Source organism: Alnus glutinosa, chromosome 1 (assembly GCF_958979055.1).
Source record: "Alnus glutinosa chromosome 1, dhAlnGlut1.1, whole genome shotgun sequence".
Lineage (NCBI taxonomy): Eukaryota > Viridiplantae > Streptophyta > Magnoliopsida > Fagales > Betulaceae > Alnus > Alnus glutinosa.
Window position 1 is genome coordinate 187,840 of NC_084886.1, and position 117,795 is coordinate 305,634.

Here is a 117,795-nt window from a genome sequence, read left to right on the forward strand (position 1 = left end):
CTTTTGCCTTTACCCATTGACTCATTCTGCTCCCATTTACGGGTCTGACCTTCCCCTTTTGTCTTTTTTTTGCATGTGCTGTATTTCAGGCCTTCAGCGCAGCTCATGGTCTGAGAGGCAGAAACAGTTTCCTCGGCCAATGGATGAGTTTTCAGTTTTCACAGTGCGGCCACAATTTGCTTAAAAATTTAAATGAAGCCAATGTTAAAGTTTTATCCATTATCACTGGATATAAGCAAATGCTCCAAATCAAACATATAGATGGCTTTAATTATCAGGATTTGGCTTAAACGGTGTAAAAAAAATTAAAGCACTCGAATTTTAATTTTTCCGACTATTCAGATTTAATTTATAAAAATTTATATTATCAGGCACAAATCATTTAGAGGTTCTAGAAACCTTTTCTCTTTTCCACGTCACTCTTGTAATTGATTGCTTATATACAGTTGGTTCTTATGTTAGTATTTGACTGCATAGAATTGGGCATTTGGGTGCATCAGTCACGGTAATTGCCTTATTCTTTCGGTTAAGGAAAATCCTTTACTTTCTCTCTTCTTCTTCTTTTTTTTTTTCTTTTTTTTTTAAAAAAATAATTTCAAATAACATGTCATCATCTTACGAAACTATGACACATTGTTCAAAATAGTATATTTCATTCATGATTGACATATTATTTGTAAATAAACTTAAAAAGAAAAAAATTAACAAAAATAAAAAAGTAAGTGTAGCACTTTTTCTTCCGTTAATTGCAAAGCTTATTCCATGTATTACGTTAAATTTAATGATAAATTTAAAAATAAGATGGATAGAAAATAAATAATAAAAAAAAAAAAAAAATTATATCATAGAAATTTCTATGTATTTATAATATACCATTTCCCTTTTTTTAATTTAGCTTGAACTTTTTTAATGCTCCATTAGTTCATTTGGTTGTCATGAAAGTCAAGCGACAACGAGAAAGAGGGAAAAGAAGATTAAGATTAATGGTCTGATTGAAAATCTTTTTCAAAACTCTTTTCACTCAAATGCTGGCTTGTTTCGATTCCCTATTATTTTTTACTATTTTTATTTATTTCTATAATTCATGTTTGGCAACTTTTTACACCCAATTCAAATTTTTTCATCCCAACTCAATTTTTTTTAACCCAAACTTAAAAAAAAAAAAAAATAATTAAAAAAAAAAAAAAGAAAGGCAATAAAAAAACATATCCAGACACGTGGAGTAACTCGAAAACCACCCCGTCAATTTTTTTTTTTCAGTCTTAGGTTTTTGAATTTTTTTATTATTTTCAGTTTTACTTTTCCTTTTACTTTTTTCCAATTATATTAAATTTAATTCACATTCCCAAATATATATTCTAAATTTTGTTTTCTATTTTCTAAACCATCCAAAATTTTTTCAAATCTCTTTTTTATTTGAGATATTCACAATTTTAAAAACAATACAATAAAAAGCGCATACCCAAACATGCCCAAAAATAATTATTCAAACCAATTTTTAAATGTGGTCGCTACCACACTTTTTAAAGCAAACAACAAAATTCTTTTCAAAAAAAAAAAAAACATTTCTCAAAAAATAAATACAAAAACACTTCTAAAAAAATAATTACCATAAATTTCTATTTGTCTTTGCGGTAACTGTTATGAAATTTTGATAGCCATGCAATGGCATGAATGTTTGGTGGCTGCCACAAGCTTTCAACAATCCCGTCATGACTACTATGAACTTTTTGTGGAGCCCGACAATGACCGTCATAAACGTCCGGCACAATGACCAGCCAATCCGTTTCGCAGTCTCACGGTGGCTGCAATGAAAAGCTATGGTTCCACCATTGTTACCATATGCTTTATAGGTAATTAACAAATTCTTTTAATGTTTTGAGACTTGCTATTAGAGCTATTTAATTATTGGTTGCATTATATGGGCGGTGCTCATAAGTCATAACTTGCTTTAACTATTGCTCTGGTAATACGATATTGGTAGGTGAGTTGTGAGACAAGAGGGACTGAGGGACCCTTGGCTTTTGTTTTCGATGACCTAAAAATAACCTCTTTTCAGTTAAATCAAAAAATACAAATTAGTATGAACTTACAGACATGAAAAAAAAAATAATAATAAATAAATAAATTGGATGCGGGATAATAAGATGTAATTAGAAGACAATATGTACCGTAAAGGGAGAAAGCAGTTGTAACTAGTGCTAAGGTAACTCACCAATTGGGCAACTAATTGGTAAGATTAGGTAAGATTTTTAAATATTTTTATTTTTAGAAAAAAAAAAAACAGAAAACAAAAATGAAGAAGAGAAACCAAAAGAAATATATATATATATATAGACAGGCAAAGGTTCTTAAGATACACAACACACTTTTTGAAGTGCTCGATTCCAAAAAAAAAATCCCACTCCTTAGTAAGGTTGACAAAATAGGTTGATATGTCAAGTTCGGATCAATCCGTTTGTTAAATTGTAGTTGATTATTTTGTATTTTTAATTTAAAAATGTATTTTGATGTAATATAAAAAGAAGAATTTGTTTTTTTAAAATGTATTATAGGGTTCACATTTTAGAAAGTATTTTTTATAGTGTATTTGTTTATTTTGAGAAAAAAAAAATGTTAAACATTATAATTTTATCTCACTTTATTGATGTGATACTGTTAATGATCGGATCATCCTCTGCTAAGAAAAAAAAAATCAATAGTAAATTAGCAAGTGCCACATCAATAAGTGGAATAAATTTAGGATAAAATTGTGCATATTGTATAAAATTTACTCTTTCGATAAAGCAGATATAGAATTGTACTTCGAAAAAAAAAAAAAAAAAAAAAAAAAGGAGAGTGATTATGTGGTTACACTTAATAGAGGAGATGGGTGGTCATACAAAAAATTTGACCAAATCGTGGTGGCCGTGTGGCCACCCTGGCTACGAGTAGGGGGCAGACTTAGCACAAGGCTTGAGGGCTTGTGTCCCTTAAAAAATTTAAAACATCTCCAAAAAAATATATTTTTTTTATGAGGTAAATAATAAAAAATTAATTTCCTCTTCCCTAAATTTTTTTTTTTTTTTTTTTTCCAAAGTTTCGTCCCACACACTAAAATTCATGGTTCTGCCCTCTACCATGAGAGGGGTGGCCACTCCTCCTCCTTCGCTTAGGTTGACCACACAACTACCTTAATTTTTTTTTTTTAAAAAAAAAAAAAAAAAAAAAAAAAAAAAGAAAAAGAAACAAGTTAGCTATTATTTATGCAAAAGTTAAATATATGATTTGTCGAACATATTTTTACAATAAGAAAAAAATAAATATAAGTAATATTTTGTATTTTGAGTTATTTAATAATCTATTTATTGTTAAAAATAAACAAAAATAATATTGGTACCATAACCCACCCACCCCGGGGAGAAAATGGAATCATCAATAGTTTGTGAAGGTAGTTGTTTGGTAATTAATGTGGTCCGTCCATCAGTCACGGGGAGTGATAAATAGATTGCTAATGTAGTCACAGGTAGAAGCCCAAAAAAAAGGAGTCATGCCCAAATCTCACTAGAAAATAGCGCTCATCGCCAGGGGATCCCCCTACACAAGTAAATGAGTAATACAACGTAATCCAAAAATGTGAAGAGCAAAAGATCTCAGGCCGGCAGGCCCTCGATCTCCGCCGGTCCGTGGGAGTGCGAGTGGGGACAAATGAAAAAGAGAGGATATGCATGGATAGATGTGCCCTGTTTTCTTTTGTTTAATAGATTCCAAAAAGCGATAAATAGAGAGCGTGGGAGGGTGCGGAAAAAAGGTAGGAGAAGGGTGGGGGTCCATATGACATAAAACATGTGGCTGGTCTGCCAACTGCAGCTTACACTATCAACCTGACCACATGCCTCAAATCATATCCATCCCTCTTGATCTCCACACATATATATATATATATATATATATATATATATATATATATATATATATATATATATATATATATGGTCCAATCTGGGTTCTGGATGATTAAAAAGGATTGCTAACACCTTCTGAACAGGCCTCGTGTCTTTGTATTCCATCCAGCTCTATCCAACCTGCCTGCTTCCTTATTCCACTCCTACATTCTCACCCTCACTTAATATTAGCTTACCAACCAGAAATTGAGTAATCAGAAATTTCCTTTCCAAATAATTGGGGGATATATATTTGCTATTCATGCATCCAGCTGATACCAGGATATAGTGCAGCATTACCCCCCATTCATTTCTCCTCTCTTTTTTTCCTCTTCAATTTTTAAAATGTTATTTCTCTTTTCCCTTTTCTTTCCTTTTAATTTTTTATTTCAATTAATGATTTGGGCTAACGGACCCTTCTTGACGATAATAATAGTAATGATAAATGTTTGTGATGACAACAATATATATAATAGAAATAGTTTGGAGTAACGTTTTTGTCATATGTCACAACATTACCACAATTTCTAAATTAAAAGCCTTCTTTTCAGAGACATAAATCACAAGGACGTACATATACAAGACTGCCCATCAAAGATGTCTTAACTTTTTCCCTTTCTGCCTGGAAGATATTTAGCCGTTAAAGCCCATTATTTAGTGGCAAGATAATTAAGGTATCTAGTCTTCTTCCTCTTACTTGCTTTTGGCAGCACAGTGAAACGAAAAGAGGGACACAATTTTCAACTAAGACATGTGGCATTAAATGTTTCCACAGCTTTTAACTTGCAATTTGGGTTGAGATTATGCTCAAATCATCCTACGTGTCCCAAAATCTTTCACATGTCTTTTCAGATTTTTGTTAATATTTTTGGTCTAATAAAGCATGCTATATATTGGCTGTCCAGTTGTAAGCCTGCTGGTTGTTAATGTGGCACATCACTATTGGAGTTGCCCTAAAACTAACCAAACTTACATGCATGATGCACTCTAGCTGTCTCAGTCTCAGTCTCAGATAACGCCTTACGGCCATTTTATGCCAGTAGGGGTTTATGTATTTTTTTTTTTTTCTACGCAATAAAGGGGAAGGGCAATTACGGACAAGATCAGTTCAAAATAGCAGCTAAATGAGCCCTTGTATAGTTGTATTTGCTTTTCGAGAAGAAGGGAATTTGTCCCAAAAGATGTACGTACGGAGCTGGCTTAGCCTTAGCTTCTCCTTTTTTGATCGAGATCATTGTCTTCGATCTCTAGAATCAATATAATATTCTCTGTAGTAGAAGCAGCCCCAACCTTCCCTGAATCATCACTGAGCACAGTAGCCACAACAGAGAAGGTAGCTCTCATAGCAACATCAATGTTTACTTTGAGACAGCCTGGCGGTGGGGGATTAATTCCAACAATCATCCAAAGGAGTTCAATTTTTCCACGCAGCCATATGAGAGACAACAGTTAATTAATTATATGCTACATGAATTTTCCAATATCAAGCTTTGAAGATTCATGAACTACTTGGTTTTTAGCCATCGAGATCAGATCATTGGCTATTTAACGTTCATTTTAAATGAATGATTAACAAATTAACAAAAAATAAAAAAGGTATGTTATCCCATTTGCATGCAATACTCGTAGGATTCAAATTTCTCTAAAATTTGTTTGAGTTAATGGGATCAAAATTCTCTCAAATTATTTGTTCAAATGTAAAAAAATTTGAACAAGTGATTATAAGAGACTGCTTATAAGATTCATTTGACCGGATAAATAGTTTAATAGTTTAATTTTTATTTGATCAAATAAATTTTTTGAATAATTTTTTACAATATTTATTTAAATTTAAACAAATAATTTGAGATTATATGATCGGAATTAATTAATGAGTGTATGCATCGAGCGTTCCCAAAATAAATGTTTGGTTTTTATTGAATTGGCCATCGTGAGGTCATACTCTCGTTATTCCACATGCAAGCGCCGCGCAGTACATGGCAGTTAATATGTATATATATTAGCGTGTAGTCCGAGGCGATATCTGAAAAACTAAATATACAATTTTATTTTTCCTACTCCACTGTCCACACTAGTTTATTCATATGTATTTGATATAGAGACACAATCTTTTTGAAACCTTCTATAATCAAAAGCTAATATCGTATGAAGTCCATGGCTCCCAAAGCTAATTTTCAAACCCTCAAACAACTATTTTTGAGTTTTAACTTTTATAACCAAAGTTAATTTGTAAGGTAAAGTATACATATTATCTCAAATTATCACTCAATTGACAATTTTTTTTTTCTAAACTTTTAATTATAATAATGTCCCATCAAACTACTAAAAATTGTTAATATTTCTCTCAATGTCTAATAATGAAAACATCCTTAATAATAATAATAATAACAATAAATCTAAAACTAAAACTAAATAAATAAATAAAAATACATAAAAATCAAGGTGGACAAATTTAAAAATTAAAAAGTTAAAGGCACTGTTTAGTAATCACCTTCCCCTCCCCCTCCCCCTCCCCCTCCCCCTTCCCTGACGTGCAAGCTTTTGGCAGAGGCTTGAAAACATTCAGCCAACTTTTTCATGATAAGATAAGCTTTTTTTTCGTTTTACCCCTGTACACAATCACAATTTTTTTTCCTGTTAGGGGTAGAATGGATAAAACAAAACAGGCTTTATTTTTACCCATTTTACCCATGTATATGACTGTTTAAGCTGCTGAATTTTTTTCATGTCAGGGGTAAAATGGGAAAAAAAAAAGGTTGTCCCATCTTAGAAAATGACTGACTTTTTTCAACTTTTATACCAAAAGCCTACTCTATCCGTACGCGTTAAGAAATTGGGAGAGGAAGGGAAAAGGTGATTACTAAGCAGGGCCTTTGTGTTTGTAAAGCTACATACCAGGAAGTTCTTTTTTCTGGCGCTAGATTTACAAACTTTCTTAAAACTATCCTGGCAAACGTCAAAAAAATATTGTTTCCTATTTAAAAAATTCAATGTGCAAGGAGGTGAATCTTTCTCGCTACAAATGGGAAAAGGGGGAGAATGATGAATATCAACGGAAATGCAGTATGAGTGAACTCTAGCTCCAGCTTAATATGCATCATGGTGATAAAAAATTTATACTTCTATGAACTTTTTGAGTCTTCCAAAAAAAGAAAAAGAACAGGAGAATAATAGCGATGGAGTCTGAGATGATATCAGCAATCTTCCAATCTTGAACGAAGGAGGGGTGCTGAAGAGCCGTTATAATCACTGACCGAGAATTACCTTCAATTCCAAAGTGAAAACCTTTAACTTTAGAGAAATAGCTAGAAAAACAGCAAGGGCTGATTTGGGAGAATGCTTTGATAATTCTACCAATGTGTATGGGTTAGTCTAAGGTACTGTTCGATTATTGGTAAATCAGAATACCTTGATAAAAAAATAACTAATAAAAAAAATCTACCACTGTGGTCACATTCGCTAAAGCCTATAAAGGTGGAGTGAATGATGATTATGGTTTTTGTTTTTAACTTTGAGAGTGAATAATGATTATTATTTTTTCTTTTTAATATAGATAGAATAATGATTATTATTGATTCCATATGTTGTGACTCTTAAGTTTCACGTGTCTGACAAGCGGAATTCTTTGCACAAGTATTTGAAATGATTATTTCCTTCAAACGCTACATATAATCGGTCATTAGCGAAAAAGTTTGGGGGGAGGGGTTTGAATAATTTCAGTTGCTGTGGCATGTTTAATATACTTTTATATTAATTTTAATTAAAAAAAAATTAAGGATTGATCGAGCATGTCACATTAGTTAAATATGTTAGGAGAATGCAAAATGACATTTATTTTATAAAAAAAAAATTACATTTATATATCGTGAAAACATTTTTTCAAATGAAAAACAAAAAGCACTCCCCAAATGCATCGACAAACTAGCCATGGTACCGCAAATATTTTCTGAGACGTAATTTTTAATGAACTATTTTTAAGGATTAAGAACGATCGAATATGTTAGAACAACTAGTTATTCAAATAATTGTAATCCCACCAGAAAGATAATGTAATTTTCTATTGCTCCAACAACAATGTATTGAATTATGACCTAACCTCCAAAACCCAGGTCATTTGGGAAGCTCCATTTGTAATAGTTTCTTATTTCAGCCTGTCTATCGATATATGCCTAGCCTTTTTTTTTTTTTTTTTATACGAAGTAACTTATTCAATGGTCATATTCATCATGTAACATGAGAAATGTTTAGTTTCTATCTTTTGTTTAGAAATAAGCAAATCTACTCATAAATATGTGGAAGTAGAACCCAACACGTGGTCTCACAAATTTAATGAAAGATTTATGAAAATTAAAAAATAAAAATGAACCAGAGATAATGTATACCAACTGTCTTGATAATAATATAATATTGGTAAGGGTTTCTGGCGATTTCAATTGTGTGAGTTCAGCCGGCCTTTTAGCAGTTAGCACGCAGTTCTTTTTTTTCTCCGTGTGATGCCGGCCCATGAAGTGAAAAGGTGGGTCTATGTTTGGAATTATGAAAAAACAGTTTATGGGCTTTTTCTTTTAAGGTTCGGGGCAACGTTGTATGGGCCACAATTTCAGGACCTTAAAAGCCCAAGTTAAATTGCTAACACTAACTCTGAACTGCTAGCGTGGTTTATGCATTTTCTTGGACGACGATTGTTTTAGGAATGTTTTGTGATGACCGACGCGGAAACAAATGGGCCTAAAGGAAAGGAAAGCAAAGGAAAGGAAAAGAAAGGAAATGTAATGGCCTTGTTTGGCAAAGGCATGCCATAGATAGAGTAGTGCTTAAGTACTATTTATTTATTTTTTCTTATTTTTTCATATTTTTCAATAACAATTAACTTTAAAACAATAATTTTTTATTACTATTCAAATAAAAAAATTCACTACAATACAAAACTTTTTCACTTTTCTATATAATTTTTTTTTTTACTTTATATCACATCATCACTTTTTACTAATTTTAAAATTAACAATCCACTATTCTGTTCTATACAAACATTTGCCAAATAAAGCCCTGTTTTGGAACATATCCGGAAAGGGACGGAAAATTGCTTTCTGATTTAATAATTACCAATTATAATGAAAGGAGTGCGCATTAATTGTATTGATGAGCTTCAATAATTTCACCAAATTAGGTAAGAATTCGTGCACCGCAGCAAATCACCCAATCCTCCAAAAAGCTCGCACGTACCCTTCTCCCTCCCGAAAATGGTGAGGATTAACAGGGTTGGAATTGTAAAATCTCTCTGGTCTCTACCAAGTATTAAAGCAGGAAGAGCAGTTTGTTGTCAAGAATGCTCTAAAAAAGTCTTGTTCAGAATGAAAATGGGGTAGTCGGAATGCAAAGTTTCCAAAGGGGGTTCATGAGCTTCCCGGAAGTTTCTTCAGTGTTTCAGTGGCGAGACTTTTTTGAATGGGATTTGGTCAAAGTAAAAAAAAAAATATATTATTTTCTAGATTTGTTTGAGTCGGTCTTTGGTGAAAGTGGTTCATGTTTAGTCAACCAATTCCCCCATTCTCACCAGTTTCATGCCCATCTTTAATTAATGCTCTCTACAGAACCTCCATTACTCTTTGTCCATCATCATACACATACTACAAATAATGACAAACTGAAAAATAAAACAGAAACCCAGTTGTATAGCCACCTACTTTTACTTTTCTACCGCATCAAATTGTCAATCAATATATATTAAAAATTAATTTTACTTTCCGTCATTAGCGATGCAGATGATATGATAGAGATTAGAGAAATAGTAAAGTATTATTAGACGGAGAGTGCAATAGAAAAAAATATACAAGAAGTTACATTTATGTCCCGTTTGTTTGTTTGTTTGTTGCGACGTAAAATAATTTTTTTTAAAATATTTTTTGACGTTTGGCTCGCACGAAAAAGTTACAAGATGAGAAAATAAGAGTTTGGCAAATGCTGCCAGAATCCAGCAACGTCCAATCACCATTGCCAGATTCAAGCAACGTCCGGTCATCGTTGCCAGATTTTAGCAAGCAAGTTTGGCCGGATCAGTGGCTGAATCTGTCAAGATCAGGCCACATCCCGACCTTTTTAGCAAGATCAATGGCTGGATTCTAGCCATTTTGGTCAGATCCAACCAACTTCTGACCATGGCCAGAATCTAGCAATATTTCGGCCAGTTTCGATCAAAATCTGGTCTGTCGGCATCCGGCAACGGTGGCCGAATGTTGCCCGATTCTGATGCTGGCAGGATTCTGACAACCGACAATTGCTGAATTCTAACAATTGAATATCAAACGTCCGTGCAAGGACGAAGAGTTTAATTTCGGAAAACGATTTACGATTTCTCTAAATTGTAAATCATTTTCCAAAAATTAAAAAAAGCTTTTAAGGTCAAATTGAAAATGATTTCTGTTGAACATTATTTTCGCCTTTACTAAATACCATAAAATGTCAAAATTATTTTTTAAAAATCATTTTACATTAAAAAAAAAAAAAAACGGAGTATAAATATATATAAACATGTTGGAGATTATGGGATCATGTGACACGTCAATTTACTCACGCGCCTTCCGTAGACCACATTAATTCAGAAATGTCTTTGAGTCACTGAAACTGACTTTCCCAACACCTTTAAATTTTGTTTTGTCAAGAGTCAAACATTGTGGCGTCAACGATGGTAGCCAGAGGAATTAAATGGTCATATCATATTTTTAAGCATTTTTATTTCTTTTTTCAACTAACAACCAACTGTAGAAGAGTCTCATGAATTTTTTCAACTATATTAAAGTAATTTATCAATTATCAAGGTGTACCAAAAATATAATTTTTTTAATAATATTTTTATTCTCTTAAAAATTAAAATTAAAATTATTAATTATTTTTTTTAAAGAAAGAACAAATTACAAGTTAGAAAAATTAAAACTTTAAAAATTAAATCTACTAAGGGTGGGGCGGGGTCGGCGGCGGCAACTTACCCCAACCACTTTTTTTAATTGACAAATTTTATTTTCTTAAGTTTTAACAGTTTTATATATAACAATGACACTTGTCATTATTTTATTGGTATTAAAGTGGTACATTAACGAAATCAATCAAGTGTTTTAACAAAATTTAACTGGAATGAGTAATTTGTGTTTTTGGAATACCACAAGGACCTCTGAGTTCATTTTAATACCACATATAGTTAATTATAAATCAGAGAAATCACATGAACTAATTTTGTATTTTCTTGTTTTTTTTTTACTAAGAGTGACACATGTCATCATTTTATTGGTACTAATATGAGCACTAACGAAATCAGACAAGTGTTTTGACTACAGTGTGTAAATTGTTATTTTGACCTATCCTGATAACCTCTGAAATTGTTATTTTGACCTATCTTGATAACCTCTGAATTATTTTTATTCTGCAACAAATGATATATAATTTAGGCCAATTATAAGAATTGATTTTACATTTATCCTGATATATATATATATATATATATTATTTATTTTAGTTTTTAAGAGCAAACTTTGATAATTTGATGGGCTACTTCAACACGCTTAGAAAATAATAAGACTACTTCAAAATCGACTTTTATTTGAATGAGCTTTTTAATATTATTTTCCAATATTTAAATTTTGTGGTTGCAAATTGATTAAAACTCATGTAGGTGACCCATTAGATTGTTGTAAACAAACATCGGCGTCTCGACAACAGATTTAAAGAGCTAATTGATTGATGTGTTAGGGGGAGGCTGGTAAAGCTCTGTTCTATTAGTTGGCCAGATGTTCAGAGCCTAATTTTAATTTGATGGGGCACGATTTTTCTTTCCATATATATCCCCATATTGTTTCATTTCTTTCTTTTTATTCTTAATTAATTTTTTTGATACTTTGGAATTTTTTATTTATTATTTTTTTTTTTTTGAAAATCTGGTACTTTGTGAGTGAAGCAGCTTGGTTAGTTCTCCACTTCTCCTAACCACACAACTTCGATCGACAGCAGTCACCTCAAAGAATTTTATCACAAGGAAACGGAAACATTACACAAAAATAACATTCTGACGGCTAATTAATCTAAGAATTAGACTTGGAAATTTGGATTGACGATTGGGTTCGAGTCAATTCGACTGATCCGATTATGCAATCGGGTCCAACACGAACCCGACCCGATTATTAATCTAGTTGAAACCTGTAACCTGAACACAACTCGATTGTAAATAGGATAACTCGAACACAGCCCGATGAACCCGATTAGTTAATAGGTCGTGTCTTCCTCCCTCGTGCCACTGCTTTCACCCATAAACAATGCAGCTATGATGAAGTCGAAAAAAAAAAAAAAAAAAAAAAAAAACTCATTTACACCACCAAATCTCCCACTTTACTTGGTGAAAGCACAAAGCAAACCCCTCATTTAAAAAATCATTAACATGCTGTTAATAATTCAGCCTTCTCAGATCTACTTAGAATTTCTCTGGGAAAATCAAAGCTATATTGGAAATCGATTCCAGGAAAGAAACATCAGAGAGCCCTCTAGATGCCAAAAGAAGAAGGGTATCAAAAAAATAATAATAATTGTAAAATTAAAATTAAAATATATATATATATATATATAAAAGAAAGAAAGAAAGAAAGAATGTTTTCTTTAATCAATGAAAAATTGAAAGAAAGCGACCTGCAAGATTGAGAAATAGAACACTCACTCTCTCCTTGTATTTCCTGGAACCTAAAGCCCAATCTAAAGGATGGCTTTTTGGATTGCTTTTTCTTCTTCTCCTCTATTAGGAGAAAAAGACACAGAAAGAAAGAGAGAGATGTTATATTGAGTTGTATATAACCGAACAAAGATTAACGCACCTGCGTCGGTTGGTCAAACTATGTGAGCCTGTGAGGTGTCGTGACTCGTGGCTGCATGACGCCGTGAATGGTGAAGTGGTGAACGAGTTAAGACTGAAAGTGAAAAGGCTAGGGTTCATTTCTTTCTTGCAGTGGTAAACGAGTGCGACAAGGGTTCGTTTCTTTCTTGAAGTTTCTTTTTTTTTTTTTTTATTAATTTGTTTATATAACCGTGTTGTAATCGTGTTAGGGTTGACCCGCCATACACGATCGTGTTAGGGTTGACCCGTCATACTGTTATGGGTCTATTAGGCTTAACCAGATACAGTCAGGGAGTAACCGGAAGTACTATAAGACGTGGGCTATGAGTCAGCTAGTGACTCATCGGAAGGATGATTCCAGGATGTTCTAGAAGTTGTTGGTTAGTTACCTTTTTATCCTAGATTCTATTTTCTTGTTATTTCTAGTCATTAGAGGAGAGAGAATGGACGTCATTTCTGTTGGATTGATCCCAACAGAATCGCTTATATATAGAAGGCTCGATTAAGAGACAAGGCAGAATTGAGATATTTGATTGTAAGCTTATCTTGAGAGTTTAGGGCCTCTCAAAGCGCTCTATCATCTTTTTAGTGAATTTCTACTGCATTTCCTTCATTCTTCTTATCATTCTTGTCTACAAATCGCCCCCTTTCTTGGAAACCCACCACACATACATGATTATAAACGGGTCATTTTGGGGGTCCGTGCTGATCCTTCCAAATTGGAGGCCATGGCTACTTGGCCTCTTCCCCAAAATGTCAAGTCCTTACAGGGCTTTCTCGGCCTTACCGGGTATTACCGGAAATTCATCCGGAATTATGGCAGTTTGGCAGCACCATTAATGACCCTTTTGAAGAATAATGCTTTTCACTGGACGCCATCAGCCACAGCGGCCTTTCATTCCCCCAAGTAGGCTATGCTTCATCCTCCAATGCTCCGTCTCCCTGATTTCAATCAGTCGTTTGTCATTGAATGCGACGCCAGCAGCTCAGGCCTTGGCGCTGTTTTGATGCAAACCCGGCAACCCATTGCTTTTCTTAGCAAGGCCTTAAAAGATCGTGCCCTGCTCCTGTCGACTTATGAGAAAGAGCTTCTCTCTTTAGTCACTGCAGTGCAACATTGGCGTCCCTATTTGTTGGGTCAAACGTTCACGGTTAGGACGGATCATCAAGCTTTAAAGTTTTTACTTGAGCAGAAAATGGGGACTCCCTCTCAGCAACGTTGGTTGTCAAAATTGCTTGGTTACGATTTTATAATCGAATATAAGCCGGGATGTGAAAACCGGGTGGTAGATGCTTTATCTAGGTTGAATGATTCGGCTGTCCTGCATGAGGAGGCTTCCATTTCCCTCATCTCCTTTCCAACTCCGGATTGGATCACCGATTTAAAGTCTTCCTACCTGGCTGATCCCCATACAATGACATTACTTCACTCTCTTCAGCATGGCGATTCTTGTCCTAAGGGTTTTACCCTACAGCAAGGGTTAATTATCCGCAAGGGTCACTTATGTCTGGTTAAAAATTCGCCATTCTAGCATTAAGTTTTGGAGTTCATTCATTCCAACCCCACTGCCAGCCACTCAGGGTATAACACCCCAAAAATTTTATCAATATTTTTGAACCTAAAAGAATAATATATATATATATTTATAAAAGAAGAAGAAGAAGAAAATTTTATCTCTTTCAATTTATTATACAAAATTATTCTATGGGTTCTCTTTTACTCTTGTTAGTGTAGCCTATGATTTATAATGGTCCTTATTTTTGTTTGCTGACCCAATTTGGCTAAGGCCATAAAAAGCCCATGAGATAAAACACTTATTATCCTTTGGCACCCATGTGGCAATAAAATAAGAAGCCTGTTAAAAAAAAGGGGGGGGGGGGGGGGCCTGAAAACCATTGACACGTGGTTTTAAATTTTTTGAGGATTCAAAACCTCATATCTCTCTCGCAGACTCCCTTACACGTTGCAGAGAAAGCCTTCCCACTTTTCCATTACAAGGCTAAAAACCATTGACACTTTGCTAAAGCCATCTGACCCCTCTCGCCACATTTCAGTCCAAACAATTACACGTTGAGCTCATGCATCACCCTTTAAGCCACGATAGCTTCCTTCTTCCCCTATTTAATCACCCTTCTTGCCATGCTTCAAGGCATCGGCAGAAATTCAAATCCTCAGCTCACTTTCAAAATCTCAACCCAGCAGGTATCCCTTCTTCTCTGTTTTCTTTTGTAAAAGCTTTTGTGATTGTTTTCTGGTGATTCAGAGTATTATGGTTTTGAGAATTTTCTGAATAAAATCAAATGAGTTGTTGTTGAGTTTGAAGCTTAAATTTTGATGATGGGTTTCGGTTATTTTGGCTTTTGGGTACTAAGTTTCTTGTAATTATTATCTTTTATTTTTTTTCCCCTTGTTTTGGTTGGACGCCCCCCCCCCCCCTCTTTGTGTCTCTTTTCGTTCCCCTGCTTTCTTTCTTCCCTCTTTTTGTTCTTTTCCTTTTTCTTAGAGAGAGTTGAGATGAGGGAGGGATTGAGAAGCAAAGAAGGGAGGGGGAAGACCGGCCGAGATAGGGAAGTGGGGAAGGGAGAAGACCCAGTCGGTGGGCTAGCCACCGAACTGGGCGGACGGTAACGCCGGGCCAACAGACTGCGGCCCCGCACCGGCGACGCCACCGAAGGGCGTTTTCCGGCGACTTCTGGGTCCTTATAGATTAAGAAATCTGTTCTCTGTAAGTATTAATTTCTGGATTTTTTATTTTTAGGTTTAGGGTGGAAAATTTAGGAGGAGAATTTTCTGATTTTCGGTGAAGAAGAGGGAGACTACCGGGTATTGAAATTTCTGAAAAATTTCCAGATTGTGTTCATGGTAGAGGAACCAATTGAGATGGAAAATTTCTGAGTTTTGTAGTCTTAATTTGGATTGTTAGGTGATTCAGATTCTAGTAAAATTTTGGGTTTTTATTTGTTCATATTGGTGTTTGATTGTGTGAAATCTTTTGGCTTGTTTTGTGGTATTTTAGAAAACTTGGTAAATTGCTAAAACTAACGTGTAAATACTATTTTGGTTCCAAAATATTCATTTCTTTTGATTTAGGATGCTTTCTAGTTTATCCTTAAAACTATTATATAGAATATGAGTGAGTGTCTTTTAATTGATGGGTACTAAAATTTCTGAGGTGTTTGTGTAGAAACTTTTTTTTAAAAACCGTAAGGGTGTGGGATTTTTGGCTTATTATTTGATTTGATTATGATAGTTTAATTGAAATTCTCCTCTGACTGTTTCATTTTCTTGAGAATAGGATTTGTTAAATATTCAATTTCAAATACATGCTTCTGTGAATAGTTTCAATATTGACTATGGAAGTCTGAGTTGGGTTATAGTATTGAGACATTGTTGTGATAACTTGTATTATTCACTATCCACGTACAGTGTTACTCAACCTAAACAAAATGTTTTTAAACAAAATATTACTCCTTAATAGCACCAAATAGAAGATACCCCACAAATAGTGATATGTTTTCATGGTCTACTCATTATGTAAAGTTGCTATGAATGACCAATAAAGATTTAGTTTCCTCTTCCCTTAAAAATTTATTCAGTTGCTAATGACCAAATGGTTAATAATTCTGTTTCTATAATTCATGTCCGATTTGGTATTTTGGAAAAAGAAGAGTCAACTAAACAAAGGTGACCAAAAACTCTAGTAAAAAGGATTATATAATTTACTGAAATTTAATTATATGTTGCTAAAAACATTTCTGCATAGACAAGCGATGCGATGACCCCATGTGTGATAGATTAGAAATTTTAAATTGTATTTTGGATACATGTCTCTATCTTAATGTTATATGCACCCAATTTGATCATTTCTCAAAGATATCTGCTAAAAACCAATTCTATTTTTGTGATCTAATCTAGGAAGGAGGTGCTAGTACAATCAAATAGCACCAGGTAAGGGAACACAACTTTAAAATCCCGACGAAATTTTAAATAAAACATTTTTAAAAGGAAAACGTCGAGAATTTTCAAAAGACTCTTTTACTTGAATATTATTTGTTCTATGAAATAATGAATATGTTACCTATGAACCACACGAATGAATGAGAAGACCATGGTATGAATGAAGATGATAATGAGATTATGATTCTCAAAAAAAATATATATATATATATATATTACATGTACACTATATGAACAAGATGATGAAACTATGATTCACTTACATGAATGTATGTTTTATATGCATCACATAAAGTTTAATCCCACGGCACCATAATGATGTGATCCGGATCTTATAATGATGATGATGGGTAGCAGGGCAACCACACCAAAAGTGTGGGGCTATCGGCCGGGGGGTTCTCACCTAGGGAGCTTCTTAACTCGGCAGCTCTTCCTTGTGACGACAGGATGAGCCTATGGGTCCTTCGAGATCGATCCTATGGACAAGCCTAACATGCACCGCTCATGGTAAAAATGAGGAAGTGGGCCAATGGTAAATAAAACTTACACACTATAAATGATGATTATATATGCACATTTCTTATTGATACTGATATTTCTATATGTGAACTCTAAAAATTTCAAATTTATAAACTAAAATTTTATCTTGTATCTTATGTTTTGTTGTGTTACTTACTGAGTTGTTGAACCCACCCCTTACTCCTACAATTCTTTTCAGATGGCGCTTCATATCATTGTCCTCATAGCGGGTGTACCCATAGGGGTCACCACCTATGATGATCCACAGTTCTGGCCCATTGATGCAGATCAATGGGTTTATGTTTGTTTCGATAGCCCATGATCTAGTGTTTAGTCAGGGATTATTTATTTTTTTTGTTTATGTAAAGTTAATGATACTGCAAGTTCGGACTATTTTGGAGATAGTAGAAGTTTCCCCCCAAGTAATAGTTCGAAGACCGGATTGACTTTTTGTATATGAACAGTGTTTTGTTTTGTGATCCCTGACTTATTTGTATTAACTGAAATGTTACTAAGACTTATATTATGAAATGAAATTATGAGTATTAATATACATCTTGTGATTATTGCCCTTTTTCTTTAATGAATTTATGGATGATTTTTTTTTTTTTTTCTCAAGTTCACGTATCCCCTTATATCCCAAAACGGGGGCGTGACACAGGGTACCACAATACAGTCCAGAGGGCCAAGGCCAATTTCTATTGGCCAGGTATGCGCAAGGATATTAAGTTGTTTGTTCGTGAGTACCTTGTTTGTCAAGCTAACAAGAGTGAATATGTGGCTTCTCCTGGCCTCTTGCAGCCCCTGCCAATCCCTAACGAGTTTGGTATGCTATCTCAATGGATTTCATTGAGGGCCTTCTGGTTTCCCAAGGATTCTCTATTATCTTTGTAGTCGTGGATCGCCTTACGAAGTATGGTCACTTCGTGCCTTTGGCTCACCCGTATTCTGCATCGATGGTTGCTCAAGTGTTCATGGCTAATATTCTGAAATTACACGATTTGCCATCCACAATTGTCTCTGATCGGGATCCTGTCTTCACCAGCACCTTTTGGAAAGAGCTCTTCCATCTCCAGGGCATTTCCCTTGCCTTTAGCTCGACTTATCACCCGCAATCGGATGGGCAGACTGAAACCCTCAACAAATGCCTTGAGACCTACTTGTGTTGCTATGCTAGCGCTAAACCTAAGTCTTGGAATGTCTGGCTGCCTTTGGCAAAGTGGCGGTACAACACCAACCACCACTCTGCTACAGGTTTTAGCCCGTTTGAAGCCCTCTATGGCTATCCTCCACCGACCCTCTTATCTTATGTCCCAGGCACTGCGGCTAATTTGGCTGTCGATTCCCAGTTGAGGGACCGCACCACCACCATTTCCTTTCTCAAGGAGCATTTACAGTTGGCTCAAAACCGTATGAAGACACAGGCAGATAGACATCGCACTGAGCGTGTTTTTGCAGAGGGGGATTGGGTTTACCTCTGGTTGCAACCCTTCCGCCAAAAATCCTTGGCTTTACGCAAGAATTTGAAGCTCCCCGCGTTTTTACGGTCCTTTTCAGATTCTGTCCCGCATAGGCTCTGTAGCCTATAAGCTTGCCCTTCCAGCCGAGGCTCGGATCCACCCCGTCTTCCATGTTTCTTGTTTAAAGAAGAAATTAGGGCAATCATCGTCTCCTATTTCCACATTGCCACCAGTGGATGCTGCGGGTGAAATATGCCCTGAACCAGATCATATTGTCGACCGTCGCTTAATTAAAAAACATGGTCGAGCTGTGACAGAGGTGTTGATAAGATGGAAGGGGGCTACTTTGGAAAATGACTCGTGGGAATTACTGTGGACCTTGCAATCTCAGTTTCCACACCTTGTGGGCAAGGTGCTTTGATGGGGGGGGCCTTGTTATGAGTCTATTAGGCATAACCGGATACGGCCAAGGAGTAACCGGAAGTACTATAAGATATGGGCTATGAGTCAGCTGGTGACTCATTGGAAGGATGATTCCAAGATGTTCTAGAAGTTGTTGGTTATTTACCTTTTTATCTTAGATTCTATTTTCTTGTTATTTCTAGTCGTTAGAGGAGAGAGAATGGACGTCATTCTGTTGGATTGATTCCAACAGAATCGCTTATATATAGAAGGCTCGATTAAGAGGCAAGGCAGAATTGAGATATTTGATTGTAAGCTTATCTTGAGAGTTTAGGGCCTCTCCAAGCGCTCTATCATCTTTTTAGTGAATTTCTACTGCATTTCCTTCATTCTTCTTATCATTCTTGTCTGCAAATCGCCCCCTTTCTTGGAAACCCACTACACATACACGATTATAAACGGGTCATAATTGGATTGACCCGATTATGACCCGAATCCGATAATGCCAAACCCAAACCCTATATTTTTGTGTCGTGTTCGTGCCGGATTTGCGGGTTATGTCAAAAATTTTCAAGCCTACTAATAACCATAGTAACTCTAGACAATACAATTGCATAGAAGATCCATGTAATTGCTAATTTAACTTTTATAGGTAAGATTTTGGTAGAAAATCAAGTATTATAATATAATATAATATATATTTAGTTTATGATATTTTATGGTTTTGCTACGAGGTGAATCTTTTAAGTTCTTTGCACCTTAAGGTTTGCCAAAAGAAAACAACAAGAAAGATTGAACAAAACTTCTTCAGCAACAAAGCCTCAATTCAAAATAGATTGTCTTTTTCTTTTTCTTTTTTTTTTTTAAAAAAAAAAAAGAAAAAGAAAAAAGAAAAGAAGGAACTTCACTTAACTTTACAAACTTTCATCATTTTTGTAATATTTCTCCAAAGTTTAAAGACTCAATTTAATGTATCGAACTTTCAATTTTTTGCAATCTCACAAATTTCATTAGGATTTGAGGTTAAATCCAAAGTTTAAAGGGTAAAATGAGCCTTATACCCCTGTAAACTTTATAAAATTACAAACTTACCATTAAATTACAATTATTATTTTTTTTTTTTTTTAAAAAAAAGAGTATTTTGGGAGTTTCTTGATACACTAAATTGAGAGTTTTTGAACTTTTGAATAAGATATTTCAAAAGTGATGAAAGTTTATGAAAGTTAAATGAAGTTTTCCCTTAAAAAAATTATGAGGGTTTTTTTTTTAAAATATTTTTTATTTTTATTTTTGTACACATATATGAGAATATGAGATGAAAAAATGGAGAGCACAGATCAACTCATAGAGATAGAAAAATATATTTTTTGGTTTAAATCTATTTTTTTTTTTTTTATAAGTTGATAATATAATTGTTTTTAGAAAAGTTTTGTTTTTTCCAATTTATAATGTGTTTTTGTGTGTATGTTTGATTTATAAAAGACGCAGCTTTGGCAACTTAAAATTTCTTACAAAGAATTCAAAACAAAAACTTGTCTACTTTATAAAAAAAAATAATAATAATAAAAAAAAAAAAAAAAAAAAAAAAAAAAAAAACTTGTGGATGCTGATGTGTATAAATTTTGAATTTCACAACCTTCACAGTATGTTCGTATCTAATTCTCACGTAAAAGTTATGACTCATAAAAAAATCACATAAATATTTATAGATAGGTCAAGACGGCAAGACCGTTTTCAGCAATTCTAACATTGCTTTCCTCCATCAAGGGAGATAATAAGTTTTATCTATATTTTTAATTATTCAAATTTTTTGTTTAATTAAAATAATATATATATATATATATATATATATATATATATATATATATATGTGACATATGGGTCGCCTGAAGTCTTTGTTCCCACATTATATCTGTCGTCAAAATTCATGCAAACATCCATAATATTCGTACATTTCACACTACTCAAAATGATAAAAATACTATGCATAATTTTTTTAAAAAGAAAAAAATTATAAGACAAAAAGAGAGAGAGAGAGAGAGAGAGAGAGTAGAAAAATTCAGAAAAAGGCAACAAAATTAGAGAAAAAAAATTAATAAAAAAGAAAAAAATCAGGAAAAACTAAGCAAAGGCAAACAAAAAATGGAAAAAAAAAAAAAAAAAAAAAAAAAAAAAAAGAAAAGGCAAAAGTATAATAAAAAAAAAATCGAAAAAATTTCATAACAAACTGAAGAAAGGCAAAAAAATAAAAACCAGACAAAACGATAAAGGGCAATTTTTTTTTAGAAAGAAACGAAAAAATAGCAAAAAATTCAGAAAAATACGGAAAAGGAATATATATATATATATAAACCAAAGTCGTGAGTCATGAGTCAAAGAGTTTTTGTTTCTAATAAAAAATTAAAGGTATAGTTGTAGTTTTATAAATTTCATGTGGTATATTGGTCGGTTAAAGTTTTTTTTTAAAAAAAAAATGAGAAAAAAAAGAAAAAAGAAAAAGCACCCGTGTCGCACACATAACGGCACTTCCGTTAGAATTTAATAGAAAAAAAATCTTAACAGAAGTAAACATTACAACCCTAGTGATATATTGACGTCAAAATTACAAAAATTAGAACATTGAGATCGGAGGGGTTTGAGGGCACATTGCCAATAGAGTGGTAGTTAGAGATTTGTAAATGTAAAATTTCTAAAAAACATATTGCCAATAATATTATTAGAGATGGATTCATGTGTCATGTAAAAAATTGTCAGTCCTAATCACGAGTCACCTCTACTTGAAATAGGTAACATTGTGGCTTCACATTTCCACGCTCTTCTGTTTTTTTTTTTTTTTTTTTTTTTTAAAAAAAAACATTCTTTTATTTTTGTATGTACGTGATGCATTGACAGGACTCTTAATATATGTGTCACAATTTTATTCCTCTTAAGCGAAAAAGTGACAAATTATAACTTCTTTGGTTGCAAAGCTAGATGAATAATATGACCAAAACTCATATAATTATAGTTGTCAAAATTATAAACTTAAAAGACCTTATCTTTAGTATGATCAAAACTTCAGGGACATGAGAAGAAATTGAAAAAAAGTTACTGTTTTGCAGTTGAGGAAGTTGATAGAATATATGAGCAAATATTAAGAAATTAGATAAATAGTTTAGCCTTACTATTATGAATTATTAATTTCAAAATATACGGTCGAGGTTTGGATCTCTCGATGGATCTAACATTTGGGTATGAGACAGTTGAAGCGATTAGAATATACATGTGCATTAATTAGCGCACTAAAATCTTATAATTAATTGTGCATGCCGAATTTCCTGTCGTTTAAAAAAAGAAAAAGAAAATCTCTATAAAAGGAAAAATATAGCATAGACTAGTAGGTCATGAAATATCTTCTGAATTGCCTCTACTGTCTTCTAATGAAATATCTTCTGATTTGATAGATGGTGAGAGAGATTAGGAGGAGAGAGATAAAGAACTTTGATATTAAAAAACTTTAAATATCTTACTTCTATTCTTTAATATTTAATTTAAAGAATATTTAAATGATATAAAAAATAAATAAATGATACTATTGAATAGTACATTTAGATAGAGAAGCAAAAAGTAGTTTAGTTTAGTTTTCTAAATTAAAGAAAAGTTTGAGAAAAACCATTGTATGCTAGTGCTTTAAGAGCACTATGAACAGCTTCTCTTAAACTTTTTCTCAATTTATGAAATTAAACAAATTTTGACTTCCTATTTAAATGCACTTCGCAATAATTTTTTTTTTATCATTTTTCTATATCATTAGAAAAGAAAAATTATTTAAAAATTATTTTAAATAAATAATAAAGGAATAAGAGAGGAAATAGAAAGTTTTTATATTAAAAAAATGCTAAAAGAATCATTTTTACTTCTTTAGCTATAAGGTATAACTTTTAATTAGTTTCCTTGAATAAAACCTCATTCAAGTGATTTGATTTTTTAGAAAAATTTTCGAATGAAATTTAAGGAAACGGCACGCTGCTAGTGCACTAATAAAAGATGCAAACGGGCAGTGTGATGTATCAGCCATATTTCTATTAAAAATTGAATTTAAACGCTTAATAAATGCAAGGAAATTTATGGGCTGTATAAATTTTAGAAATTTTGCACGTAATCATGTAAATGTCGTGTTGCCAATGCAAATATATAAATGAACGGATCAGGATCTCCTCAAATTTTTTGCCCGAATTTAATACAATTCGGGCAGGTTGTTGTGAGTAAGCATTTATGAGATTCATCTGACCGGATAAGTAGTTGGGCAGCCCAATTTTTATTTGGTCAGGTGGGTCTCATAAATGCTCACTCACAACTACTTATCCGAATTCTATCAAATTCGAACAAAAAATTTAAAGAGATCTTAATTCATAAATGAACTCTGTCGACGACGAATTTTAAACGACGCAGGGTGCTGGTCTCAATTGTCTGGTGTGAAGGTTTCGTCGATCTGCTCGCCGCCCAAAATGAATTGAGATTTGAGAGAGGACCGTTTGACCGTTATCCTTTTCCAGCAATTCTTTTTTTTTTTTTTTTGGGTGGGGGTGGGCGTTCTCAAATCTCCAGTGTGAACAACTCACTTCCCAGTCACGTTCCGCGAGTGTGTGCATATAAAGGGTAGGGCTGTATGTTTGGGGAAAAATCATTAAAGAAACTTTAGAAACGTGGAGAGTTGCCTAAAAAGGCAGATTACTTCTTCAGCTTTCTCGATATACTTTTCCAAGCTTCTCACATCCATTCAAATCTTTGACTTTTCTTGAACCCCCGCTAGTTTTATATAAATTAATTCGTTTCGTCTTTGGATCAGAGACATTAATTTAGGCGTTTGACAATCCCAATCCCAATCCCAATCCCAAATCCAAGAGAAAATGAGGGCCGGCGATGGAAGAGGGTCCCATTGGGAAAACATCTCCGACGACGCAGAGAGCGTCGGAAACGACAAAAGAAGAGCATTTAGCGGGCCTCTGGGAGCACCTAGTCAGTTTAACAAAAACGACAGCAGAAAGAGCGCCAGATTCAGTTTACCTGCTGACCACCTCCCAACCACCGGCAACTCCACCAGCGACGTGGACGATGGCTACGTCGAGATCACTCTGGATATCTGCGACGACTCCGTTGCGGTTCACAGCGTTCAGACGGCGACAGAAGATCCGGAGCTGGCTTTGCTGGCCAAGAGGACGCTCGAGAAGAAGTCTTCTTCGTCCTTGCTCCGGAACACCTCTGCCCACATCCGGCAGGTCTCGCAGGAGCTCAAACGTTTCGCTTCCCTCTCCAGAAGATCTTCCGCTGCTAGACGTTTCGATCGGACCAAGTCCGCCGCCACCCATGCCTTGAAGGGCCTCAAGTTCATCACCACCAAGACCGGCGGTGCTTCTGCCGGCTGGCCAGCCATCGAGAAGCGATTCCACGACCTCACGGCTTCTTCCGACGGGCTCCTTCCCTCTTCGTTGTTCGGCGAATGCATAGGTACGCAAATTCCCAAAATATCTCTGACAATCTGACCTCGGGTCTCCCTGTAAAACAATAACACAAGTACTACAAAATCATTCCATGTAGTTTATACAAGCGTTATTAATTGTTCCACGCATGACAGGAATGAACAAGGAGTCCAAGGAGTTCGCAGGTGAGCTTTTCCGAGCACTCGCAAGGAGGCATAACGTAACTGGTGATTCAATTAACAAGCAACAGCTCAAACAGTTCTGGGACCAAATCTCTGACGAAAGCTTTGACTCCAGGCTCCAAACTTTCTTTGACATGTAAATATAAAAGCTATATATATCTTCTTCTTTTTTAAGACGGTCAATTTTGATGTATAATTCTTATAATTACTTCCGTATACACCGTTCTCCCGACTTTTTCGTGTCTTTCATTCCTCCCAAAAACTAGAACTCTACTAGGAAATTGGTGCTAATCTATTTTACTAAAAACCAATTCCGTGATCATTCAGGGTAGACAGAGACGCTGATGGAAGAATCGCAGAAGAAGAAGTGGCAGAGGTATATATACTAGCGAATATTTTGGCCAGACTGGACCCCCTTCAATTGATTAACTTGCCGCAAAATTAGGCGGTATAGCAATCTAATACTAACGACATGACAAATTCTTGTTCCAGATTATCACCCTCAGTGCTTCTACAAACAAACTGTCCACTATTCAGAAACAAGCCAAGGAATATGCAGCGTTGATTATGGAAGAATTAGACCCAGACAATGCCGGATACATCATGGTATGTTTACATAAAATTAACTAGTCTAATTTGAACCATGTGAGATTCCGATCCCGTATCTTTCCTTGGATTGAGTCTCTTGTGCTGTTGGTTGATGGTAAATGAACAGATATACAACCTGGAAACACTGCTATTACAAGCTCCAAACCAGTCTGTGAGGATAAGTGACAGCCGAATTCTGAGTCAAATGTTGAGCCAGAAGCTGAGGCCCACGCAGGAGAACAACCCGCTAAGAAGATGGTATCAGAAGATGAAGTACTTCGTAATGGATAATTGGCAAAGGGTGTGGGTGATGATGCTTTGGCTTGGGATCGTGTTAGGTCTGTTTGCCTACAAGTTTGTGCAGTATCGAAACAAGGCCGTGTTCCATGTGATGGGCTATTGTGTTTGCGTTGCAAAAGGAGGGGCAGAGACCCTTAAATTCAACATGGCTCTCATATTACTACCTGTCTGCCGGAACACAATCACTTGGCTCAGAAACAAAACCAGATTAGGGGTCGTTGTTCCCTTTGATGACAATCTAAATTTCCATAAGGTAATTATATGATCTACAGACAGACTACAGACAATGTTTACGGTCATTTGATTCAACTTCCATTTGGTGTCCGAAAATATAAAATTAATTGGCTAATTACCTTTCTTTGTGATGTAAAACTCAGGTCATTGCAGGCGCAATTGCAATCGGGGTTGGACTGCACGCCGTATCTCACTTAACATGTGATTTCCCACGGCTTCTTCACGCAACTGACGAGGAGTACGAGCCTATGGAACCTTTCTTTGGAGAAGAAAGGCCTCCTAACTACTGGTGGTTTGTGAAGGGAGTCGAGGGGTGGACAGGTATAATAATGGTAATCTTGATGGCAATATCCTTCACGCTAGCCACCCCTTGGTTTAGGCGAAACAAGCTCAACCTACCTAAGTCTCTTAAAAAGATTACCGGTTTCAATGCCTTCTGGTATTCCCACCACCTTTTTGTCATCGTCTACACTCTTCTCATCGTCCATGGCATAAAGCTCTACCTCACCAAAAAATGGTATCAGAAAACGGTTAGTTTCTTCGATCTCCTTATATCATCGCCTTTATTTCTCTTTTGTACGTCATTGTGTTTTGACATGTAGCTACTTTTCCTTACCGGCAGACATGGATGTATTTAGCGGTGCCTGTATTACTTTATGCATGTGAAAGGTTGATCAGAGCTTTTAGATCCAGCATCAAGCCAGTTAAGATTCTAAAGGTAATTAATTGAGTTGAGCCTTGTAATCTTTTATCGCACTAGCTTAAGTTGTATTATTAAGGCCTAACGCTGATTGGATGAGCATTTTTATTCAATTTGAAGGTTGCTGTTTATCCGGGAAATGTGCTGGGATTGCACATGTCAAAGCCTCAGGGTTTTAGATACAAGAGTGGGCAGTATATGTTTGTCAACTGCGCTGCGGTTTCTCCCTTCGAATGGTAGGTATAACTGGATGTTGACCAATATCATAATACACGTTGAAAGTTGGTGTGATAGAAATCTGATTGTTGGGTTTGAACAGGCACCCATTTTCCATTACTTCGGCACCGGGAGATGATTTCCTGAGTGTTCACATTCGCACGCTTGGTGATTGGACGCGGCAGCTGAAAACTGTTTTCTCCGAGGTTTGTTACACACTCTCTAAAACCTTTTTGCAAAAAATTGCCTTCCCGATTACTGTTTTAGCAGTATTACGATTAACTTTTCTCTCTGTATTTGGTTAATTAGGTGTGTCAGCCTCCACCTGCTGGCAAGAGCGGACTCCTTAGAGCTGATTTCATGCAAGGAGCAAACAACCCCAGGTGAAAAGACTACTTTTACTTAAGATTAATGAATTAATATTAATACATCTAATCTTAAAAATGTTCACATCTAGATTCATTGTGTATCATATAGTTAATGACGCCAATCACGATTGCTGATTACCAACTTGAAGTAAAATAATTTGAACTAGCCGACTAATGCGCTCTGAATCATTAATTCCTTGTTTGTTGAACTCACACTACTCGCGGCTAGAGTAGAGTATTTTGCTTTTTCTAGGCAGAGAGTAGTATTGTTAATACGACGCCATCATTACGGATAGATGATCAAAGTTTTTGTTTGGTTGTTTGTGTATCCGTGGGATTCATAATTGATGTTGATTAAAAATATATGGAAAACAGCTTTCCCAGGATACTGATAGACGGTCCATATGGAGCTCCAGCACAAGACTACAAGAAATATGACGTGGTGTTGCTAGTGGGGCTTGGGATCGGGGCCACTCCTATGATCAGCATCGTCAAGGACATCATTCACAACATTAGGATGAAGGAAAAGGAAGATCAAGATCAGACAGTTGAGGCTGCTTTAGAGAGTGGGAGAGGTGACGCATCATCATCTCACAACAACAAGAACAAGAGCAACAGATCAGGGTTTAAAACGAGGAAAGCCTACTACTATTGGGTGACAAGAGAACAGGGCTCCTTCGAGTGGTTCAAAGGGATAATGAATGAGGTGGCGGAGATGGACGAGAATGCCATGATAGAACTACACAATTACTGCACCAGCGTGTACGAAGAAGGAGACGCCAGATCAGCACTCATAGCCATGCTTCAGTCGCTCCACCATGCCAAGAATGGTGTGGACGTGGTGTCCGGCACTCGAGTCAAATCCCACTTCGCCAAACCCAATTGGCGCCAGGTCTACAAGAAGATTGCACTCCACCACCCAAATACCCGAGTTGGTGAGTTCACCTACCCGAACCCACCTTGTTTTGCCTACCACGTGTTGAAAAGTTATAATAATCATTAAAATGACGAAAACCTTATCTTCTTTATTTTTATTTTTTTTTTGTTTATGGTCCAAATTTATGCAGGAGTATTCTACTGTGGGGCACCAGCACTGACAAAGGAGCTAAGGCAACTAGCTTTGGATTTCTCTCACAGGACCTCCACCAAATTTGAGTTTCATAAAGAGAACTTTTGAAATAAAAGAGTAAAGATATAGAGTGGTCCGGATACATGGAAAATGACCATATATATATATATAACTTGAAGGGCTTAATTATTGTACAAGAAAAAATACAGGAGATCACTTGATTAGGCCAAGGTAACCCAACGATGGCGAGGGTAATAACCAACAGAATTAAAGGTCGGTCCATGTCGGGAGCCAGCAGCAGCTAATTCAGAGTATAGAGATCTTTATTTATTTGTATTTTTTTTTTTTTAATTATTTTCTTTAAGGTTTGCCTTATTTTTGTTGTGTATACAAAGCGTATCCTTAATAGGATATGACCCTTCATCACTTGATTCTTGTAGAAAAGTCATTTGTATTTATTAACACGTGTGTCAAGGACAACTTGGTGTTGGTCGTTGTAAAAAATTTCTCATCGCCCATCAAAAGTCAAGCTTTACACTTTCCATTGCCTCTCCAAAAGCTTGAATACAAAGGCATCGAAATTCATTCAACATTTTATATACCAATTACGATCCATTTCACCCGTATACCTTATCTTATTATCTTCGAACCAAGTAGATGAGTGGACGATGTTGCGAACGTGAACCGGAAAGGAACAGACAAAACAAATTGAAAGAAAGAAAATCGAGGTCACATTTGGTGTTTTCGCACTGTCTCCCACCGATTAAAAGCCGATAATCACGTTGTTAGGTTTTAAGTGTGTGTTGGTAATTTCATGTGTCAAAACATTACATCTGTATGTGTTGTAATGTTTACGTTTGAAGTTATGGTTGTCGGTGTAAAAGTTGGGAAATGAAATGCAACATATTTCAAAATTTAGTTTCTAAATGATGTGTCACAATCTTATGTGATTTATCATTTTAGAAAATGTGTTACAAACTCATGGGATTGTGACACATCATTTGAGAACAAAATTTTGAAATTTTTTTTTGAGAAGCTAGCATTTCTTGTAAAAGTTTGGTTCTAAGTATAAAGAATTGAAGACAATTCAAGACTTTGATTTGTTCGATTGAACCGGCGTGGCATATTATAATACAAATTCTCGAGAGTTTGATCGATACTTCAATCAATGCACGATTGTAGCGAACTATTGCATGAAGGATGATAACAAAAACCCGAGAGTTCGATTAACACTTCGATCTACCCAAAAGTATGATTGATGTTTGATCACCAAATATTTGTGTTGATTGTATTTTATGCTTTATTGAATTGCGGTAAATTTATCCGTGGTGTTTAGATTGAAAACTGATCAAATTAATTATCTGAATTATGTTAAATTAATACATTAGAGATATGAGATGAGTCTCGTGCGAAACCCATGCAGTGAAACCTCCCGCATAAAACCCATCTCATATCTCCAAAATCTTGCCCAAGAACTGCACAAAAGTCATTTTCCTTTAGTGTGATGCGAAGATTGGACGTAATTTCAGTCTAAAGCCGTAAAGATCGACTCGACTTATCCAGCTGTTTTTGTAGAAAGAAATGGACCGACGTTGATGCCCGTAAAGTGCGGCCATGAGGAATGAATTGAAAATTTGAACATGAAACGTATCTACTCATTTTGACCTTAACGACTCCCCAAACTACCTAAAATACAAAATATGTTTTTGTTTCATACTCTCTTTGTCAACACGCGGCTTGGAATTCAATTATTGAAGCCTTCCAATAATTGAAATACCCACGTCTTCTGGTCGGATACTGATAGAGGCTTCTAGCCCTAGCACCAATTTTCTTATAACTCATTTTATTCTCTAAACGTACCAATTACTTTTGAAAAAAATTCATTCAAACATATTTTTCTGTTGTTCTCTAAATTAAAAATAGGATATTCTCCATTTTTTTAAATGAAATATCAGAATTTAAAGTTGATGTATGTAACAGTATATATGAAGTTAATGCTGACACGTCTTTTAAAAATTAAATTATGTGAAGTTATGTACACAATTAGATGCATCGACTTTAAATCTTGACTCTCTAAAAAAAAAAAAATCTTTAAATCTTGACCATAAAATGTTTCGGAAATGAAATGCAAAGAATCCTATTCCCTTAAAATAAGGGAATGCAAGGGGAATCAATAGGAAAACAAAAGTGATTTCATTAACATTATTTTAATATAAAAAAAATTAATCTCTTTCCTATATTTATTTGGAACAATATTTAATGGTTTCTCTTTCATTTTTCTTTCCTTTAGCATTTAATTTAAAAAATATTTAAATTGTTAGAAAAATGACAAGGGAAGATATTGAGAAGTTTATTTGAATGTGAAAGTAAAAAGTAATTTGATTCCTTACAAGGAAAATTTAAGGAAGCACTTTTGTTTGGGTTCCCACCTATTTTGTGGTGAACAAAAATTAGCTAAAAATCGGTTTGTAACATTTGACTACAAACCAGTTTGTAGCATTTGACTACATATTGGTTTAATAAGCTGACAAGTGTCCTAAAACATGTGAAATGCACATATAACTTTTAATAGATTTTAATGGTATTAACTTTCCATTTTTTTTTTTATTTTTTTTCATGTTCTCTTTTCAATTAATTGTTTTTTTCCAAGTTGTTTTCTTCACAAAAAGTTCATGATGGTTCTTAACAGCAAGTTTACTTGACGGTTCTTTTATGCTAATGAGTATTTCTTTTTCTTTTTTTATCTTAGCTAATTTTTGTCCCTTTTTTTTTCCAAGGTTTTTTTTTTTTTTTTTCCCTCTTAACTGCATCTTCGGAGAAACAAACACAAGTTGAAACCAAGCATACGGTTGGACTGCATCTTCCCTGGATCACGCGGACGCAATGGATAAAAACTGTTTCAAAAAATGGGTACAGCACATTATTTCTCTATTTCGAAACTGTTTCTTGAAAAAAGTAAAAACAAAAAAAGAAAAATGGAAAAAATTGTTCCGTTTAGAACAAAAAAACTGGGAAAAAATTGGTCCATTTAGGAAAAAAAAAAAAATTAGAACTTGCTGGACTATCCTAACTTGGAAAAAATAAAAATAAAATAAAACAAAGAAAAAGGAGTTAGAATAATTAAAGGTTAGGTTTATTTGATACAGAGAGTCGATTAGAAGAATAAAGGTTTACAAAAAAAAAAAAAAAAAAAAAACAAACGGGAAGTTAACATCGTTAAAATCTATTAAAAATCACATGTGCCTTTCATATGTTTTAAGACACTTGTCAATTTATTAAACCGGTTTGTAGCTAATTTTTGTCATTTTGTGTTTTATCTTGTTGTAATTTTCATTTTCTTTCTTTCCATATTTGAATTAAAAAAAAAAAAAAAAAACCAAAAGAGATACTTTTTTTTTTCCACACCATTATCACATTATGCTTACGTGACATGAGCTAGTAGTCCTTGTTAAAAAGAAAGTAAAAGAAAAAGAAAAAGAAAATAAAATCCAAATGCTATTAATCCATGTCATATAAGCATAGTGTAATTATGGTGTAAAGTATATCATTCCACTAAAAATTTTTGTTGTGCATAACGTGTCTTAAGTGACTAACATAACTAACGTGAGATGTCACTTAAAACACGATACGTCAACCAGTGTAAAATAAACGTAATAAATAGATGTAAAAAATAACATTACTCGAGTAATGATGAAACTGACCAACCTGTATTAGAGTCTAGAGAGCTTTCTTTTCAATAGCATGTTGTGGACCCAACAAGAAAATAAGCGTAGAAATCCGTTGTGTTCCAATTCTTAGAACAAGTCTTATATTTTCTTTATTTCAGCTATAGAAAGAGTTAGGGTTTCATTTTCTTGCCGAATATGCAAGGCCCGTCCTTGACACGTTGTACGTCCCCCCCCCCCCCCCCCCCCCCCCTTGCCGTGCTTGGAAGCAAGAGGAAGAGGTTGATGATTGATGAAACCGTTTCTCACACTCTTGAGGGACTCCACGTCTTTTCCAAGTCCTTTCGGCTTTAGGAATAGGTTAGGAAATACCCTTATTACCCGGGCGTGCGGTGAGTATAATTTCCTTTTCAAACCCCTTGGGACTTGGGACTTGGGACTTGGAAGTCTTGGTTGCTTGCTTGCAGAATGAACTCAACATATAGAAATCTGGGCTGGGTCAGTGGGTTTGCGAGATGAGATGTTTTGGACTGCCGAGGAGTGTGACAGTGACTGATACCACACATCTTCAGCTTTCAGGATTGAATCTTTAAACAAGACCGACATTTATATGGCAATATGCATCATCTTAAACAAGAGATTATCTTAATTTTCAACTTTGCCTTGGATTGAGACAGGACAACTGAACACGAACTTACAAGGTTGTTGTGCATTCCTTCCTGAGTAGCAACGAATAAGTTCAAAGTAACCAACGTGTACGACTGTATTATATCTCTCTACAAAAAAAACAGAACAATAAACACACGCATGGGCCATGGCTTGATGTAAAATTACATAACATATATTAGCTATGATTTTTTTTTTTCCCGAAAATTAGGCTTGAAGCAAGACATCTAAATTTATGAGGCCAGGGTCAGTCTTAATAACATCCTCCAACATAGACTATATAACATGAGACAGCCGCGGAACCCACCTTAGCATCAGGTCTAAAGGCTTTATCTGCTATGTACTGGTTACTTAACTATCAATCCTCAGCATTTTCCTTATTATAATTTCACCATTGTGATTTGTGAATTTTTTATTTATTTATTTTTGTTAGCTTCTAATACATTTCACAGAATCACAATACCACTAAACGCTTCAAGGTAAGTCAGAGGTGAAAAACAATTACTGGATCGAGAATGTTGAGAAAGCATATATCATCCAAGAAATCATACATTAAAGATTGCAACACAATAATATTTCTAAAACTACAAATCATCTGTTAATGGGACAAAAGAAATGTAAGGAATCACAAAATTGGAGTTAACTGTTATTGATTCTTTTTCGGGATCTTGCTTCCTTGTCCATTGGACAAGATTTGGGATGAATCAATGTCTTTATTACAGTCATGAACATGCTCACTGTTAGATGCTTCAGCCGCTGAGATATCAGCAGAGTACTTTCTGATTCTCAAGGAGATTAGAAAGCTTGATGCGATCCCAATTACAGGGAAAAGGTATGACCAAACCTGAGATTTCTGAGAACCAGATGCTGAAGCAACAGCAGCACCAGCGAGGCTGCCAATGGACGTGTTCTGCAAGATCATTGGCAGGCATCCAATAATTGTTGGCAGCAGAAAATCCACTATGAACCCAACTTTGGTCGCAGCAAGGGCGTAATTTATGACATAGGAGGGTATGGGTGAGAAGCGAGCAAGAAGAACAAATTTCCAACCATCACGCTCAACTCCTTTGGAAAGGAGATGGAAGTATTTGTTTCTCTGGGCCCACTCCATCGCTGAACTTGAACTCTTGAATACTAACCTGAAATAACCCACATTATCAAGATGTATTTAATGAGAAGTGTGCACGCATGAGAGAGAGAGACATTTTAAAAACAAAATTTGAATTGAGGAGAACTGGAGAAGTGGATACCAACAATCTCCATAGGGATAAAGGGAATGTTGAAGAGGCAGACTTCTGATATGATTTTCTTGTCAATGATCTTAGTTTATTTCCATTATTCTCTGATCATAATATGCAATTACAACATTTCCATACAACACCCCCAATAGCCAAAGAAGGTGGTTCGACCACCCCATAGGCCAATTAGAGGTATGGACCTAACTTGGTCTTTAGGGTGGCCGAAGCACCCCCTTGAGCCACTGGGGTGGTTCGACCACCTACAGCTAGTCTTTAGGCATGGCTGAACCACTCCCTTTGGCCACTGGGGCGGTTCGGCCACCTTGGATGGCCGAACAGCCCTCTTTGGCATTGAAGGGGTTAGGTGACCCCAAAAGCTGCCAAAGAGAGAGAGAGAAACTTTTGGTGGTGGTGGTAGAGTGATAGTGGCTGTGACGATGGAGGTAGGTGTTCGCGGTTGAAAGAGTGAAAGTTTCAATTTTTAATCTGCATTGATGACGTGACAATTATGGGCCGTTTTTAGGGCTATTGCACCGTGTGCAATACCTAGGTATTGCACATGATCTCAATCTGAGATGGAGGATAAAGGGCAAATGTGAACTGTTTTTGTATCATATCGGGCCAAAGGACATAGCTATAATCCAATCACGTTATTCAGTCAACAAAATTCTCATATGCCATTAAGCTCTTATGTACAGCCAAATCCTCATCCCACATTCTTCTCTAGCTAGCTTCTTGTGCTTATATCTCATTCAACTTGAATAAAATGATCCTCTTTAAAGATGCAATCGGCAGCAGATTACCTATAATCTATAACAACTTCCCATTTCCTCAATTAATTAGTGGTACTTTTCATGAACTGAATTCTACAATACGCGTAAACCACCCCACCCCTTTCATCACTTAGACATTTCCCCTCCAAACTCATTTGCTCTATGTAGGGCTGAGCATGGGGCGGGAGGAAGGGGGGGCAGGGATGCCCATTTTTTGGCACCGCCTCGCACCCCTACGGGTTGCGAAAATCGCACCCGCGAACCGCACAAAATGGGGAAAACCCGTGCGGTGCGGGGTGATGCGGGACGGGGGGTGCGAGTTGTGCGGGAATATGTGGATTTTATTCCTAGATACATGAGAAACCAAACCAAAGCTAGATTTTCTCAAGAACCAAACAAGAAAATCAAATTCAAACAAATCACAAAAGCCAGATTCAAACAAATCACAAAAAAGGATGAGATGTCAGAGGGGAATCATTCAATACCGGTCTTGAAGCGAGCGTCAACGATATTCCCGCCGTTCCCGGTCTCCTCGTCAACCCTGATCTGGAGCTTCATGACGTCCCCACAGGACTGACGACTCGGCTAGGCCTATCAAGTCATCTCTTCCCAAAGAAGAGATGAGAAGAACTAAAAAAGAATGAAAGAACTGAAGAAGAACGGGGCTCCATGGTCATCTCTTCCCAAAGAAGAAATGGGAAGAACTAAAGAAGAACGGAGCAGATGCAGGAAATCGTGAAGAAGTCTCTGGAAGACGAAGAAAAGAAAAGAAAAATGAGGGGGGAGGAGGGGTGCGGCGTAGGAGAAGTGTTTAGGGATTTAGGGTTAGACATTTTTATTTTTATTTTACGCGGGGCGGGGCGGGGATCCAGGGAAAAAAATTACTTAAACCCGCGCCCCGCCCCGCACGGGTTGGGGTGGGTTCGCAGGTTTTTGCTCACCCCTAGCTCTATGAGTGATAATAATGAAATTTTTCATTTTTTCATTTTTTTGATAAGTAAAAAAACTTTATTAAAAAGCGAAAAGCTCCCTTAAGTACACATGAAGTATATATAGGAACACCCAGCTAGCCCACAAAAGAAAACCCATAAGAACCTACGCACACCCAATACCCAAAGCCCTCAAAAACCCAATATACAGAAGATACCCCCATAAAGCCCAAACTACAAAAAAAACCCCACTCAAGATACTCTCATACGCCCTTTTATCATTTTTTATTGGCTTAAGCTTTTAGAATAAATAGTAATATAACAAGATATCATAGTAGAGTTCTTGTAACACTCCGGTCCCATATTGGGAAGATATAAGTAGCCCACATAGAGTGAGTAGTTTATAAAGATACTCATAGGTTCTAAATTCTAAATTGCTTAGTTACTAGGTGAAATTAGGCTTTATAAAAAGATTCTATGGAAGCTTCAAATTGACTAGTCATTTTCGGTGATAGTGTAGATGCGACTAGTGCTTTTACCTGGAGCGTTACAAAGTAAATTGTTCTGGTAAACCTTATAATGTTTTACTCATTTGAGATAACAAGTTGACAAACCTAACTCTAACAGGTTGGGGCGTTACAAGTCTTAAATTCAAACCTTAACTCCATAATTTGCCATCATTCAATAAAATATTCTACGTGTTGGGCTTCACTTGTTGAGGGTAAATGTTGAAATATTAAATAAATGATTAAATTCACATTTCCTATAGTGTAGAGCCTGCCATGCTTTCTTCCACCACCGAGAGAAAAATAAGACATTGATCAACCAGGAGGTGAGACATTGCATGTTCTCTCAAGTGTTGAATGTACGACTAGCATGCTTATTCTTATCTCTATCTTCTTCTCTCTCTTTTTGGATAAGTATTAAAAAAAAAAAAAAAAGATTACCACTCATGGGAAGTCAATTTCAGGCTTCTACAAACACCTAAGCAATGTGGCTATGGCTGCAGATGTTGCAAATTAGAAATTGAAAGTTGAAACAGTAGGACCTACAAGAATATTTTTTTTTGAACGGGACATTCATTCAAACCATAACAGTCCGAAGGCAAATATATTAGCCCTAAGGCAAATATATTAGCCCTAAGGCAAATAACACAGACCCAAATACATCAGCCTAAAGGCAAATGGCATAGTCCCAGAACTACAACAACAGAAGCCTGAAGGCCTAAGGTAGTGAGTAGAGATAAAGAATCCCTAAACACTAAGCCAGGAACAAGCCTAGCTTGAAGCAGTTACCAAAGCAACAAGCTAAAATTACAGGAACAAACATTTGACCCTCTCTTAACAATGAAGAACAACCCCCTAAAATGAAAGGGCCTGGTCTAGCTACCAAGCCACCAAAATGCCCAAGTAATTGTTTAGCTACTACAAGAATATTGTTTGCATTGGATACCTGGAAAAGGGCAAGTTTTTTAAGAATACATCAGAGCTGAATTTGAACTGGATTCTCCGTACGTATAGAGGAAATGAGTTGGATCTTGGCATGTTGCAATAGCTGAAGAAAACTTTGACAAACTACTAAAGCAAGGAGAGGGCAGAAGTGAGATGGGCATGTGAACCAATTGACAAAGAATACAGGAAATGGATAAGTTGGCTGTTTCGAGTGAGCGAAGAACTCCCAAAACACAGTAAACTGTATTTATCAAACAATAATTCAACTTTTCTTTCCATTACTTAATGTTCCTTAAATACAAATAGGTGACACAACTTAAGTAGAATACAATTCCACAAGTAGCTAGAGACCTATTGATGTGCAAGGACTTCGGTTGGTTTCAACCAACCATACTTCTAAACGTCTACTCTTAACAACAGATAACACTTCTTATTTAAAATTAAAAGACTACTTCTAATACTAATCAACCGACTATCTCTTTATCTTAAGAGATAGACTCTTATTTAAATATTACTTCTACTTAGATACTATTCCCATAAGATAAAGATAAAACAAAGCCATGAGATAAAGATAACAGATATGTAATCCTAACATATTAGGATTACATCAGGCATATGCATCTCATTTGTATGAACAAGTGTGGAATTTATTACTCGAGACGGAATGAATCAGGATGAATTTGTGTTGGGAAATAGTAGACGAACAACATGATTCCCTAATCTGATACAAGAGAAAGTTGCATTCATTAGCCTCCGAGGCTCCCATCCGGTCAAATAACTAAAAGTGAGTGACAAGAGCATATAGATGGAAGAAGGCTGTTTTGCATTTAGCATAAAACCCAAGGAACTAGGCTTAATTTTTATGCGTTGGAAAAGGGTAGTCAAAAGCGCAAATCTCCCAGATAAGGCAAACCCTTCATTGCAATAGAACAGTAAATGAAACCCTGATGAGAAAGGAAGGAAATTGAGGGAAGAGGCACTGACCTGCCGATCCAGAAGGAGAGGGAAGCAGCCAGCACCTTTGCGGAGAAGACGCAGACAACTGCCGGGAAGAAGCCGAAGATGAGAGACGCGGCGGCCTCGAAGAAGACGGCGTAGGGCAAGCAGAGGGCCAGCGTGAGGGTGTGGACCCCAATGTAGGCCGGGATGGCCCACACCCCCATCCGATCCGACCATTCCCTCAATGCCTTCATTCCCCCTTCTTTGTCCCATCCGTAGCGCTTACTCAGCTCCCTCGCTGTTCCTACTAGTACGATAACCACCGCTATGATCCACCATCTATTTCTTCCACCAACACCCGCCATTTCTTTCTCTAGCTCTGTTTGTCTTTCCCCAGATTTTATTTGATTCTATTAATTACCATAAATCCTATTCCCTGCGGAGTATTGCAATTTGCAGAATGCAGATGTAGAGAGAATCGAGAGACAGGGAAGGGACGGCAATGTTTTGGGCCTCCGCTTTTATGGGCTTTTTCTTTTCTGGAGAAGTCCGTTTCTCCTAAGGCTAAGAGCCCCATCTTTTGGAATTGGACCCAAAGGCCAAAGCAAAACAAGGAATGTCGTACACGCGTTTGTTGAGGGAGGATAGAGTCATAGAGATAGATAGAGACTGTTTCGGCTTTCTAGACTCGTGCCGAAATGGATCTTCCATTCAACGCCGACATTTGTTCTTGTGCGGCTTGCTGTGCCAGTACAACTGTACAAGCGCATTTCTTTCCTTAAGACCCTCACCTAAGCACGTGCGTTGCCCAGTCAAAGAACGGATCAAGATGCGCCATGCGATTGATTCACTAATTGAAAACATATCCCATTACCCACCTTGGAATTGTCTTCCCAAAGGTTACGATTATTCGAATATGATGGGTGGGGTGGGTTACACTCACACGACGAATCACCCTAACATCTTTTCTGTTGTCTTTCTGGACCCCGATTGGTCCGAGACGCCTATTTTGACTCCTCTTTTCTTTGCTTTTCTTTTTTATTTCTTTTATAGAGTGAAAATTTTACAGATTAAAGGTTTGTTTGTTAATGCATTTTAGATATATATTTTTTATATTTTTATATTTTAGTTTATTTATTAATCTATTTCAATTGGAAAAAAAAATATATATATATAATAAAGAAAGTTCCAACTTTTAATTTGTAATTATTTTACTTTATAAGTAGAGGCATAATATACATCATAAAGTTATTTTCTTTTTCTTTTAATACTTGGCACGCATATTGTTCTAGTTTTCCCAGTATAACGGTATAACCAATCACAAAATCAAAAAAAAGGGTGGGTGGGGTGGGGTGGGGTGGGGTGGGGGGCTTACATCCATCGGGAATTGTACACTGTTGTCACCCATTCCTTAGACCATTCAGCACATGAAGAGCAAGAGGGGAGAAAAAAGAGATATTCTTTTGTTTGTATATAGAGTATAGAAATTCGGTCTAACTATATAATAAGAAGTTATTGGTAATAGAAAAATGAACTCCATATGATATGAGGCAAGTTAGGTCAGCTGCCTTTGTTAAAAAAAAAAAAAAAAAAAAAAAAAAAAGTGTCAGGTACCTCGGTCGGAATATACTTCTAGTATCCCCTTATCCATCCTCTTCTGGGTTGAACAAGGATTTCAATATAAGCAATTCTAAATCTCTTTAGAGCATTTTTAGTAGCCTCACTAAATTAGTTTTTTAGCTATTTTGGTGAGCTAATTTGATGAAAACTCTTAAAAACCACTCCCAGCAGCCTCACCATTTTAACCAAAAAAATTTGATGACTGAAATTACTAGTCAAATTAGACCAGGCATTTTCACTCAACAACCCACTCACCAAATTTTATTTCACATTTCTCTCTCACATGATTAGCACAATTTTTTCCTTTTTTCTCTCATTTTCTTCTCTCATCTCTCATCTCTCACACGATAATGTCCTTATTTCATGGATATAAATGATTTTTAATAAAAATATTATATAGAGAAAAAATAAAGAAATATGAAAAAATTATTATTTAAATGGAATAGTGAATATTGACTAGTTAAAATGGTGAGGCTGCTGGGGGAATTTTAATAAAGTAGCTCATCAGAATAGAAAAAAGTAATTTTTAGTTATTTTGGTGAGTAAAATTTAGTGGGAGTTAACCACTAATCAATCACGTCTATTTTGTCATTTGGATTAAAGTTAATAGTAGAGACGAGCGAAGCATTCAAGTGGTGATATTTTATCAAATAATAATAATATTAATAATATAGAGGAGTATATCACATTATTTAAATATATATATTAAAAAGGAAAGAATTTTTATTTTTTTTAGCCTTTTTCTGTTGGTGTCCTACCGCCTACATCGATCGCCGATCATACAAAAACAACTAGTAGATTCACATCATCTACCACAAAGATTCAGATTTAAGACCTAGAATAACAAATCAAGGCATAGAATAACAAATCAAGGTACACATATTCAGATCTAAGAAGCAATACGATCTCGGTGACCTGGTGAAGGCGACCCAATCTTGACGAAGGCGACACGATTGGACCATCGGTAAAGGCAGCACGATCTCAATGACACAAAGAGACTAAGAGAGTGAGAGTCGAGAGAGAAGGGGGAGGTGTGCGGCGCACTGAGAGTGAGAGAGAGAAATTTTGTTTACAATAGGAAGAATTAGGTTTTGTTTTAAAATGGTATGCACTAAAATGACGCAATTTTGGTGTTTACACAAAAACTGCGTCGTTTTACATATAAAGATTAAAAAAATTAAAATATATAATAATAATAATAATAAAGGTAGTTAGCGGTTAACAGTTTTATGGAGGTTTTAACAGTTTTGCGGTTATACGGTTAGCGGTTATGGGCGGTTAACGGGCGATTATTTCACCCTTAAAGATGAGTGTCAACAAATAAAATAAATATCATAAGTTTATAAGTATGATAATCAATCATCAACTTTTATATGAATATGATGAAATAAAAAGGTTACACCCTTGGGCCCACAATACCATATATAACGACTACAATAAAAGAAACAAAAGCGAGGCTCATAAAAGGCGGGATCGGATTTTGAATCAAAATTCTCTTTTGGCCTCAATTGGCGTCGGAGAAAAGGATGGGAGAGAAGTTTGAGTCAAACTTGTGTCAAACTTTCAAAATACCAAAAAAAAAAAAAAAAAAAAAAAAAAAAAAGAAAAAAAAGAAAAGGCAAATACAAAGTACGAGATGTGCCAAAACCTTTACCCGGGTCACACGCCTCTCTTCAGTCTTCTCGCTAAAAACCAAGCTACCCAACTCTCTCTCTCTCTCCATCACCATCAGCATCCAACCGAAACAGTGTATGATCTTATTCCATTCATCCATATAATCTCTATATTAAATCACGCATTCTCTCCTGCACCTTCTTATTCATCTCCTTCCAATCAAAATCCCATCCCCACGAAGACGCAAACCTGTGACTCTATAGCTTATCGGAAGGTTTCTCACATCTGTGCTTGAGTCTTTTTTGTACTTCTTTCTTTCTGAGGATTATGAGATAATGGGCATCATCAAATACTTCAATCTCCAAATGATACCATGGTGTTTCCACTTAATGGGAAGCCATGCGTCTTGCATGCAACTCAAGCCCGAGTCGGAACAACCCGTGCCGCCGATAAAGCTCATCAAATCTGACGGCCTCGTCAAGGTCTATCGCCGTCCAATCCACGTCTCGCAGCTCATGGTAGAGTTTCCAAAGCACCTGGTGTGCCGGGCCGATTCGTTTTACATAGGCCAGAAGATTCCGGCTCTTTCCGAGGATGAGCAGCTTCAGCTGGGCCAAAAGTACTTTCTTCTTCCCAAGCATTTCTTCCAATCTGTCCTGTCATTCGTGACCATAGCCTCATTCGCCTCCTCTCCGCCCGTACAACCCCCTCTTTCATCATCTAATTCATTGATCTCTAAAGACTCGAGGAATGCGTTTCTAAAGAAAGCATCCGCTTGTCAACCTTTTGATATTGAGAAAACCCCATCTGGGTTTCTAAGGATACGCGTCTCGGATGAGTTCATATCGCAATTATTAGAAGAAGGGGAGATCGGAGAGGGGGAAAATAATGAGAGTTCAAGTAAATCTAAGAGTGTAGTATGTACTACGCCTCAATTGCAGAAGGAGTACGCGCAGCTTGTTGGATCCCATCAATGGAAGCCGAAGCTTGAAACGATAAGAGAGACAGAGAAGAGAAAACTCTCTTCATTTGGGATAAAGAGAAGGAAGAAATCTCACTCACCCAAAGGACCTCAAAAGACGCTCATATCAGAACACCACCCTTATGTAACTTGTAGCAAGCATCCTTCAAAAGCCAAGATCAAGACTAGATCAAGAAAATGATATTTGAAGAACGAGCTGGCCTTTTGTTTTCTTCTTTTTCTTTTTCTTTTTTGTTTGGGTCTTTTTTAAGGTTTTTACATAGAAGCTGAATATTCTGTAAACTTGATTACAATTGGGTAGATATAAATTAAATGCTTTTGATATGCAATTTCTTTCTCATTGCACTTTTATCTTTCCCCTTAATATTAACGATGTCTATCACAATCATTGCATCAAATTCTCTTGATCATCCAAACACCAAGTTTGGAAGAATGTCTAGTTCGCAAATTTTTCTTCTTTTTTTTTCATGTCAGAGTACTGTTTTTTCTATGAATTATGATCATTTTTCTTTTCTTTTTATAACCCAGAGACCTTAAACTTACTTGCGAGCAATTCAAGTTCAGCAAAAAGATTTTTTAAGCTTTTCTGGGCTAAAAGGAAGGTGTCTTTTGGTGTGTTGGTGAGATGGGAATGAATTAGTCCAGTGTTAATTAACTGGTTGTTGGTCAGAGGATGTAGGCTTAATTTGATGCGTTAATTAATTAGCTAGGATGCAAGGCTTTATCCTATCTTGGTCCAATCTTTGAAAAACTGCAACTCTACGCCAAGGCATGCATTCCTATTTAATTCTGCGCAATTTAAGTGCATTGCAGTTTTGCTTATAAGCCACGCTCACGGCTTGGATAAACAAATTAGTTAGTAATCAAGGAATATTTACGGAATTTACACCTCACTCAAAGAGTAGGCTGGAGATATATATGGGATCATCCTAGTCATCTTATGGGTTTGCATGACTAATTCTAATATACACTATTTTTTAATTTTTTTTAACTACCTTCCATCTCCAATATTAAAAAGGAAAAAAAAAAAAAAAAAATCGTTTGCATGCACTAAATGCGGACTACGCCACGTCAACTTTAATGAATAAAAAGATTAAAAAAAGAAAATGGTATTAAAAAATTAGTGGCGTTCGCGTTCGTGCATGAATTGGGTTGGCAGAGTTGGACTGTGCGGTCTTCGGAGAGCTGGCACCCTGCTACTAGAAGATGAGATAGGGAAAATGACAAAGTAACAGTCAAACAAACTCAGCTTCCAGATTGCCAATGCATAATGCGTGCGTGGGGCCGACTTCTGTGTGCGTATATATATATTATTAGTTTGTGTCACACGTGCACCGCTCACCAGCTTGTAGTTGTACCAAATCTAAGCTTTAGGCCCCTGGGAGAGTCGGGATACGCGTCATGACAGTCCCGTGTCATCATCGTAAAAAGCTGTGATAGTCGTCAAAATGAATCTAGCTGCAGGCTTGAGCTGCTCCATCATGTTCCCTCCGTATTTTCTAATTTTCTTCATCCAAATTTTAACAACCAGGAGCACATCCGTACGTTCACCTTTTTTGACCGGGGGACCGCTTCCGGTGGTAGCACTGTGTTTGCGCTGTGTCGCTTCAGTCGTAGATCTAGAGCCCCGTGAATCCTGCGGCTATTAATGGTTTAGGCCGGTTCTTCTCAGCCAATAGCAACAAAAAAAAAAAAACAAATATAACACTGTATCCACTTATTAATGGGCGGTTGGCTAGCTTATCTTATGGACTCAGGATCAGAATTTCTCATTTGAGAAACTAATAATAATATAAGAATGATGGATTAAGCTCAATTTTGATAATAATAATTATCAAATTTACTTTAACCATATATATATATATAACTTAAATTTAAATAAAATTTTGAAAATCAAGTAGAGCCGTGGGTTCCCTGGCCAACACTTTGTTTACTTCATATCCCTGCTTCTCCAATTTTACAACAGTGATTGTACCCCTCACCGGATGCGCCAAACTTCATTATGGTTCACCTATATTTTACAAAGCCAATTAGTCAATTACCAACTACTCGTTGCTGTTTTTTCTTTTCTATATATTTTTTTTAAAGTTTGTTATATTACTCTATAGAAATGATTATCTTTCCTCTCGTAACCTTATTCTCATTTTTCAAAATTATTATTATATCTGTATGGCCTATGTGTATTTCACAATAGTTGTGACAATTTGTGTTGGTGTGCCAGATCCAAATCGTGTTGAAGCATATATGCATAAATATATTATATAGATGAACCATAACTTAATTATTAATTAAACGTTGTTATTTTTCATTTGTCACATTTGAAAGTACTCCAAAATGTTATTTGTTACCGATTCAAACCACGTGTTCAATCTTTTTCTTTTTTCCCGAGCGGGAAAGTGGTTGTTAGTAGATAGGAATAGGATAGGTTATGCGCTACAGTGAGTCAACATTGTTGAGATTAATATAGTGGGGATCACAAATTTCTAAATCCCGTGTTGTGATAAAAGACCATTCAACTAAAATTTGCTTTGATTGTTAAAGCTTCTTTTTCACTTTACATTTGTGTCAATATTTTATAACATTTTTTCAAAAAGAAAAAGAAAAAGAAAAAGAAGGAAGTCTTATATATAAAACACATTGTTGGGACACTTTTCGGTTGTTGCCCAGGTATTGGAAATAGGGTGGACAACCCCTTTGGACCCGGGTTTGTTAGAGATGGTTTGAAGCCCGAAACTCACGCTAATTGGGAGAGCTGGCAGCTAATGAAGCAATGTAGGCATACAAAAGACTTGAGTCTAAAATTAAATCAGGCATGACAATTGACAAGAAAGCTCATTTGAAGCAATCAATAGTCATTATATTTAGTTGCAGCGGTGATGACAATCATGACTTCAATATCAACAGTAATTACATATAGTTCCATAGGTTCAATGACAATGATAATACGTACAGGTTCGGCATTAGCAGTATATTAACAAGTTTAGAAGTGATAATCATGTCATATTCATACCAATGATGGAAGCACACTTAGCAGGTTTATCAATGACATTATATGCGTGTTCACAGTAATAGTAACTGTGCGTCTAACCGTTTGTTCATCAGTTAAAACAATGAAGAAAATAATAAGTGATTAAGGGAATAAAAATGTGACCGCATGATATTGCAATGGTAAATGACATAACCTCAAATTGATAGCAGTTGAGCCTCTGACAAATGTTGGGTCAATGTATTGATACGAAAATAAGATGTTAATGGTTGAATGAGATGGGGATTCTCTCTACCTCTCCCTCTCCCTCTCCCTCTCTGTGATTTTGTATTTTTGAGCAAATGTCTCCTCTCTCGTTTGTCCACTTCCTTCCGCTTGGGTTCGGTTCCTTTTTATATGAAAGTGAACCTTCCCTTGAGGCTTGGGCCACATAAAAGAAAATGAAAGAAAAGAGTAATGTGATATTCCTTTTTACCTTTTGGGTATCCGGTACGTTCTCGGATGGGTTGGTAAGAAATAAGGCTTTTGTTCTTAAAATTTCTCATTAATGGCCTTTCCTTCTCAAATATGCAAGGTGATGGAAAAGAGATTTAGACTATTGAGGTGCATTAATTTACTTAAGAGGGTCACTTGTCAAGGCTTAAGAAATTTAGTTGAGGTTTAATCATTCAGCTTGTTGCATACCAATTTCATGTCATAATCTCACGAGTCACGACAGAGCTATTAGTCTACATTGATGGCTTCCAAACTACAACTTCCCTTTTTCTTTCAGACTACAATTTATCGGCTTGGTTCATGATTGAAGAAAACGTCATAGGTAAGTGTTGATTATAATCATAGTTTGTTAAGCTAACGCTGAGCTTTCTCCTCTTTTAATGTTGATTATAGCTAGCCATATATGAGGTTGTTGTCTTGTTACTTTTGCCCATCGAGATGTTAAGATGATTCTTCTTCAAACTTTCACAATTCAAATTGAATTTAATGCGCCCTCTACCGGTTGGGTCTTGCTCTTTACACATTTGGTTCGAGATTCATGTTGGGCAAAAGTGGGCCCTTCAAATTTATCAAGAGCTGGCCGGATTTAGCCCTTATTGTTGGGTTTCTTCCTGATCAATGGAGAGGGGGTGCCTGTTGTCCCTTTTACACTGAGCGTCAGAATATGGTGCCTTGTCCTCCCATTTCTATTTTCTATATCGTGGTTTGGGATAGCATATTGACTTTGCGTGCCCAAATCAGATTGTCGAACTTGTTAATGCCCCTGAGAATCGAAGTTCTTTGTAGTCGCCATCAGGGCAACCGTGTACCCCTCAGCTTGTTATGGAACTTTTGGCTTTGTTTTGGCAGTCTGTCTTCCACTACGAATATGCTAACCATAGTGACTTTGCATGCCTAAATTAGGTTGTTGAACTTTGTTGGTATAGTTTTCGGACGGTGACGTGTCAGCTTATGATTGGTTCTCTGAGGGCCTTGGTATAAGGACTTGGAAAATAACAAAAGCACACCTAAGGTTGGCCGGCGGAACTTTCTCCGATGGCTAAGTCAGCGAGAGCTTTTTATGAGAGTGAATAAATGTTGTTAGAGTTAAGTGATACCTGCCCCTTTTCTTATTTATACCCTCTATCATTAATTAATTCGTGCATGTGAGCTTTCACAATCCCAAGTTACGGTTCACCTGATGTGGGTGAACAGTAGCTTAATATGACGTGGACGGCGACGAGATACGGCTTTCTACCCCCTCGGCATGGCACACAAATCTAGTATTCAGCGCATGGCATTGTTCCCCAATTTGACTTCTGGCCTGATATGACCCACTAAGCATTTTGGTTAACAAATGCTAAAAATCTTAATAAATGCGGGGATTTTTCATTCTGAGCCATTAATACTTGTCAGGCCAGGCATATTTTATGTTGTATCTCTCGGAAGTACTCTCGGTGTGATTTTGCTGGTTCTGATTCCCTAAACGGTCTCCACTATCCGGTAGTACTCATCTTTACCGAAAGATTGGTCCTCTATGCTAGTACCGCCGCACATACCGCGTAACGTTTAACTGGGAGGTTTGTAACTGTTCCGTTGAATCTGGTCGGGCCCGGATGGTTCATGGGCCCACTTGGGCTTGGAGAATGATAATTCTCCAACAAACTTGTTGATGCCCCTGGAAATCGAAGTTCTTTGTCGTAGCCATTGGGGCAACTGTGTACCCCTCAGCTTGTTATGGAACTCTTGGTTTTGTGTTGGCGGTCTGTCTTCCCCCGTGAATATGCCAACCAATTTCCCATAGGTCATGATATGGGTCATGATAAAAGCTTAACTAACCTTCCATTTGGAAGTACCGTTGAACGTAATTTAGCTGAAGTGGCTCGTAAGCAAACCCAAATTGACGACACTTGCTTGAGCCTTGAGCCACAATTAAAAAATCTTTGAATGGAGATTTTAAAACAAATCAGACCCCGATAGTCTTCGAAATTGAATGTTGACCACCACTCTTCATTTTACAAGAGTAATCAACACTTAATACTTAATAATACTATTATTAAAATAAATAAATAAATAAATAAATAAAACAATGAAATTCATTGCTCCTATTTCTGATATATTTTTTTAGAAAAAGAAAAAGAAAAATAATAATTAAAAAGGAAAGCACAAACCACACCTGGGACAAACAATAGAGGACATTGCCGTTTCTAAGCTTTTGTCATTTTGGTTTAATCCTTATCCGCTCCAAACGGCAATGCCTACGCTTTTCACTACTGCCTGCTTCCCCGACCCTGTCTTCAGATAAGAAACAAAGACACGCAGAGCTGAAACATGTATGTCCTTCCGTGCGCGCACGCACAGATTCAGCCCTACATTTTCATGTCTGATAAACACCCACTTAGCACTACCCAATCCAAATATTCCCGTAATCTTCGAATTAACACCAGGCTGGCTGGTGAATTGGACCGCCGAGTGTTCGATGAAATACCTGTTTCAGACACGCGCACATTTGCTTGGAACAATCTTATCCAAACCCACCTCGCTAATGAAGATTTCCACCTTGTCATTTCAACTTACCGACAAATGCTGCTCCGGGGTACTGCGCGTCCCGATAGGCGCACCCTACCTCGCGTTTTGACTGCTTCTTGGCGTTCCGGCGATATATTTATCGGCAAACAAGTCCATGGGCACGCTCTCAAGCTTGGCTTTTCTTCCGACCACTATGTAGTTACTGCTTTGATCGAAATGTATGGCCGTCTTGATAGCGTTGATATCGCGAGGTGGGTTTTCGAGAAGTCCCCTCATAGGAATCCCGTTTCTTGGACTCTGCTAGCCAGGTTGTACATCAAGCAAAACAAACCCGGTCTGGCTATTGATATATTTAAGCAAATGGTTGACTCAGGGGATGAGATAGATTCGGTGGCGTTGGCAACGGCAGTTGGTGCCTGTGGCATGTTAAAATCGCTGCAACAAGGCAGGAAGCTCCACCGGATTGCTAGGAAATGTGGATTGGAGTTTGACGCGTTGGTCAGCAATACCCTCTTGAAAATGTACATCGATTGTGGCAGTATTAAAGATGCTCGGGCAATTTTTGTTGGAATACCATCAAAAGATGTCATTTCATGGACGGCACTTATTAATGGGTATGTGAAGAAAGGAGGATTCAATGAGGGTCTTAAATTATTTCGGCAGATGAATATGGAGGGATTGGTAAAACCTGATTCTCTCACATTCTCTAGCGTTCTACCAGCCTGTGCAAGAATGGCGGCGCACAAGCATGGCAAAGAAATTCATGGCTACCTGCTTAGAAGCGGTATCGACTTGAATCTCATGGTCCAGAATGCTGTTATGGACATGTATGTGAAATCAGGATTCATCGAATATGCTTCAAGGATTTTTACGAGGATGAAGCATAAAGATGTGGTTTCATGGACTGTGATGATATTGGGCTATAGTTTACATGGACAAGGAGAGCAGGGAGTTCATTTGTTCTGCACGATGGAGAGGAAGTCGAGCATACATATAGATCAAGTCATATATGCTGCTGTCCTCCATGCTTGTAGCACGGCACGCATGGTTGAACAAGGAAAGTTCTATTTCAGCTGCATCAAGGCACCTAAAGTCGCAGACTATTCTTTAATGGTTGGTCTTCTAGCTCGCGCTGGGCTGTTCGATGAGGCAAGGATCTTTATTGAGGAACGAAAGGTTGAAAGGCATGCGGAGGTTCTGAAAGCACTGCTAGATGGCTGCAGAAACCACCAACAATTAGTATTAGGTAAGCGAGTCATTGAGCAGCTCTGCGATTTGGAGCCTCTTAATGCCGACAACTATGTGCTACTCTCTAACTGGTATGCTAACAGCGAAAGATGGGTGATGGTTGATAAATTGAGGCAAACAGTAAGAGACATGGGTTTGAATCCTAAGAAAGCTTATAGTTGGATAGAGTTCCGAAACAAAGTTCACGTCTTTGGCACGGGGGATGTATCCCACCCAAGATCAGAGAGAATATATGGGGAATTACAGTGTTTGCTAAAGAAAATAGAAGACCAAGGATATCGGCCTAATCCAGATTTTAGTCTCCATGATGTGGAGGAAGAGCGAGAGTGCATTCAAATTGGGCATAGTGAAATGTTGGCCATTTCTTTTGGGCTCGTCACCACACAACCGAGTGCAACAATTCGCGTAACTAAAAACCTCCGTGTGTGTCGCAATTGCCATGATTCTGCAAAGCTTATATCCAAGACAGTAGGACGAGAAATCATACTTAAGGATTTAAATTATTTCCATCATTTTAAGGATGGATTTTGTTCATGTGGCGATTTTTGGTGATTTTTTTTTTTGTTCGTCTCCTGATGTTTGGTGCTTCAGCTAGTCGTATCTTGATTCTCCACTGTTCTGGACCATGGAAATTACAAAATTTGGTTTATTCGCCAAAAGAAATTGCAATAGTTCACACATCCTATTTGCTTTGTTACAAAAAATAACCCGGAGATTATTAATATGGCCCCAATATTTTAAACTGATTTATTAGTAAGCCCTTTACTACCAGTTCTAGTTTTTTATACGCGAGCATTGTGATCCCTAAAGATTTTCCCCCTAATTTTATTAACAAGTAAACAAGTACAGCCTATAAGGCTCTTAACTCCACTTCATACACCACAAAATGCCATTCCGCAAAGATTATCAAAACAGATTGCCAACGAATAAAAACGGGACAAGACCTAAAGTTACCACCCTCAAAAAATATGCAGAGACCAAAGGTAATTAACATGCCAGTCAAAGCGTGGCTGGCTCGTAGCATATTTCCTCATAAACAACAACAATCAAAACTACTAAGAGTTTTACAGGCTACACGAAAAACAGAACAAGAAAAGAAAATTTCAGGGAACATCACTTAAAGTAAATCCAGTCACTCAATCCCCAAACTCCTCAAAATTGCACAAGTAACAACCAAAGGCGATTCTTACGTTCCTAGTTCAGTTTTCCCTTCTGGTAGACCTCCTACGAGGAGGGGCAGCAGCAGCATCCTCCTTCTCATGCTCCTCTTCCTCCTTCTCCCCACTGCTTTCTTCTTGATTGGTGGAGGTCTCTGCAGGTGCAGCTTCGTGTGTTTCACTGACAATGGCCTGCAAGTTGCAGGGAAAAAGAATATTAACAAAGTATAATGATGTTGTTTCTAACCACATAAATAAGTTTTCATAGATATGAAAGTATTAGTGATGCATAAAACATACCGCTGTTTTTTTACCACCAAAAAGGATTCTAAAGAAAACTGTCAAAATAACCACCACAATTGAAGCAATAACACCAATTGTTATATTGGGTTGTTTTTCTCCCTTTTCGATGAGATCCTGCAAGAAAAACATACAATCCCAGTTATAGAACCTCCCAAGCTCAACTGAGCAATGCATTAGACGGAGACGTACAAATGATGACAAGTTCTTTAACTTACAATGATCTTTGGTTTGTATGCATCCAGGAAAGGAATGTCCCCTATCTTGTAAAGAAGGTCAAAAACCTTCTTCTGCAATTATTGATCCAAAAATAATTGTTAGAGCATGAAATAACAAGAAATCATCCAAGTACAAAGAAAACTAAAATACAAGGGAGAATGGGTAATTACCTGCAAGCCAGAGAGGCCATCTGAAAGACCAGCAGCTGCTTCTTCAGCCTTTTGTTTCTCTTTCTCAATGTCAAACTTTGGCTTCCATGTTGTTAGCCTGTACGATTCTGCAAGCTTCTCATCACCCGCAATGAGAATATTGTCAAACAATATGCCGTCCTGCATTGTCCAGATCTCAATGCCAATGGCAGCAATGGGCTCAAAATCAGGTTTCTCAAGCTCAAAGTAATCAGGATTAGGGATTTGTTGCGGTTTCCATATGCCCTTATAATCTGGGTTATCAATTAAAGGAGCATGCCATTTTCCTTTATAAGCAGGATTGCTCTTCGTTGGCCTCTTCCACTCACCACAACCAGGTGCACTCTCGCACTTCGGATTATCAATTTTTGGTGGCTCCCATTCACCATCTTCTTCGTCATCCCAATCTTCTGGCTTTATAGAATCAGGATCATCAATCTCATCAGGCTCATCATCCAACCATCCTTCAGGTTTCACAGCTTCTTCATCTTCAATTTCCATGGGTGCATCCTCATCCCAATCATCTGGCTTCACAGCATTTGGATCTGGAATCTTAGCCCGTTCATCCCAGTCCTCCGGCTTCTTGTCATTTGGGTCAGGAATTGTCTTCTCAGGAATTAAAGGCGGCTCAAAATCATCAGCAGAGAGGACATTTGCCTTCTTCTTCTCCTCCCCATCTATTAAAATACTAAGGTCATTATCAGGTTTCAGTATTGCAGTGAAGACATGGGAGAGTTTGTCGGAGGGCACAGAAGGGGGGCTCTTCAGATGGTGCTCAACATAATCCCCAGTCTTGGGGTTCTTGTGCTTAAAGATGAAGTGCACCTTGTTTGTGGAGCCACATTTGTCAGGTCCAAACATGATGGAATATGGAGAATCATTATCAAATTCCTTAGGTTGCCATCCAGCCTCTTGGGGTCGGAGGAACTTCAAGTATGCACCACCACATTCTAGCCCATCCTGGAGCCGCACCTCAAACTGTAGAACAACTGTTCTGTCCTTGAGGCTAATCTGGTCCAGCTCTTTTACTATTGCATACTTCTTCGCCTTTTCGCTAACCAGAAGGCCATAATCGTCATGTCCCTCGCTTTTTGAATGCTCCCAGACACCTAAATCGGAAAAAGCAAATAATATAATCATAATTTTCAAATGAGTAGAGAAATCACATAGAAGTAAGCAGCCAATGGCAAAAATGTGACAGAATTACCCCCAAGGGATTGGCTCAATGGTTAAAGGGGTCACTTGGGGTTATTCATTCCCAAGTTTGAGCCCTCATTGAGTTAAAACCGATCTCAAGGGGCCAGCCCTCATGGCGAAGCCCGCAACTCAACCGGGTCCATGCGGAGAGGGGCGCGAAGTATAGGCCCCGGGTTTACCTCTTAAGGGTGGGTACATGAAGTGACCCTGCCTCGAGGGTTCCCGGTTATATAAAATAAATTTTTTAAAAAAAAAATGACAGAATTTATTGGGGGAAGATCTGGATATTACTGTAACCTTTTCCTTTTCTTGCTTTTTTTTTTTGGGTGGGGGGGGAGGGGGGGGTTAATTTTCTGTTTCAGAGGACTGTGAAGACATAGAAATGATTACAGAACACCATTAGCATTAACAAGGTTGAACCAGGATCAACATCAAAACCACAATGACCGTGACTGAAGAGGGATGAACAAGTAAATATCGGGGGCAGTGTTTATTTAGAAAGACATGTCAGCAAAGCTTCCAATTCTCAAACTGATCCTCAAGCCAACGGTGACTAAAATTGAAACAGACAGGCTGAAGGAATTCAAAGCACAAAAGAGAAGAGGAAAAAAAAAATATCATAATATAAGGAATTAAAGGATCTAAAAAAATAGAGAAGAGAGAAAGGGAGGGAGGGGAAACCTTTGTAGTCATCCTTCTGAGACGCAATCCAGCGCCCCTCGAAAGGTTGGTCAAACGGCTCGTAGTAGATCTATTCATTTGGCAAATACTCCATGAATTATTATTTTTATTGAAAAGTAAAATAGAAAAGAAGAAGAGATGAAAGTCTAAAACATTTTCAGAGAGAGCGGGTGGGGGTAATGAAAACGTTACCACATCGGAAGCGCAGATCTGAGAGGCGAAGGAAGCAATCAGCAGCGCTGCTATCACCTGCTGGAGTGGATGGATTTTCCAGCTCCCTTCCATCGCCAAACCCTAACCCAAAGCCAGCCCCCGAATCAGAAAACAGAACCAAACAAACAAAAGGAGGAAAGAGAGCTTTCTTAAGAACAAATGAGCAGAGAGAGAGAGAAAGAGAGAGAGAGAGAGGGGCGAGCAATGCGTAGATCGAATAACCTTTCCAGATGGGGGTGACTTTGACGCTCCACTACTTTTTGCCCTTTCAAAACGTAGAGATGAACGAAGTGTCCAGTGTCACTTCGGTAAAGGGTGGAGTGGGGGTCATTTTTGACATAACCCCTTTCACACACCAACTCCCGTTATTTTTTTTCTTTTTTTTCTTAAACGAAAATAACTTGCGCTATCATTTATTCTAAAAAAGTCGAAGGTATATAAGTTGAGAAACGAATGACAGACTCCCATATACTTTAACTCAGATCTAACTGTTTAAAAAGAATTATAAATTTTACTAGAATTATATTTAAACCTCATTTATAATAAAAATTTCAATAAAATTTGACTCATATATGAGTAGACCGTACATAGTAACAAAGGAATACACAAACATATCTAACAGAAAAATCAACCTAAGTTGGCAGTAGGGGTACTGTATTCGCCAGAGGTCGGCGCATGTACTGCACGAGCTGCCCCCGGAGCTACCAAACAGCAGATCAGCCTCCTTGTCTTCGGGCGCCACTTTTGCACAACGAAAAAAGGCGCAGCGTGATCGACACAAGCTGCTCAAGAAGAAGACCTCCCTAGCGCGTGACAGACATGCGCCAGTCATCAATAACCCTCACGGCCAATGCGAAAGACGGCAGAACCAGAAAACGACAATGGACCCATCTGAGTGGCACATGTCTCTTAGAAGCCGATGGAAAAGTGCCAGATCTGGCATTAAAAGATAGAGGAAAAGATGAAGTTTGGCCAAAACACTCCATCGACGACACGAACGATAACAACAACTGCTCACCGGACGTCTCAAGATGAACCTCCTGTTAGAGAACGAGAAGAAGAAAAACCAACACAAAAGCTCCAAAGCCTTGTAAAGACTCAGAGAAGGACAGCCACCATCGGATCTACCCTAAAAAACAAAAGCTTCACAACCTAATGGCTGGAAGAAATCTACCTCCACTGATACATACCATGGAAGAACAAAAAAATACTTCATAATCCTAAAAGGACTAAGAGGTACCACCATCGGGGGAGGGAGGGAGTGGAACCTCCCCTTCCCGGCGAAAATCAACCCTAAAAAAAGGACTTACTCCCGTTGTTTTCTAGATGCCCAATTCATTTTAATTTTTTCTCTTCTTTTCCTTTTACATTTACACGTGTTATTTGTACTCACAGTGTGAGACTCATCTCATATATACGAATTTCATATTAAATGTGAGTGTATGCATATCATTTACCTTTTCTTTTTATGCGGGAGATGTCAGAGACTTTGCCAAAGACAAATGACTAATTTAATTTTTTTTTTTCTATTCAAATATGGGAAAAAGGAAAGACAAATGAACAATTAATTTGGAGTGAAAGCTACATTGTTACTAAGCCAAAGGACCAATTAATTTTCTTTCCTGCGGCCTGAATTTGAAAGTCTGTTTCCTTCTTGCATGTATTTTAAATTGAGCTGGTTTTAGAGAATGGGGGGAGATTGCAATACTTGTATATTTTGTTTAAATCTAGCATAAAGAAAATTGATAACACCTGGAAAAACAAATAAAGTATAAGCCAAGCCAAACCGACAAAATTTTCATTCAAATTAGGTGCGAGGAACTTCTTCAAATTCAATTTATAAAAATAACATGTAAAAAATACAATTTTTTTTTTTTTAAAAAAAAAAAAATAACAATAACAAAATTGGAAGAAAAAAAAATGATTAAAAAAAAGAAATACGTGTAATTTTTATAAATTCGATTGAAAAAAGTTTTCCTAAGATTTTAAGAAATCTTTATCCCAAGCCAAAACCAAGTAGGTGTGGACTGTACATATGTATAAATGTTAAGTATTGAAATGAATTTTTACATTTTCAGTGCTTAACAATGTTTGAGTAACTGAAATCTCGTGACCGACTGTTCGAAATATATATGTTTGATATACATGTAAGTGTACCAAAAAAAACTTTCTTACCGACAGTTTGGATTTGATTAAAATGTATTATTATCAAGTTTTTTTTTACTTGTACATGTAAAGCAGATAAATAGTACTATGCATAGTTTTAATAGTGTGAGTTGAGCCCTACTTTTTATTTAGTTCACAGTAATGAAAATATGTTGGAAATGATTGTCTTCAGGGCTTTTTAAGTCTAAATTATTACTAAAAACAAAAAATAGTTGAGCAAGTAAAAAGGACGGGACACCTTCCTATTTACTATTTAGGATGCACGATTGTCTCCAGATCTACTTCGATTGTCTACCATGGGCTTCAAACTTTATTGGGCCTTTGGGCCAATTTTGTTTTATATTGATTCCTTAGTGGGTGAGATTAAATTTTATAAATGATTTTATGGGCTTAAGTTGTAACTTGAGTTGTCATTCTAAGATATTTATATGCACTAATCACATTGTAAATTGTAACGGGTATAGTTCAGTGGTAAGAGTGTAATTCCTTCGATTAATATTTTAATAATTAAGAGGTCCCTTTAGTTTGATTGATTAATATTCCGATAATTAAAAAACTTTATTTCTTAGAAGGATTTAATCCTTTAAAAATAAAAAAAAAACAAAAAAAAAGGCATTCTTTCCTGCAACACTCCGTATCCCCATCAATGAGTGAACAACTCTCCAAGAAGAAAAACATGCTTTTCTTAATTATAACTACTACCCCACAATTTAAATCACGTTTAAAAAGAAAGCGTGTATCCAAAGGGCAGCCAGCAGGAAATTTCAGATCTGGAACTCAGCTGTTTAGTTCAAGCTGATAGCACAACCGGTATCTGATTGCTAAAAGTAGTTCTGCATCTACCAATAGTTATCCTGTTCAATAAAATGTATTGATACTGTCAGTTAATCATATCCAGATCCGAATGATGGGTCTTAGATACATTCGGGTTATAACCCAAGTCATTTAAATAATTAAAGCATTTTAATTAATTACAAGACATTGTTGTTTGAAAAGTATTTTCCAAGACTACTTATTGATGAACCTACCTATGTAGAACTCATGGAATATTTTGTTATCATCTTGCAAGGTGATGCCTAATCACTCCCCGGTCTTCATCCAACATGAAATTGGCTCTAGCAAAGTGGGGGCTAGTAAAGAATGGTCTTAGATCATAGATTTCATGTTCCTGTGCCTGCACGAAATGAAACCAAACCAAGATTTCAGTACAGTAAAGGGGCCATATAGCGAATTTATCTATTTAAAGTAATTAATGTTTTATGTTTCCATCACCCTGCTCTGCAAATCCTCTACTTTCACATCAATGTGGTTAAGCCCTAAAGTAGACCCAGAGACAATTTCTTCAAAGTGCAGCGCATTCTTGACAAGCTCACGAAGAAGATACAGGAGCAGTTCATTGTAATCCTTCTTGAAAGTCATGTACTTTCTGAAGCTCTGCAAGAACATATCAAATCCTTGTCAACAACCAGAACACTTTCATTTGAATGGGTGGAAGAACACGACACTTACGAAGTTAATAAAGGGACAGCATCGGGCATTAATTGCATAATACTCACAAAGAAAAATAGTATATCATGGTTTAAAAATGTAAACAGCAAGCAGCAGTAATAGCTTGAAAGGATGTCCAAACTGGTTCAGGTCTATGGAACTAGCAGACTAAAGAGCATCTGAATTCAGCCATGAACAACAGCTTACTTGTTAACAGTAATTGATACTTATGCAAAATTAAAAGCAGGTCAAGTTTGAAGACCAGTAAAAAGTGTTTGCAAGCAACAGTGGACCAGTGTTGTACTAGAAAATCCCAAATACGAGTATTCCTGATGAAACCCAGCATAATGTCAATCTCTATACAAAAATGTCAGTAAACACTTGTATGCATGTGTTCCATGAATGTAATGACAAGAATGCTATGAAAAAGTAAACAAATTGTATAGCCAATAGTAACGTGGCAGAAAGAGTTTGTGCTGTAATATGAAATATCGATATAGGTAAAAGTAGCATCTAGAAGAATGTGTGCAGAAGACACCAGAGTGGAAAACGGTTACCAGAGAATACATGAGGCAGAGGATCTCTTTCAATACCTTTTGCAGAGCTTTCTGCACCCCAAACTTTTGGGTTGAAATGAACGAATCAAGCAAGACACGAATCGCCATGTCTACATCTTCTTGTGTGACATGCTGTCTAAGGTGCATTCTGGCATGTGCTTCAGACATCCGTATCATTGATTCTATGTGCCTCACTGCTATAGGCACACCTTGTCCATGCTAGATGTGCACATTCAAAGAGAGGGACATATCATGAAATCATCAACACTCAAGAACCCGTTATCAAATATATGTGATAACAGAAAACCTTACCGAAGATTCTCTTCGCAGTTCAGCATAAACATGTGTGAGCTTATCCATATCAGCATCATGCAACCTTGGGAATACATACAACTTGGCATAAGTTATGTACTTCTTTAGCAGATCTTGAGGAAGTATCTGAAAAAAGGAAATGATAGAATCTCAAGGATTAAGAAGCAGGAGACCAAGTTGGGTCAAATCTAGAAGCAACTAGGAGGGAGAAACCAAGTATATCTGGAGTATCAAACCTCAGGATCAACTGGCCTGGCAGAAGCTTGATTATCTTCATCGGATTCGCCCACAGACTTATCATCTATGTTAGCACCCTTGGGTTGTGACTTAAAATGGCTATCAACTACAAACTTTGCAAGCATCTCATCAATGACAGGGTCAACAATATCCTGCAAGTTATCAATGCCTTTACTGTTAACATCATGTAGTAAGTGTTAAAAATGTAATAAAAGATTTAGTTTGCAGAATTATAACCTTTACAACACAGAGGATATCGAAACGAGAAACAATGGGATCCGTCAACTCAACATTCTGTGAAAATGTTTTAGAGGAATCATATCTGGAAAAGAGGCATACAAGTTAAATTGTGGCTTAAATCAGAAATAAAAAGTTTGAAATGCAAGACAGTTAATCAAACTTGTCTGGGTGGTAACAACAAAAGGTTAAGAAAATAAGGGAGTGGGGTTGGAAAGGGAGAGAACTGGTAGATGGCCTTCACTATCTGAAATATGCTCAACAAAAAATAATCGACACATCAGGCATTCTAAATTTTTCTGCACCTTTGTGTCCATCTTGATAAGATTCTCATGTATGATCTATTTTGCCAAACCATAGTGATCAGTGCAACTTCCCCAATATTAACACCATCCACCTCATACAAATTTATCCATTTTCATACCTTCCTCCAACAGGATTTGCTGCAGCAATCACAGAGCATCGTGCCTGGAGAGAAGTGACAATTCCGGCCTTTGATATGCTAATACTCTGCTGCTCCATGGCCTCATGAATACTCACCCTGATCATGGATATAAATTTTTAATACTCTAATGAGAATCAAGTTTTGCTTTTTGGGGAAGGGGAGGAGGGTCCAAATTATATAATTCAGAAAGTTACACATATACAAGCATTTTCCTCACCTGTCCTGATCATTCATCTTGTCAAATTCATCAATAAGGCAAATTCCTCTATCAGCAAGAACAAGGGCCCCTCCTTCAAGGGTCCACTCCCTTGTCACTGGGTCCTTGTGGACTGCTGCCGTGAGCCCCACAGCAGAAGCTCCTTTACCAGTGGTATACACAGCCCTCTGCCCAGTCTTTTCAACATACCTATTAAAGAATTCTTGAGAAGTTAAATGCATGATCACTACAAAGGCGATTAAGTTTCTTTGACATAGATCAAAGTTGTTCTCACTTGAGAAATTGCGACTTGGCTGTGCCTGGATCACCTAGGAGCAGTACATTTATGTCCCCTCGCAATCGGTGTTTCCCCTCAACATTTTTCTCTTGGCCTCCAAACATAGCAAGAGCTATTGCAGTTTTTATATCTTCATGGCCATAGATTGACGGGGCAATGGACTTGACAATCTGAAAATATTGTTTATAGCATCCTTAGTATGGTATTTAATGACATGATGAAACAGAAATAGTTGACAAAGAGATAGTGCAGTAGAAAAAAACCCTTTCTCCTATTCTGGAGTCTTTGGCCAGCTTTTCTATCTCTTCTTTATCTTCCTGAGTAAGTTTGTAAGCAGAAAAGAGATCTTGCTTCTTTGTGACATAGTTTGCTTCGACCACAGTGGCAAATACAGGAAACCCATTCTTAGTATTCAAAGATAAATCAAAATTATTTGTGTAAATGCCAGTGACCTCCTGCAATTAACCGCATGGAACATTAAACTGAAAATGAGAAAGTGCTCAATAACACAGGTAACAAGTACAAACAAGCCATTCCAAGAAGAGGATTATACAATTTCTTCCCCAGGACGGGCACAATCAATCAGGTCATTCAACAGTATCACTTCCTTGTATCTAGGAAGCCGGCCTGCAGGCACAATTCCAGGGCTCTCTTGGAGCGTAAGCTTTTGGTAATTCCTGTATATTGTCTGCAGCAAGTCAAAAAAAGATAAATGAATGAGTTCCATGTTATTTTTAACTGAGGTTTTATCTCACTGCTGACAAATGTCATGAAAGAAGCAAATTTAAATCTCAATTTTCTTTTTTCTTTTTTCTTTGGGATCCAAGGAAACAAAAACTTCAGCTCAGTATTTTACATCTATTTAGCTTAGTTGCCTTGCACTTTCTTATAAATACCAATCATATCTTTGACAAAAGATACAAAGTAATATTTTCTTTTCTTCTCCTTGGATTTTCAGCATAAAAAGAAAAAAGAAAATACCAGATGCAAATAAAGATCTAGAAAACTCACCTGCTCAATATTGACAGTGAACGGTCCTTTTGATTGGCATTCTGGGCAAGAACCAACCTTCACCTCTGAATATGAATTCTGAAAGAATGGCCCCAAAGTTGTCCCACATTTGTTGCAATCATACTTTACCTGTTGCAATTGAGGGAACACCCCAGAGCGACGGGTCACAACTCCCCCGATGCGAATCATGGTATTCAAATGGATTTGCCTGCAAATCAGCAAACAAGGGTAAAGTTGAAATTAAACTTTTGTCAGTGAAAAGAAACAGAAAAGTTGAAGTGGAGATCTTTAGAAATAGAAGAAAAATATCTAATGTAGCCATAAGCAATGAATTTTTCAATCATTACCTAATATTACGAATCTGATCGTAAACAGGTAAGTTGGTAATGCGGACATAGATCTTTTGATGGATATTTTTGTAGTTTGGATGTAAATCAAAGACAACACCCTTGGCAACATCTTCCATGACTTCTAGGACAGATTGAGGGGCATCAGCCAGCCAGATGGCAATATTGGGATGGATGTAGATGAACTGTTTGTAATCAATCTCCAAGCTACACTTATTAGCTGCAAAAGCAACAGTGACTCAGTTCAAATAATACACAAAACAGGATGTGAGCTTGGTGAGTGTAAGAATTATGTAACTTACCCAACATGTGGAATGAGACTCAACCTTTCACATTCACACAAGTTCACTAGGTGGAAGCTAAACATAGGAAGATATTTTACCTGATACCATCTCATTTATTAGCCGTACATATTCGCAGTTGCCACGATCATTCTTTGGATTCACATATGTGAGTAGAAAATCCTTGAACTTCTTCCCTATAAATCGGCGCACTTCATCCCTAGTAACCCACTCTCTCAGCGTTCCCTGGACGCGATACATCTCAAATTCACCTTCATCATCATCTTCATCCTACATGTAAACACCATTGGCAATAAGAAAATGACAGTGATAGTGTCTACCACAGTTTCAGGGAAATGGGAATCATTGCTTTGAGGATGCTAATGGAATAAACTTAAGAGAGGCCAAAACCTCATCTGGATCATCATCGGTCTGATCAGTCATGGGCACATCCTCTCTCGAGTGTCCCCGCTGTGACCTTCCTGGTGAGCTTTGCATTCCATCAGTGTCATCGTGGCTTCTTGGCCCAGCAGGAGGCCTGAAATCAGCTCTCGCCCTCTTGGACGGCCTGTAGTTGTCATCGTCTGTGTCTGTAACCAAATTGTAAAGGTCGAGATTATAAAATGAAGAATTCAGCAGCGACGAGTGTTTTAACTTAATTTTCACAAGGAAAAACCCCTGAGACATGCACTGCATTTCCATGGATTTCTTTTTTTGGATGAATAAGATTTTCATTCCAACACAAAGCATTTCAAAGTTACACTCCAGCAAGATAGAGACCAAGTTGGATCACAGTTGCTTAGCAACAAAACAATCTACAGAAGAAGAAAAATTGGATTTCAATCTACAAGTTACGCATGTGCATGGATTTCATTGTTCATTCTTTAAAAAAAATACTGTTATAATTTGGTAGTAGTAATTATTATATATGATATCATTGATATGGTTATGGTTATGGTCCATCAAAATTTGATTTGAACAGTAAGAAGTACTGAAATAAGAACCAGAGCTAAAGCATACAAGAATGAAAAGTTTGACATGTGTTGAGCACACTAAGCACCAATGCCCAGCTCTCAAGTCAGGGAATGAGCATAAATACATGGTTTCTTGTGCATCTAGATGGGTTGGAGGTTATTAGTCCATAAATCTGATTTTGCAAGCAAAATAATATGGCAGAATCGAGGTCATGAAAAATAGAAAGAAATAACCTTGATCATGGAGAAGCTGAGGAAGCTTGCGGTTGGTGTTGACGCGGCCGTCGCGAACCTCAAGCTCCAATTCAGCAGCCCTTCGATCCTGCAAGATCTGATCCAAATCCCTCTCGTCCTCCAGAGAGTCATCCAGCCCCACTGACTCGTACTGGTCCTGCTCATTCATCCCCCGATAGTCGCTGCATTTCAATTTTTTTTTTTTTTTAATTTCCAAAAAAAATCACAAATTAATTGAAATGAAAACAGAGAGGAAATCGAGGGAAAATGAAAATGAAAGATGAGACTTACTCCAAGAAAGCGTCGTGGAAAAGATCCTCTCCGTCTTCCTCCTCATCGACCTCTTCGGGCTCGTCGCGGATGATCTCGGGATCGACGGCGGCCTCGTCGTCATCGTCTGTGAAATTCTCAGAGGTGCGGCTGGTGAAAGGAAGCTGATCGCTGTTGAACCCTGCGGAGGTCGGCGACTCCGGTGACGAAGGCCCTTCTTCTCCTGCCATTTTTCTCTCTGCGGATTGTTTGTTTGGCTGACCGCCTTTTCTTGTGGCCTATCCAGCACCTTAGGGCACCCAATAGGCAGGCAGGCCGACCCGCTAGTCCGATCCGACCGTTCATTTTGGCGGGAGGTTTTGGCGCCAGTTTTGTGTCCCTTTACCTATGTGGCCTACCCCGACTAATGATAGGTGTCGATTCTTTTTTTTTTTTTTTTTTAAATGGATAATTGCACCGTTGATCCATGTGGTATGTCATAATTATTTTTTACTCCATATAGTTTAAAAAGTTCATGGGAAGTTCTCGTGATATGCAATAATTACAAATCGATCCCTGGTGTCAAATTCTGTTAAAATTTTTAACAGATTTCGTCAAATGCCACATTAGCGACACGTGTCTATCTTAATAAAAAAATATAAATTTTTTAAAAAATAAAATAAAATTCAAAAAAAAAAAAAAAGCTGAAGGCTGGCCCTGCTACCCTTTCAGTTTTTTTTTTCAGTTTTTTTTTTTTTGAATTTTTTTTTTTTTGAATTTTTTTTTTTTTTTTAAAAAAAATAAGTTTATTTATTTATTTTTTAATAAATTTATATTTTTTTTTATTAAAATGGACACGTGTCGCTAACGTATCATTTGACGGAATCTGTTAAAAAATTTAACAGAATTTGACGCTAGGGATCGATTTGTAATTATTGCATACCACGAGGACCTCCCATGAACTTTTTAAACCATAGAGAATGAAAAATAATTATAACATACCACAGGTACAATTATCCCTTCTTTAAAAGACGATATTATTTTGTCATAACCACATAAAGGATTGCCACGGCTAGTATTGATCTAAATTTCAACTATTGGAAAAATTATCGCCTTGTTTGGTTACGAACAAAACAGAACACGATAGTGCTATGTGTTATTTTTATTTTTATTTTATATTTTTTAATAATAATTCACGTTAAAATATATATATATATATATATATATATATATATATATATATATATATATATATATATATATATTTTTTATTTTATTTTTACTTTTTATATCACATCAATAATTTTTTATTATTATTCAAATAAAAAAATTTACTACAATATAAAATCTTTTCACTTTTTTCTACAAATTCTTTTTTCTTTATATCACATAATCACTTTTTACTACTTATAAAATTAACAACTCACTACTCTGTTATGTACAAACATTTGCCAAACAAGGCCTATAATGCAAGGTTTCGTAAATTATTATTATTTTTTTTAAATGTTTTCATTGAAATCATGTTTTAGCAAAATAATCACTTTTCGGCATTTGGATCGTATAAAAAAAATTTAACAACAACGACAAATGTGGTGGCAACTCCCACGAATCCAACGGCCGCTGCAACTTTGACAGCGAGCAAGAGAGAGTGTGTACGAGAATAAGGTCAAGTGCTAAGGGTCTAAAATAAGAATATCAAATTCGAAAAATAATTTACAAAAATTAAAATATATATATATATATATATATATATATATATATATATATATATATATATATATATATATATATATATATATATATATAGAAAATGCCGCTTGAATGAAGTTTTTCTTATCAATTGAAAATATTTTTTATTTGACTAAAAATTTTTGTCCTACTAAATACGAAAAAATAAAAAATAAAAAATATTTACGTCAAAACTAGTAGGACCTTAAATTTAGCTTAAGTGCTATAATTTTTTTTTACAGCACATGAGCTAAATCCTTCATTGTATATTAATTCCTTGCTAGCAGCCAGGTTCTTCTTTCCCTTTCTAAATTGAATCCTTTCATGTCATAATACACTCTTCCTATCACCAAAATTATTATCAGGTTTCTTAAATTTCAACATTTTCTTATACAACTTTCGTTTCCAACACCCGCTTAATACCTTAATTTAAAATCTTTGAAGCTACTGTCGATCTCTTGCTTCTCAAACTCTATAACAACAAGAAAGTCTTTTCAATTTCAATCCATTGCATCAATTTCGACTGAACACGAAGAAAAACAATTTTTGTTAATTAGTTTGGATTTGTTGACATAAGTGACTCAATGACAGCGGACAACGTTTATTTTTTTTTATTTTTTGAAATGGACAACGTTAATTAATGTCGACTGAAATTACGTACTTTCATTTAGATTTGGAATTGCCCCTCCTACCGTCCTACCAATAAAGACTGTAGGAGGTTACAGAGATTCTTAAGATTAAGATCCTCCAGCAAAACTCAGCAACTTAATTTCTTCTTCCAGCAAGTTGGATAAATTGTTAAGAACTTTTGGTGGGGTTTCCCTCTCAAAAAAACTCTGAACTTGTCTCTCGAATCCTGGGACTCTATTTGTCTCCCGAAGGCATTGGGAGGGTTAGGGTTTAGAAGGATGAAGAATGTTAATTTGTCCCTCATGGCTAAGTTGGGTTGGAAGCTCCACAAGTCCATGGGTAGCTCAATTGCGAGGTAAGTATCTCAGAACTTGACTCCTTCGTCTAATGGGAGTTTTTGATTCCCATTTGGCTTTCAACCTCATTAGTAGCTTTAGACCGCCACAGACTAACATTTATGTTTTCCCTAGCGTTTGGAAACTCTTGTGGAAACTCAATCTTAATGAGAGGCTTAAATTCGATCTTCTTATGGAAAATATATAGCTCGGGACATTGTTCCCACCAAAGCTCATTTGAATGTTTTATTTTCTATTTCTCCTATGGAGCTGCTATGTCTACTTTAATTTGTAAGATGGGCTTGGCAAATGTGAGAGAGAGGTTGGATCGGGGTGGCAAATGTGGATTGGACATTGATTTTTCCAAATGCATCTGTATTTCATGTTCCAGTGACTACTTCGGACCATAACCCCATCTTAATATATATGTACCAATGGGGGACCATATACACTGCCAAAGCCTTTTAGTTTTGAGGCATTTTGGATAAGGGAGAAGACGAGTGCCCATATAGTCGCACTCGTTTGGAGGAATTGATTGGGCCAGAGGTTTCCAGAATGACTCTCTTTCACATCTCTTTTTTAGTTGTATCTTTGCTAAAATTGTTTGGAGGAATTCTCTTTGGCCGGTTGACTCTTTAGCTTGGTCTCATCTCAGTATGGTGAATTTGATCAAATGCATTCTCAACCCTTCTTTCTCTCTTGGTTTGCCACCCAAGGATACTCACTTGTTTCAGATTTTTGCAGCAGTTTTTTGTGATTTGTTCTGGTTCAGCAAGAATAAGGTTGCCCATGATGGTGTCATTCCTAATGTTTTGGTTCTTGCTGAATCTATCAAAAAGATTGATTTGGAACATATTGATGCTTGGGAATCTTTTATCCAGATTGTGATAGAGAAATGGTCTCCTCCGGAGAAGTGCTCCTTTAAAATCAACTTTGACACAGCAATTAGGGAGCACTCTTTCTCTTCTTAAGCAGCAGTCTGTCGTGACTCTAATGGGATTATTGTCAAAGTTGTCTCTTAGATCAACCGTCTTGTGATCCTTTGTTTGGAGAAGCTCTAGCAGCTTCTCTAGCTATCTCTTTCGAGCTTAAGAACTTCATTATGGAAGGTGACTCTCTTGTGGTTGTCATGGCTCTTCAACATCATAGCATAATGCAAAATTGGAAGATTGCTAACCGAATAAATGATTCCATCTCTATTATCCATCTTCCTCTTCTTGGGAGGCATGGAAGATTAATAGAAGTGCAAACTTCTGCACCCACCATGTGGCTTATTGAGCTGCAGCTAAAGTTTACTCTGGCTGCATTCCCACTTATTTTTATTCTTCTCTTTTCTTTCCCATTTGTAGTGGTAAAGATCCACCCCCTAGTTTTTTTCTTTTGTTGTTTTTTGTTGAATTTTCTTACAAAAAAAAAAAAAAAATGGGTTAAATACAATTCACCCCTCCCCCAAAGTTGTCAATCATTTTCAATTTGGTTACAAAAGTTTAAAAATTTGCAATGTACCTCCCAAATTTTCAAAAATTTTCAATTCAGACATTCCGTCTGGTTTGACGGTCAAACCAAACAGACTTTTGACCACTCAAAAATGAAATTGTTAAACCCTTATGGGGACACATAATAGGAAGCCCTACAAAGTTTTTAAAACTTTCAATTCACCTCCTAAAGGGCAAAATGACTTCGTTTTGGAGTGAAGGTAAAACAGACAAATTTGCATAAAAAAAGTCACGTAACATGCACATTGTCAAAATTTCGTCTGGTTTCAAAACAGACAGAATGCCTGAATTGAAAGTTTTTGAAACTTTGGGGGGTTACATTACAAATTTTTAAACTCTGATAGCCAAATTGAAAAATGACTGACAACTTCGGGGGGGGGGGGGGGGGGGGTAAATTGTATTTAACCCTAAAAAAATAAAGACACATCATATTATTATAATAATACTCCATTTGTTTTGGCATAAAATACTTTAAAAAAAAATATTTTTTGTATTTTTCGGTATTTGATGCATTAAAAAATAATGGTCAACGGAAATCATTTTCAGTTTGACCGTAAAAGCCTCTTTAATTTTTAGAAAACAATTTCAAAAATAAATATGATTTTTTTTTTGCTTTTGCTTTTTTCAAAAAAAATAAATATATTTTTTATTTAACTTTTTATAAAAAAATCATATTTTATGCAACTTTTTATAATTTTATCTTACAAAGTAAAACCTCGAAATTCACACATCAAATAAGAATTGAATTCTGATTTCAAAAATCGAACACCAAAACGGACTATTACGGTTTTAAAAACTGTAAATCGTTTTTTAGATATATACTCTTCATTATTGCAGACACGTTTGTGGGAATCCGCCATCGTTGGGTATTGGAGTTTGCTGGTAGTCCAATCTACTGCCAAATGACCTCGAATTTTGGTATCTGATCGCCAAAATCTGACACTGGTTTGTCGGAATCCAGCGACGTCCGGCACTGTGTTTGGATTTCGGCGACAAGATTCTGCCTAAATTGGTTGGAGTCTAGCTAATATGGCCGAAAGCCAGCTAATATGGCCAGAAGCCAACCCATATTCCAACCAAACTAGCCATTGCCGTTGGAATTTGACATTCATCGCTAAAATCCAGTGAAAGTGACCGCAATCATGCCAGCCAGTAATGGAATCTCATCACCGGTGATTTTTTCGTACAAGCCAAATGCCATAAAATATTTTTAGGAAAATCATTTTTTTTTCTTGAAAAATGATTTTATTGAAAATATTTTACGACAAAAAATATTTTACGTCAAAACAAACGGAGCATAAGTATCGGAGAAAGTGATCCAGGCATAAAAGTAGCAGCATGGGGGAGGGGGGTTCAAGACTTCAAGTGTGTATTTAGAGAATTGTGGAAATTGTGTATATTTTTATTTTATAATTATTTTATAATACTATTGTGGTAATTCAAACCAACTTTTAAATTAATTCTTATTTAAAAAAAAAACCTTAAAAATTGATTGAAACTGACACATCAATAAGATAATAATTGTGTAATAAAAATGCATGTGATTTATAGTATTAGTTGTAGAAATAACACTTATAAAGGTAGAATTTGTAAATGAATTTTTAGCCCTAAAAACTTCGGCTCTTGAAATTTGGAATATTTTCCCATGATTCACCCCTTAAGGGTTTGGCATGACTCATTTAAATAAGTGGGTAATGCGACACAATTCTTTTTTATAAACAAATTGTGTTAGGTTGACCGATCCGAATAACACATTTTTGTTGGATTGACACAGTACACTCTGTTTAAAGGAAACCTTTTTGACTGTTTAAGATGTTTTTTTTTTTTAAAAAAAAAAATGTAAAATGAATAAAAAAAATTGATTTTATAAACGAGTCACCCGTGAGTCAAACAGGTTGACCAGAATGTGACCCAGACCCGATTATGTTAAATCTTAACCCGTTCAGTTCATATTTGAATTTGTGTTGGAGTAACGAATTCTACTAAAAATTGTGAATCCTAAATAAAACAAGCAGTTGTAGCTGGTGGGTGAATTTTATTGGGCATCAAAATTATACAATAGTGTTACAGCCTTATATGCAAAAATACAGATAAGTTGATGAAAGATATAGTAGAAAATATAAATAATAAGCATACAGCTTTATTGGCCCAAATTAATAACAATGCTAAGAGAAGAGAGGCAATGGGCAGGATGGAAGTAACAGAAGAAGTCAGCCCAGAGATCGTTATTTGTTTCCATTTCTTTTCCGGAGGATCAGATGTTGTTTCATCTATCAAGCAGCTTGGAACAGATCATCTCGATCATAAAATAGAGAAGATCGATCCTAGCTTGTCGCAAACAGATATGCATGCGTAATGCGTTGATCGGTTGAAGGGTAAACAAATTAAAAGAAGCTCCATGATCACTCACTATTATTGATTAAAGACTTCTCTCCATCATCTCTTGGTACCTCTTGAATGATTGCAGCTTTTGCATTCGCATCTGTTTATGGAACCTCATTATAAACAAGTCTGCAACCTGATCAATCTCATCTTCCAGGCTGAAATTCTCCCCTTCTTCCTTGGAATTCCGCACCAGATCAATGATTGACCCATCCTGATCCTCAAACTCGAAATCCTCTTCATCAAATAGCGAGTGCCTGAGATCAGGGTACTTATCATCATCATCTTCTTCATCCGCCTCCACCTTTTCCACCAACTGGGTAAGAGTAGTGGAGCTGGAATGCGACTCATTTGCCATGGCATGGTAGAGAACTATGGCATTGGTCTCGTCAGCTGCCTCGGCTTGGCTTTCCTTGTCATGCTGTCCAAGAAGTGTATGGATCTTGTGGGAGAGTGAGTGCAGTAGAACCTTCTTGTTCTTCAAGAAGGAGAACATTATAAGGCGAGCTTTGGCTGCGCTGGTTTTGTTCTTGATGGCCATTGACTTGGCTTTAGCAATAGAAATCAACGTAGAGAGAATCTGTTTGATGACAAGGGAAGCCTTGTTCTTCATTTTCTAAGCTTAAATTTTTCGAAGAAACCTTACCCACGAAAGGAAGAAAGAAAGAGAAACAAGAGATCGAAGAAAATTAACCGTGTGAAACAAAATTAATGGAGGATATATATGCAAATAAAGCTCAAGCTTCTGAGTGTTAGCTAGAGAGAGAGAGAGAGAGAGAGCGTTGTAATTTGTAAAACTAAAGCAGCGACGTTAGCATGAATGAAGGAAAAGCGAAGAGTTCGATGGGTTTATATAGAAAGGAGAAAGCAATCTCCTATCTGAGGGTATAGGCCGGTAGATAATCGACACGACATACCCGTCTTTTTCGTGGAAGCCTGGGCTTCAATTTGGGGTGCACGTACGTACAGTAGATATTTATATATATATATATATATATATATTAAACGCACGACGATGATATTGTGAATGATGCGATGCAGGTGATGATAAAAAAGAAAAAAGATTCTTCTCTGCTGTGGCATTTGTTTTAATTTTCATATTTAAAACCGAATAAAGGAGTTTAAAGAGACTTTATACGACGGTGAAAGTTAAAGTCTTAGTCGGCATTGAAAAGTGATGGAAAAAGCATGCATGTGAGGATTCCTATTTCCTATATAACTAATTTCCTCGTAGCGTGGGTTTGTGCATGTAATCGATAAAGACGATAGGCAGCGCTAGCTACTGCCATATTTCCATTTGGTATTAATTCTGAAGAGGAAACAAATATTTTGTAGTGCTATTGGAACCTTGGTAGATGGTTCTAAAATTAAAATGGCCTAAACTGAAAAGAAGCACTCAACTTAATTCCCAATGAACGTGCTCCCCGGCCGGCCAGTTTAGACAGACCACAGAAAGAAAATGTGTTAATTAAGGGGAATTAAGAACCTATAGATATGATGCATGCATGGTTTTACCTAGCTTTCACGGCATATGGAGCGAATAGAGAATATTTAGGCACGACTTTTCTTTTCTTTTCTTTTTTAAAGGAAAAGATCGAGTAAACCATATAGACTTTTTAGTTGTCGGTACTGATCATGACTCACAGAATTAAGCAAGCTAGATGGCCAGCTTTAATGTTCACTTAAAAATAACACAAGTTGGCCGCGCCGGGGATATATGTTTCTTAAATTAAAATTTTGTTGCAAAGCTCGATCTCTAGCTAGTACTGAATTAATGTACATTTGTTTACAATTCTTGTACATACTTTTTATTAACATGCATTTTCAATATCGATCATATTTAGTTGTTACATTTATTAACTTCACTCCTAAAATCAATAACACGCATGAAAGGTTTGTAAAGAAAAATAAGTGACAATATTTGCAGTCAAGGTAAGCGGACAAGTTTTTTTTTTTTTTTTTTTTTTTTTCGATTCTTGGCACTAAAAGCGAAATCTTATGCAAGAGATAATATTGAAAGGCTTTTTATTGGCTAAATAAACAATTGACGATTTATGAAAATACATAAAAAGTACTACGTACTTTATATTTGGGGAAATATCAAAATAATCCACTGTGGTTTGGTTTTTTTTTTATCAATTAGTTCTATGGGTTTTTAATTTTTTCAACTAAACTTACGAGATTTCAGGTATCAATATTAATAGGTCATGTCCCAAAGGGGTAGCTCAATCGACTGAAGACCACGCCTCATAAAGCGGAGGTCACTAGTTCGAATTCTCCTTCCCCCTCTTGTGTAGACATGTCAAATAAAAATTAAAAATATATTAATAGGTCATTCCACCCATATTTATCTATAAAATTTTATCTTTTAACCATGAAGAATAAATATTAAAAAAAAAATGACAAATAAAGTTTTTTTTGGGTCATTATGAAATTACAAATTTAACCTAAAAAATTATACAAAAATAAAAAGAAAACAGATAAAAGAAAATGCATGGTGTTGGGTGGTTCAACCATGCATCCCCGGCCTCTAGCTAATTAAGGGGAGTGGCTGAACCACGTACCGCATGGCATTGCGGATGGTTTGGCCACCCCCGCCCTCATTAGACAAATTTGGAGATGATTCGGCCACTATTTCTAGTTAGCTTGGGGTGGTTAGCCACCCAACGCCATCCTTTTATGTTTTTTAAAAAAATTATTAATATTATCATGGTCAAGTCCAAAAAATTGTCAAGATTTCTACAAAGAGAGCTATTTGTTACGCAAGCATGACACAAAGAGCTATTTGTCTCTTTTGAAACCTTAAGAGAATTATTTGTCACAACCTCAAACCGCAATGAATAATTTAAAAATATTTCAAAAACTAATTAAAAAAGAAAAGAGAAGAAAAGAAAAAGACGCTGAAGGGACAGAGATGCAAAAATAATTTCGAAAAACTCTTTGTGAATGGCTGGCCCTATTGGACTCCCACCATATCATAACTTAAGACCTTAACCATTAAGCCCGGCTTTGTTTCTAGTTTAAATTTGAAAATAAAATTCTCAAGGCATATTTGTTTCAAATAATGATCTAGGAACTACTATTTTAATCTGGGCCCAATCTAATGGACTCACATACTTTGAAGCCTCTAACAGTGAACCCAACTAAAGCCCAATGTTTTTTAAAGTATGGGTGCTACACGGCCAACTCCCTGTGATAGGAGCCGCCTCTCTCGAGATGAGGGGCGACCACCCCTTCTTTGTGAAGAGACAGGGGAGGGAAGGCCACCATTTTTTTCTTTTTCTTTTTTCTTTTTTCTTTTTTTTTTAAACAAAAAAAAAAACTTAATTTGAATGTAGAGTTGTAATTTTACAAGGATTTTGTCATAAAACTGATGAAATTTGAATGAAATTAGACGAAATTATGGGTTTGATAAAAAAAAAGTCTACCACAAAGAGTTATAAGATAACTTTTGTACCTTAGTAATCGATTTGACATAAGCCTAATAAATCTCACGATCAATTTAGGAATTTGTCCTAATTCATCTACACTAAACACGTGAGGGTTATATGAATATAAATAGGCTCTATTGTTTGACATATTAAAAACAAGAAAAGAAAAAAATCACATATTTTAAAATAACTTAGAATTAGGAATGAGGCTTTTAAAATAATATAACAAGGGATAATAAATAAATAGATACAAAGAATTACGTAGTTCGATTTATGATTTATGTTTTAAAGATTGCATATTGCTCTTTATTTTTTCTTTGAGTGAGGTTCACAATATAATAAGTAAATGGACAGTAATAAAACAAAAAAGAGATGAATTTTTGTGATACTTCTCGTACGGACTCCACAAAAGTGAAGTCCCAAATTCCCTTCCTGTATGTTGTTGGGATTATTTATTTTTCTTTTGTTCTCCCTCCCCCCTAGGTGGGGGTGGAGAATTGAACATTTCCACGGTCTTCTGGTCTTTGGAAAAAGACAGTCAATTAAGTTGATTGATTAAGAGTCTCTCCAATAAATGACTAAATGAGAGTAGGTGCCAACTGCCATAATTCTAAGAACCAAAAACACTGGCATGTGATTATGACACTGACAGCTCTAGATTCACGCGGCACTACTTTTCATTAGGAAACTTCTTTGAATTTTTCACCCAAAATTTAGTTGAAATAGTGAATGAAGAAAACAAATTAGTAAGCCCAACTTTTGGACTGGGTAGTCTGGGTTCTAGAATATGCTTGGAATCTTAAATGCCTGTTTCCATTTCAAAGGAAAAATATTATACACCACAATCTACTATTCAACAACGTATTAAAATAATTAAAGTGAGATAAAAAAAAAAAAAAATGTGGTTGAGGTTACAAATAAGGTTGGTACAGCTACAGTGCCGGATTTGGCACGACATTGGATTATGCTTGAATGGGTAAGGCAAAACTGGAGAAGATGCTCGTTTTCTTTTAGAGGTGATGAAAGGTGATCAACAGAGGTGGTTAATTGCAGTCGGCCGGCCAAACAAATCTTTTTATGCCCACATTAAAAGCTTCCTTAATATTATTCTCAATGACACACCGGGGCTGTTCTTTAAAGTAGAATATATTGGAGTCAAACAAGTCAAGAACACAATCCGTACCCACGAAAAAAGGAAACTAGATTCATAGGAGGCTGGCTAGTATGACAGTTGTATCATTAGAGACAGGATCGGAGGGATACATGGATCATATCATCAAAATAAAAACAGGGCATCTATATATCATCATCATACTTCCCTATTATACAAGTACAAGTCTACAAGGTCGTAGTCTCAACTGCCAAGCTCGGCTAGTCGGCCGGAAGACATCTCCTCCAGTTCCACCCACTATTACCATCTTGGGACATTGGATGCATCACCTTCAACCGTCCCCAGTTGACCCCCTCCAGCGTACCCGCACAAGCTAGGTGTAAGTGAGTAGCCATAACCCATCGACTCCTGCTTGTACCAATATATCCCCGGAATTTGTATCGACGGCACAGCTGCATGATGTGGATGATAAGACACCCCGGTAGGAGGCAAGTATGGCAGCAGGGATGGTGGGGTCGTACAGTCGGATCCTGGTACTGGTATCCAATGGTAACTCTTTGGAGAAGGGATGCTAATTCTGGGTGAAGGCGAGACCACATCATCCAGTGAAGGATAGCACATATCCCGCCGCCGATTTTCAACTTCCAGGCTTGGATAAACAACTTTCTCATTAGAAAACTCGATTCCACGTGAAGAGCCCACTTTTAGAGTCTCAGGAGTTTCGACCACCCCCTTCTTGGTTTTCCCGTTCTTCACCTTGCAAGAGAAATTCAAGACCCCATTAGGCTTACCGTCACGGCTTCGAACCTGGTAACTGACAAATCTCATAGCTCCGTTATTAAGCTCATCATCAATCAAGTCCTTGAATACTGGAACGTGGACTTCACCAATGGTGTTGTTACCGAAAACGATACCTTCGCTGCGAAGATCAAATCTCAGAAAAAGATGATCGCGGTCATCAGGAAGCAACAAGTCTTTAAGATCAAAGTGCATCTCGTGATTCCACTCAGGGTTCCTGTCTCCAATTCTGTCCACTGGCGTTTTTTGACGCTGCAGTTGTCGTTGCTCTTGCTTTTTCTTCGGTTCATCATTCACAAGGCGGACGACAGCGTAGACTGATAGCTTCTGGAAGAAATTGAAGCCCTTGAGATCTCTAGCCGAGATTACCTTCAACTCTAAAGAGCTAAAATCCATGATCTAGCTCTGTACTGTATTGATTCCTTCTCCTGACGAGGAGTCTACCCCTTGCACAAAGCTGAAGGTATTAGATACCAAAAAACAAACAAAAAAGGCCTAAATAGCTTAAGAACCCAAACGAATGGGGTCAGGAATATGAAGTGGGGCACACGTAAAATGGGTTGGCCAATATGCACCGTTGACTACTACTTCAGTACCTGCTCCCTTGAGCATTCACACTGGTCTCTTAAAAGGCCAACATGGCGAAGTTTCTTGGGTTATCCTAGAACTTCTAGGGATGGGTAAAGCCAATTCAATGGATTTCATCAGAATAACAATAATCTGTAGGGATAGTGGCCGTTCCAGAAAGAGATCCAGAGACAACATAGTAAGTAAAAGTCTGGGATATATGGACTGATCTTCTAGACATGGTTAGTTGTACAAGCGCTTGTAGGGCAGAATACACATGTTCGACTATCCGATTAGATAAAAAGAAGCTTTGCTTACATGTCTAAAACATCAGGAAGCATTATAATGCAAAATACAATCATCCACGGTTTTTTGCACAGTTATTCAAGGTCGAGATGCAGAAAAATGGGCCTCATAAGGACTCTACTTTTGAACTTCAAACACAATAAACCTTGTGTTTCCAAGAAATTTAAAAATTACAGGCTCATGCGTGCCATTGGGAACATCAAACATACACAAGCCCAGATGCATCCACTTTGCCACAATCAATAAGATAAGTCGTAACTTGAAATATTGATAATGTAACAGCATGATATTCAACTAAACCAATCGTAGCAAAATCCTTGAGTCAATATTTCCGAATCACCATGAAAAGTGCATCAATTGGGAAATTATTATCCAAAAGAAATAACTTGCAATAATCTAAATCCTGTAACCACAAAAATCTTGAATACTGCAAGAAGTCGACCTCAGCGAACTTTTGCCTTTTTCTGGCCTTGGACCTGGAATGCTGCACAGATCTTCTTCCAACAACGGATGGCAATGAGTGTGGGTATCACAACCCAGGAGGCATTCATGGCAATATAGTATACGTAGTAGTAGTATGAGCTTGCAGCGAAGTTATCACCTTCCAAGTAAGAAGTGATGAAATATACAGCAGTTCCATAGAGCTGGCCCAGAGAAATGGCAAACTGAAGTATGTAGCTATATGACTTTCCCGTAGCTATTGCAAACCTGCCAGTTGTCAGCAAAGATGGCAGAGGAAAAATGTTGAGTGCAAGGGAATGGAAATTTTGCATATAAAATCTAAATACAGATAGGCAGAGAAAGAGCAAGACCAAAAAGGCATTTCTTCCACATTCATTAATTCATTCATTTTGTTAAGGTTATATAGACATACTCTATCTTCTACTGAGCCAGTAAAATAAAAAAATAAGGCAAAAAGAAAAAAGTTAAATCTGGGAATCTGGGAAGAGGGATAGCACCTAATCCCCAAATATACCAATAATGGGAAGCTCTCAAGATGAACAATGGGCTTTTGTATGCGGATGGAAACCATCATGTAAAAAATCTAATTCCAGAATCCAGACAGGGTTGAAAAGATTGAATCTTTTCTTTTTTGCAGCATGATATACATTTGATCTTACACTGCTAAAAGGCTAGCTGGACCCTCTAAAACTGCAGTTAGTCCTTCAACCGCAACAACTCCTGCATCCCTCGCCGCATATCTGGAATCACCTTTGCTGTATTCTTTCCCTGGAAGTTTTAATTGAGGTTTGTCATCAACAAGAGACCCAACAAATCCAAAGGAATCCCAACTGCTGCCAATGCGTTTAGAGTTAAACAAAAAAAGACTTACAAACTTCCGCCAGGTAAAAACCAGTTTTATCCTTATAAAATTCTGGAGAGAAAGCAAAATAACCCTCGAGAACCATGTGGGTGAGGCCTGTGAAAGCCCACCAGCACATGAGCCATCTGTCAGTCTGGGACTTTTTGGGTGATCTCCCTGGTTTAAGAAAAAAGGCATTTGAATTCAATTAGGGACCCCAAGGCAATTAAAATCTCTCAAGATGCAAGTTATTTACATATGAATTAGAAAATAAAATAACCGATACATGCACCACAACGAAATTAAATTATCAAGAACATTCATGAAAAGTAAAAACAAATACATGAGTAAATCTCAACCAATAGCTCTTTCCTTTGCTAGATTAAACTGTTAAGGAACATTAACCAGATGCATTCAGACAGCAGCAGCAGTTCAGACAAACATCACAACCGTGTAGCTCATACTCATCAAGATAAGGCAGTGAGTTTAAATGACAGTGTTGCAGAGCAAAACAGAGAACAATATACGAATGATCATTTAGCAATTCAAACTTAAACTTAAGTCTCATCCTATCACACGACAAACATAACTGCCCATAGATTAGCTTTAGCTTAGAATTATTTCCGTTTCTGAAGATGTACATGTTTTGAATTTTGAATTCTGCAGTAACTGTGTGTAACTAAAACCCTCGATAAATGTAAAGGTGATATATATGGTGAAAGACAAATCACGTTTTGGTTGTGTTGGCCAAAACTGTTTTCATCATTTCTTTAATTCCGTAGCCCATGAAGAAATGAAGAAAAGAAACGAAGTTGAAAACTCTAGTTACTCAGCTGGTGGTGAAAGCATGTTCTACATAAGGTGTTTGATTCACAAATTTGAGGTCTTGAAGCTGATAATTCTCGCATGTAGCATTACAAACGCTCTGCTCATTGTTACGATTTTAGTCGAGAGTTAAACCCACTCGAATAAACAAATTGGAAATTGGAACACCATAATAGATCGCAGAAGTGGGTCTAAAATAAAAAGAAATGAGTGGAAAGGGAGGGAAAGACGTTGAATTGGTAAAAATAAAACTAGAAATAAATAGAAGAAGGTGATGGATGAGCAAGCAGAGTAGTAAAAAGAAGCAAACCAGAGAGGAGCCAGACGAGGGAGACGACGAGCAGGGAAGAGACGCCATAGACGAGGAGAATGGCGGCCTGTGAGAGGAAACATGGCACGAAACCTGGCAGCTTTAGATCTGTGGGTACGTAGGGATGTTCGCCCGATGCCTCCATTTTCGCCTTCCGCTCACCAAAGTCGAACTTCAAACTCCGTCCCAACTGTAGGGTTGGTTATTTAATCTAACCATTGTTATAGTGGGCCGGGCATGATGCAAAGTTCCAGATTTAGATTGAGCCAAATGGGCCTCCACGATGTTGCCAAATGCCAACTGCCAAGAGAGAATATAAAAATCGCACGGACCCAGTGACCAGAATATAAAAATCGCACGGACCCAGTGACCAAAAAATGTTCATACATGACAAGCCATTACAAAAATGGATTTTGTTTTTAGTTGAAGTGGGACAGGGTAAATCACACGGACAAGCCCATAAAATCTCCACAAATTATCTTAGGAAGAGGCCCATAACGAGAGGGTAAAAAAAAGAAGACCCCCCCCCCCCCCCCCCACAAACACAATTTTTTTTTTTTTTTTTCCTTATAAATAGACTCCCAAACATTTAGTCCCTAATAATTTTTGCACAACATACCTTTGTGAAAGTATGCATAAATTATCCTTGGCCAATATAACTATGTCTTTTTGTCATATTTGATACCTTCGTGGCATAATTGATGTCTTTGTGACATAAATTATGTGTGTTTGGAACATAAATTGTTATTTAGCTTAAATTTACAATTCGTATAACCCCGTTATCTATGCTAGTTATTGGACATTCACTCATTCTTGGGTTTTTTTTTTTAAGAAAAAAAATATAAGAATTAGCAAATGGTCCCTCGAGTTGAGATACTTGTTGTTGAGTGAATCTTTGAATTAGATGTTTCAGTAATTATGTTGTTGAATTAGTTATTTTGTGTTGATGGAAAATGAGACTTGGAGTTTGTAGTCTCTAAGTATTATTAGACATAGATTATGCTGTTAGGGGAATATATCTTAGAGACGAATTGAGATTTTTTGATTTATAGTGTTTAGTAATTAGCGAGTACTTTAATGAGAAATTGTTTGTTTAATTATGTTATTAAGCTATGTTAGATTATTTATAGAGCTCTAATTGACGTTTTAAAAGTAATTTGGTGGCACAAAAAGTGATTTTAAGACGAAATAGTATTGTAAGAAAAAGCTTCGAATATGGTTAATATCAGTTTTTAGCAGGCACATGTCCTCACCAGGGCTTGGGTCGTGACATTAGTCATTAAGCTTCTAAATTTGGCAATTTGGTTTTTAGGTTTTACCATATATAGTTTCGCTCTCTTTATTAACTTATCATCCAATTAGTCAAATTATTAATCATAGAAAATCATCGTCTCATAGAGTAATTGAAATATTGATGGCTCAAAGAAAAGAAAATAAATAAATAAATGTAATAAGATATGACTTTGAGATGATAGTAAAAAAACTTAATATAACTTAAAAGTCATAAACTTACGAAATTCAAAACGACATCGTTTTAATTATATATATATATAAGAAATGTGAATGCGATTATTAACCGCGTCTGCACACTTAAAACCGTTATTTGCATCCGTATATGTGGACAAGGGGTTTTGATGACTTGCAGCCGCATATGCAGTTATATAAAAGATGGACTACATATGTATAAAAGATGTACATGCAACATGTTTCATACGAGAAAAAAAAAAAGAAGAAGAAGAAGGTGAATAGATGAAAGAATATCATTTTTCTTTTGTTGAATTGTCTGATAATACAAGAAAAATGCCTATTTATGAGGAATATAAATCTGAAGACAATGCGATATAACTGTAATATTATTTGATAAGAAAAAGAAAAGCAGAGAAGAAAAAGAAAAAATGGTATCATATTATTGTAATGGAGTAATTTGTTTTGTAATGACATGAAATTGCACGTAATCCTTGCGAAGCCCTGACAAATAGAGACTAGTCCGACTTTTTCCTCCGGAAAAACAAGTGGTTTGACTCGTTTTTATGATAAATCTTTCGACACGACCGTCCAGATTTTGTTCGCTGTCAGCCTTTGTTCTTGTTGGTTCATTCACCAGCGACGTTGAACTTCCACGCTAGGACTGTGGTCTGCACGCGTTGAGGGTTTGGTTTGCACGTGAGGGCCACGATCACCTCTCTGACCGGCGGGATGGTGTTTTCGGGAAGGAATGCTGATTGGCTGCAGCAGGGGTGGCCTGGTGTGTCACGCGCCGGTGTTGGGGTTGCTCTTCACTGCCGGCTTAGCGTTTTGTTGTTTGTCTATTTTGTATATTCTTACTTTCTTTCACAGTTTACTATTGTAATGGGCTGAAAATTACTTGAGCATTTAGGTGGCTTGAAAGCTAGACAAGGCTTTCTCATTTTTAGATGGGTGGTACTTTATTGTTTAGAGAGGGCTATATTTTTGTTCATACAATTTTAGCTTATTGCTTTGGTAACCTAACTTGGAGTTTAGAGATTCTTTATCTCTATTTCTTACCTTTAAGCTATGAGTTTGTGCTGTAGATGTTGGGACTGGATTATTTGCCTTCGGGCTCGGCTTTTATTGAATAAATGTCCCTGTTAAAAAAAAAAAGACGGAGGAATAGGTGTAACGTGTGATTGTCGTAACCAAAGATTCTTCGGTCCACGTTGGGAGTTGCAAATGCGTCGCTGTCATGGAATTACTTTTGACTATCTTTTGTACGTAAGGGACGGTCCCACGCCCACGCCCACCCCCCCCTTCTCTCTCTCTCTCTCTTCTTTTGATGCTAACCAAAATTAATTACATCAAATATTAATGCTTAATGAAATTTGCTTAGCGATATATATATATGTATTTAAAAAAACACTAATAAGATTCCAATTCAGAAGCAATATTAACAATAAAAACACTGAAGTTAAATAGTAAAGTGTGTGAAATAAATGAAGAAATGAAGAGGTTGGGGAAAATAATTAATTAGAAAAATCAATGGATAGTACCACCAACTACCAAGCCAAGTGCATTGATGAAAATGATGGATAATATGGGTAGTGAGGGTCCTGTCCGCGGAGAGTGAGGAGCAGCAAAGCCAGGGGTGAGAGAGAGAGAGCTCCGGCAAACACTCCCATCACTGATATACCTGTCTGTCCACCCGTTGCACCCAAAAAAGCGAAGAGAACGAGATAATCGTGCCTCGCCACGGGGGCAATAATACCCCGTTTGCGCCCTCTCCCGGCCCTCTTTCGTTTGTCTGTAATCACCTCTCCAACAGATTTTTGGGGTTCTGGAAGGTACCCCCCTGAGCCTCGATCGGTACCCCCACAACCCCCCCCCCCCCCCAAAAAAAAAAAAATACGAAAGAAAAGAAAAGAAAATTATTAAAAAACAAAGGTAAAGCTGCATATAGAAATACGGGGTAAGAATAATATTGATTTTGTTGTCAATCTTTCTCCCTCATCCGCATTGCGTTATTATTGATCAAGTTTGTGTCTTTATTTTATGATTGCAACAATAATTGGTGCTCAATCAACCAACATATGTTTCCGCAATCTTTATGCGAATTTATGTATGCAGATCGGGTGGGTACGTACCTGTTCAACATTGAAATGCGCAGGTGACACCAGGAGATCTGAAGATTCCACTTGTGGGTGGTAATGGCTTTGATGCAACGAAACATGTATACGAATCCACTCCCTCCGCAGCTCTCCGACTCCAACAGGCGTATCATCGGTGACCCAAATGGTTCCCCGTCCCTGCGTGTTTATCAACTTTGGAAAGGAAACAATGTGAGCAGCTTTTGTTTTCTCTGTTAAATTTTGCATTATCGTAACTCATAACCTTTATTTCACCTGACCGTAATTCTTCAAAAATGAAAACTTGTTGCAGAGATTCTGCCTCGGAGGCAGGCTTATATTTGGTCCAGATGTGAGGTCCATATTCCTTACGCTGTTTCTGATCGTGACCCCAGTGGTCCTGTTTTGTGCCTTTGTTTCTCGGAGCCTCATTCATGAGTTCCACCACCACCATCTGGGCAGAATTGTTGTAGCTATATGCGCTGTCTTCACTCTATATGTGAGTTATTCCTTGTCTACTGATTGGCTTCCCACTTAACATCTTCGTTTTTATATGTATTGTATAAAGAATCGAGGTCGATTATACGAGTGCATATAAAAAGCAAATATTTTTGTTTTCTGTGGTAGGTAAAACTCAAGTTTTACGTAGCTGAGTGACTAAAAGGAGATTGGAAAAAAGAAGGGAAAAAAAAAAAAAAAGCTTCTATATTCTATATTTTATTTCATAAGATAATGAAGATCCCAGTTTAAGTCAGCTGAGATAAGTAGTATTTCGTATATGTTGTCACGGATATATATGATCAATGTGTTTGTGGAGCATTTTGCAAATATCTTTGATTGTCTTACAAAATGTGAAAAATAAAAACTCTGTTTGACCCTTTTTCTGGAAATCTTGCTATTCTTTGCACCATCAACTTTCATTAACGATTTGATAATTGGCACCGTTGAGTTGTCAACTATTGCAGGTTATAATTCTCCTCTTCCTTACATCTGGAAGAGATCCTGGCATCATTCCTCGTAACCCACATCCTCCAGAACCCGAAGACGAAGGCGATAGCTCAGGTATCTCTGCTGATTGGCCTGGAAGTCAAAGTGGTGCGCCAAGCTTACCACCTGTAAAAGATGTTATGGTTAATGGCATGGTAGTTAAGGTCAAATATTGTCAAACATGCATGCTATATCGCCCACCACGATGCTCTCATTGTTCTATTTGCAATAACTGCGTCGAGCGTTTTGATCACCACTGCCCATGGGTGGGACAGTGTATTGGGAAGGTATGCTCATTTCAAATCTCCTCTTCTGTTTTGTTTTTCGATTGAATTATAATTTGAGTATTCTCATTTTGTGTGGTTTCCTGAATACCATAAGGGATTGATTATAAGGTGCTCAAAATGTTGAATTTTACCACACTTTAGTGACATGTGAAGGGTGATTATTTTTGGATGCCCACCAGTCTATTTGCTCTAGCTGTCCTTAGTTTCTTTTGTATTATTCTGTTGTCTGAAGCTGTCACTTTAGAACCATTAGTCCATGCTCTTAATTTAGAAGCCCGTTCTTGCAAAAAAACAATGGTTCAACTTTAAACTTTCTTGAGATAAAAATTGGGTTTGAGAATATTATGTAAATACATAAAAGGAACAGTCTTTGATCTGGGAAGTAATACAGAAAGGCTTTCTGATTGTGGAGTTCATGTTGAAATATGTCATATGTTACAAACTCTTTCTGTGATTATTTGTCTAAATCTAGAATAAAATTATATGACCAACTTCTTCATCGACGAGAAATTTACTTTGATATCTGTTTAAGTATTTAATGCATGTTTATTTACAATTGTCCTTAATGTTCCAATTTTGAAGTTGATCTATACATGCACACATTTTTAGATCATCCTACACACTTCCAACCTAATTATGCTAGGGCTGGTTTAATCCTCCAGCTCCCTCTGTCTGTGGCCATTTTATTCTCGCTCTTTCCATCATAACCATTGGCATGCATTCTAAGTGTGGGCTAAAAATGTTAAATGTAACTCAATAGTACAAGTGTAATCACAGGAGCATGTCTTCCAATCTAGAAATTCATTCATTGCTTTATGGACTCAGTTGGGTTATATTTAGTTCCATTTAACTATTGATCCGTCCTCCATCCCTAGGTCACACAGGATCTCTGACTCTCCTTTGGCTGAAGTGAACTATTGGAATTACCGCATATGTAAGTCAACCAGAGGAAAAAGAAAAAAAGGAGATTAAGATTATAAGGATCTTCAAATTACATGGTTTATTTGGATGCCTGTAAAAAGTTACCTTCAATGGAGCAGATTGCAGACATCTCATTCTTTGAAAAAGTTACATTCAAATTAATGGTGGAGCCACAATTTTTTTTTTTTTTTTTGGGAGGAAGAGGGGGGGGGGGGGGGGGGGGGGGGGTTAAGCTTGGGATTGGGCTTAAAAGGTGGCGCGGTTTTGCCACTAATTCAAGTATAGATAGGTCTAATCAGTCACATGCATTTATTATATAATTCACTTGATTCATGTGGAATTTCCTCGATTGCTGAATAGATTTTGGCAGTGTGTATTCTAGTAATCAGATTTTTATCTAGGAGTTTCTTTACCATGGATATTCATAATAATGTGGAAGATGGCTTTATCACAAAATCTCCCACTTTTCTGTTGCTTGGGATGGAGTTTGCCCCTTGTAGTAGACGACACCAGTTGCAGAACTTTCCTCGCTAGATTTCCAAATTATTTTCCAGAATTTGAAGGAAAGTGTTATATTACGAAGTGTAGGATGTTCTGATCTGGATTGGAAGATTTTCAATAATCACTATGATTGGGTAATTTTTACTTCATAATTGAAGGTTATTTCCTTGAACTTGCTTAAAGAAATTAAAAGACTATGATCTTTGGATGAGTTATGTAATCACCCTAATCTATTAAAGGCAAATTGCTTAGGCATGGTCTGTAAGTATTTTCATCTGCTGTTACTTGCAACCCACATATACAAAGAATGAGATGTTTTTCAAGCTCAGGGTTTATTCATGTCAATTATTTCCCAACTTTAGCTGGTTACGTATGTATGTATAAATATAAATGTGTATATGCGTGCATACTTACAAGCATATGCAAATACATGATGGTACATACATGTATAGATGCATATACAGATACCTGGATCTCTACATATGAACAGACATACATGCATGTATGGTTATTTCCTCAATTAAGATTTGAGAAATGAATTTTCTCTTTATACTGTGCTCCCTGTCATTCTTGGATGTGTCTATATATATACTATTCACTGTATGCTTCTTACTTCAAATAAGTTTCAAGAAACGATTTTCTCATTCTGTTCTGCTGGTTGTCATTGTAGGATGTATTCTTACCTTTCATTGTCCTAACAAGGTTGAAGTGTTTTCTTTACAGAGGAATTACAGATTCTTCTTCATGTTTGTGTCCTCCACAACCATTCTATGCCTATATGTTTTTGCCTTCTGCTGGGTCAACGTTAGGAAAATAATGGACGCATACCATTGTAATCTCTGGAGGGCTTTTCTGAAGTCCCCTGTTTCAGGAATCCTGGTTTTATATACATTCATAGCTGCTTGGTTTGTTGGAGGTCTTACCGCATTTCATCTCTATTTAATTATCACCAATCAGGTTCCTATCTCCTGTTTACCTCTATTGCTGTTTGTTGTTCCCATTGTCGTTTATTTTAGTTATCAAGTCTTGTATTGCATTTCTGCAGACAACATATGAGAATTTCCGGTACAGGTATGATGGGAAGATGAATCCTTATAACCGCGGGTGTGCCCTCAATATTGTGGAAATCTTCTATTCTAAAATTCCCACGTCTAAGAACAACTTCAGGGCAAAGGTAAAGGGGGATGCATCTTCCGTCTTCACCACTTCCATGTCAATGCGCAATGCAATGAGCCCAGAAATGCCCAAAACAAGCTTTGACATAGAGAGTGGAAAACGGCAAGCTGTTGCTGCTGAAGATTTTGAAGAAATACAGAGTCAGATTGACAGTGTTGGTGGATTGGAGAGGTGCGGAACCCAGCCAAGACACGCAAACTGGGATCACAAAGCGAACTGGGAGATCTCACCTGATATACGAATGTTGGCTGCTGACTTTGCAATGGAACAAGGTTCGACAGAGAGACAGAAAATACATGGAGGCCACTAACCATGGCTTTTGTGGCCTAAGCTATTTGTGCTGAGGGTAATAGTTTGATCTTAGAGCCAAGATAAATTTTTTAACCTGGCTGATTGAAATTGGTTACTGAAGTGATGCTGAACTTAAAGAAAAATTCTACAGTTGGAACAATGTTTCGCCACACTGTTTTCTTTTATAGGAAGAAATGCACTGGTTCAGTTAAAATGTGAAGAGGCACATGTACATCAAACTGCTGTCGTGGATACTTGGGGAGAGTGTTTTGCTATATGTAAGTGTCTCTTCTGGGAATTTGGTTGGGTGTTGATAATTGTTAAGTTGCTGGATAAGTTAGCAATGATGCTGAAAAACCAAACGCCTCATATTATAAGCTTCTAATTTACTCTATAATATACGTTCTAATTTACTTGATTTTTTTGATAGCTTTAATTAAATAATTAGATACATTATTAGTACAAGTTACTCTAAACTTGAATGAGTTTACCATTCCGAGTGCAAATTGTGCATGCTTTGCTCTGCATTTGGATATTCCAACCCAATCATATTACCATCGTAGCTTCCTTTTTTCCCCGTGCTCGAATTCCCAGATGATTCCACTCCTAAGAAATCAACAGTCGTTTTTTCTCCTCCAATGTGTACACGTTTAAACAGCAGATCACCGGCATGTCCGTTTTCTGAGTGCATAGAAAGAGGAGAGCGAAACAATCCAGTCTGAGAAACAGTATGACTTGGTAGTTGATCCCCTGCCCCTGGGTCCAAGGCTTTGTTATAGGTTTCTTCATCTCCCACAATAGAACCATTGTTGCTCCCACCAATTGGCCCTATATTGCCTCCAATTACCGAAGAACCCTCCTGGGCAGACCCGGATGAGTTCATGCTGCCAATGGAGTACCCATTAAATCCTCTGAGTAATATTGGCGCAAATGAATTATCGCTGGTTTTAGCACCCATTTCTGCAGCTTTCTGTAACAGGGCTGTTGCTGATGTGTAACAGGAACCAATTGCCATGGGATAGGCATTTGATCCGCTGTCAGAGCTAAAACATGTCCGTGATGTTTTTGGGTTGAAAGTAGGATCTAAAGTACCTGATATCATGACTCCAGCTGAGTCCAAAGACAGTGGCTTTAGTGAACTGTCACCGTTCTCATTAGATATTGACAAGTTTATCGTCGTGTATGTATTTGAGAAGGAATCAGGGCTGGCCACTGATGAAATGAACAGATCTTGTGCGTGGCTCTGTAACATTCCTCCTCCGGCAGCAATTTTCTGGTTTGCCCTGTGATTCTCCTCTGTCAATGCATCACAGAAGGCTCTGTGCGTGACAAAGCTGTCCTTCCTGTGCAAAACGTTGATTAGAGCAACACATATCAGCCTGATAATTCTCTTCCTGTACCCCATCAATTACGGGATATTGAACATTGATGAATCTCATAGTGCAAGTCCATTATTGCTACCCCATGCAATATAATTAACACAAGCGCTAGATGAACGAAAGCTTCTCTTACAGTCGGAAATACGAAAATATAACCAACAGAAAAAAGAAAAGAAAAGAAAAGAAAAGATAGAATTTGAAATATGTAAATTTTGACCTGGAGAAGATTGTCCCACAATCACAACGATATTCTCGGCTCCCACAGATCTTGGTGTGAGCCTTCCAGTCTGATTGAACAGCGTAGCGTTTGGAGCACCTGTCACACTTCCATTTCTTTTCTCCATGCTTCCTGCAGAAGTGTTTCTTGATTCCAGTTAAGTCACCTAAAGCCCGGCTTGGGTCATGATGCACGCAGTCAGGCACTGGACAGACAAACACCCTCTTCTTAACCTGCGTGTTCGTCCTTTGCTTAAGCTTCCACGGCAAGTTGTGCCCCCTTCTGTGGAGCTGAAGGTTCTGATCTCTCTGAAATCCTTTGTGACATACCTCACATACATATCTATTTGTTGCCATCAGAGTTCTTGGTGACAGTGCTACAACCTCTGCATCTGGGTCTGCAAAAATTACACACAAGAAAAATATGGAAATTTAGTAGATTTTCAGAACTCTGTGGTTCACCTGCTCAGTTGTTTCAGAATATGCTTAAAAGACCTTCCAAGTTCCATCAACCTTCCCTGGAAAAAGTAGAGACTTCAAACTATCCTAATATGAATGGATACTGCACTTGGAAAAGAAATGTAGTATTGAATCGTATGCTTGCCTGGATTCCCTGGAAGATTTCTTTTCTTTTTGGATATGGTGGAGGGAGTGGAGGCATCACGACCTTTTTCGGCAGGAGGTGGACTCCCGGTAGAAGACTGAGAAACAACGGTGCTTTGGAACTGCTCATCGTCTTCAAATTCCTGAGCAAAGTTTGACATATTTGGTAGGACTTGTCTATCCGATGTCCAGAGGAGGGAAGCTGATAATTATACGCCAATGGAAGGTAGGGCTTCCAAGTAGCAGACAAAAAGAAGTTCCTTATATACCAACGTCAATCAAAGACCACGGTCCACCAAATCATATTAAAATTAGATTACAATTCTATGAAGGCAACATTGTTCAATCAAATAACATTATGTCACAGATCAAATATCAATAAGAAAAGACATTAGAAGTTGGGTCTGTTTGTCGTTTTTCTAGGAATCTTCTGAAAGACCTTTTGAGTTCTTAAAATAATAGAAAGCACTTCAATGCACAGAGTCTGGTGGTATATATACATGTTCAAAAAAGGCATTTAATGCTTGTGTCTGTCTTCACATTAACAATTAGCTGAGACTGCAAACCATATGAGCAGAGGGTATTAGATACAATTCAGAAACGACATAAGAGTGGATCCGAAACAAGAGATCCATATGAAGAGACAACTTTAGTTTTCTAATTTAATTATTTAAGATTGTCATGCACACCTGCTCCCATGATCGATCACCGTTTGGCATATTTGTGCTTGTCATTTCCTGTTTGTCATTTCGTTTTAGGTGATTTGAACGACTTCATCTACATCATCCAGAGAAATTCAATTGGATTTGTAAAAATGACAGCTAATTTCTTGAAGCTCTTCCTGTTTCTTCTTCATGTAACTTCTTGTGTTTTCTATCTGTAGATTGTAGAGGGAAAATCATCTAAGCAAGATTAAAAATATCACAGCCTGAGCCTGCCTCAACTAGTACATATTTATTTGCTTCAGCTAGTAGATATTTTTCCAAATGATCATAAAAGCAGGATGATCCCACTGATACATTAATAGACTTGCAATCTTATCTCACAGCCTATAGGAGCTGATATGATCCCCTTTAATTAAGACGCATTTCAGGTTCAAAAAATCTGATTCAACTACTAATGCTCTTCAGCATGATCATACAATCATCAAAAAAATTGTGTTGTGAGTTTTTATATCTTGTGGTTTTAGTCATGCTCTTAACCCTTCCTCACTGACGCCCTATGTCAAAATCCCCATAAGCACAACTTAAAAAAACTTCACCACCTTGTACTGGTAAATACATTGGATGAATTTCTCCCGTTAAATCCACTTTTGATACCTTGAGAAAAGAAAACCAGCATGGTTTCTTGGGTTTCTATAAACATGTCAATGGTGTGCTTTTTACTGTCTATTGAGTCATAGCTATCTATCTTTAGTTTTTTTAGTACTGATTTTTACTGCAGGCTTTCTTTGTGATTTGGTTGTCTATCTGATTTATCTACTTTGTAATATGTCGTACCTTCTGGTGGTTTGGAAGAATTACTGTCATCCAAATTTAGTCTCTTTTCTCTTTGCTGAATGATTCTTCAAAATTTACTTGGCAATTGGAGTTGGTGTGATAAGGAAAAAAATCATATGTGATAAATGGTGAGTTGTTTACTCTAAATTATAGGATTTTTTTTAACTTTGAAATTATTTAAATCACTTATAAACCTCAATAAACAGAGTTTTATACACAATCAAATCAATCAAGAAAAGAGGCTTTCACCTCTCCTGTAGATGTAGGCAATAAGCTGAATCACTTAAATTCTGTCTTTCTTTCTATACTTTCATCTTTGTCATGTTAGAAATAATCAACATATTATTTAATCTAACATGCGCAGCGGAAAACGAATAAACAGGATTCAGGCTTACCTCTAGCCATGTTTGCTCAAGCGTCTCCACGATCCATCTGAAGAACAAGAAATTAAGATTATTTGAGGGATCTTCTAACCTATGCCTATTGCTTGATGGCTGTACTGATGGTGTACACAGACACTCTATTTATAGGCTAGGTTAGGGACCCTCAAAATGGTAAACACCGTATTTGTTTCCTTCCATCAAGGAAACAATATCGTTAATTGATTTTAAAATCAATTAACCGATTCCATATTTACGGTAATCTAAATTAATAAAAATAACCATAATACCGATTCCATATTTACGGTAATCTAAATTAATGGAAATATCCATAATGCCGTATATGTTTATTGAAAAAATAATAAACATAGTAAATACCGTAAATGTGATATAAAGGCCACAACCAAAAAAGAATAATATATTACATGTCATTCTTATGAAATTCTATAGGTGTCACCTAAAACACTGTACATGAAAACTTGAGAAATCTACAGATGTTTTGCACATTGTCAGATTGAGGAGCAAACTATGAGCACAACTGTATACGTACAGCGTATTTATTTGATTTTACTGAGACTCTGAATCTCATATCTCATATGTCATTCCAACCCTGAGAAGCCTAGTATGTGGAATGGACAGTAATTTCTCCCCTTGCCTAAAATTTTTTCTCAAGAAATTATAGGCATAGTTGACAACTATCTTCTTGAACAAGGATGATTTCTGATCTGCCACCACTTCCGCTTCTCCCAGGAGATAAACCACACCACTCTCCATCGCTTTCTGCACGAACTTCATCTCCTCTTCCACTCCCTGGATCGGAACAGAGATATTTCCGTTGGAAGAATAGGTCGACTTAGCCACATTGAGTGACCGTATTGAATTAGAACCCGATGAAATGCGAGATGGATTAGGCTGTTCTAGTAATTCCTCAACGTGAAGGGTTGATCCTCTTGCTTTTCCATCTTTCCCCAGTAGAGAGGAATGGTGGGTGTTCACAGCTGGCTCAGCCATTTGCTCACTAGTCGTCCCCCCATCAAGGATGAAGTGTTGATGGTGGATGAACTCTTTCAAGTGCTCCACTAATTGGCGCTCAAATACCTTGGGTTCCTCGATCACATCATTGTAGCCATACCTCACCACGCAGCGGAACATGTGATAGTCCCTTGGTTCAACTTGTCGGAACAGAAACCTCTCTTCCAGCAAAACTTTGCTAATCGGAATGGGCTTAATGGAGACAAACACTAGAACAGAGTGGATGGATGGTATGTTAGATACGAAGTGAGGAAATATTGGAGGAATTCCCTGTACAAGCTCCGAGTAAAGGAGTCCCATCCCTGGCACCCGGTTTATATCTGGGTTGGTGGCCAATTTTTCAATGAAATCTTTAGAAACCTTGTTCCTCAGCTCAAACGTGTATCTCTGTACGTGTACATAATGCCAAATCCCCATTATTGTCGATAGGAAAAAAGCAAACACCAGTGGAAGGAATCCACCCTGCATGAACTTGTACAGGACAGATGATAGATATATCCCCTCTATGGAAGCAAACACCACAAAGAAAAGAGCAATCCACCATATGCTTATCTTCCAGATAACTAGCATTATTAAAGTAAGCATACTTGTGGTGATTATCATCACAGAAACCACAGCAATTCCTGCATAGATTACAAACATGTTTAAAAACAACAAAAAAAAGATCTTGTCATGAGTTTGGTATAAAGTTTTTTGAGCATAATTACCGTATGCATTTCCGATCTTATCAGTAGTCTTGAAGGCCACTGTGACTAACACACAAGCAATCATGAGAGTGTAGTTGGCCTCGGGTATGTACACCTGGCCTTCATACTTAGCAGAGGTATGGACAATCTTAACCCTTGGAAAACAACCCAGACTTTGCGACTGGGAGAGAATTGCAAATGCCCCAGATATCATAGCTTGGCTGGCAATAATGGCAGCAGCTACAGCCACAACGAATGTTGGCCAGTATATTGGGCCTGCATGCCATTTAACGTATGAGTTAATTGCTCAAGCAACACAGTTGTAATCACAGCAAGAAACTCTCTGAGACTGGAGTCACCTGATCTTCAATGCTGCCCCCCCCCCCCAAAAAAAAAAAAAAGAAGAAAGAAAAAAAACACTAACCTGGTATGGAGTCATAGAAAGTACTATGAACGTTCTCAGGGAATTTTCTGAGGTATGCTGCTTGCCCACTGTATGCAGTTATTAATGCAGGAAACGTCATGAAAGAGAAACTGATCTGCAATTTCGATCATGGTGAAAAAGTATTACTTATCGGTATCATATTTAAACTCCAATAAGCTAGGGTGGGTTTGAGTTTACATTAACTTGCCATTTTAAAAATGTGATTTTTAAAAATGTTGATAAAATTGCAATTTAATTTTTAAAATGGTGCGCTTTAAGAATGCACTCCATTGCACTATTTGAAAATGTAATTTTATTTTTAATTTTATTTTTTCTTTATTTTCAAATTACAATTTTTTACAAACCGTACTTCTAAACAATACATTTTTCACGATTTAATTTAAAATAACAATTTTGGTATGAAAAACGCAATGTATGTAAAATGGTGTTAGGAGGGTGGACGGGTACGTACGTGTGTGAGAGCATCAAACCCAAAAGAATAATTAATCCAATTAAAACAAAGAAACTGACTTGACAAGTGGAATTAATTATTTCAAGATTAAATCTAACAGATCAAAATATTATTCAAATTAGATTTTACAAATTTAATATTATATATATTATCACATCATTTAAAGAATTTGACATCATATCCACAGTACGTTAAACACAACAAAATACAATCTATATATTCTATATTCTATATATGGTATGAAATGGATCCTCTCCGTTAAATTCATCATTTTTAACTTAAAAGCCTCGGGCCGGCTAGCTATTAGGTGCATGCATATGGCCCAACAAGCATATAAACTCAATCAAGTTTCAACACTGTCAAATGTTTCAAGGGGAATGTCAGACTCCAATGAGTTCTGTACATTTCGAAAGTGATTTTGAATCACAAAATCAATGTTTCAGAAGTGTTTGGAAAGAAAAATAAACCATATATTTGAGGTGAACCCGAGGACTTGCAACGAAAAAAGAAAAGGAAAAAGAAAATAGTAAATTCATTCCTGGGTTTAGCTTTATATTCTAGCTTGTAGTATAAAATTAGGGGAAAAAAAAATACTGTAAACGTCTTTGTGGGTTTTACATTTTATCCAATCACTCCTTAAATTTTATTTATTTATTTATTTTTATAATTAATCACTCCTTAAAATTTGAAACACATGCATCAAATCACTTCTTTAAGGTATGCACCATACTTACTTGGACTGCAGCAACATTGAAGTGACCCAGATCAGCAAACATGGCCTCGGTCCCTGATTTATTTCAGCAGTCAAATAAATAGAAAACCACAGGCAGACGGTAACTGGAAGCCTAGAAACGTAAACAATAGTTAAGTAGATACATTTAGTGGAAGAAACACTAATCATGACTCACCTGTTATGCACAGAAAAACTCCACCAAGGGAAATCCATCCTTTTTTACCATTTCTTTTGAAGTAATCTATGATGTATGCTGGATTGAAAGCCCGTAATACGCCAAGGTCATATTTGAACAAGTTGTAAAGACCGATGCCACTGATGAACAAAAACCACAAGAAGATGATAGGCGCAAACGTGAAGCCTACTTTGTCGGTGCCAAATCGTTGAACAGAGAAGAGAACAATCAAGATTGCTACCGAAACCCCCACAACAGCATCTGGATATATGGATGGATATATGGATGATTGATTAACACATGCATCAGAGTTATTAATTCTTTGTTAACTGCATGTGCGTACGTTATGCTTAATTACAAAAATGATCATTGATAGAGCATATATATACATATAACATATTCATGAGTGTCATGATAAAACCTAGCTAGTACGTACTTTTGCCCAGCGAGCTTATCCCACCTACCGCAGAAAGAACTGCATGCAAATTAAACCCATTAATTTGTTAAATGTTAGTGCATATATATATATATATATAGAAGACATGTATGGATGCATCTTTAATTAATTTATCGACAATCAAACCGATCGATCACCTGAAATGGATGGAGTAAGAACCCCATCTCCAATTACCATGGAAGTTCCCATGATGGTGACAAGGAAAAGCAAAACTTGTGTAGTTTTACTATTCTCGAGCTTCTCCTTAATCTTAGAAGCCCGACTCAACTGGTTGGACGGTGTTTCGAGTCTGTAGTTGGACAGCTCCCTGTCCTCTGGCTGCTGATTTGGAATTAGGCTCACCTTTGCATACCGGCATATCAAGGAATAGAGTGCAAATGTTCCACCTACGTACATACGATTGCATTTTCGGAGCACATGCAGAGTCAAATAACCAAGATTTTGATCAGTGATCCAAATTAATTAGGACGAAGACTATATATATATATAGACGAATTAAGGAAACTTACCATCACCGTTGTCATTAGCCCTCAACACAATAAAGACATACTTGAGCATGGGTACGAGCGCTATAGTGTAGATGATGAGGGACAACACTCCAATAATGTCATCTAGGTGGTCAATACCATTGGTGAAAGTGCTGGAAAACACATAAAGTGGAGACGTCCCTATGTCACCGTATATCACCCCTAGACTCTGAAATGCTAAACTTAACGTCCTCGTCCAATTCACCTGCATGCTCCAAACAAGAAAAAGACTATCACTGATCAGAACTTATATATATATATATATATATATATATATATATATATATCAAAACGATCAAAAGTGGTGCCATATTTAGATATATATATCAAAACGATCAAAAGTGGTGCCATATTTAGCGAGCTGAGAGACCTTGGAGCCATGGCTTTGCAACGTGGAAACTCTTCCAGCCTCTAAATTCAAGGAGTCCACCCGGCGCAGCTTTGCCCATGATATCTTTCGCTCTTGCATGTTCTTTCCCTCAGCTGTTATTTCGGCTCCTTCATTGATATCCGTTTCTCTCGTCTCAACCGCTTGCTGATCTGCCATCCTATGGTATTGTTTTTGTTTCTCGATCCAGTGATCATATGATGGCCCGGCTTTCGATGCTTAATTTGCTGCCGCCTGCCTTTGGGCTTTATAGGCACTAAAGTCAAACATGCTTGGGCTATGTTTGGTTAGCACTTTAATTTGTTGTAGTTTAATTATATATTGCAATTTGTTACGGTCAGAAATCCAATGTTAGCGGGAGGTGCCGTGTTTCGAAATATCATTTAAATAAATAAATATATAAGCCAAAACTCATAGGAAGTTCAACGCTATAATTCATTTATAAATTATAAGCTAGCTAGAATTGCTCCATATATTATTATTTTTTATGCTTGTGTTAATATTGGTCCCATTGCTCTATTTACTCTTCTTCTAGCTTCTTTTTTTAAGGAGGGGCGGGGGGATGTTTAGCAAATCATATATATAATTTGTCTAAACAAAAGGCAAAAACAAAGTAACTTAAGAACACACAAATAATTTTTATCACTATATATATATATATATATATATCACATTAAAACATTTTATTTATTTATTATTTTTTTTTAAAAAAAAAAATCCTAAAAAAATTGCTTAATTAAGAGAGATGATCCTCTATGGGCACCTCGATCTATATATTTGCATGGTAAAATAATGAGATCTACGCTTCAAGTAAATTTGAAGTCTGAAAAAGACTGTTGAGAGGTCTTGATCGAGGAGTTTATAAATACAATGGCTTCGTTATAATTGGTGGTAATTAATTGCCGTGTTCTGAAAAATGTGTAATTATTCAATGAGAAGTGGGAACCCAAATGAGGTTCCGAGAGAAAGTCTTTGCCGAATGCGCGCATCAGCCCGCCGTTCAGATTCTGAATTTTAAAAGCAAGCTGAATGTAAAAATCATTAGTTTATCAAGAATTATTGCAATCATCATCACTATAATATCATTTAGTTGACATGTGAACCAATAATGTCTTAAACTAAATCTTCCTTGCCATACAAAATGGGATGCAGATCGAGTGGATATTGTAAATTATGCGGAATTTTTGCAGCTGTACCTGTACCTTTAGCTTTATATAATTGAATCTACAAAATAAATAGATTGTGTGTTAAATTATCATCACTAGAAAATGGATGACGTGACAACTAATTCAATTTCAAATAGACTAATCCAATATATATATTTTCCACATGAACAGGTTCATTTACGTTTCTACTTTACCGATATGATATTTGTTTGGGGAGTACAATTGGATCCCTGTGCATGTACGGAAGGCACACTAAAATAAAAATAAAAAAACTAATTAGTATCAATACTATGTTTTTTGCGAGAAAAAAAAAAAAAAAACGATGCTATTCATTTAGTGTCGCCTTGAAGAGTTAGTAAATATAGGGTTGAGATTCCATATTAGAATCACTTTACTATTCAAGCAACACTAATTGCTTAGTATTGTTTGAATCCCTTAACGATGTTAATGTGAATAAAAAAAAAAATTAGGATCCTCCTGCAGGAGACTTCTCATATATGGCTCCTGATTAGCACCATTAAAAAGAATGGAAGAGAAGAAAACAAAACTCAATTTTACCAAGAAGATCAATAATTTCTGGCCTCCCAACAAATATACCATAAAGCATCATGATCAGCACCATTAAAAAAGAAAAGGAAAAAAAAAAAATGGAAGATCAGTACCTCCAGAAGTGTCGTCCAATCCCAACCTCTTTAATGTGTAAAACAAGCCAATAAATGAATAGGAAAATTTTTTAAGTGTTGTTTAAAGTCTCAAACCACACTAAAGTTGGGTTCAATAGTAAAAGACACTAAAAAATTTGAATTTAATGTCATTTACTGTTGAAACGATGCTATTTAGCAATGTTTTGTACAAAGGATACTAACCCGAACGACACTAAACAACTTTTTTTTTTTTTTTTTTTTGTAGTGAGGACAACAGATTGATGAGTTTGATCCATTCCACAACGGAGTGGGGAAGACTTGGCATAGTGACCAGTCGACTTGCCCTGTCGGTTTAGCTATCATATATTCAAACAAAAGGGCTTCGCTATTCAAAAGAGACGTACAAATTAAGCTAGAGTCTTCCCAAGGGCAGCCCTAGAGCCCACCTACCACACATGAGTTATATATTCAGTTATTGTGCATGCCAATTTGATATATCCCATTTGGTACCTTCATATCGGAGAATCCACAAATTCGAGTCTATATTGTTCATAAAATTTCAGATATTCTTTTTCATTCCTGATTACTCGATAATTTCCACGAGCACAAATCCCACTTTTTATAAGCCCAAACATTATCTCACAAAATAATCCATCTTTTTGGAGTTTATTAATTTTGTAATGAAAAGTATAGGGTTTTGTGACCATTAAATTCCAAAAGCTTGTCACCCTCAATGAAACAAAAGTGACTTCCAATCATTATTAATAACTATTTTAATTGAAAATGAGGATAAATTGTAGATTTAAAGTTTGAACTCAGAACCTCAGCTCTGATACTATGTTAAATTATAATTTATCTAAAAAATTTAAGCCAATAAACAATGCCAAGTTTAATTATTTAATTAATTCTTTAATATTACGGAGAAACAAAGACAATACAAACTTTTATTAACTCACTTTAATTAAAGCTTAATACTATGGTTTAAGTGTTTTACACATAAACACATTCAACAATAAAATTGCCTCACCCCTTTTTGTACGGGAAATGATAGTTGGGGGCAAACCAACCGGCCTCCAACATGCCCTTTTTATTAAAAAAATAATATTTTTAATCAAAAGCAACTTCTGATGTCATCAGAAGTTGCTTTTAATTATAAAAACCTCATTTTAATGAAGGGGAGGGAGGGGGGGCAGGGCTGATTGGTTTGCCCCTGCCTATCATTCATCTTTTTGTACACTGACAAGATACACTCTCACAACTACTAGTAGAGAACTATACCCACACACAAGAACGGAGCTACATAGTGGCTTGGGGGTTTGGGCCCCTAGTCACCATGATTTTCCTTAAAAAAATTAAAATTTTACACTTAATTTTTTTTTTATTTATTAAATTTTTTAGTTTTACTCTCTCAATATTTTTTTTAAAATTTTTTTTTTGCCCCCCCCCCCCCCCCTCCCATATCTCAAATACTAGCTCCACCCTTGCCCACACACTTTTCCTCTCTTGCTGTGTGACACACATGACATAACATTAACACACAGGGAGGGCACACACCATTCCCATTTCCCACCATACAATTTTGTACCACTCCATTTCAAGTATAATAGAAAGAATTTATTTCATTGTTTAGATCGATCAAATTTCAAGTATAATATATATATAGGGAAAACGTCAATTTACTCCTATGAAGTTGTCACGGATTTGCAATTTTAACACCAATGTTTTAATTTTGTTAATTGCACCCCATTAAGTTTCAGAAATTTTCAATTTAGGGCATCCCTCCAAATCAACCATTTAACTTAACGAAATTCTCCTCACGTGCCGTGCAGGTGCGTTTTTTGTCCCAAAAAAGATGAAAATGCCCTTGTCTACATTGAAACATCGACCATCAACCATCAACCATAAAAATAGACGCAAATGCCTTCGTCTTCTACCTTTCTTCAGGCCGAGCGTATTCCCAGAACCCTGTCTCCCAGCCATGATGAACCGCACCACCTTGATCTTGCTTCACTTCGCTCTCCGTCTCCGCCAGCTTTTTTTCGATCAAATGGGCATCAATAGCCAAGCCAGCGTTCGAGGTTGCCTTATGCACCAACCTCGGTGACATGAGGCCATTTTTGAACACTTGAAGGCAACATTAGCGGGAAGTTGGAGGACTTCTTGTAATGACTCACCCCCAATGACACAATATTGTCCGCTTTTGGCTCCCCAAACCAGACTTCTCAGGAGGTCACCCATCCTGGGATTGCTCTCGCAGAAGCACGTTTAACTGCGGAGTTCTGATAGGTTCATAACCATCACGGCTTTAAAACGCGTTGTGTTATAAAATGTGCATTTATACATATAAGCACATCCTCATTCCCATGCGATGTAGGACGTCACACTTCTTATCTTGCAGAGATGGTTTCTTATTTCAGTGGGCTTTCTTTCACCTTCCTTGTTTTCTTCCACCTCTGCATGGCCAGGAGCAGGGCTTGCAGCCACTCAGGCTTTGGTGCTGGTTGTGGCTGAGGTGGATGTGGGGAGACTGGAGCCGAGAGTGGAATGGCTAAACGGTACGGACTCCCATGGATGTCCCCTGGAGTCCAACGATCCGCCTCTTGAGTTTGTGCATAGAAGACGATCTTAGTTATTTCTCCGCATTTCGTTGGCCTTTTCCATTATGTAGTCCAAATACGAATTGAGAATCAAGTTCTTGTCACGCTTCTTGATTCGGAGAGTGAAGCCTCATTTTTCTTCCGACAAAGGGCGCCATGAGAAAGTCTGAGATTGCCTCTGGGTGACGACGTGTTCCTAGATGACGGTAACGCTGTTGTAGGTGTCGACGATGCAGTCATTGTTGGAGAGGCCGAAGGTGATGGCGCTGGAGTTGAGCGCGCGGGTGACGCTGAGGCTGAGGCGGCTGTCGGTGATAGAGACGGAGGAGCTGAGATAGAGCTAGGCGGTGTTGACACCGTCGATCTCGGTGATGTCGAAGTAGCAGTAGGAGGAGAACCAGTTGGAGATCCGGTTTAAGAGCTTGAAAGCTGCGAATCGAAGCTTGTTGAGGGGAGAGTCTTGCTGAGAAGCCGTGAAAGACAGTGCTGTACACGTGGAACAGCTGGTGATCATGATGGTTGTCTTGTGTTTGGGCAATGTTTGTTGAACTGAGGGTTGTAAGGGTAGACGTGTACCAGACATTGATGTTGGACCGCTGCCACGCCTTTGTTGCATCCGGATTTGCTGGCCATCCGTCGTCAACCGGAGGTGCGGGGTTTCCTTGGTGCGGGTGGCTAGGGCTTCCAACAAAGTCGGCCACTGTGTACAATACGTGTTGCTGAAATCAACTATATGTAGCTTCGGCTCACCTTCAAATGCTTACATGGTTGCACCATTACAAGCTACGTGTCTGAACGTAGTCCACGGGCTGACCTCTTCGAACTTCAACACCGTTTTTCTCGATGATTCGTTGATTCGAAGGAGCAGGTTTTATTCGACGCGGAAGCAAGGCTACGGTAACAACGCTCCCCAGAGTCTGTCATGCGGCTGAACAAGGCCTGGAGGAAGTAGGCGGTGAGCTTTTGATCAGTGTCGCCATAAGCCATGCTGAGCTCATTGAGGAAGTAGGCGGGGACATGTTTTTTACGTGTATTGTATATATACGATATATCCTAGAGGAATTCAAGAAGCCACAAAACGCCCTATATATATTTTTGCTGAAGAAACGACGTTGCACCGCCGGCCACAGAGTTTTTGCTTATGTTTTTTAGTTCTTTGTCTTTGACGAAGAAGACGATGGCGTTGATTTTTGTTTTTTGGTGTTTTAAAGAAACGGTGCCGTTTTAAATGAGGGCATTTTTTATAAATTTTGAACCAAAAAAGTCACCTGCTGTGCATGTGGTCTCCCTTCCGTCATTTCAGACGGCAAAAATTGACGAATTCCCTAAAAATTGAAAATTTCTGAAACTTAATGAGGTGCAATTAACAAAATTGAAATATTGGTGTTAGAATTGTAAATCGATGACAACTTTATGGGGTAAATTAAAGTTTTTCCATACATATATATATATATATATATGTGTGTGTGTGTGTGTGTGTGGGGGGGGCACCTTATACGCTATTAGATACGTACAACAAAATAAAATATTAACCATAAAATGAATTTTCATTGTTTTAGTAATCCTCTATGATTATTGGGATCATTATTTTATACAAATTAATGTTGATTATTGTTGATGGTGATTTGTCTTCCATGATAGCTAGGATCGAGGATGAGATTCAGTTTTCCCTTAGCTAGCTGGTGGTACGGTGAAGATTCGATTTTCATGCCTAGCTTCCGTATCATATGCTTCAACATGCATTGCATGGATGCGTTACAAATTAATAGACTCTAGAAAAAACAGGCTGCCTTACGTTGGTTTCTACTTTCTAGTGGCTTGACCATATAAAAGACATTCACATGATTGACTACTTTCTTGGGCTAAACTATAGCTGGTTGAATTAAGAAATGATTATAGGTATAATTCAGTGATAAGAAAAGAAAATGATTTTTTTAAGTCCCACTAATTGCACAAGATTTTCTTTAATTTTTTTCAACCATCCAAATTTAAGTTGATGGACAAAATTAAGAAAGGCCCCATAACTGAGTCGCGCGGCTTGTTTCGTCCTTGTGAGCCGTGTGCTAAAGAGGAATTGAAGTGCTAAAATTGTTTTTATTCTTCTTTCTTTACAAATTAGTAAATTAATTACCATCACCAAATATCTAATCCCATAAACAATGTTTCACCTGCAAATGCATAACAGCTTCGATCTATTTGTCCACGCACTAAACTGACACTATATAATTACCATCAATTTTCTGTTTCAATTTCCAATTTTATGAAATTGAGACCCGTGTTTCGAATAGTTGTCTGGTTATTTTCCGTTTTTTTTTTTTTGCTAAATAGATAACAAAAATTAGCTGAAAAACACAATTATATTCATAGATAACTTTTTTAAAAGAAAAAACACAAAAAAAAAAAAAAAAAATGTAAAAGGGAATTAAAAAGAAAGAGCTATACTTTTATCCGACCATTATTTCATTATGCTGTCAGTCACATTGACGGTGATGATAGAGCTAATAAGCATTTGTTTAGAAATAAAATATATAAAAAAAAAAAAAAAAAAAAATTCAAAAGTTTGTTGGCACCATCACCGTTACCGTCACCATCAGCATGATGAAATAATGGTAGGATAAAAGTATAGTTTATAGTATTACTTTTTTCTTTTTCTTTTTTTTTTTAATTCTCTTTTACTTTTTTTTTTTAAAGTGTAATTTGTGTGTACAATTTGTGTACAATATGAATGCAAATAACATGTCTCTAATTTAGTTTCTAGTATTACTAAAGAGCAAAAAGTGGTGGGACTAGGTAATGTCACATTTTCACCCAGCCCCAACCTTTTTTTTATTTTATTTTATTTTATTTTTTGTTGTTGTTGTTGTTGGTTTTGAATATTTTTTATCTGATAATTATAATTGCTTTTTTATGTTGTTTTTACCATTACTTTGATGAAAAATATTAACGGTGTTCTCAATTTACGAATATTTGAAACATGGGTGTATATTTCTTTAAATTGAATCCTTTGCCTCGATGTCAAAAAGCAAGTATCATTCCCACCAAAAAAAAAAAAAATAAAATAAAAAAATGTTAACTTATCTTTTTATTGTGAAAGTTGAGGAAGATGGGAAAAAGTCAGACTTTATGGTACGTTTGGAGTTGTAATTTTGTAGACAAAAAGTGAGATTTTAAACCAAATTACAAAAAATGAACCATTTGAAAATTATGTTTTTAAAAAATTGCGATTTGAAACGTAAAAAACTGTTTTTTCAAATCGCAGATAATGTGATGCTTTTTTGAAAACGCATAATTTTAAAAAGGCTAACATGTGATTTTAAAGGTCAAAGTACGATTTTGTCAAACGCTAAACTGCGTTTTTAAAAATAATTTTTTCAAATCACACATTTTAAAATCGTTATTTTTAAATCGCACATTTTGAAGTTACAATGCTGTACATCCTAATTTTTATTTTTTTTATTTTTTTCAAAATTTGGTTCCCAAATAATGTGTCACAATCTCATGTGATCTATTATTTTGAGAAATGTGTCACAATCTTATGAAATTGTGACACATAATTTAAAAACTAAATTTTAGAATTTTTTTTAGGAAGTATAGCATTTCTCTACTTAATTTAATAGTTTTCCGTCCATGATTGTATTTGAAAATGCCACTCTCTGATGTTTAGCGGCCGGAGACGTGTCCATTATTGATATTCTTGCTATTCTTTTTCTCCACTAACAACAAATTACTAAAATTAGTATTTAGTAACCAAGGCAAACTATCAAATATCAATGATACGACCTTTCAAGATATTTCCTGATTTTTATTTTTTTCTTTTCAACATTAAAATATTGGAAATAATATGCCTACCTGACTGTAGTTGACAGGTTTGGTAGGCCGAACTTCCCTAAATTGCGTGTTATCTAGATATTATTGTTTAATTGTTCATAGCTTATTGGTTTATATATATATTTTTTTTGAATTTTGACTTCATCTTTAGAGAATGTTTTTCAATTTTTCTTTCTTAATTAATTGGATGCTGATATTTCAAAAATAATTTTGGCTTCTTCTACATCTTTTATTTAAAAACCTATTAAAAAATCTCCTTACACTCGGGTTAATTTGGATCCTCTAATTTTTTTTTACCGAATCGAACCGGCCTCAAAACACTTTTTTTTATTCCAACTACCGACAGTTGAAGTCGGAAGGCGATGAATAGGCAGCAATCAGATATTCCGTCTACCTATAAAAGAGTGAGTATGCATCTTACCGTACATATGGATAGGTCCATTCAAAGTTTCAAACTGATTTATATATATATAGATTTTATAAACATTTTTTTGGCAACTACGACTTCGGAGTTTACATTATATATTAGCAAGTTCTGATTATCCTATTCGTGTTCATGTATGCTGAGGTTGACCCTCTGCACGCAAGCAATCAAATTGCTAGCTACAAATTAAATATAGTTTGGAATTTGGATAACAAGTTGGCAGCTTAAACTAACACAATGGTTTAAACGGTTTAAAACGTCGACGGAGAGCTCCCTCTTGCTTAGATAGTTAGATATGTGAACTCATTCCTAAGTCTAAATCAACGTTTACTTTTCTGAATTCTGAAAGGGAAATAATTTATAGCCGTAGCAAACATTATTGCAATTATTACCAATTTTATATAGGGGGTTGAGGAGAAATGTGAATTAATAATAATTATATCTCCGCTAATGGACAGTAGAGTTGAAATCTGCAACTATTCTATCAACAGCTAACTTTGTTGACTTCTGTGTTTTTTAGTGTTTTTTTTTTAAAAAATGTTTCCGATTATTACTCATCTTTATATATACAGTTGGGCAAAATATTAGTTTACTGCATACCAACAGCTTATCGGCCGTCATTGAATCGCTATCAATCGTTTACTACCTCTGTCCACTTCCGGTTGTCGGTATTCGAAATAAAAATACTATACCAATGTAGGTTTGGTTCGGTTAACCGATAAAGTTCTACCTCCCAACCAAATTAGCCGAATTAATTGGTTAGAAAGTTTATGTAAACTTTAGTTTATTATCTATGTAGATATGGTGATCAATATTTTTATCTAGAGAAAGGCCAAGGCCAAAGTATGGTAGTGCAGTGTCCTAACAATATTAATCGGTTTTCATTTAATTTTATCTATATTAGTGACAATTTGTAATAATCTAAGATAATGAATATGTTAAAGGTGCTTATAAACATGTTCAATAAATACTTGTTTAGCCAAAAAAAAAAAAAAAACTATTTGGTCTCAACAACAACTCATTTGGGATTTGGCCCATAAAAATAGATTTGGGTCAAAAACAACCCATTCGGCCCAAAAACATATTTGGCCTGTAAAAATTAACCAACTTAACTGACTAAAAATCAACTGACTTTACCGAATTTGGTAGGCAAAAATAGGTTTACTGACACTGATTTAACCGATACCCAGCCCTAGGTATATTTAATTTAGGGAAAAATCATATTTAGTCATTACATTTTTATCTTATTTGAATTTAGTCATTGAGTTTCTAATTTCAAGAATATGGTCATTAGGTTTTGCACAAATTTTAAATAGGCCTCCCTGTCACTTTTTTCCTCAAGATTAATAATTTGTCATATTTCATATGTGTCCCAATTGACTCATTGAGTTTTTAATTTCAAGAATATGGTCATTAAGTTTTGCACAAATTTTAAATAGGCATTCCTGTCATTTTTTTCTTCAAGATTAATAGTTTGTCATATTTCATATGTGTCCCAATTGACACATCAAAGTCCATATCAACACCTAATATCAATGTCACATCATTAAGCACCAAGTGATTCATAGAAAAAGAAAAAACGAAAAAAGAAGAAGACCTAACTCTGGAAACAGGGTCTGTTTGGCAAGCCATCCAATTACCCATAATTGTCTTTTTGCCCATCAAATCAAAAACATTTTAATTTTTTTTATACTTTTTCTATCATATCAATTATTTTTTATTATTATTCAAATAAAAAAATCCATTACAAAACAAATTTTTTTTACTTTTCTATAAAACATTCTCAAATTTTATATCACATCAACCATTTCTTACTACTATTCAAATAAATATTCTACAACATAACTACTTACCAAACATACCTATCATCTTCTTCGTCGTCTTAATTTTATAGATTTTTAACATTAGATAGAAAACCGTTAAATTTGATGCTGACATGAACATTGACATTGTATTGGATGCTATCATAAATCTTAAAGTGTTAAATGAAACATATGTGACAAACGAAAAATCTTTAGACACTCTTTAATTTATATATATACCTAATACCTTGATGTCGGGAAAAGGCAACGTGAATCGGGAAAGTATATACCCTCAAGTGGCTAATCTATTGTACGTGTACTAAAACTACGACACTAATATAGGGATCATAAAGTGGGCCTTGGTCTTAAAATGAGCCCTTTCATGTACTTGTAGAAAAGAAAAAAAGAAACAAAATGAGACCAAGAAGCCCATGAACCTGACTACCTGAGTTTATGAAAAGATTCTCGAGCCTTGAAGTTGGGTTGGGCCACATAATAGAGATCAGCACTCTGTCTCCACGGCCCACAGCCTGCAATTTACGTACAAAACGCGCAGTGCCTTCCGCCCCAATCCATTAGCTTAAACCGCTTCCGGAAGCGTCTAGGACTAGGAGTGCATCTTTCCCTTCCTGCAGTGACCCAAGCGAGACGTCTCTCTGCCCTCCAATCATGAAACGTTCAATCGAAGACGTTTCCGCCGTCACCAGCGCCGCCGCCGCCAAGAAGCCAGTCTTCCTGACCAAAGCCCAGCGCGAAGAATTGGCCCTTAAACGCCGTCAACAAGAAGCTGATCAACTCCACCATCGCCGTCAAGACCTCCTCTCCTCCCTTGGTGGCCCCTCTGACGCCTCCGCCTCCACTTCCAACCATGACTCCAAGCCCTCCGATTCCGACCGCCTCCGCGACCGAGACCGCGATCGCGACCGTGACCGCGACCGCGACCGCGACCGAGACCGCGACCGAGACCGACGCGATCGAGAGCGCGACCGGGACCGTGACTTTGAGCGGCGGAGCCACCGCGAGAGGGATCGCGAAGAGGAGGCTAGGACTCGCGAGCGAGAGCGTGCACGCTTAGAGAAATTGGCGGAGCGAGAGCGTGACAAGGAGCTAGATGCCATCAAGGAGCAGTACCTGGGGTCGAAGAAGCCCAAGAAGCGGGTCATCAAACCGAGCGAGAAATTCCGCTTCTCTTTCGATTGGGAGAACACGGAGGACACCTCCCGAGACATGAACTCTCTCTACCAGAACCCTCACGAGGCCCAGCTATTGTTCGGACGGGGCTTCCGTGCCGGAGTGGACCGTCGCGAGCAGAAGAAGCTGGCCGCCAAGAACGAGAAAGATATGCGGGAGGAGATTCGTCGGAAGGATGGCGTGGAGGAGAGGCCCGAGGAGGCGGCGGCGCAGAAGCTCAAGGAACAAGCCGCGGATCTCTACGACACCTTCGACATGAGGGTGGATCGCCACTGGAGCGAGAAGAAGCTGGAGGAAATGGCTGAGAGAGACTGGAGGATCTTCAGGGAGGACTTCAACATCTCCTACAAGGGTTCCAAGATCCCTCGGCCCATGAGGGCTTGGGCCGAGAGCAAACTGAGTCCCGAGCTGTTGAAGGCGGTGGAGAAAGCGGGGTACAAGAAGCCCTCACCCATACAGATGGCGGCCATTCCGCTCGGTATGCAACAGCGCGATGTGATTGGGATTGCGGAGACTGGCTCTGGTAAGACTGCTGCTTTTGTTCTTCCCATGCTCACTTACATTACCAGGCTTCCTCCCATGAGTGAAGAGAACGAGGCCGAAGGCCCTTATGCCGTTGTAATGGCTCCCACCCGTGAGCTTGCGCAGCAGATTGAGGAGGAGACTAACAAGTTCGCCAAGCATTTGGGGATCAAAGTGGTCTCCATTGTTGGCGGTCAGTCCATTGAGGAGCAGGGTTTTAAGATTAGGCAAGGTTGTGAGGTTGTCATTGCTACGCCGGGACGTTTGATTGATTGCTTGGAGAGGCGCTATGCGGTTCTGAATCAGTGTAATTATGTTGTTCTTGACGAGGCCGACCGCATGATTGATATGGGTTTCGAGCCACAGGTTGTGGGTGTCTTGGATGCAATGCCTTCTAGTAATTTGAAGCCCGAGAACGAAGATGAAGAGCTTGACGAGAAGAAGATTTACAGAACCACGTATATGTTCAGTGCCACCATGCCGCCTGCTGTGGAGCGCCTTGCTAGAAAGTATTTGAGAAATCCTGTGGTGGTAACGATAGGCACTGCTGGAAAGGCCACCGAATTGATAACCCAGCATGTGAACATGATGAAGGAATCGGAGAAGTTTTATAGGTTACAGAGATTGCTTGACGAACTTGGCGATAGGACTGCAATTGTGTTTGTGAACACTAAGAAGAATGCAGATAACGTTGCCAAGAACTTGGATAAGGCAGGCTACCGTGTGACAACTTTGCATGGTGGGAAGTCACAGGAGCAGAGGGAAATTAGCCTTGAGGGTTTTAGGACCAAGAGATACAATGTCCTTGTTGCCACTGATGTCGCAGGACGTGGGATTGACATACCTGATGTGGCCCATGTCATAAATTTTGATATGCCTGGGAATATTGAGATGTACACTCACCGTATTGGACGAACGGGCCGTGCTGGCAAGACTGGTGTGGCCACTACTTTCTTGACTCTTCATGACTCTGATGTCTTTTATGATCTCAAGCAGATGCTTATCCAGAATAATAGTCCTGTTCCTCCTGAGCTTGCAAGGCACGAGGCTTCCAAGTTCAAGCCGGGTTCAATTCCTGATAGACCACCAAGACGCAATGACACTGTTTTTGCTCATTGACAAGTTTGAAGTTTTTAGAGACGCATTTTCAAGTGATGCCTCGATCTCGTTGCGCCAGATTACAGTTTTGGTTGCCGAGATTTAGTTCTTCAGGCAAGGAACTGCCACTGCTCTTCTGATGGGAATAGAATCATTGGGAACCTGATTGTTGAAGTCTACTAGCCCTTGAAGCGGTAATTGATATCATTGCTTTTTTCTGCTTCAGTATCAGTGGAGAATGTTATAATATTTGACCTCCCATTTCATTAATGTCTGCTGATTTTTACTTGATTGATTGATATTCATCGGCAGCATTGTTTTTGGAATCTTCTTTAATTGTCTGCCATATATTGCCATCTCACACCATTTGTTTGTTGCATATTACTTGCTTGTGTATTTTTTTTCCCTTGTGTTTATGGGTTTAGCAATGTAGATAATGTGGTAAACTGAGGGTGGCGTTATAGTAATTATGTAAACTTCAGAAGTCAAGATCTATGTTAGTCTTGAATTACTATTCATTGTAGAGAGTCTAAGTGAACAGTTCTGTGGCATATGGATGAGTGATAGTTCTTACCACAGGAGTTATTAGACATGGTGCCTTCAGCTTATGTATGTTATATTTCAGTTGAAAGTTTGACATATTTTGTTAATGTTGTCTAATGGTTGAAAGTTGGTCAAAGAAGAAAGATAATTACGTCAATAGGGAAAGCACCCTTTTTTAGTTATCACCAATTATTAGGGAGGAAGAAGGAAAGAAAGAAGTCAAAGAACAATAAAACATGCTTCTATGCATATTGAGTCTGTAGATCAGAGTAGAAGAAAGCCAGATTATGCCCAAATGAGTGAAAAGAATTAGCTGTGAAGATTGTGTATAGAGAAGGGAAAAGGTGTTAAAGTGTCTTTGAATATTTTGTCTTGGTTAAGGGCATTTGGGAGCTAGTAACACGTCAACTTTAGTTAGTAGATATGAGGGTTTTAGGCAATGTCGGGATATATTCCAAAAGGCAACAAATCTCTGATAGTCTGTTGGAGATTTTTTTATGTATGACACTACTTAGTGATCTTCTAGTTATTTAGATCTAACTCTTAGACTAGCCTTAGAGCTGTGAAGTTACTGGGTCTAGTTCCAAATCAGAACCCTCGTGTCCTGGAAGGAAAGCGATTCTTCTTTAATAGGTACAGGGTCGGATTGGTAAACCTTTTAGAAACAATATTTTTTTTCCTCTCTCTCTCTCTCTCAAATGGTGGAAACTCTTCTCAAAATCAGCTATCCAAATGAATTTTCAGTTGTGACCCACCACCAACACATTTTTCAAAACAAATCACAAAACCATTTTCAAAAAAACAAAACTCTTGACAAAATACTTCTCAAAAAATAAAACACAAAACAGTTTTGAAAAAATTAACGAAACATAATGTAGATTTGTTTCAGGTGTGGTGATTGCCTAGGTACATTTTTTCAGTTGTGGAAGCTGCTTTGTTACATATAAAAAATAATAAGTAATTCATATCATTGAAAAGCGTAGAGGGTACAACCTTAGTTACATATGAAAAAAAAAAAATTAGAAAAAACATAGGCTGGCGTGGTGGCCGCCCTAGCCATGATTAGGGTTGGCAATTTTTGACACGACCCGCGAACCCGACACGAAAAAAATCGGGTTTGGGTTTGTTATAATCGGGTTGACCCGATTATAATCGTGTTTGGCGGGTCAACCCGCCAACCCGATTATGACCCGATTGCACGGGTTGACCCGATAACACGATTACCCGCCAACACGATTATAACCCGATTACCCGGGTTGACCCGCCAACACGATTATAACCCGATTAAAAAAAAAAATTGAAGGTAAAAAAAAAAAAATGCAGCCCCGCATTGGCTGCCAAGGTCGTCTGGTGGCCCCACGTTGGTTGCAAGGTCAAGAACGTTTGGTGGTTGCAACGCCACCAAGACCGTTTGTTGGCATACATTGGCTGCCAAGGTCGTCTAGCTACCCCGCATTGGCCACCAGGGCGGCCACCACTATGAGTCTAAATCATCATTTTTTTTTTAAAAAAAAAATGTGAAACAAATTTCAATTTTTTGTTTTTTAGAAAAACTCCTCAAAATTTTACCAAATGATTTTTCTTTCATCCATGTACAACACTTTTTCCAAATATGGCTCCCATCAAATAAATTCTCAATTTTTACCTTTTTTAAAACTTAAAACCCAAAACACTTCTCCAAACTTTACCAAGCCAACCTAGAATTTCTTAATCTAGCCTATTGTCACCTATAATCAAATTGCTTCGCCTCTCTTGTTTGTCATTGTGATGGAGGCCCATAGTAAGTTGTTCTCTATTACTATTCAAAGGGCCTTCCTCTCTGGCTTCTTTGTGGGCTCTGGCAGCAATGGAGTGATTAACATTTCTCATCTGTTATTCACAGACGATACTTTAGTGTTTTGCGGGGCTAATCCTGATCATCTCCTCTATCTTCGTATGTTATTACTGTCCTTTGAAGCTGTTTAAGGTTTGAAGATTAATTTGGAGAAGTTCAGTATTGGTTCTTGTGGGTCATTTGGATAATGTGGATGATTTGGCTGGCATCTTGGGTTGTGGAGTTTCTTCTCTTCCTTTGAAGTACCTTGGACTTCTGTTGGGGGCCCCTTTTAAGGCTAAGTCTAGCTGGGATGAGGTAGTTGGTAAGATTGAGAGGCGGCTGGCTAGCTGGAAGCAGTTGTATCTGTCAAAGGGTGGTAGAGTTATCCTTATAAAAAGCACTCTCTCTAATCTTCCTACGTACTTTCTTTCTCTGTTCCTTATTCCCTCCAGTGTTTCTAGTCGCATAGAGAAGTTGCATCGAGATTTCTTGTGGGGTGGCATAGGTGAAGAATTTAAATTTTATCTGGTTAATTGATCCAAGGTTTGTTCTCCTATTTCAAATGGCGGTTTGGGCATCCAGAATCTAAGGATTTTCTACAAGGCTCTTTTAGGGAAATGGCTGTGGCGTTATGCCCATGAGAGAGGAGCTTGGTGGAAATCTGTTGTGGATGCAAAGTACGGTTCTACTTGGGCTGGTTCATGTTCTTTAAATCCCCCTGGGTCTCACGAAGTGGGGCTTTGGAAGAATATTAGGAAGGGGTGGAGTTTGCTTTGCAGCCATACTGGATTTATTCTGGGAAATGGATCTAGGATTCGCTTTTGGGACAATGTGTGGTGTGGTGAGATGCCCCTTAAGGAAGCTTTCCCAGTTTTGTATGACATAGCGCGTGACAAGGATGCTCATGTTGCAGACCATTTGGTTGTGGTGAGTGGATCCTATCAGTGGGATGTTAGCTTCTTTCGAGCGGCTCACGACTGGGGGGTGGATGTTTTGGCCTCCTTTTTCTCTTTGCTGTACTCTACCAGAGTGGATTGTGTTGGGGAAGACCAGCTCTGGTGGTCTCATTCTCACAAAGGGAAATTTGATGTTAGATCTTTCTATAAGGCTCTTGCTTGCAAAGAGGCTATTCATTTTCCCTGGAAAAGTATTTAGCGGACCAAGGTTCCTTTGAAAGTGGCTTTCTTTGCTTGGACGGCAGCGCAAGGGAAGATCCTCACCTTGGACAATCTCAGAAAGAAGCGTGTCATTGTGATTGATAGATGTTGCATGTGCAAATTGAAAGCGGAGTCGGTGGATCATCTTCTTCTCCATTGCGAGGTTGCATGCACTCTATGGAACACCATCTTTAGTCGCTTCAGTTTGTCTTGGGTTATGCCTCTTCGGGTGGTAGATTTATTCGCTTGCTGGTGGACGGGTGGTTGCTCTCGGAGTGCGGTCGTGTGGAAGATAGTCCCTGGTTGCCTTTTGTGGTGCTTGTGGAGGGAACGCAATGATAGACAGTTCGAGGACAAAGAAAGAACTATTGAGGAACTCATTTCCTTTTTCTTTCATTCTTTGTATTCTTGGTTGGCTGCGTTCCTCGCACCTTTAGTGTTTAGTTTTAATGATTTTCTTGTTTTGTTTTCTTCTTCCTCTTGATGCCTTTCTTGTATACTTTCTGTGTACTTGATTGCGCTTTGCGCTTTTTAATGATATTTCTCTTGCTTATAAAAAAAAAAAAAAATCAAATTGCTACATTTTACTATACACAATTGGGCCTAGAAAAGGCTTATGATCATGTTAATGGGATTTTCTGTTGTATTGATTGAGGAGTGTGACTTTGGAGGGAAATAGAGAGATTTGAAAGCTCACTGTATATCTATGGTCTGTTTCTCGATGTTGATTAATGGTTCTCCATCCGGATTCTTTAATAGTTTTTGCGGCCAGAGACAAAGGGACCCTCTATCTCCTCTACTATTTGTCGTGGTCATAGAAGCTTTGAGTGGAATGTTGTCTACCTCTATGGGTAGGAGGCTATTATTAGGTTTTTCGATGGGGTCGAGATCCTAGTTTCTCAACTCTTGTTTGCAAACGATATGTTGATCTTTTGTGAGGCAAAGCCTGACTATTTCCATCATTTGCGTTGTCTCTTTTTATGTTTTGAAGTTGTCTTGAGGTTGAAGATTAACTTAGCTAAATCAGAGTTAATCCTTGTTAGCGTGGTGGATGATATGGGAGGTTTAGCTCATATCCTTGGTTGTTGGGTGTCATCTTCGCCTATGAAGTATTTGGGTCTTCCTTTGGGACTTCATAAGGCTAAGTCGGAATGTTATTTGGCAGGATGTAAGAGGCTCTATTTATTGAAGGGTGGTACGTTGGCTTTGATTAAAAGCACCCTCTCTATTTTGCCCACTTATTATCTTTCTCTTTTCCCCCATTCCTGTAGGAGTTGCCAACCAGATTGATATACTTTAGAGGAATTTTCTATACGGTGGAGTTGGTGACGAGTTTAAATTTCATGTAATCATTATTTCAAAAATTTGTTCTCCAGCTTGCTATGGTGGATTATGGGTGAGAAATGATTCAATTTAACCGAGCTCTCTTGGGATAGTGGTTATGGAGTTTTGGAGATCGGTGGTTGAAACCAGATATGATAACATGAGGGGAGGATGGTGCCTTCAAGGAGGTTGTTTGTCTTTTTGAGGTAGGGGCGTGGAAAAACATTAGGAAGGGGTGGGGGGTGTTTCTTGATTTGTCATAGACGGGTCATCCCTTGAGGGCCTATTTTCCTGTTTTATTTATAATTGTCCTATGGAAGGATGCGTTGTTGGTGGATCATGTATAGTTCCTTAATGGCAACCTTTGGTCAAATGTCTTTTACTGGACCCATTCGTGATTGGGAGGCGGACTTGGTCACTTCGTTCTTTGATCTTTTGTACTCTCAGAATGAGACAAGGTGGTGAGGATAAAATGCATGTTAGTTTAATGGTTTCAAAATGTACGATCTCAAAATGTAGTAAATGAAAATGCGATTTCTAAAAACGCAGGTAAGCGTTTGGTGGGAGCGCGGTTTGACTTTTGAAATCGTGGTTCAGCTTTTAAAATTATGTTTTTTTTTTTTTTTTTTAAATGTGCCCCCTTGCAATTTGAAAACTTAATTTTTTTTTTTTTCACGTTTTGAAATGGCAATTTTTTTAAACACACTCCCAAACGGAATACTTTCTACGGTTTTTTTTTTTTTAAAACAAACTTTTGTCTTGGGAAATCGTGGTACCAAACAAACTTAAAATGTGTTGGATCCCTTCCAAGGGGTGGAATTTCGAGGTTAGATCCTTCTATCTTGAGCTTTGTACTCCAGTTGGCCCCCATTTCCTTGGAAGAACATTTGGAGAGCTAGGGCTCCTTCAAGAGTTGGGTTTTTTGTGTGGACGGCGGCGTTAGGGAAAATCTTTACTTCGAATTACTTGAGAAAAAGACACATCATAGTGGCAGACTGATGTTGTATGTGTAAAAGGATTGGGGAGACTATTGATCACCTTCTTCTCCACTATGAAGTGGCTAGAGAATTGTGGTTGTGATCTTCCATCTTTTTTGGTGTAGAGTGGGTCATGCGTAGAAGAAAGGTGGTGGAATTGTTGTCTAGTTGGAGAGGCCAGTTGGGAAGTCGGTGTATTTTAGAAGCTAGGAGGCTGGCTCCTTTGTGCTTAATGAGGTATGCATTTGGAGATAGTGAGATGAGAGGAGTTCCGAAGACTGCAAGAGATCAATGATAGAGTTAAAAGTTGTTTTGTTCAAATCTGTTTATGTTTGGTTGGCGGTGTACAATAGCCATCACCTCTCCAGTTTTTCGGGATTTCTAGACTTTTGTTCTTCTTTTTCTTCCTAACTAGGGGTTTGCAGCCATTTGCATTTTTAATGAGATTGAATTACTGGAAAAAAAAAAAAAAAAAAAAAAATTTCTTACCAAATTACAGCTGAAATGTGGAAATGATTTGTGAAACAGTATTTAGATATGTTCTGTTATCTAAAGAAAAATATGTTTAGTTGCTTAGAAGTCCCTTCTTACTTAGTGAGTTGGCCTCTCCCTGCCCCCAATATTTTGACTTATATTGAAATAGACCAAAACCTTTACCCATAACTCTGTTGATCTAAATGGTTTTCCAAACTTGAAGCTTAAACTATTAGTATGCATTTTGGCAAGCTTGTATGTCGATAGCCATGTCTACAAAATTAGCATCTTGGTACCGCTCAAATACAGTGAAATACGGGGATGAAAGTATTTCTCAAGCTATAATCTCATAATAGTTACTTGGAATCTTGTATTGATAATGAAAAATTACATGGAGGGACTGATTTATTGATATCATCTTCGATATTGTTTTCCTCTTTAGATCTCATGAAGTGGAAGTCATTAGTCCGAATCTCTTATTTTCCTTTGGGATCAGTTTTTTTTTTTTAAAAAAAAAAGAAAGTAATATTTTCCTCTCTAATGGCAAGATTGTCAATTGTTTGTGCAAATTATTTTAAGCATCTAAACTGGGTTTGAGACTGCCAATGGCCTTTAGTTATTAATAGAGAAGCCCTATACCCGTGGAGTAGTAGGGTCTCGTCTGAATTTATACGCCCCTTGTATCGCTGAAGGAAGATTGTGTTTCTTTTAAGTTGGTAGAATTACTTGAATTAATACCTGAAAAGTAATATGTATGTCTGTCTGTCTGTTAGGGCTAAATTATACATCTTAGTTTTCTCTTTACTTTTGTGGTTGCTTGGATTATTGCATGTACAATGCCTTTGCTGTGTGATGTCATACTGTTTCTCTTCATCCATCTTCAACGGCCCCATTGTAGAATATTGGAGCTACCAGCAAAATTATTGACATGGGATCAGTTGTATGACTTCATAAGATTCTCCCATATCAAGGTCACCATCAAATTTCTCAGAAGCTGTTCTTTTCTGTATTGGCCACCATTAAGATGATGAATTTACGTATTCCTATTAGTTTGAAGCAAAATGGACCAATATCATCTCCATTTGTTGTTCCGAAGCAAAGGCATATTACACTATGGCAGAACTTATATGACTTTTGTTCTAGTGTACAGGCTATTCCTTCTTCTTGGGAAGGTGCTGAAATCGAGTCCCATATGTTTGAACTCAGTCATTTGATATTTTTCCTTCTCTTTTTCTCTGATTCTTCCTATTTTCTTTTTCCTATCCTCTATTTTTATGTTACTATAATGCTGTATTTTTGTTGAAATATTGAATGTAATATTCCCCTTTCTAATTTTAGCTTTGGCTGGTCAGTGGGTTTACAAACATTATGGCTGTATATTATAGAGGTCCTGCATTATATTTATAAATGGATATACTATTTGGAAATGCTCTGCCGATGCATCCTTACGTTCACTTGCATTGCCAGAAAATCATATTATGTTTTGGTTTGCCTCTCATTTGTTCTCATCTCCTGATCTGCAAGCTTTTGCCCCCTTGTAGACAATGTTCCGTTTGGTGTCGGGGTGATTATTTCTGTTCCGCAAGCAGGCCTTTTATGCTTTAGAAATTGCAATTGGTGATCAGCAATATTGCTACCAGGTAAATGGTATTCGCAGCAAGCATTTGCGCTGCTGCAGTAAAACTAATCTGAATGTCAATTTTAGTTTTGTACAACCAGCAGTGTCAGCCTTTAATTGTTGTTATTTATTTTCCTACTATATTTGGTTTCTCTTTTTGGGTCTTCAAGAACTACTAATGCTTGCTTAATTTTCCAACATGAAAGGATGCGTTTTTCTCATGTTAACACTTGGTCAAAAATACAATTATTTAAGGCCTTTTTTTTTTTTTTTTTTAACTTTCTTGATGGCCCCCTGTTTACCTTATAGATCCGACGTCTTCTTCATTAAGTCGTGTCCACTCCTATGAATTACTATTTTGTTATGTTATTGGCAAGAAGGCACTACGGCCTTGTTTGGTTTGTGGATTAGATCCATGGAAATGAATAGTTATTCTTTTGTTTGGTTGTATATTATTTAAGGGAATAGTTATTCTTACGGAATACCTATTCCCTTACAAAGAGGAATAACTATTCTTTTTTTTAAAAAAAAAAGAGACGGATATATATTCTCTCTTGTGAAAATAAATAAAATTCGTCTTTTACCCAAAAGCCCAAACCCTCTTGACAGAAAACAAGAAAGATTGTCTCTCATCCCTCTCTCTCTCTCTGTTTCTCAACCCAGCAATTATATTCTCATTCCTCTCTCTGTTTCTCAACACAGCTTTGTTGTTGGTTATGTTGTGTTTTTTTTTTTTGAATTTTTTGTGACGTAGCTTAACTGAATGTACTTAAACGAAGCAAAACGAGTACCTCTTGATATCAAGGGGGGATTGTGTTGGAGCTGATCAGCAGTGAGAGTGGGTTGGTCGAAGAGATAGAGGCTATATCTGGATCTTGCAAGGCCACAACCTTAGTATAATCTTCCATGTGGTTTACGAATGGTGTTGTTTTTTGGGCTACAGTGGGATTATCTCATTGTAACCCATAATCCCAAGCACACGATCGACCAATTGGATAATTAAAAAGATGTTTATAGCCATAGATTGAGAGACCAACCAGAGAGATGTTCATAGTTGAATGCAGACTAGTGGATAATGTAAAACATAAAATTCTAGGAAGAAATCAACCAAAGAGAACAAAACTTAAAAAATATCTCTGTAGAAGATTACCTTAAGCTTTGAATAGCCAACACGTGAATCGTGATGTTAGTTTTAGGGTGATAAAAGTAGTTCTGGATACTTTTAGATCATATTCATGCTGATGTTTTCTCTTGGAATAAAACGAATGTTTGCTACTGGAAAACAAATAAAAAAGAATAAAATAAAGAAGGCTTTGCATAATGATCTATAAAACAATTGATGTGGTTTGAAGTTCAAGGTTGAGGGAGCTAGTTGAAAATATAGTGATAGATTACCTTTGGGAAACAAAGAGAGGGATTTTTTCTTTTTCTTTTTTGAGATTTTTTTTTCTCTCTCTCTCTCTTCTCGTAGATTCAAGGTTTATGCTTTTGTTCTCTACTTGGTACATCTGAGTGTCTTGTAGCCTCTAGTTGTTGGAACATGTAGGATAGTAATTTGATATTTACCCTTATTTTTATCTTTCCTTGTTTTGAGATTTGTTGACATATGTCTATAAATTAAGCCTATTAACAATCAAATACTATCAAAACCATGGAATGGTAGCCAGATTGGTTGATGACTTGATTTCATAAAAAGCTTGGTGCATTTGGGTGTTGAATTTTTGAAATTCGAATTGAATTCTTATTCTGTTTGTGACTTTCGAGGTTTCACTTTTATAAAAAGTTGAATAAAATATGATTTATTTTTTAAAAAATGAGAATCAGAATTATATTTTGTTTTCAAAATTCTATATCCAAACACACCATTTAGGCATTCGTCAATTGTTAAGGCAATGTTTGATGTGTTCGTAACCTGCTTGCAACAAATTTAATTATTGCATTAGATAATCTTAGCAAGGCAGTTACTATCTGAGAATAGATTGAAAGTTAATGACGAGCTATCAAAAATAATTGGTCTTAGTGTTAAGGATCGTCTAAAAGCAGCAAGAACAATTGTTTGTCAACCTGAAGTAATGGATCTATTTTTCAGAATTCCAAATGATGACAAGGAAGAATTAGTACGTGGAATTATAAATGACGCATGAGCAGTTGTTGAAAATCATCTATTTTTAGTTTGAATTTTTTTTTTTTTTTTTTTTTTAATTTTAAATTTATGTGCTTTTCCATCATTATAATGACTCATTTTACGAAATAATGTCAAGTTGGTTGATGTGTTTTTTGGTAGTTTTCTCTTTTTGTTTTTTTTTTTTTGTTTTTTATTATTATTTTTA

At 37.0% G+C, this 117,795-nt stretch overlaps 13 protein-coding genes across 17 annotated transcripts; 5 read left to right on the forward strand and 8 right to left on the reverse strand.

Moving 5' to 3' along the window:
* Nucleotides 1–23,799: 23,799 nt before the first annotated feature.
* Nucleotides 23,800–28,873, forward strand: LOC133863469 (respiratory burst oxidase homolog protein D). Its single transcript, XM_062299407.1, has 12 exons — nucleotides 23,800–24,618; nucleotides 24,746–24,908; nucleotides 25,100–25,148; nucleotides 25,265–25,378; nucleotides 25,488–25,913; nucleotides 26,038–26,424; nucleotides 26,517–26,612; nucleotides 26,715–26,830; nucleotides 26,914–27,016; nucleotides 27,120–27,193; nucleotides 27,554–28,113; nucleotides 28,246–28,873. The coding sequence occupies exons 1-12, from the start codon at nucleotides 24,021–24,023 to the stop codon at nucleotides 28,353–28,355; spliced, it is 2,796 nt and encodes a 931-aa protein (XP_062155391.1). The 5' UTR covers nucleotides 23,800–24,020; the 3' UTR covers nucleotides 28,356–28,873.
* Nucleotides 28,874–33,069: 4,196 nt separating this feature from the next.
* Nucleotides 33,070–38,528, reverse strand: LOC133863476 (uncharacterized). The gene is made up of 2 exons (XM_062299420.1): nucleotides 37,954–38,528; nucleotides 33,070–33,717 (listed from the first exon to the last, which is right to left on the reverse strand). The coding sequence occupies exons 1-2, from the start codon at nucleotides 38,271–38,273 to the stop codon at nucleotides 33,225–33,227; spliced, it is 813 nt and encodes a 270-aa protein (XP_062155404.1). The 5' UTR covers nucleotides 38,274–38,528; the 3' UTR covers nucleotides 33,070–33,224.
* A 2,677-nt stretch (nucleotides 38,529–41,205) lies between these two features.
* LOC133863481 (uncharacterized) lies at nucleotides 41,206–42,453 on the forward strand. Its single transcript, XM_062299433.1, has one exon. The coding sequence runs from the start codon at nucleotides 41,478–41,480 to the stop codon at nucleotides 42,303–42,305; it is 828 nt and encodes a 275-aa protein (XP_062155417.1). The 5' UTR covers nucleotides 41,206–41,477; the 3' UTR covers nucleotides 42,306–42,453.
* Nucleotides 42,454–47,807: 5,354 nt separating this feature from the next.
* Nucleotides 47,808–49,927, forward strand: LOC133863489 (pentatricopeptide repeat-containing protein DOT4, chloroplastic-like). The gene has a single exon (XM_062299445.1). It carries the CDS (start codon nucleotides 47,916–47,918, stop codon nucleotides 49,911–49,913), a length of 1,998 nt encoding a protein of 665 aa, XP_062155429.1. The 5' UTR covers nucleotides 47,808–47,915; the 3' UTR covers nucleotides 49,914–49,927.
* Nucleotides 49,928–50,345: 418 nt separating this feature from the next.
* Nucleotides 50,346–53,680, reverse strand: LOC133863499 (calnexin homolog). 2 transcript variants are annotated; one of them, XM_062299465.1, is made up of 7 exons: nucleotides 53,539–53,680; nucleotides 53,296–53,397; nucleotides 53,104–53,173; nucleotides 51,208–52,334; nucleotides 51,037–51,108; nucleotides 50,819–50,935; nucleotides 50,346–50,710 (listed from the first exon to the last, which is right to left on the reverse strand). In XM_062299465.1, the coding sequence occupies exons 2-7, from the start codon at nucleotides 53,386–53,388 to the stop codon at nucleotides 50,561–50,563; spliced, it is 1,629 nt and encodes a 542-aa protein (XP_062155449.1). In that variant the 5' UTR covers nucleotides 53,389–53,397; nucleotides 53,539–53,680; the 3' UTR covers nucleotides 50,346–50,560. The 2 variants fall into 2 exon arrangements, with proteins under 2 accessions (XP_062155449.1, XP_062155442.1); XM_062299458.1 differs by lacking the exon at nucleotides 53,539–53,680 and having other exon boundaries at nucleotides 53,296–53,532.
* Nucleotides 53,681–56,015: 2,335 nt separating this feature from the next.
* LOC133863510 (DNA replication licensing factor MCM2) lies at nucleotides 56,016–62,650 on the reverse strand. Its single transcript, XM_062299478.1, has 18 exons — nucleotides 62,391–62,650; nucleotides 62,100–62,281; nucleotides 61,303–61,481; nucleotides 60,993–61,182; nucleotides 60,611–60,830; nucleotides 60,264–60,471; nucleotides 59,806–59,940; nucleotides 59,516–59,707; nucleotides 59,250–59,422; nucleotides 58,976–59,164; nucleotides 58,738–58,854; nucleotides 58,314–58,398; nucleotides 58,076–58,228; nucleotides 57,840–57,965; nucleotides 57,564–57,746; nucleotides 56,755–56,916; nucleotides 56,511–56,656; nucleotides 56,016–56,336 (listed from the first exon to the last, which is right to left on the reverse strand). Exons 1-17 carry the CDS (start codon nucleotides 62,597–62,599, stop codon nucleotides 56,540–56,542), a joined length of 2,820 nt encoding a protein of 939 aa, XP_062155462.1. The 5' UTR covers nucleotides 62,600–62,650; the 3' UTR covers nucleotides 56,016–56,336; nucleotides 56,511–56,539.
* Nucleotides 62,651–68,659: 6,009 nt separating this feature from the next.
* Nucleotides 68,660–69,717, reverse strand: LOC133858632 (uncharacterized). Its single transcript, XM_062294107.1, has one exon. It carries the CDS (start codon nucleotides 69,530–69,532, stop codon nucleotides 68,957–68,959), a length of 576 nt encoding a protein of 191 aa, XP_062150091.1. The 5' UTR covers nucleotides 69,533–69,717; the 3' UTR covers nucleotides 68,660–68,956.
* A 3,813-nt stretch (nucleotides 69,718–73,530) lies between these two features.
* Nucleotides 73,531–75,265, reverse strand: LOC133863517 (protein SRC2-like). The gene has a single exon (XM_062299490.1). It carries the CDS (start codon nucleotides 74,653–74,655, stop codon nucleotides 73,762–73,764), a length of 894 nt encoding a protein of 297 aa, XP_062155474.1. The 5' UTR covers nucleotides 74,656–75,265; the 3' UTR covers nucleotides 73,531–73,761.
* Nucleotides 75,266–75,399: 134 nt separating this feature from the next.
* LOC133863524 (probable 3-beta-hydroxysteroid-Delta(8),Delta(7)-isomerase) lies at nucleotides 75,400–77,758 on the reverse strand. The gene is made up of 4 exons (XM_062299502.1): nucleotides 77,571–77,758; nucleotides 76,466–76,612; nucleotides 76,254–76,362; nucleotides 75,400–75,840 (listed from the first exon to the last, which is right to left on the reverse strand). Exons 1-4 carry the CDS (start codon nucleotides 77,713–77,715, stop codon nucleotides 75,576–75,578), a joined length of 666 nt encoding a protein of 221 aa, XP_062155486.1. The 5' UTR covers nucleotides 77,716–77,758; the 3' UTR covers nucleotides 75,400–75,575.
* Nucleotides 77,759–80,564: 2,806 nt separating this feature from the next.
* On the forward strand, nucleotides 80,565–85,732 carry LOC133863541 (probable protein S-acyltransferase 6). Of its 3 annotated transcripts, none has more exons than XM_062299525.1 (6): nucleotides 80,565–80,994; nucleotides 81,153–81,364; nucleotides 81,465–81,650; nucleotides 82,117–82,425; nucleotides 84,571–84,804; nucleotides 84,893–85,732. In XM_062299525.1, the coding sequence occupies exons 2-6, from the start codon at nucleotides 81,233–81,235 to the stop codon at nucleotides 85,331–85,333; spliced, it is 1,302 nt and encodes a 433-aa protein (XP_062155509.1). In that variant the 5' UTR covers nucleotides 80,565–80,994; nucleotides 81,153–81,232; the 3' UTR covers nucleotides 85,334–85,732. The 3 variants fall into 3 exon arrangements, with proteins under 3 accessions (XP_062155509.1, XP_062155525.1, XP_062155516.1); XM_062299541.1 differs by having other exon boundaries at nucleotides 80,565–80,869; XM_062299532.1 differs by having other exon boundaries at nucleotides 80,950–80,969.
* LOC133863534 (zinc finger protein GAI-ASSOCIATED FACTOR 1-like) lies at nucleotides 85,686–88,386 on the reverse strand. Its single transcript, XM_062299514.1, has 4 exons — nucleotides 88,202–88,386; nucleotides 87,514–87,744; nucleotides 86,911–87,307; nucleotides 85,686–86,657 (listed from the first exon to the last, which is right to left on the reverse strand). Exons 2-4 carry the CDS (start codon nucleotides 87,671–87,673, stop codon nucleotides 85,802–85,804), a joined length of 1,413 nt encoding a protein of 470 aa, XP_062155498.1. The 5' UTR covers nucleotides 87,674–87,744; nucleotides 88,202–88,386; the 3' UTR covers nucleotides 85,686–85,801.
* Nucleotides 88,387–89,759: 1,373 nt separating this feature from the next.
* LOC133863560 (potassium transporter 5) lies at nucleotides 89,760–94,515 on the reverse strand. Its single transcript, XM_062299552.1, has 9 exons — nucleotides 94,268–94,515; nucleotides 93,880–94,102; nucleotides 93,508–93,756; nucleotides 93,350–93,388; nucleotides 92,914–93,174; nucleotides 92,740–92,792; nucleotides 91,534–91,648; nucleotides 91,131–91,385; nucleotides 89,760–91,046 (listed from the first exon to the last, which is right to left on the reverse strand). Exons 1-9 carry the CDS (start codon nucleotides 94,442–94,444, stop codon nucleotides 89,977–89,979), a joined length of 2,442 nt encoding a protein of 813 aa, XP_062155536.1. The 5' UTR covers nucleotides 94,445–94,515; the 3' UTR covers nucleotides 89,760–89,976.
* A 10,811-nt stretch (nucleotides 94,516–105,326) lies between these two features.
* LOC133863567 (DEAD-box ATP-dependent RNA helicase 21) lies at nucleotides 105,327–115,568 on the forward strand. Of its 2 annotated transcripts, none has more exons than XM_062299565.1 (2): nucleotides 105,327–107,751; nucleotides 115,389–115,568. In XM_062299565.1, the coding sequence occupies exon 1, from the start codon at nucleotides 105,416–105,418 to the stop codon at nucleotides 107,576–107,578; it is 2,163 nt and encodes a 720-aa protein (XP_062155549.1). In that variant the 5' UTR covers nucleotides 105,327–105,415; the 3' UTR covers nucleotides 107,579–107,751; nucleotides 115,389–115,568. The 2 variants fall into 2 exon arrangements, with proteins under 2 accessions (XP_062155549.1, XP_062155558.1); XM_062299574.1 differs by lacking the exon at nucleotides 115,389–115,568 and adding an exon at nucleotides 114,746–115,274.
* Nucleotides 115,569–117,795: the final 2,227 nt, after the last annotated feature.

Excerpts from the sequence above, each read along its gene's own strand:
- LOC133863469 (XM_062299407.1), top strand. The coding sequence starts at position 24,021 with ATGAGGGCCGGCGATGGAAGAGGGTCCCATTGGGAAAACATCTCCGAC. Across the intron at positions 24,909-25,099 it reads CTCCAAACTTTCTTTGACAT|GGTAGACAGAGACGCTGATG; the intron begins GTAAATATAAAA and ends GTGATCATTCAG. Across the intron at positions 26,613-26,714 it reads AGCCAGTTAAGATTCTAAAG|GTTGCTGTTTATCCGGGAAA; the intron begins GTAATTAATTGA and ends TTCAATTTGAAG.
- LOC133863476 (XM_062299420.1), bottom strand. The coding sequence starts at position 38,273 with ATGGCGGGTGTTGGTGGAAGAAATAGATGGTGGATCATAGCGGTGGTT. Across the intron at positions 33,718-37,953 it reads CTCTCCTTCTGGATCGGCAG|GTTAGTATTCAAGAGTTCAA; the intron begins GTCAGTGCCTCT and ends GGGTTATTTCAG.
- LOC133863481 (XM_062299433.1), top strand. The coding sequence starts at position 41,478 with ATGGGCATCATCAAATACTTCAATCTCCAAATGATACCATGGTGTTTC.
- LOC133863489 (XM_062299445.1), top strand. The coding sequence starts at position 47,916 with ATGTATGTCCTTCCGTGCGCGCACGCACAGATTCAGCCCTACATTTTC.
- LOC133863499 (XM_062299465.1), bottom strand. The coding sequence starts at position 53,388 with ATGGAAGGGAGCTGGAAAATCCATCCACTCCAGCAGGTGATAGCAGCG. Across the intron at positions 53,174-53,295 it reads AGATCTGCGCTTCCGATGTG|ATCTACTACGAGCCGTTTGA; the intron begins GTAACGTTTTCA and ends CCAAATGAATAG. Across the intron at positions 50,936-51,036 it reads CATACAAACCAAAGATCATT|GATCTCATCGAAAAGGGAGA; the intron begins GTAAGTTAAAGA and ends TTTTTCTTGCAG.
- LOC133863510 (XM_062299478.1), bottom strand. The coding sequence starts at position 62,599 with ATGGCAGGAGAAGAAGGGCCTTCGTCACCGGAGTCGCCGACCTCCGCA. Across the intron at positions 57,966-58,075 it reads CCAGGCCAGTTGATCCTGAG|ATACTTCCTCAAGATCTGCT; the intron begins GTTTGATACTCC and ends TCCTTTTTTCAG. Across the intron at positions 57,747-57,839 it reads AACTGCGAAGAGAATCTTCG|CATGGACAAGGTGTGCCTAT; the intron begins GTAAGGTTTTCT and ends GTGCACATCTAG.
- LOC133858632 (XM_062294107.1), bottom strand. The coding sequence starts at position 69,532 with ATGAAGAACAAGGCTTCCCTTGTCATCAAACAGATTCTCTCTACGTTG.
- LOC133863517 (XM_062299490.1), bottom strand. The coding sequence starts at position 74,655 with ATGGATTTTAGCTCTTTAGAGTTGAAGGTAATCTCGGCTAGAGATCTC.
- LOC133863524 (XM_062299502.1), bottom strand. The coding sequence starts at position 77,715 with ATGGAGGCATCGGGCGAACATCCCTACGTACCCACAGATCTAAAGCTG. Across the intron at positions 76,613-77,570 it reads CCTCGTCTGGCTCCTCTCTG|GGAGATCACCCAAAAAGTCC; the intron begins GTTTGCTTCTTT and ends TTCTTAAACCAG. Across the intron at positions 75,841-76,253 it reads CCAGCTAGCCTTTTAGCAGT|GTTTGCAATAGCTACGGGAA; the intron begins GTAAGATCAAAT and ends GACAACTGGCAG.
- LOC133863541 (XM_062299525.1), top strand. The coding sequence starts at position 81,233 with ATGGCTTTGATGCAACGAAACATGTATACGAATCCACTCCCTCCGCAG. Across the intron at positions 81,365-81,464 it reads AACTTTGGAAAGGAAACAAT|AGATTCTGCCTCGGAGGCAG; the intron begins GTGAGCAGCTTT and ends AACTTGTTGCAG. Across the intron at positions 84,805-84,892 it reads ATTTAATTATCACCAATCAG|ACAACATATGAGAATTTCCG; the intron begins GTTCCTATCTCC and ends GCATTTCTGCAG.
- LOC133863534 (XM_062299514.1), bottom strand. The coding sequence starts at position 87,673 with ATGTCAAACTTTGCTCAGGAATTTGAAGACGATGAGCAGTTCCAAAGC. Across the intron at positions 87,308-87,513 it reads AAATCTTCCAGGGAATCCAG|ACCCAGATGCAGAGGTTGTA; the intron begins GCAAGCATACGA and ends TAATTTTTGCAG. Across the intron at positions 86,658-86,910 it reads TGTGGGACAATCTTCTCCAG|GAAGGACAGCTTTGTCACGC; the intron begins GTCAAAATTTAC and ends CGTTTTGCACAG.
- LOC133863560 (XM_062299552.1), bottom strand. The coding sequence starts at position 94,444 with ATGGCAGATCAGCAAGCGGTTGAGACGAGAGAAACGGATATCAATGAA. Across the intron at positions 93,389-93,507 it reads TCTTACTCCATCCATTTCAG|TTCTTTCTGCGGTAGGTGGG; the intron begins GTGATCGATCGG and ends ATTTGCATGCAG. Across the intron at positions 92,793-92,913 it reads AGTTTTTCTGTGCATAACAG|GGACCGAGGCCATGTTTGCT; the intron begins GTGAGTCATGAT and ends GAAATAAATCAG.
- LOC133863567 (XM_062299565.1), top strand. The coding sequence starts at position 105,416 with ATGAAACGTTCAATCGAAGACGTTTCCGCCGTCACCAGCGCCGCCGCC.